The 144,179-nt window shown below is 47.1% G+C and overlaps 3 protein-coding genes across 5 annotated transcripts; 2 read left to right on the forward strand and 1 right to left on the reverse strand.

Annotated features, from left to right (window-relative positions):
* Positions 1-509: 509 nt before the first annotated feature.
* LOC144104602 (atlastin-1-like) lies at positions 510-71,047 on the reverse strand. Of its 3 annotated transcripts, none has more exons than XM_077637705.1 (10): positions 70,807-71,047; positions 8,651-8,979; positions 8,384-8,596; positions 8,094-8,312; positions 7,060-7,224; positions 6,950-7,006; positions 6,823-6,894; positions 6,630-6,764; positions 4,930-5,355; positions 510-2,208 (listed from the first exon to the last, which is right to left on the reverse strand). In XM_077637705.1, exons 1-10 carry the CDS (start codon positions 71,036-71,038, stop codon positions 2,185-2,187), a joined length of 1,872 nt encoding a protein of 623 aa, XP_077493831.1. In that variant the 5' UTR covers positions 71,039-71,047; the 3' UTR covers positions 510-2,184. The 3 variants fall into 3 exon arrangements, with proteins under 3 accessions (XP_077493831.1, XP_077493832.1, XP_077493834.1); XM_077637706.1 differs by lacking the exon at positions 70,807-71,047 and adding an exon at positions 13,074-13,260 and having other exon boundaries at positions 8,651-8,954; XM_077637708.1 differs by lacking the exon at positions 70,807-71,047 and adding an exon at positions 13,074-13,206.
* LOC144105127 (uncharacterized) lies at positions 24,331-33,800 on the forward strand. The gene is made up of 5 exons (XM_077638303.1): positions 24,331-24,598; positions 25,909-26,743; positions 28,381-28,648; positions 31,130-31,378; positions 33,190-33,800. Exons 1-5 carry the CDS (start codon positions 24,348-24,350, stop codon positions 33,720-33,722), a joined length of 2,136 nt encoding a protein of 711 aa, XP_077494429.1. The 5' UTR covers positions 24,331-24,347; the 3' UTR covers positions 33,723-33,800.
* On the forward strand, positions 43,443-54,195 carry LOC144105129 (uncharacterized). The gene is made up of 4 exons (XM_077638304.1): positions 43,443-43,559; positions 48,655-48,806; positions 51,931-51,998; positions 54,065-54,195. Exons 1-4 carry the CDS (start codon positions 43,443-43,445, stop codon positions 54,193-54,195), a joined length of 468 nt encoding a protein of 155 aa, XP_077494430.1.
* Positions 71,048-144,179: the final 73,132 nt, after the last annotated feature.

The following is a 144,179-nucleotide window of genomic DNA, read 5'->3' on the forward strand; positions in this document are numbered from 1 at the left end:
TACGGCACATTTCTCTTTTTTTGTCTTTCACTCCCTCCTTTATCCCTTCCCTTACGCCGCGGTTCAGGTGTCCAACGATAAATGAGACAGATACTGCGCCATTTCCTTTCCTCAAAGACCAATTATTATTACTTATATACACCCTCCGAGAGACGGCGCCTTATCTGGTCCGCTGAGGCCTGTCTGGCGCAAAGACTACGGGCCCCAAGATGCACAAGTGCGGGACTGGTGTTTGAATCTGGGAGCGACCTAGAACCGAACTGCTAGTCGCAACTTGCGTCAGGCAAAGGTAAAGAGTCGAACTGTAAACCATCAAATACGTGTGTGGGAGTCGGTCGCCCTTGCGAGTCGGGGTCCTTTTCGCTGGCAGGTTCGCGCCCCGAGGTGCCCAAGACATACTTACCGGTCTAATGCGCATGTTCTCCACACGTAATGTAATTAAGTGGTGCTTGTATCCCTGCCAGCAGTTACGATAAACGAATGAACGACAAGAACAATTATGACCGTTCCTCAGATTTTTAATTTGAGCACTAGATTGTTCCACGGCAGATTGAAGTGTGCTGCAACTATGTTTGGGACGAGTGCACATTTGTTAGGATAGAAGTATACTTATGGACGAATCAATTTCACATTTACAAAAGCACATTTTAATACAATGCCAACATGAAAGCGCGATTCCCCGAATCACGATTACGCTTGCAGCTTGAAGTGTGATGCAGGTATAGTTACGGGGACTGCCCATTTGTTAGAAATGCAGTATACTATGGACGAATCAATTTCAGATTTACGAAAGTACTTTTCTCACACTCGATTTCCCCTGTATAGTGTTTTTTTTCAGACCTTGCCAATTGACAACGAGTTCATCCGTGCAGCCCCATCGTCATAGCCATCCCAAATCCGTCTACCCCCTGCGCGCTCATACTGCAACATTTGAAAAATAATTTATAATGGCGTTAGTTCTTACTACTCGCATTCGAACGTTTGTTGTCCATCCGAGATTTCAAGATGGCGGCCGGTCACATGACCAAACCACTGCAGCATAGTCAAGCATCACTCAAAAACTGAGCCGGCTTGACCTCGTCGAGTATTGCTTGCTAGTTAGGAAGCGAAGGAGCCCCCTAAATGCCCGGGGCGCTTCAAAAGCCTCCTACTATGCATTTAATATAAAGACATTTCCAGCTTGCTGGGGAACAAATTTTGAAAATTGTAAGACACTCTTAAGAAAATATTGAAGTTAATGGTTCATTATTCTGATGTGTAGCAAAATCTTTCTTTTAATGTGTTCCTATCGATCGCATTAAGCAGTTAAGACTGCAATAGAATAAAAGTTAGCTAGCGCCCTCTCTTGTTAGTTAAGTTAACCAGGGAGAATCACGTGACGCGCCCCGCATCGAGGCGAAGCTGTTGTTTAGGGCGCAACGCGGGAAAGCAAAAAAAAAGGGGGGGGGGGGTGACGGAGGGGCAGTCCCCACATCCCCCTCAACCTTAACTAGATCCTCGCGCCTGAAAGTACATGCTATGGAGGAGTCTCCTGGTCTTCATGTCCTTGAGGCAGGTCTTGCAGCGGAGGTCACGCCGACTTCTCGCGGTGTTCCGAAGGCGGCGTGAAGGTTTCTGCTGGGACGACTCGCATGGCCCGCGGACTACCGTGTCCGCAGGCCCGTGAAGAGAAGGCCAGTTGAAAACTGCAGGCCAGGATTCTGCAGTAGTCGCCAGGGCAGCAGCAGCCGGAGGTGACTGCTGACTGGTCTCGCCACAGCTGCCCCGGATGGATGCGGCGAAGAGGACACAGGCCGCTCCGTCGAAGCAGGTGGCACCGAGACGATGTGCACCGGACAGCAAGCCTGGGTGGCTTCACCGAATCTGCAAAACTGCCGAAACGCTCTCGGCGTGCTTTCAACGTAGGTCACGGGAGGGAAAACTGCGTGCGCAATGGCCTCATGGCACAATGCTTAACTCGCTATAGTGGGATACAACTTAAAAAAAAAAAAATCAGCCGTTGTTAAAACTGGCTTACGATCAGCGGCGTATTGTGTTACTCCGCTATCCAGTCACAAAAGTAAACGAAATAAGCTGTTTAATGATTGACTTTATTAAACAAGCCAGATATCAAAATTCCAGAGCTTACAACAGAGACCTAGTGAGCCACGCATGCCGGATGGCCAGGGACAGTGGTGCCTTGGACTAGGGGCGCCAACCACGCACAGCCTGCAAGACATCGGCAATCGTCGGGCAAGCAGCAAGACTCCTTTATTAGAGCAAAAAAGTTTATTCACTCACTCTCGTGATTAGCTTCTTGTTTAGGCGACGAGAGAAGTTCTGACAACTACTTTTTTGCCTGCGAGGAATTCTGTGCGCCGGTCCTAAATATGGGCGGAGCTTCACTGCAGACTTAAGCTGTATCTGACTTTAGCAAAACGTGTCAGGCGGCTGTGCAGACGCAAAGTTCGAGTGAACAAAACCATTTGAGTTGAACGAGACTGCTCTGTTCGTGCGAGGTTAAAAAAATTGGCGGTGGTTTAGCTCTGGTTAAACATGGAATGACGCGATAGCTACAGCTGCCCGAGTGGGACTTGGTCACGTGACCAGCCACGACGCCGCGCCGCCGACAGGTGCTCCGCACCACGTGACAGCGTGGCGGTGCAGCCACAGGGTGGCGCGCCGCCACTCTGAAGGCTCGAAATGCTACCATATTGTAACTATCACTACAAAAAAAAAATCAAGTGGGCAGCAAAGTGCGCCCCTCCCAACGCCACGGTCCTGTGGTCGTCTCTCTTCTGACGTGGTGAAAGCAGCTTCGAAAAGCCTTAGTCCTGTATACCACTCCGACAACGACCGTGAACAAAACTAACACCCGAAACGGGTTACGTGCGCGCAGCCGCGAGGTGACATCAGCTCTGCGGGGTGGTCCTACTCCGCTCACTGCACGAAGCAGCTTCTGAGCGGTCGGCGCCCACCGTATCGGACGGTGCCGAGCTGCAATACGAACGAGCTTGTAGCGGCACCCGTGGCTCCAAACCACCCGGCTCCCGGAGCCGCGACTTGGACCACCCACGTGACTACCGTACTCACTCGCTTCCGGCTCGGCAACTCCGCGGGCGCTAGGCCTCGCGCCCCCTCGATGTGGACCAAGTGGTTCTCGGGCTCAAGAAACTCCCGAGAAAACTTGACGAAAAACATGCTGAGCATGTCTAAAAGTTCAAACATGCTGCAGCGCAGCACACCTCGCACTCAAGAAAGCATGCCGCAGGTCCTAGCGATCAAAGGGTCGATAGAGTCGCTCGCGAGTACACTAACCGAGCACTCTTGAACGAAGACCCGGAGGACTTCTTGAGGGTAATCCCGACGTACTCCGACATTCTAAATTATTACAGAGCGACGAGACTAAAGTATCCTCCTCCTCACAACAAATTAAATCAACAAGAAGCAGTTTACTGGAGGAAGCGGAAAACCGGAACCTTCCCCAATTTACACATTCTTAGCAAAATGTTCCCGAACCAATACAGTTACATCTGCCCATGGTGCGGTGCAACACCCACCCTATACCATGTTACTTGGGCATGTGACAGAAATAAAGCATTCCATGGCTCAGAAAATCCGAGTGCGGAGCAGTGGGACAGTGTGCTCTCCAGCGGCAGCCCAATCCTCCAAAGAGAATTGGTCATCCATGCCCAGCGAGCGGCTAAACTCAGCGGTGCCCTGGAATAGGGGCGCCGACCTCAGCAAGACGGAGGGAGACATCTGCTGGAAGATGAAGACCTCTGACCGAAAGACCTTGTTAGAGCAATAAAGTGTATCCTATCGTATCCTATCCTATCCTAGCGATCAAAATTCACACTAGGCCTGGCACTTAGCAATTCCGGGCAAAGATCGTTCTTTGAACCGAACAAGCAATCATCCAATGTTCCAAGAGCAGGTCTCACATTGGGCGCCAGATGTGGGGGTTTTAATTGGGAAGATAAATACGTTCTCTCCGCTTGTGTTGGTAGTAATGAAGTTATTTGTGCCTGTTGGATGAAAAGTCGCTGGTTATGCCAGCAGCAAGGTATTTGTATGCAGAAACTTGCTCCAGTTTATAGTCTTTAGTAAAGCAGTTAGAACGATCTGAAGTATTACAAAGGCGCAACAGTGGCATATTTTTGCATTTATTAGTATTTAGAGTAAGGTATTCGTTTATACTAGTTGGTAATCCATGCTTAACACAAAGCGTGCCGCACACACAGACGAATGAAGGCGATAGATACGCACCAGTTACAAACACCGTTGAGGCCAGATTTAAGGAGACGGCAACAGCTTTGGCAATCGATACAGAGCCCATGAATCAGGCAATAATATAATTGGGGAGGTGGTATTATTAGGAATGTCAGTAATATCAGAAACAAGAAAGGGCCTAAAGAGAACCTTGGGGTGCGCCGGATGCTTTGCTTCGAGCATGTGATCTATAATCATCATCGATGAAGAACTGAAAGCGATTGTTTAGGTACCATTCGAATGACTTTAGATGTTAGAATTTATATTTAAAATGCTGAATGTGAGGCGCAGCAGCTATAGAAAACCTCGTACAAGGCCCTGGCGGATTCATGAAGACACCGGCTGTGTAAGGCTTAGGCAATGCTGTGAGTGAGAACGTAGACGCGGACAAAGGAACTACCTATTACACAGATTCCTAACACTTCCAGCAGTGCGCCAATCGTGAAATAAATGTGCCTGAATAAAGTTCCATCTTTGACAAAGCAACAAATTCTGCTCAGTCTAGACACATCGACGGCTCCAGACATTCGTTGTACATTTATTTTCCAAATAATATACCATCCAAAAAACTATTTTGGCATCAACTCTTCTTGCATATATCCTAAATAGTACCTACCACGAGCGCTACAGGTAAAGGCAAATCACTTGGGAAAACTATCAGGAAGATTTTTTTGTTACCTGAGTCATGAAGTCTTTTCTTATTGTCCCCGCAACAGATTCGACGAACTTTGTGGCAACCACGGCAACAGGGGTCAGTGGGTTCAACCATGCATACCATGGGATCGCTGAGTCCTGTGCGGATTTCTCTTTCAGCTCCTGCTTCAGTATCTCGATTTCCTTTCGGTTTTTTAGTTCCGCTTCCATTCTTTGCTGCTCCTCCTTTTCTCTTTCTATCTTCCTCTGCTCCTCTCTTTGCCTTTCGGCTTCCCTCTCCCTCTCTCGTTGTCTCCCTCTTTCCTTCTCAATCTCTCTCTCAATTTTTCTTCGTTCCTCCCTTTGCCTCTCCTCTTCTCTTTCCCTCTCTCTCTGCTCCTCCAGTTCTTTCTCCCTTTGAATCAAGAGCTCCTCTTCCTTGTAGAGGCGACCGAAGTGCACTTTAAGTTCCTGCAAGAGAAATAAAAGGCTTAGTTGCTTCTGCGTTCCCCACCCCGGATGACCAGCACAGGCTGGTAGGCAGGTTTCTCCGTAACGAAATTTTCTGATTGATCAATTGGGCACCGCTGAATTATGGATCCCCTGATTGGCCGAATGGAATATGACGTCATCAGTGTCATGTGACCCCAGATGACCCAATCAGAGTATACATTCAAATTAGCAGGTCTATATGATTGGTTGAGAAAGGTCACATGACCTTGAGAAGTCATCACAACGTGGATACCATGACACGTGTCAACCTGCCTGCCTGTCAGCTGCCTGTCCCCGCGGCAATGAAATTAATTTTAAAAAATTCAGTGCAGTTGCCCTCTGCTCACCGTGTCGCTGCAGGCATGACCCGTACGGGAGCACGGGGAGGGCATTATGTGTCTCACAAGCCCCGCCGCTGGCTCTGTTTTCAACAGCCACTTGCCGCGGCAATGGCGCAGATCTTAACCACTTCACTACTTCGCCAGTAGTGGTATGAGGACTCCCCGCGATGGATGAATGCAACTGAGAGGTCGTGACGTTATCAGCCCGGCGTGACCACCACTGGGCCAGTTATAGTGCACAGCCAAATTTAATAAGTCAGAACACACCCAAACTGTGGAAGGCGGCTCATCTCAACACATTAATAAATGAAAGGTGAAAGGTACTCGAACATGCTACAAAATGATGACTCATGCATGCATGCATTATAGTTTTCTGATAAAAGTTTTTCCTACTCCTCGTCCTCATGCATGCCATATAAGGTTTAGGAAAACCGGCGATAAAAATGGGCTTGTTGGTCACCTTGGTTATACAGAGGGAACCACAGTAGCGGCAGGTTTTAAAAATAAGAGCCTTAAGAGCAACGAAGACGACACCAACGGGAAGGACACTAGCCCTAGCGCTAGCAACGCTGTATGCTCAAAGAAAAGCATCTAGTTTCTATAACTGATAATCGTGTATTCTGTATCAATAAAGGAGGCCGTAGATTGAATTCGAATGTCTTGGTTCTTGTTTGCATTTCTACTTGTTACGAGCTCAGCACGACGCGAGGTGTACTGAAAGCACCGTGACGCATGGAGTCGATTTCGTGTGTTCCAGCGAGGTTATGACAGCTTATCGCCAAAACAACTTCCACATTTTGCCGGTGAAATTTCCACTGTTTCCCGAATTTTTAAAAAGTTTTTATTTTTGGTACCGTCTGCTTGCAGCAGCCATATTCTCGACCAGGCTACAGGAATTGCAGGACAGCTTGCCTTTTCCATGGCCTCCAGGTAGCGCTGCGAAACTTCTTCCTCGCCTACTTTGGGAGTTTCTCTGAACAGCTCCCTTGCTTCTGCCAAGAGTGTGATATGGGTCTTCAGCAGCTCCTCTAGTTTCCCACGAGGCCTCTGTGAAGAGCGAAAAGTGTTCGTAGCTGGACCAGTTTCGCATCTTCTTACCACTCACGCTCTCCAAGCCTTCCATGTACAATCGGGTCGCCTTTTCTTTGGCAGCAACATTGCTTGCTTCCGCTGTCGCCTGGAAAAGCGAGATGTGCTTGCCAACCTTATTAAAGATAAATCCTGGTGCTCACCTGCAGCACTGATTTCGGCTCTGGCAAGTGTCCTCCTTGAAACGTTTTCACGTAGACCTGCAAATGAGGAATAGATGCGACGCGCGTGCAGCAGTTTAAAACCGGCTTACCCTGAAGTAGTTCATGAGCTCCTGGCAAGTCATCTTATTGCCATTGATCTTCTTGACAACAAGGTTTTCAGGAGCCAACAGCCAAGGTACCAACTCCTTAAGCTTCTCCTTGAACTCCATATCCATATCTTCCAGACGACCATCGAATGTATGGTCTCTCTCCACCTATGCAGCAAAGGATGCGATTTAGCTTTGCCATTGTCTAAATCGTAATAAGTACTAAAAAGACACAGGAAGCAAAATTGCGTCGAGCTGTTTATGTAGAAACTGATAACCTATGAAATAAAGAGTTTCATTACGATACTGTTCATCTGTGCATGCTAATGAGCTATCTACGTCTGTGGGAGAAAATGAGATGAGACGTGCAAGAAATTCTTTATCAGGCCCACAAATATAGGCGCAAATGCTAGCGGTTGAAGCATTTCTCAAGCATTTCTTGCGTGGTAAATTTCTTTTTAATTGATTGATAGAATGATATAGCTGCCCAAATTCGGCTATCTATTAGCCTATTTACACAGGTTATGCGTGTTCATTTAGTTTATACACGTTGTTAAAAACTGAAGACGTTTCTAAGTACACTGATGGCGTTTTTAAGCACACTGATAACAGCACAAAATATGGCCCTGTTTAGTACCAGCGTCCAAAAGCGACTAAGGTTATGAGGGATGATGTAGTGGAGGAAAATTTCCGCTTCGTGGGGTTCTTTAACGTGCAATGACATCGCACAGCACACGGATCTCTAGCTTTTTGCCTCCATCGAAATGCGACCGCCACGGCCTGAATCGAACCCGCATATTTCGGGTCAGCAGCCGATCACCATAACCACTGAGCCACCGCGGGGGCTACAGCACAAAAGAGGTCTTAAGTTTTCTTATGCATAAACCTACAGCAAATTTCACTGTAATAAACCTCCACTATGTAATCAACAGATGCGTTAACGTGGCATGCAGAAAAAACTAGCGGGACTGGATTGTTGAAGAAGGTCATGGGACATATCACGGAATGAAATTCTGGTTTTTGTGCATCAACCGCACCTTGTCTCCCGGACGTGGCATGAGAAATCCTTCAATCTTCGAAAAAGATGACCAGATCTGCCGTCGCAGCAACTGCAAGTCTTTGGGCTGCTTGTCTGTAACTGCCAGAAGCTCTTGCAGGATGGTACTGCCACCCTCTGCCCCGTAGTCAGTGTCGTACGAAAAGGCCCAGTCCCGCACCAGGAACACAAGCCTCTGGAACGGTTGATTTCTTGCTCCCTGGGAATAGAAAAATGCGATAGATGAATAAAACAAAAATCTTGCTGCTTCTATGTGGTGTCTGTGAATACCTTTTGAGCCAGCTTTCCATATTCGGCGAAGAACTGCAGGTGCTGAAGCTGGTCCTCCTGGATGTTGCGCCAGACGTTGTAAACCTGCACCGAGCTCGTCATGATGCTTAAAGCGAAGATGGTCGTGCACTCCTTGACCGTGGATTTGCAGTCGAACGACCCTTGGGTGTCCATCAAGAGCACTGCTACCTCCTCTCCTTGCGGTGTGGTTACCTGCGATTGTACTAGTCAGGTTTCATCTCATAGTGAAAAATAAATCAAGCTCACCAGAAAAGCTTCATTCCACACGAGAATTCCAGTTGTGTGGGGTTTTCTTCCTGGGCTCCATTCGAAGCCGTCAAGTTTGATGCTCGGGTCGTCCAGCCAGTCACTGCGGCAGTTGTTTCGTAAGTACCTCAGTAAGAAGCTGAGCAGGAAAGACTTTCCCTGGCGGTAAGCCCCGGCCACCGAGACAACCACGACTGGCTTGTCCTTCACTCTGTCATCCAGCAAAATAGCTTCCAGCTGGCTTTCGTTGAGGTCGAAGCTGTGGTCTTCATTGATGTGAAGGATCTGGACCGCCATTCCACTGCTATAAAAAAAACAGCTTGGTGCCCCTGATGAAAGGGAGAAAAAAATGGCAGTGGCTTAACTTGGCTAACCCTGGAATTCAGGGAAACGCTACTCCACACATAGTTCCCCATGACGTGGTTTCACATCACCCCATCGGATGTTCTTAAAATGAAAGTGCAATAAATTAATTGAGGTTACGCAAATCAGACGAGATATAGGCATTCCATGACTAGTCGCTCCAGGGCAAGAATTTTGGAGCTAGCATCAATAACAACGAAGATATAGAGGATTAAAAATTACGCTCCCCTACCTCAACTCGTACACGCGGGGCACCAGAAAAAATAGAGAACAGGTCTGGGACTGGGCCTCGCCTATGAACAAGTCATCCGCTGACGTTCGGTTTGCGACTTCCGGTTGTCGCACCAAGCGCCTCAGCAGCAGCGTCGGCAGCGCATCTCCGGTCACTCTCGCCTTCCTGGATTGTGGCGCGCGTCGGTTTTCTTTGCTTGCCGTTTGTTGTAGTAGGGTATTTCTAGGGACCCTAGTTGTAGTTTTAAGGGCCTGTGCAGCACCGGTCGCCGCTTGCGAACTGCAGCCCCGCTGCCAGGAGGGACACCCGGAGCGCCAAGCATCGATACGCCGCTTGGCCCAAGCCACGGAGCAAGGCTATATAGGAGGTGAAACTCCCGACAGCGCGAGCGAGCGCCGGCGACCAGATAAAGTCACAACTTAATGCGCCGACGGGGCCATAGAGTTTCTTACTATTAACTAAGGAGAAAGCTGGCGGCACTGCACCTGTACGTCCATGGGCGCGCAAAGCATCATGGGGCGATGAGATGCTTTGTGCAGGACAGCAGGTTTTTTTTCAGGAACACAGAGTGGTGGTACAGAGATGTCCCATTCCGTATCCACGGCGCGCTCTGCGCGCAGGCGGCTTCGGCGTAAAAGTAGTGCGCAAAAGCCATAACAGCGGGAACGCAACAGCACACGACGCCAATAAAAGGTTTTGAAGCGAAAAGCTTCACTAGGCTCGTCAACACCGGGCTTCGCGTGAGCCACACTACAGATTTGCCACAGCTGCGCATGCGCGAAACCGAGTGACGTCACGCGGAGCGTAGGTGGCCGCTGCTGCCGCAGACGTCGTCGTCTGACCTTTCGCCATGGAAGGAGGAGAAGACGACCCAGAAGTGGTAGCGTGGGAGTTGGCTCAAAAGCAGCGAAGATAGGAAAATTCCAAGCTGACAAGCGGGTGAAACGCCAGAATCATGATAGGCACGCCTTGCTAAACAGCGGCAAAAGGATCAAAAACCAAACAATTTAAGTGAGCCGAAGGCGTTCATTGAGTTCATTGGCGTTGACAACTTTGCAAACTCCGTTCATTCTCACGAAATGAAAGGCGCAAAACCGGCTCCGTGGGTCAGTGGAGACCTCAATCTCGCTTTTCGCTTTGTATATCCTGGATTAGCTGGGCTAATCCATGTTAATTTTTTGTTTTCCGAAATGCTGTGGAAAAACCTTTATGTTGAAGCGACAACTTCTTTTCAAAAACATATATTTTTAAAAGTGCGCCTGTTAAGCACGAAATATTGCCTCTTGCAGTCTGCAATGCTTTACCAATAGGAGAGCAAGCCATCGCTTATTTTGAACAAACTTTGCATTTACATGCTTTTCTGCTCGTTTGTTGCAATTTATAGACAGGATATTGATTGTTAGGACATTCTTGATTATCGAACAACGTTTCTTTTTTCGTTATTTTTTTGGCCAAAACTTGTAGTTCTGCAGTCGGTAGCTCTCCGCCCCATGCTGGTACAAGTGGTCTCGAGGAAGCTCCATGCAGTCTCCAATAGGCGGGGGGCCAGCTTTCCCTCTAGTTAATAGAGAGTTTTAGTTTCACGTACGTAGAGGCTTCACGTACATAGAGCTCTTACAGGTGACCAGTGCGCATGCGCAGAACGCAAAGGGTATGCGCGAGTCTCACGTACGTACGCGAGATTCGGATTTTTACATTGCGGTCTTTGCGTTGCTTGCGTATACGTAGCGTTGACAAACATGGCGGCGCCCTGCACGCCCGCCGCTTCACAGCGATAACAGCTTCGTCGCTAATCCCTCGACGCGATATCTTGTTCTAAACTGTTCTATTCGCCTTCTATTTGCCCATTCTTACCCTCGAATAGGGTTCAAGCGACAAATAGCTTTTGTTTTTCAGACAGAAGGGCGATTTTTCAGCTGTTAAGCCTGACGAAGTAGCGTTGGTCGTCGTCATAGCAACGACCTCGCGAGATCTCGAACTAAGAGAGCCCTAAACCAGCCAAACATCCAAACTGCCAAACACGAGGACAGACCGAATGGCTTGGCTTAAAGACTTGTTTTGATTTAGGCTACAACCAGTGTCTGTGTTTCTTAGTAGATGGCGCTAGGAATAACGCGCGGCGTGCGTCGCGTACGTGTAACTATAAGGGTTTCAAACGACCTGCGTGCAGGCTACGACTTCTCCCGTTTGCGTGCGTGAGCACTCTACGTACGTGAAACTAAAACTCTCTAATAATAAGAAACTCTGTGGACGGGGCCGTATGCGGTGGCGGCGCCATGCGGCGCCTCGTAGAAGCCGCAGCGAAAAAAAAATGCAGCGCCCGTCAGGCGGTTCCGGTGCGTTCACCGGTGGCGCGCACTCAAAGCGGACGACAAGCGGACGACACTGGTCTTTGCTTCAACGGGCACACCGTGACGTTGTATTTCTGCGCCCTTAAGTCAAACAGCAACAGTTCTTGTCGGTGTCTTTTGGAGGGCCGCAATACTAGCAGCGCTGCTACGTGCAGTGCGGTCTCCTTCGGAATTTGCTAGAATAAGATGGGACGCAGGTGTTTTGTTCGAAATTGCAAAAGCGGTTACAAGTGTTGCAGGGAGAAGATGAGCAAGGTGAGAAGTTGTGGCCGCCTGTTGCCTTCTCGGCGGACGTGTAGTCATAAACGCTGCGCCGTACGATGCCCGCGTTCTCCTTCAGCAGATGAAACTTAGCGTGGTCACATACTCGACGAACGTGACGGCACGTTTGCTTTCGACGAATGCCAGCGGCACTTATCCCCATCCAATCAAAGTCATCGCGCGGGTGTCAAGCAATAGCCCTGCGTACAACCAGAAGCTACAGGGCATCTTATAGTGCGCATGGAAAAGAACGCTTTTTATTATTCTATGAACCTTCTATGAACAAACCAATTTTATTTTTTACTGTGCTCAAATGGTTGAAGCGTAGCACCAGTTGCTCTTCGGGCTACCAGCGGTAAAGCAGCGCGCGAGAGTGCCCTCAATAGAAGTCAGAGGCGCGCGGCCGAACGCGAGCAACACGATCGACCGGTTGCCCTTGCCAAGACCTACGGAACTAGAGACCTGCACACTTGGCACTGCTCCAGCGCGCACCTTCTAGTTCATGTCTTTTGCCGCTAGGGAAGGGCAGGTGCGGGCGGCGTGGCGCTACAATTAACCTGTTGAGCAAGATGGTGTCGGTTATTTTAATTCAAGGATGTAATAGTTTTGTCATTTGTCTACGTTGCGAGTATTCATCATTCATCCATTGCCTAGCAAAGATGCCAGAAAGTCTCACGCCTGGCATGCGCGCAAACAAAATATTCACCGCTAGGATTTGAAGAAATGTCATATTTGCATTGTTCATTTTAGGTTTCAAAATAACAAGAGGGGACAAATACAGAACTGTCTGCATGGATCCCCCATTTATATACTAGAGTGTGCCTCCCAAAACTTTGATATTTGGAAAGCTGGGATGTGCGGGGGCATGGTGAGTTCGTATTACGCATCCTGGTATTTTTTGTATGAGCATATTCAGATTTTTGTTTACGACATTTGTTCCATGCAATAATAATAAAAAAAAGATTATGGCATAGCATGTGCGCTCGTGCTGTTGGCAGCGAAGACCGAGAGGCGGAGCAGTCGCTGCCGTATACATTTTAAATCTTCCGGTCTTGATTGCTTTAGCCAAACAGATAGCGAGGTTTTTTTCGAGATTGGAAGCCTAAGTGCTAGCGCATTAAAAGACAACTACTACCTAAAAGCGACCGACGGTGCTGCAGAAAGGATATCAGCCAGGCCAACGACAACGGTGCAGAATACTGCAATGCAGGCTTACCTATACGACGAAGAAACGACGTCTGTGAAATGCAAGCATATGTCCCCAAATGTGGTTGAACAGCTCATGGGAGTTCATTTTATAGTGCGCACGGCGGCAGACAGCTCACCGGAGGGCGAGCGCACGTGACGTCTGACTGGGTGCATTGGATCGACAGCATCGTCTCTCCTTCCTCTCTTCCCGCGGCGCCGTGTGAACGCCGTATTTTTTTTTTGTGATGTTCTCAACGTGAGTGCAGGTCGCATGGACCCAGCAGCGACGAGGGGCGGGAGCCGCACTGGCAGTGAGGGGTGCGCGAGCGCGGATGTGTGCGGGACTGTGCGAACCTTTGACAATTGAAATGCGCGGATAAGAATTGAGTTGCACACGTAATATAGCCCCTGCTTATTTTCACTACATTGTGTACGCGCCGAGCGTTGATACAAGCTGGCCCCGTCCCGCCCTTTATCACCTCTAACAATAGGCAGTACCTTTATCACCTCTAAAAATAGGCCCTGGCAGGAAAAAGGCAGTATTGCTCCTGTATTGAGGACACACTTGCAATCGTCTCGCAATGCGCCTCTGCTTCCCTTTTCTTTCTTTCCTGCTGCCATCAGCTTCTCCCTTTCTTCCTTCTTTCCTGCTGCCGTCAGCTTCTCCCTCTCTTCTCTCTTTCCTTCCAGCTGCCTCTGCTTCTCCCTCTCCACATCAATCTCTTTCCAGCTGCCTCTGCCTTGCAATCGTCTTGAAATGCGTAGTTAGCCGCAAACAACACATGCCTTTTCTTGAAGAAATAAACAACGTCTTTGAAATACAAGCCTACAAACACATCTTACCATCGCGGAGTAGTGTTGACGTCTAGGTTGTTTTGGTACGTAGGGATGAAGAAAGGCGTTCGCTGGTGAACGATGGATTACTTTTCATTGTTATGAGCTGAAAATGATATTCAGGTGTTTTGAGTGACCTTTTCCGTCTGGTATGCGCGGAGTGACGACATCAGTGTCGCAGTTGTTTCCGCCGGAGGTAGCAAACTGTTTTCAAACGCGACGTGGGGGATCCTTTTCAACGTGTCGTGTGTCAAATAGACGCGGCGAGAGCTTTGCCGATATTTTTTGTACCGAAAGTTTTGACGTCAGTGCCGGAACCCCTGATTATTTTCACTTAACTGACCGTTTAAGTCGTTTATGTGCCTGGTTGTGATTAGAATACTTAACCGGTGCGACCAGAAAAAAGTATTTATATAGAAATCTCATAGTGGCAGAGTGGTTCCTTTCTTTGTATCGGTCATTTACTCTTTGGTATGCCGGCAAAATGTATTCCGACATCACCTTGTGTAAACTGTTCATGGCGGTCGTGCACGTAAAAACAAAGCCAACAGGAATCAGAGAGTCTCGTATCGTGAGATGTCAGTTGTTTTCTGTACCGAAAGCTGCTGAAAACGTATACGTGTTTTCATGCGGGGCGTTTAACAGGATGTCCTAGAATGGCCCAAAGGAAACTAGTAACAACAGCGTTTTGAACTGGGCTCGTTGAGTATGTGCATGGTAATGCATCTAAGCAATAGCTCCACATACTTCAGCGCTTGGCAATGAAGTCAAAATTAATTCCTGAGAACTTTATTATGTAGCGATTCAATTGTGAGGACACAATAATTACACCCAATTTAGCTTACTTAGCCAGATGTGAAGTGTGTGGGGTGGCACGTCTCGTTTCACTTCGCTTTCGTTTCAAGGCTAAAGCTTGAAGATAAGGCTTCAGGCAACGATCATTGAAGTGGGTGATAGGGGACACTAGTGGTAGCGCACTATAAAATTTTGGCACTGCTGAACGCACATTAAGAGGGCACTGCGGTAGTGGCTTGTTCTAGACCCAATACGCATGGGTGCAAGTTCATTAAGACGACTACATGCAGTGCACATCACGAGAGAGGGGCATTTAAACACTATGGGTGATCGGTAGCAGCGATAGCATAATAATTGTATAATATACATTATATTATATTTTATTATTACAATATTATATTGCATACTATATTAATTTCAAAAAGCACACGTAATATTTGGTTGAAAATAGTTCAAGGATATCATCGCATTTCCTTCTGCAATGTAGGTCAAACTTTTTCTTAGGTCATTCGTCGTTTTGTGAAGCTAGCTGTCACCGACTTTATAATCTCCCAGCAGGTCTACGGTAGCAGAGGTCACAGTATCTAAACTCATATGCATATTGCCCGTTCTGTATTGGAAGCAGTAGCAGATGATTGGTTGCGTTTCATTTATGAGGGTTTAACGTCCCAAAGCGACTCAGGCTATGAGGGACGCCGTAGTGAAGGGCTCCGGAAATTTCGACCACCTGGGGGTCGTTAGCGTGCACTGACATCGAACAGTACACGGACCTCTAGCATTTCGCCTCCATCGAGATTCGACAGCCGCGTCTGGGATAGAATCCGCGTCTTTCGGTTTATTGGGGGACGTACTCCAAAGGGCTGTTAAGAAGGACTTTCCGCTTGATCCCGAGGGCACTAGGTGACTCCAGATTGAAAACGAGGATGGTGTTCTTTACGATCTTGGCATGGCTTCGGGTCGGCATAGTATACGGAACCGGATGGCGGCGCGTCATGCAGATCTTGACGCAGGGGCAGTTTTAGAGAGTATGTTAAAGAAGCAGTCACAAGATATATTGCAGTAATTAACTTAAGGATCCGGCACTTGACCGGCTCCTGTAAATTGAAGCCATGAAGAGAATTAGAGAATATTAGCCCCTCTACACAAGTCACAGATTGGTTGGCGGTTTTTTGTATGAACATAATGCATGGTTCAGACAAAACTGACTCCAACCAATATTTTTATCTTTACCCAATGTGTCGGGACCAACTCGGTCCCTTCATCAGGGGTGACTAAAGTGTTTGCCAGCAGCGGGTTGCTGCCTTCTCTGTCCCATTGTTAGCACGTGGCTCAGTCCACTAACGTACGCGGAGGGGAGCGTTCCTGGAGTCCTATTCATCGCTAGCCACCTTTGTGAGCCGGATGTGCCATGACTCCACATGTCTCTTGAACAGGTTTGGCTCCATGGCCAAGACGATCACCTCCTCGAAGGGTATTCGGTGGTCAGCGAGGGGGTTCGATTCTGAAATAATTAGCCAGATGTCATTTTTGTGTTGCCTTATTCGTTGGTGGGGGTTTCTGTTTCGCCGATGTATGAAGCCGGGCCCTTGGAGCACGGGATTTTGTAAACGACACCGGGTTTTTTTTTCTCTGGGGACGCGGTCTTTCGGTCAGAGTAAGCAGCGGCTTATTGTCGAAACAGGTTTCTGAACTCCTTGGCCATAGCCAAACCTGTTCAAGAGGCGACGTGTGGAGTCATGGCACATCCAGCTCACAAAAAAGCGATGAATAGGACTCCAGGAACGCTCCCCTCCGCGTACGTTAGTGGACTGCGCCACGTGCTAACAAAGGGGGAGAGAAGGCAGCAACCCGGTGCTGCTGCTGGCACACTTTAGTCACCCCTGAAGAAGGGACCGAGTTGGTCCCGAAACGTTGGATAAAGATAAAAATACTGGTTGGCGCCAGTTTCATCTCAACTATCTCAAGAACCCAACAAGACGGACTTCCGTCGAAGATATTTTCGTTCAAACATATTGCATGATTTTGTTGGCAATAAATATAAAAAAAGCATGGAAAGTATAGTGCTCTCATGCAGTGGCCAGCGAATCTGATCTGTTTGCGCCGCCGCGGGTTCGAAACCAAAGCGTGGAGCTGTCGGTTACATATCTGGTTTATTTCTGCAGGTCTAGTTGGCTTCAGACAAACAGAGAACGGGTCTTCGAGATTGAAAGCGTCAATGATAGGCTACTAAAACAAAACATCTACCAAAACGTGAGCGACGGTACTGCAAAGTCTGGTAAGTGAAGCAGGCTTAAGCTGTGTGTAGAGAGAGAGAGAGAGCAAACTTTACGAGCTCTAAAAAGTCTTGCAGAGTTCCCATGGTTGGGTCATCATTCCAGAACTACCGCGGCCTTCGCTGCCCGGCTTGCCCATTCGACAAACCACAGCTGGTCTTCAGATTCCCAGCTGGACAGCGCAGCCCCTCATTGCTCCATCGTGGCGTTGTGGATTATGGGTACAGCATCTATTTTCTCACAGGCTCATGTGGTGGGGTGTGTGTCAGTAGAAAAACAGCCTATGAGAACACAGTACGTCTCAGATAAGTGCCCATTTTCAATCACGGTGTGAGCTAAGGCAACGGTAACGATAAGTAAAATATTGTAATGCAGGCTGCACTACACTGAAGGAACGATGTCGGTGAAATTCAATCGTAGTATGGCCCAAAACTTGGGTAACAACTCATGGCAGTACTTAATTGTAAGCAGTGGATGGATCGGACATCGGAAAGGACCGGCGATGAGAACAACAATGAAGGAACGAGGTAGTGTTGCACCTCTATTATGAACACACTTGCAATCAATCATCTTGCAATGCACAGTTAGCCGCAAACGACCCATGCCGTTTCTAGAAGGAAGAAACAATGTCTTCAACATACAATTGTTCGAGCACAGCTTCCCATTGTGCAGCAAAGGCATGGCTTGGTTTGTTTTTGTACGTAAAGCCAAAGGAATGCGTTCGCTGCTAAACAATGGATTACTTATCATTGTTATGTGCTGAAAATGATATTCAGGCGCTCTCAGGGACATTTTCCGCCTGGTGTGCACGGAGCGACGGTTTCATTGTCGCATTTTTTGCTCCCGGAGGTTGCAAACTGTTTTCTGACGCGACACGGGGATCCTTTTCAACGTGTCGTTTGTTGAATAGGCGCGGCGAGAGGTTCGGCGATATTTTTTGTATCTAAAGTTTTTGATATCCGTGCTGGAACTCCTGCTTACTTTCACTGAACTGGTCGTTTAGCAAAACCAGTTGTTGGGCGAGTTGGTGCTGACGATGATCCATAACAGCGCGACAGACGGGACAAAGAAGAGGAGACACAACACACAGCGCTGACTCAAAACAGTTGTGAGTCAGCGCTGTGTGTTGTGTCTCCTCTTCTTTGTCCCGTCTGTCGCGCTCTTATGGATCATGGTCGTTTAGGTCGTTTGTGTGCCTGGTTCTGATTAGAATACTTAACCGGTGTGGCCAGCAAAAAGCTTTACAGAGATCTCACAGTCGTAGCGTCGCCCCTTCCATTCTACCGGTCAGTTACTCTCTGTTATGCCGCAAAATGTATTAAAACATTACGTTGTGTAAACTGTTTGCGGGGGTCCTGCGCGTAATAGCAAGGGAAATGGAAGCAGAGAGTCTCGTACCGTGAGGTGTCAGTTGTTTTCTGCATGAAAAGCTGAAAACTGCTCAATATGTATGCGTGTTTTTATTCGGAACGCTTAACAGCGTATCCCGACAGAACACGAAATAAAGCAATAACAGCGCTTCGAATTGGGCTACTTAGTTACGTGCATACTCTTTCATCTTAGTGCATTTCGTGAAGTTTCAAAGGCAGTAAGGATCAAACACTGCTGAACACTGCTGCGCTGACAGTTAAGTGAAAGTTCATTCCTGGGAACAAGATTATGTATCTATTTCACGGTAAGAACAAAGAAAAATTGGCGGTGGTTTAGCTTTGGTTAAACTTGGAGTGACGCGATAGCTACAGCTGGCCGAGTGGAACTTGGTCACGTGACCAAACACGTGACGAACCACGTGATCAGCCACGACGCCGCGCCGCCGCAGCTGCTCCGCACCACGTGACCAACCACGTGACAGCGTGGCGGCGCCGCCACAGGGTGGCGGCGCCGCCACGCTGAAGGCTCGAAATACTACCGTAATGCAGCTATGCCTACAAAAATTACAGCCTACTGAGCTTACTTAGACTAATTTGAAGTGTGCGCGCTAGCATGTCGGGTTTCAGATCGCTTTCGCTTCGAGGCTATAGGGTAGAGATGCAGACTGACATAGTGCGCATGCACTGGAGTGTTTACTGAGCACCAGCTTGTTCGCTGAAAAACAGGTAATGAGACGTTCAAAGGTGAAGTAAAGAGTTTGTCATTTAAGTCATCGAGACCGTTTTAGGTTTCCCAATTTTAAATACTTTTATATAGCATTAGGATTGTAGTGGTGTAACGTCACCTTGGCTTGGTGCCTGGGGCTGAGTGTGGGATTTCTCACGCTCCAAAGCACGTTAACACTTACAAGGCCATGGTGACCCGAAGTGGAGTCACCAAGTTTAGGGGCCACCAGTCTTGAATTGAGCGAGACAGTAGTACTGTTTCTGCAGTAGTTCCGACATCAGCGATTCATCAACCCATGTTAGCGGTCTTTAACCTGACTGACGTATGCTACACTCTAAACAGAAAGGTTTGGTTTGGTTTAAGGGGGTTTAACTTCCCAAAGCGACTCAGGCTATGAGAGACGCCATAGTGAAGGGCTCCTTAAATTTCGACCACCTGGGGTTCTGACATCGCACAGTACACGGGCCTCTAGAATTTCGCCTCCATCGAAATTCGACCGCCGCGGCCGGGATCGAACCCGCGTCTTTCGGGTCAGCAGCCGAGCGCCATAACCACTCAGTCACCGCGGCGGCTAAACAGAAAGGAATAAAAAGGAAGTAAACTCTCCTCTGGAGCACACCCTTTTATGAATGGGTGTGCGCTAACAACTTACTCTCTTTTTACTTCCATATAGGTGTATTGGTGTTCAGAGTGTAGCAGGTAAGAGAAGAATATAGAAGCTGCGTATTGTAGAATACCCTATTGTAGAATAAGTAACGCGATCGTATTCAAGATACTTGTGACTGCTTCTGCCGTGTAAATATTGTCTATTTCGCAGTCTTTATGTAACAATGAAGGCTTTTTCTTCCGATGAAGATGCATGAATTCTGCGCAAGCGGTTTCTCTACAAAAAGGTTTCGATAGCGGCCCACCGCACCGGCCGAGTTGTCGATTAGCAATCATCGCACGTAGGTCAACAACAGAAACAACCCAAAGGCAAAGCATAGCACAAAAGAATTGAACCTCTATGAAATATCGCCTATGGCAGCAAATTGAAAATTGCAGCCCGATGCTGAACAGGATGGTAGCTCAACAGCTTTCAACCTCCGAAAAGCCGACCAATTAACTCGCTCAACAGTTCGTGCTGTGCGACAAAAACGTCATCACAGAGAAATTCAAATTTTGAATGCAGCATGATGCTGCTCAGCAAGGCCGAAATCATGAATACGAACACCCGTGCCAGGTGCACCTTCACCGTAAGAATAATTGCAATGCTTTTGCATCGACTCAGATTTTTGCACTACAAATTTTGAGTTAATGCAGTAGATAGATGTTTTCTGCCCGAATCTAACAATCTGGATAGTGGCGGCGTGATCGTCCTGCCTCTTACACGCGATGTTTCAAAAGAACCAGTGCTTCTCTACAGTCAACTCAACAATTCCGCGTACGTGAGACTGCACACTGGCCCGCACACAATGAAAAAATAACAACAGATGTACAGGCTATGTGTCACGTCATTCTCGCGTACTCTTGGTAACAGCTGCGGCATCATGGAAGAGTCCAGCGTAGTTTCCAAGCAGTTGGCGTTCAATTAAATTTCCATGGAAATCGCAACTAGGCATTTCACACCCCATAACTCCCAATCATTCTATTTCAAATTGTGGAAAAAAAAGTTATAAGGAACTGATGGAACTGATTTTCTGATATTTTAGAATTATCCTTCTCCTACACGTGCTAGTGTCTGGATATAAATTTTTTTTCTGTTTTGATTTGGGTCGGAAAGGGTTAACTATGGTACTTGGAGCTCGAAGCGCTTAGACGCGACTACCGAGGCAGCATCGCGCATGCTCGCGTGGTGGGTGTGCACTCTATCTCCCCTCTTTTCCCCCCTTCACTTGCGAGACGGAGAACGGTCCCACAGCAGAAACGTCTCGTCTCGGACTGCTTGTCTCGAATGCGCCCTGCATCATATTGCGACATGGTGATGATGTTCAACTTGTGTGCCATACCGTGGCAAAGGAGTGTATTCATGACTTCTACGACTGAACTGATTTGTTTGGATATACAGGCTCCCTCTTATTGCCGCACGTTATGGGCTGCTTGGTGGGGATCACTGTCTGCTTGGTACATTGGAGAGTTTTCAAGTGTGCGAGCAGAAACGGGACAAATGTCGATAAGAGCGCCGCACATTATGTAATGTTATTTAGGACCACATGTTGTGTATCCTTTTTTTCTTTTTTTGGAGAGGAGGGGGAAGGAGAGTGTGCCTTCTCCCAATGGCTGCATCGTTTACTGGTGTCTCTGGTTCTCGTCGCCCGTGCGCTTTTGTGTGTGCGTGTTTCCTACGCATGTGTGCGGGGCGGGGTCTAAAGGGGGTCCAGGACAGTGCAAGGAGACATGGATTTGAACGCTGGTGGCTAATAATAATAATAATAATAATTGGTTTTTGGGGAAAGGAAATGGCGCAGTATCTGTCTCATAATCGTTGGACACCTGGATCGCGCCGTAAGGGAAGGGCAAAGGAGGGAGTGAAAGAAAAAAGGAAGAAAGAGGTGCCGTAGTGGAGGGCTCCGGAATAATTTCCTCACCTGGGGATCTTTAACTGATCGCTTAGGCGGCTGCGATTTTATGGAGTAAAAAACGCTAAGGAGCCCGTGTGCTGTGCGATGTCAGTGCACGTTAAAGATCCCCAGGTGGTCGAAATTATTCCGGAGCCCTCCACTACGGCACCTATTCTTCCTTTCTTCTTTCACTCCCTCCTTTATCCATTCCCTTACGGCGCGGTTCAGGTGTCCAAAGATATATGAGACAGATACTGCGCCATTTCCTTTCCCCAAAAAACCAATTATTATTATTATTATTATTATTAGTATTATCTTTAACGTGCACTGACATCGCACAGCACACGGGCGCCTTAGCGTTTTTCCTCCATAAAAACGCAGCCGCCGCGGTCGGGTTCGAATCCGGGGACTCCGGATCAGTAGCCGAGCCCCCTAAGCGCTGAGCCACCGCGGTGGTTCTGGTGGCTAATCCGGGATCGGGTTTTGTCGGCAGCGCCCGCGAAGAGAGTTTGGCATCAAAACAGCATGGTTCAGGAAAGACTGCCGAACCTCCAGGGCACATCGACAGTGGGCTCTTAAACAACAAGGAAGAAAGAAGGTTGGGCCGTGAGCTCTCATGCTCTTTGTACATTTGTACGAAAAAGTTTATTACAGTTCATGTTTGTTAAAGAACAAGTCTCCGCCTCTTCACTATTTCTGTATCTTCTACGGCGCATAATTCCAATAACACATCTTACAACAGCACGTGACATCCGCCACCTTCTCTCCAGAGCAGTTGTATTTGAAAGACATCTACTGCATTCTCCTTGTGTACGTGCCTCTGAACTTTAATCTACAACTTCTTCTTTCCTTACCTCCACGTTTGGCTCTGTGAAGCTGTAAACTTACAATTTTCTCCCCTTGCATTCCCAAGCGGGATTAGCAAAAATGTAATAATTTTTAGCACTCAATTAAGCCTCCTTTGCTCCCATTCGAAGATATGCAGTTTAAAGTGATATATACTGTGGTATTGATCGCATTTAACTGAGCTCGTTATCAGCATCATTGCTTGGTCGCCATTGTGACAAGAGTCTGACCAGCACCCGAACGCCGTGCATCATCTGCGATGATGTCGGGCTCGGTTGAAAGAGGTTCACCGCCTATCAGTTCTTCCAGCTCTGACAGCTCGACCACCGTGAGTGGAGTAGATGTCGCGGGTGGCAGCCTGAGGGACGCCGAGATCATGGCCGCCGCGAGCCAGGAACTTCCGCAGGATGCGGCCTGCGCTACGCCGTCACGTAAGCGTACACAACTACTTAGAACTGGCAAAGTTTAATTTCAGCCCAGCTTCATCGCGTTTTCAAACTGTCATCAGAATTGCGGTGCTACTTGTGCCTTTAACGCTGCAGTAACTAGCTGCCAGAATGTTGGTTGATAGTGTGTCTTACCGGTACTCACCTATGGGGCGGAAACGCGGAGGCTAAAGAAAAGGTTCTAAGTTAAGGATAACGCGGCGAGCTATGGAAAGGAAAAATGATAGGTGTAGCGTTAAGCGACCGGAAGCGGGCAGAGTGGGTGAGGGAACAAACTCGAGGTAATGACATCATAGTTGAAATGAGGAGAAAGAAATGGGCTTGGGTAGGGCATGTAATGCCAAGGCTAGGTAACCGCTGGTCCTTTAGGGTAACGGAGTGGATTCCAAGAGAAGGCAAGCGTAGCAGAGGGTGGCAGAAAGTTAGGTGGGCGGATGAGATTAAGAAGTTGGCAGGCATAGGGTGGGGGCAACTGGCACAGGACAGGGTTAATTGGAGATACATAGGAGAGGCCTTTCCCCTGCAGTGGGCGCAGTCAGGCTGATGATGATGATGACCATTACCAGGCTGTCAGCATGGCCGTGAAGTTTAGCCCGTAAGGTATATGGAGATAACAAGCGCATGTTGATTCTCATTCAAATGTAAAACGGGCAATTCGAGAAGAGAGAGTACGATCGGAGCGTTGGTGTGCCGCCGTTTGAGCGCTGGTTTTATCGAATGAGCACAAGCATTCTTACGTCGCCCGGACCGCGGTGGTCATTGAGGGAAAACTAAGCACAGCTCCAACCAAGTATTTTCAAAAATTATATAAAGCGCACTTAGGACAACAGACAAGGGAGACCAAACAACACAAGCGCTTACTCGCAACTGCGCGTTTATTCGAGAAACACACAAAAGGAAGAACAATCACAAACAAAACAAAAGCCATCGCGCAGGCGTGACAGGAAAAGTGCTCAAACAGGTGCGTCAAGATAACAAAACTCTCATGCAAAACCACCATAGGGTCGGCAACACACGTGTGCTGATTCTTACGGATGTGATAGGCCTCTGAAATCTTTCCGTAAGAATCAGCACACGTGTGTTGCCGACCCTATGGTGGTTTTGCATGAAAGAGAGTTTTGTTATCTTGACGCACCTGTATGGGCACTTTTCCTGTCACGCCTGCGCGATGGCTTTTGTTTTGTTTGTGATTGTTCTTCCTTTTGTGTGTTTCTCGAATAAACGCGCAGTTGCGAGTAAGCGCTTGTGTTGTTTGGTCTCCCTTGTCTGTTGTCCTAAGTGCGCTTTATATAATTTTTGAAAATGAAAAACCAACTAGCTCAGATGTCAATTCTGCTTCAACCAAGTACTTTCCTCGCTGAGTATTTTTCGCACTCTATCCAAATATTTTCCTCCCCACTAAATAAACACGAGGCACGCAGTGGCAAATGGTCAAACTAAAAGCGCCTATACAGCTTTTCTGAGCTGGGGCATGCTAGTAATGTTCAACGTCACTTCATCTGTTTCCACAGCCCGCAAATCACCAGGCTCCTGCGGTATGCCGACAGACGCGCTCTGCTGCTTCGTCCTGGTGATTGTGGGACCGATCGTGATTGTCGAGTTGATCGCCATTGTAGTACGAGGCGACCCGAAGCACAATGCCGCTGCTCTCGCAGATACGTTTGATCTCTTGGACTCCTGCCCTGACGCCACCGCTCCTGGAGGATGTCAGAACGCAACTCTGTAAGCGACTTATAGCTATTATATAGGCTGCTTTAGTCCATTGCTCTTCATATCAAATGTAAGCATCTCACTCCTTCCGTAGAAGTCGCGTAGGACACAGTATTTTACGTGAAGGTACTAATTATGCAGTCGCACACAACTGAAGAAAACCCCGCGAATGGACTTCAGAGGGTGTCCCCCAACAAAAGGCGTCAGTCTATGCTCATTACGTCCGGTCGATCGCATTGCATCTGCAAAGCACCTGCGATTATGCGTTCCCACCGTGGCAGGTGCAAGGCGTTTGATGTGAAATCGGGGCAATAGGTCAACGCCATTGTTTGGAAGACCTTCTTTGAGGGACATTTGCCGCTGCGTTCCAAAGAGGACAATGAAGAAAAAAGGCTTCAGCCGTGCGCGACTGAATTTATGGCACCATTATTCGCCTACCATTTTCTTAGTTTATATGGTTTCTGAGGTCACTTTCGATCTTGGCGGTGCCGCAATGGCACGGTATTGTTTTTAGTCCCTACATTTAGTAGCTTTATTTTCGCTGTTCAATCTGTTATACAGATGCCAGATTAAAAAAAAATCCAAAGTGTGCGGCGCGGCACTCAAGTGGGAAAAGAAACATATTGAGGTTAATCACGTAATGCCCCCTTCTCTACGATGTACGTGAACTGGCGTTCACATGTTACTGATTTTTTCATGTTATTGATTTTTTCGAAAACTCTTGACATAGTTTCATGCAACGATCGCAAAACATTTCGCGCGAAACTCACCAGTCATTTTCAGAACACGTGTACCTGTAGTTGCCCTGTACTTTTTCCTGTATTTTTTCCCTGTATTTTTGTGATTTTTTTGCTTACCCTTTTTGTAACCGCTTGATCCTCCTTATTTTATCCTTTTTTTAGTGTTTACAGTTCCAGTGTTAAGTTCATTGTGCCAATGTTTTCATCATGAGTGCATATACACAAAACCATTTGTAAGCCCCTCCTTATGTAATACCTTCGGGCCTTTAAGGATGAACTAAATGAAATGAAATGAAACGAAAACCATGAAAAAACTGCAAAATCCACTCCATCTGTGCAGAGTTTTGTTCAAGTATATTTCACCAGCTGTTTGACGGCGTTCTTAGCTAAAGAAATTTGATGCGACGGCGCTGGAGCCAGGCCATCAGCGAGAGGGCTTTAAGTCCGCCCAGAAAAAAATACCGCAGTCGCTTACCTTCTTGAAACAACCTACCAGATCAACTCCTAAATGAGCTGTTTTGCTCAAATGCAAGAAAGTGTCATTTTCTAGTTCTCGACGTGTCTTACTTTCTTGACATGCAGATACCTGCTGGACGCAATGAACCCTAGCGTAAACCCCTGCGTCGACTTCCACGAGCACGTGTGCGGCTGGTGGCGAGCCAGTGACCCTGACCGAGGGACGTATCTCGAGGAACACATGCGAGTATTCAATACCCGTGTGGCACGCGAGCTAGTGCGTAGGGCGGCAAATTACTTCTCTGACTCTGGCGGGACCCCTACAAGCCTCGAAGGCCAGATGGCGCTGTTTTACACCAGTTGCTCCGTAACGGCCGCTGGCTACGCTAAAGAAGGCAGCGTCACTGCAGTGCTCCGCACGTTGGACATCGACATCCATGAATGGGTCGGCGTTCAAGACTTCAGTGTGTTTCTAGAGCTTGCAGTCGCCACTACTATGAAGAGCGGGTTGTCCTCGTTCATACGGATCCAGTTCATCACAGGCCATGACCTCCGCATTGATGTGGGCGAGACATTGGAGTCGACCTTCTCTGCAGACTTCCGGAGAGCAAGAGAGATTGTCGTAGATATGATCGACGACATCGGCCCAGCACTGTCTTCGGTCCAGGTCAACCTTTCGACAATATTCGCCATCGACGCTACGGTCGAAAGCTTGAGAGTTGGACTCAGTGAGCGGACATGGATGGAAGTCAGAGATCCGGATGGATTGAAGGAAATTGCCTCCGACGTAAATTGGCCGAATGCACTGGAACGAGGTCTGCCAGCGAGGCTCAAGAGTGCGGAGAAGTGGAGAGTTCTGAAAATTAGGGGCGCAGCTGTGATCCGCAACATCATCGAAGATTTGAGGCGGCAACCACTGCAATGGGTCAGCGTCTACACTCTTTTCGTCCTGCTTTCACAGGTAAACGACTAAATCGGATGAAAGTGTATGGTCTTAAAATTTAGCGATGTATGATTGCGATTATGCAAACCTGATGACTATTCTGCGAATGACATTTTTTCGCGAATAGAACGGTGCGTAGTGCATTTTAGAACCATGGGGTAAAAAAAGTTGAATTTTTGTTATTAGTTTTTACTATGTAGCCGTGCAAGTTCGAGCAACTGGTGCTTTTTTTTTCGCCACTAGACTGTTCTATTCTACCTGCCAAAGACTTCGCTATCGAGAACCTACATATAGTAGCGTAGAAACGAACTGTCCTTACTTGCGGGGACGTTGTTTGAGGCACAGTCCCTTCAACATCATTCCTTACATGATATGTTCTTGCTTGCAAGCTCTTGGCAACTCTGGAGAGTAGTGACAGAAAGTAGTTACAAGCGTTTAAATGAGTAAGAAAAAGGGGCTTGGTCCTACCACTAATGCATCGCGGGGAAGACTACAGACAATTTTCTTGACTTCTGAGTAAAATTTTCACTCGCATTCTAATAAAATTAATCCTGAAATGGTCACGTTTCAACCGACGACACCGCTTTCACCTGTTGATGACTGGGGGATGCTTTTGGGAATTAAGAAAACTTATTTTTTTTCTCGGCTTATGTAGCTGTCTTAAAAGGAATGTGTGACTAGGTGCTGTCAGCGGCTAAGACAGTGGGAAGGATGCGCAGTACCACTGTCATTTTTAGGTTTTAATCTCAGAAAAGGGCAGAAAGGGTGAGAGCTGCTGCTTGCATCGGTTTGCTCAATTTTTTACCGGGCCACATGATCGCCATGTAGACAGCTTTGGACTTTCATGCATGCGTGGTTCGGTTCCTTCCGGACTGCACGCTGTCGACACCATGTGGCAGACAGACGGCTGTATTACGTAGGTTTTGGACTAAGCTTCCTCCTTCAGGGATGAGGACAACAAAGGTTAATGACAAAGTTCTCCAAAGACCTGGTTATTTTCATTCTGATCAAGATATACGAAGCGTTCACGTTTCTATCTGTTGGCCAAAAGGAATATGCCACCGGCGGTCATATTCAGCTTTGTGGCTTGTACCCTGGCGGTACAGCTACTTAAGTCACAACTGCGCTACTCAGACCTACAAAGTTATTTAACGCGGTAGCCTTGAAGGCTTCGTTGTCCAGAAAATCCGGTGTCGGCATGGTCGGCGTTGTGAGTGAAGGAACACGAGCATGACACTGGCAGCTGGTGCTCATAGAAGCAACCTAGGAGGCAGGTGGGCCACCTAGGTCACGGGACCTTGCGGCATCATCGCAGCCTGCCCACCGTATAATGAGCAAACTGCCAACCGTGACAGGTGGCAGATAGTAATTGGTTGCTCGGGAAGCTCAACCTTGGCAGCACAAGGCCCACTGCTGGGAGCACCTGCCATTGCATGGAAGTGGTGCATAGTTTAATCCCTGCACCACTGCTCCAGTAGGGGTATGAGCACTGCCAGGGATCTATGAATGTGAAGTAAAGAGTGGTACTCTGCATATATAAGAATATGAGAATTAACTCACTAGGCTATAGTGTCATACCCTTAATGCGAAGCTTGCGCCCCCCCCCCCTCCCCAACTTTTTGTTTCCGTCGCTTTGTCTCCCTGCTCTATCTTAGGTGCTGAAGCATGCCCCAACTTTGGGTCGGGTGGCGGAGGACACATACATGGCGTCGACGCTGCCTCGGTGTCTGCAGCTGACGGCGGCGCATTTTGACCGACTGTACCCACTCTGGGTGGCACGGACTATGCAACGTCGCGGACAGGTGACCCAAGCGAGGGTACTGTTCCAGGACATAGCCTCCACACTCAGGAAGGACGCCAGGGTCAACGGAGGCCTCCTTATAGACACGCGCCGACTACGCGGGGTGCGGCTCGTCATGTATGGTGCGTACAATCCAGATTTTCTTTTTAAAGCTGTTAGAATGAAAGTTTGCAGAAGTGAGCTGATGGCCAAACTTGAACCCGATGACGGAAACAAAGCAAGAAGTATAGAGGGCACTTAGGACTATTTAGCTGCTGTGAATGCGAACGCATTGTTGGGGATTGCGCTTCTGCCTCACCGCTGCCTCCAGTGTTCGGGATTGCGCTTCTATCCTACCGCTTCCTTCAGTGTTGGGGATTGCGCTTCCATCCCACCGCTGCCTCCTGTGTTGAGGATTGCGCTTCTGTCCCTCCGCCTCCAACACTGGTGGCAGCGGTGGGATGGAAGCGCAATCCCCAACACAGGAGGCAGCGGTGGGATAGAAGCGCAATCCCCAACACAGGAGGCAGCGGTGGGATAGAAGCGCAATCCCCAACACAGGAGGCAGCGGTGGGATAGAAGCGCAATCCCCAACACAGGGGGCAGCGGTGGGATAGAAGCGCAATCCCCAACACAGGAGGCAGCGGTGGGATAGAAGCGCAATCCCCAACACAGGGGGCAGCGGTGGGATAGAAGCGCAATCCCCAACACAGGAGGCAGCGGTGGGATAGAAGCGCAATCCCAAACACAGGAGGCAGCGGTGGGATAGAAGCGCAATCCCCAACACAGGAGGCAGCGGTGGGATAGAAGCGCAATCCCCAACACAGGAGGCAGCGGTGGGATAGAAGCGCAATCCCCAACACAGGGGGCAGCGGTGGGATAGAAGCGCAATACCCAACAGCATGCAAGCGGGGTGTTCGGATGCGACGATGGAGTACTAGTATAATGCAGTGCTCAGGGAAGCTGATCTGTTTGTGCCACCCGAATGGAAGTTGATGAAGACGACGATACCCAAGCCCAGCGCGAGAGACTCGACAGTTTATCGCGTGGAGTTTTGTGCTGCGGTGATGACGCAGTGCTCTAAAGGAGTGGCCAGCGAAACTGATCTGTTCGCGCCGGCCTGTGCTCGAAACACTGTTCGGAAGAAATTTTGTTCTTTCTTTCCTGGTGATGTAGGCACTGCCGAAGACGTCATGAGGTCACATGGGTTTGTGGTTCGTTTCTCGTGGACGGAACGGCGGTTTTTCTGACTGATGAGCCATACAATGCTTTCGCATAAAACCGACAACGCATGTACCGGGTGTCTTTCTTGGCTAAGTACTAGTATTTGGCTTTTTGATTAGACTATCCAATGCATTAACTTGCATTGTACTACTGATAGCCACTCGTTGCCCAGATTAGGTGCCAATTTCTGCTGACTGCCTATCGTGGGTTAAAAAGCACTGCGACAACGTTTGACATTTCTTTAACAAAAATCACCTAATGAAACATCTGCATTGCAAAGTTAACGGCATACAGAACCTTGTCCAGGCTTCGGTGGAGTCGTAAGAGTCGCTACCGCCAATGTTTGTCGCCACCACAAATTCTGGAGTCCAACGGTTTGTCGAAGAGAGCTCACTCGAACTGCTTATTACAGGAATGATTCGAGCTTCCATTCAGACATCACGGCAGCACTATCCAACTGTGCCTGAGAGAATACAAGAGCGCATTTCAATTGCCCCTCACATGTTACGAGACAGTAATCGCACCGTGGTCGCCACATTTAAAGGCTGAAATACAACTGCTGCCTTAGAGACTACTAGCAGTCACTATTTCGCGAGCTGGAGCGAAACATTGAGCTAGCTCGTGCTTTAGTCACAATTTTAAGATGGTCCGCAAATAGCCTTTCTGACCTGTCATTCTCAACGTGCACCAGGACATGCTATATTGCCGGCTCCTGTGTGAATGCGCCTGCGCAAGCCCAAGTCTCTTACTTTTAACCGTCATCGGGGCCTCTAGCTAGGAACACAGATAATCCAGTGACCGCTTTCGCTAGTTGCTTCCCAGATATGTGTCAAATCTCTCCATACGTGTTCGTATTTGTTCTGGTCACAGTAATTATGATACTAGGCCTTCTCTCATTTTCCAACACCTTGCGAGGTAACTTCGTTGGCCTCAACTGGACGCATCAAACAAGCGGCGTAACTTTGGTGGACGGGGAGGAGGACTTGACACGCGCCTCGAAAGTGTATCAGGGAGTAAATTGGCGAGAAAAATATGTGCTGTAAGTGATGTTAATCTCTTGTTAGGGAGAAAGGTGGCGTCAGACCCCTTAATGAATTATGGATAGGCGGTTTCGCATTAGAGTTCACATTTGACAACCAAAACTCCTGCCTTGGCATGTCAGTCTTGAGAGAAGTTTATGTGCGGAAACCGCAATTCGGACTATTGTAAAAATTATTGCGTCTATTGCGCTGCGATACTGGTGCAGGGCAAATGGTGGCACTGGTGGTGCAGGTAGTCTCCACGCTGTCTGTGTGCTTAGTCATAAGCGATTACGTTATCACTGTTGCTCACAAATGAAATAATTCATGGTTGCCTGCTAATCCCCGGGCAAATGGAACCTCGGCCATACACTGATGCAGACGAGTCAGGGAACGACAGCCTACCCACAGAATCACTCCCTGCGAAGATGGGGCAATACTTCCTGCCGAACCTAGCTGCAGTTGTCGCCGCTAGGGTGGGCGAGCGTCCAGCGCCATCGGAGTTGTGGCAAGACCAGCTGAGAGGATACCTGGGCTATCGCGACAGCGGAAGCTTTCTCATCAGCTCGGCCTACGTGTCCGGTACCGGTGCCTTCGTGGACCTATACGCAGACAAGGAACAGGAGATAAGTGAGTTCCTCTTATGCCGAAGGCTGCAGCTAGTCTGATGAGACGAGCACACGTTGCCACGAAGCAGGCGGTCGTTATGAATTATAGCTCCCATTGGGAGTGGTTATACCAGGCCTATTGCTACGCATCCGTAATGAATACCCTAGCTATAAAAATCCTTTGTGATTGAAAAGTGAGACGGACCCTATCGGATTCATGATGATAATCCTACATACGCCAACACAAAAAAGTGAACAAGGGTCTAGCGGGGAGCCTCAGCATGCTTACGTTATCTTTGACGGCTTATCTTGTGCGCATACTGGGTTACAGGCAACATAACTACCCCTGAAACTAGAAGATTGGACAGCTGCAGCCGTTGGTGGCTCAGCTGGTAGAGATCTGAACGCGAGATTCGGAGGTCATGGGTTCGGATCCCACCGGCGGCATGTTGCGTTTTCTTCTGACTTCTAATCAATTAACTATAGACTAATTTCAGTATATTTCACTATATATTCGGTGCCGGCATGTGATTCGATTCATGCTTGGACAGCGTACGGGTCATGAGATACGAAGCTTGACGGGAACAAGAATTATCACAAATCTGATGATTGTAGTATTTTCGACATGACATTTGCGATTTCCTGGTTTTATAGTACAGCGCGTGAATGACATTCATCTCTTGTACAAGACGAAGTCACATGTGTTGCCTGCCTACACTCCGTGTTCCACTAAGCGGGGAACCTTGAAGAGCTTACGCAAAAAGGTGCTCCAATAAAAGCCTATTACTCCACCGCGTACCACAAGTGCTTCCCGAAACCTCGGTGACGGTCTTGCCGAAACAATAGAACCTCATAAAACGGCATCCTAGACGTTGCAGTTCATGGACAAGGCTCTCAGATGTCCCATTTTTTAACCTTCTTATTGACGTTTTCACTGCCGGTGAACTGCTTTTTCTGCTTGGATGGAATTAGCACTCAAGAGGTGATAGGCGTGGCAGCTCTGCATCTCTCCGGCGCATGCGAATTTTACTTCATGAGGTCTTGGCGGCGGGAAGGGCGTAAACGTAGTAAGAGGCGAAACGAGGCGCATAACTTATCGAGTCCCGGCATTTGATCTTTGGGGGTAGACCCACAAAGCATGCCTACGCACATATTTAAGCGTTTACGAGGCTTAGCGTCCCAGAGCGATACGGGCTATGAGGGACGCCGTAGTGAACGGCTGTGAAATTTCGACCACCTAAGGTTGTTTATGTAACGTGCACTGACAGTGCACAGCCCTCTAGCACTTCGCCTCCATCGAAATGCAACCGCAGCGGCCGGGATCGAACCCGCGCGTTCGGGCTAAGCAGCCGAGCGTCATAACCACGGAGCCACCGCGGCGGCTATTTGAGCTTTGTCGCAACGCGGGATGCCTGTATGTACTTTGGGAATATGACAAAATTTTCTCCGGGTGCGGAGAAAATTTTGTCACGAATGCGTGGGCAAGCTTTGGCAGCGTTGCACGGTATACATGACACAGAGACCTCAGTCGCAACAAACATAATTTGAGCACATCTGCGCAGAATAAACACTCTGGGTTTCCATGCCGTCACGTGTCACTGGTGGTTTATACCATTCGAATAATTTGTTAAATTCGAATTTTCTAATTTTAATCAACAATATAGAAAACGAGAGGTCAAAAAATCAAAGAAGGTAAATACCATATCTGAAGATTCTTGAATGAAAATAAATCCATTGTAGGCTTTAGCTGCGTCATGGCCTATGATTTTAGTGCCTTTGCCGCAGACACCGAACCTATCCCTGCACTAAATAACCAGTATTCTCATGGCACAGCCTCCTCTTACGCGACCTTGGGCGCCGTGATCCTGCGGTCCATCCTGGACTCCGACGCCACATACTTCCCGTCTTGGGCGCGAGGCCACATAGACCGATGCTTCGCCCAATCCGCGTCCTCCGTTCTGGGACGACCCGTGGCCGCAGCTATCGCCAGAGACATCATGCGATTCCGCTGGTCCGCGCAGCTGGCCTGGTTCCTCAAGTCCAGACAGTCAACCAGGTACTCCACCTCGGAACTTGAGAACAGCACCTCAATGAGGTTCCAGGGGTATAGAAAGACCACTGTGAAGACCGGGGCCAAGGGCGTGCGTCATGAACAACTCTTCTTTCGACTGCTTTGCTTCGCCCAATGCGGAGAGCCCTATGCCACCGAGACCTGCAACGACCTGACCGGCTTCGACCGCCGTTTCGCCGACGTGTTCGGGTGTTCACCGAGGTCTTATGAGCGTTCGGGAACTTGTGACTGCTACGGGGTAAACAATTGCGAGACGCATTTGCCAGCATCGCCCGAGCCCGCGCAGTATCTTTGACTCTATGGCAAGGATGTTAACTTGAACGCCCGTCTAGTTTTCTCGTGTTCACCCAGTAGAATCGTGGACGAAACGGACTATTCTGTAGTTTGACTTTACATTTACGAACCGATTCTCAACTATCCTTATTGTGCGTGTAACTATCATAGGCAACGTAACGATCGATGTAATGAATGAATAAGAGCTCTATCAAACTGACACGTCGCGCTGTGTTAATTAAGAAGGTACATTTAGCAGTAACTGCCCTTTCCTATTCTGGAACTGTCCAGTACAAAAATCTCTTCCTGAAGTACGTGCCCTCGCACTCAATCTGAGTGGTGATGTTTTCTCTACAAATAAAGAACCCATTTCAGGAAAGAATGAACCTTATTTCCTTCATTACTTTGCCTTCCCCCGTAAAGTCTGTGTCAGGGCCTGGAAAAAGGTATCTCTTCTCAAGGTTTCAGATATTTTTTTCTCGAAGAGAAACTCATGTTGACTTCTCAACAAGCTCGGAGACGAGAAGCCATTGCGTGGAACTTGCGTGTGAAACAACAGCCGCACGTCGGTGTGGAATTTATTGCTCAACAAACATTGACAAGAGGTATGCATTTTCCACCCGCATTTTTTTAGGCATTTGAAAAAGCATGTTTCGACAGCAGCGCCATTCTTAAGGCACCTGAAGGATGACACACAAAGCAGAATTCAATGAGAAAATAGGTTTTTCTGGGAAGTTCACACATCGTTGGATGTCCTTTAAGACACCTTATTAGCCGATAGCAACATTCTGAAAGGCAATTAACGGATAAATAGGCTCGCTGAATTAGAACAAAAGGTTAAGTGTGAACACAAGTAGGACCACGTCTTCGTCTGAGGCCTCTTGTATGCTTGCTTCACCCATGCATTTCACATCGACTTGTTACTCACAAACGCGTCCAACAAGTATCTGCAGAAAGCATATCATCGAAGAGTTTACATTTCAAATTGATACTGAGCGCATTTGTGTGCGTGAACTCATCTACTGGATCAGGTTCAGTCTGTGCGTTTCGATGCTGGCAAGCAAATATACTATGACAGCTTGACAGTGTTCCAATAAGAGATAAATGTACACAGTCAACTCCAGACTCCTCCTTGCAGAAGTCTACCAGGGATTGGCGAAACTTCGTATAATACAACCCATACACTCGCGCAACACTGAAGGTCCAGTGTTATCTGCACTCACGCAACGCAGCCATTCAAATCTAGGGGAAATCTAGGGGGTTCAGACAAATCTCGCAGGACCGTTGCCACTGTGTAACACGAGATCAAGCGACAGCTTTTGAGGTATTTATTTCACGGTATATTGAAGTGAAGAATATGAGAGCGACCTGCAGATAGATGTGTGTACATACATAGTTATAGAACACTCTTAAAGGGGCTGTGAAGGAGGCTTTAATAAAGTTGCGCCATGCATGGGATATTGAAGCATGCCGGTTCACGATAGTGTCCAGCAAGGATTTTTTAAATGCGCTTTGTAGAAGCTGAGTTATCTGTAGTTAAAATTTGATGATCAGCGTCTTCGCGCCTTTCCCTCTCCTCTCGTCGCTTTTTGCACGCTGGAAAGTAGGCGCTCCTTCGCCGACCCCCCTCTGGGAGCGGAGCTTCCCGACCCGCCGGAGCTAAGCGGCTTATTGGCCGCGGCCACGGTAGCTGCCTGACGTCTGAAAGAATCTAACCAATGGCCACCTCTCACCTTGTCTACGCAGATGCGGGGGACGGAGGAGGGCGCGAGCATGAAAAAGTCGCCGGGAAGGGCTCGCCAACTTTGACGCGTGATTGTGGGTCGTCTGCTGCGTGTAGAAGAGTATTATTTGGCTCCGGTTTTCATGGCAACACAGTGCAGTGATTAAGTGAGTTAATGTGCTCTCCTCGGAAGGCGTTTCCGAGCCCCTTTAAGTTTTCCACACGCATGTTATTCGACTAGTGTTCCGCTCCAATCCACTGTTCCTGGCGCGCAGCGCCACCGCCGCGGAACACTCCATCGGGCAACGGGTTTCGCAGCAGCCTTCGCGTACGTACTGTGCTACATGGCTGCGCTCGCACCATACTCTCCTCACTTCAACGGTAACCACCGTAAGGAAGGTTCAAGTGGCCGCCACCTATCGGTAGCGGATTCGTCCGCGCTCGCCATACTCCTCTCCCCTCACGGAAGCTATCATCCAGCGACGCACCACCACTACCACGCGAAACACAGGGAATATGTTTGGTTTATGGGGGGTTGAACGTCCCAAAGTGACTCGGGCTGCGAGAGACGCCGTAGTGAAGGGCTCCGGGTAATTTCGACCACCTGGAATTCTTTGACGTGCACTGACATCGCACAGTACGCGGTCCTCTAGCATTTCGCCTCCACCGAAATGCAACCACTGCGCCCGGGGTCGAGCCCGAGTCTTTCGGGCCAGCAGCTGAGTGCCATAACCACTGAACCACCGATGCGGCGCGATACACTGGGAATAAGCCTCCAACAGCTTTCGCTGGAAATTGAACGTGGCGATGGAGGGAGGAAATTACATGGCAAGATATAGAACAATTATCGGGTGCTGCAACGAGTGCCGCATCATTGGCTGAAAGCAGGCATATTATTAGGTGCATGAGATTCACGGTACTTGCGTCTTCGGGGGTGGACTGGTCTCCGAGCTTAGAGGTGAGCTTCTGAAAATTGATCTTGCGTGCTTTCGAATTTCTTCTCATGTGCTCGTTTCAGTTCCTTTCGAAGGTGGAGTGTTTAGTTTCGAGCGCCGCAGTCCTCAAACTAAGAAGAATAGCCATTCAGGACAATTTCATCAGCGAGAGCACAGAGCATTCGCCTGAACTTTGGTTCTCTTTGCTCGTCACTTATAACTCTCACAGCTGTGCATATCATAGTAGCACTAGAGAACATACTATAATCAGAATCAGCTACCTAAGCCCGCCCTTGGTCAAGTTATTACAACCTTCTAGGTGTCTGGACTGCCGAATTTTACATCTTGAATATCTCACGACAGTCGATCCCGTTCGTGCTGTGGCCACGATCCAACAGGCCTATATGAGGGGTGATTAAGAGAAAGCCCCGAACTTTTACAGTGCATCAAAGTGTCTCGCCGCGTGAATGCGGAACTGTCCTGAACGTTACAAGATACGCGCTTGCCGATTAAAGGCTTCGCGCGACCGTCTCTTGATGGGTGAGCGCACGAAGAGCTCTGCCGCCAATGCGACCCCAGACACTGCGCAGCCAGTTAGATACACTGTGAAATACAAATAAAATTCCTCCGTCGCTGTGGCGTCTGGTTCATTGTCAAGAACCAGCGGCTTGCGGTGAGGCGCAGCCAGTCCGTGCTCAGCGATGGCCAGCAGTACACGGCGGTGTTGATACCTGCGAATATGGTTACGTGCTTGTTTTCAGGTAACGATTTTGCTACGACTGTCACAGCGGTCTACTATTGGTGTCTGAATCTTGTCATTCCTGGGTCATAGCAAGCCAAGCATGACTGCCTCCGGCTCTAGCTTCGTGACGGAGCTTATGGACGCGAATGAGGTGGAAAAATGGATACATAAAAAGATGGTTGCAAAATGTATCGCGGTTTCCGAGAAATAAGGCCACATGTTAAAAAAAGCGCTGACAACGCTGTTCTAACCACTTAACACTCAAGACATGCCTTCGTTTTACTTTTCTTTGCTGTTGCTGAATGGCTTTGAAAAGGTATGTACACCCTTCATTTACTAGACCGGATTCATTCTCTGTGACTTCAGGCCAGAGTATCGACTTTCAACCGCAGTCGTTTGCGGCTTATGACACTCATAAAACCTGCAACACACACGCGAGAATGTTTCATCTACATGCAAATAAAAGTGAGTTACGAACTGAAAAGCAGAGATAGTATCGGTTTACGGGGTTTTTAACATCCCAAAGCGACTCAGGCTATGCGGCACGCCGTAGTGGAGGGCTCCGGATAATTTCGACCAGCTGGAGTATTTTAACGTGCACTGACATCGCACAGCACACGGGCCTCTAGAATTTCTCTTCCATCTTCCATCGAAATTAGACCACCGCAGCTGGAAACGAACCCGCGTCTTTCGGGTCGGCAGCCGAGCGCCGTAACCACAGAGCCACCGCGGCGGCGACGCGGATAGTGTCATCTGTGCACAGTGCACTCACTTATCGAAAGTTCATCCTGCTGGCCACGGAACATAGCCATGTTGAGCCCGAACTAATTATGGCCGGACACCTTAACCACATTATCCTTTTCCCGTCGTCATCATCATCATCATCATCTTCGTCATCCCCATTTTGGCCCTCTTTTTTGTTCCTCTTCCCCTTTCCCAGTGCAGAGTAGCAGGCCAGATATTTGTTTTTCTGGCCAACCTCTCTGCCTTTCCCATCAATAAACCCTCTCCCTATCAAGTTATACAGCTAGGAACGCTGTCGTGAATTACTGTTGGACAGCAAGCACAGAAAATGAAAAGAGCTGTTTTAAGCAAAGAGCGTGACCTGCGCCGCATGGCGACAAATAGCGCGGAGGGGCGAAACCATACGCGTAGGACAACGTAGACAAGCTCTTGTCTGTGTTGTTCTGTCCGCATTTTGTCATCCCTTCGCGCTGTTTTTCATCGTGAACTTGAACAAATTGTCCCTACTTTCGGAATTGCTCTCGACAGTAGAGAGACTTATATATCATTCAGGAATCTTAAGGGACCAGGCGGCGCCGGAAATCTGCATTTAATCTGGATGGGCGTTTAACTTAAGCGTGTTTCCACGCATAGCGGAAACGTTATCAATCGTATGGTTAGTAACCTAACGCAGAAACATCACGTGAGTAAAACAAATTAGGAGGCCACAGGTATACAAAGATGAAGCTTAGGTAAAAATAAAAATCAGGCGCAGTGCCTTCGGCCTAAGCAGCTTTCTCTTCTTAAGTACATACAGGTTACACAACCTCCAGTACGAAATCTCATGGCAGTTATCCACATCCAAGGTGGACATATTTGGATATATGATCATACAGCAAGGTGATTGGATCATGACCTGTCGGGATCACTAACGACCCATGATCCCGTCACTATCCTCTCGTGTCATCATTTGGTCTCATTAGTAACGTGGAAATTCGGGCTTGTTGGTTCATATTTCGTGGCAATAGCGCAAACAGGACAATTAAGGGACCAAGACGAATAGACACACACAGCGCTGTGTGTGTCTATTCGTCTTGGTCCCTTGTACTGTTTGCGCTATTGCCACGAAATCTCATTAGTTCTTCACGCGAACTATCTCTATACGTGCTACAGATGTACCTACCTCATCATCGTCATCAGCCTGACTATACCCACTGCAGGGCAAAGGCCTCTCCCATGTCTCAACAATTAACCCTGTCGTTCGCCAGCCGCATCCGCCCTATGCCTGCAAACTTCTTGATCTCATCCGCTCACCTAACCTTCTGCCGCCCCTTCCTACGCTTACTTTCTCTTGAAATGCACCTACCTCAGCGGGTGGTAGATGTGCATGGCCGATATCTGGAGTACGTTGGAGAGACTGTCGCCAGGAGTAAGGCCCCACAGCGTAGCTTCCGCCTCCTCATCTTCCGTGCAAGTAGAGAAGGCGATATGTGTACCTCGTCGCGTTTTGTTGAGACAGTCTGACCGAAACTCTGATTTCAGGCATGCTCTTAATTTGTGACGTAACATCGTTTTGTAAAATGCGAGCAAAGACAAATCGTTTCTGCTTTCTGCCATGAAGAGGAGATGTGCCCAGTCATCGTTGAGGCATGGGCACAGGTCGCCTCTTTCGAAGCAAGACAGCAACTCCGCGAGGGACTTGACTCCACTAGTGGGGCTCGTGGCACTGCGGATCGCCGTGACGCTTGACTGAACGTAAATGCCAAGCGCGAGCATGCAAAGGGCCCAGAACTCCGTGGCAAGATTTCGGCACGCCACAGCACCACCTTCTGGAATCGGAGGATTTCTTCCCAGGAGCGTGCCGACAAGAAAGAGGACTAAAGTGGCCAAGTAAGAGTGCTGACCTCGGTTAAACCGCAAGCGGAAATTCAACACCGAAAACGCCACTACAAGAGATGCTGTGGACGTCACAAGCGTCACAAACAGCAGAAGCGAAGTCCAGGAGTCGATAAACACAAATTCGATCGAGCGCTTGATAGGGACTAAGATGCACAACGAAGCCGGTGAGTACTGGGCGTGAAGAAAGACCACCTCTGGCCACCTAAAGCCGTTAGCTACCGGATCAAGAACTATATCCACGCGTTTCTCCATGAAGGCGCCGATACCTCCACCTTTAGTGACGGTGATGGTATTGTTTAGGGCTATGTACGCGTCTACCATAGCGAAAACAACTGGCCTCGACATCACGTCTTCTATGGGACGGTCTGCAAATGACGGCATGACACTATAATGCCCATCCCTAGGAAACAGCGCTCCTGACCTTTTTTCCACTGCAAACAGCTGCGAAGGAGGCACCAATTGCCTGGTGGCGCACCTCCGAAAGTGGTCCTTGGGTGCGCTGATGTCCGTCTCAGAAACGCTAACCACTTGGCAAAGCACTTCTCTAAACCTTCGGAGGTTTTCTTCGTGGGACTGTGCGAACACGACCAGCTTTGCTCTTTCAAGTATCGCAGCGAGTGATCGCAGTAAGTAACGTTTATCCCATGCCGATGTTTCAAGGTGCGGAACAAAAATCAACCTCCGTTGGTTGTGAAAGATGCGGTCGTCTGCTGATACGCTGCAGTGTTTGGAAGAGGTCTTGAACCAACTATCTTGGAACTCGCAAGCCATGCGATGTTGCGACAAACTAACAAATTTGAGAGCTATAGGCAGCTCTTGAATGCTGGCGTGGAGAATATCGATGTTCGATTCAGTGTAAACAAGCACCGGCCTATCAGGGGATAACGTAGACGCATTCATAACCTGCAGGAATAAAGGTTGGAGGTAGCAGAACGATGAAGCCCAGGAAAAATTTGGGAGGGCCGCTGCGACTACTACGAAATAGTATCTGAACTCGCTGGCACAAGCCATTGCTCTGGCTACCCCTCCGGTGTCTTTGACACTCCTGTCGTAAATTATATTTTACGAAATTGGAATCATATACTCCTCTCACGGAATAGCCGGCGTTCATGGAATAGGGCACGACTCTCCTGGTTCCGTAGCTGATACAGTCTCCTGTATTCAGGAAACATCCTGGTATTATAGCGCACGCTCAGAACTGTAGGAAGCCATGCAATTTCGCCTTTCGCAATTTCGCCTGCGACGTCGCGAGAGAATCGAGACTGCGGGGGGCATGAAAAGTCGCAGGCTGTGAAGTGTTCAGTGCGCAGAGGTGCGCGTGATAAAGGCAGAAACAACAACAACAAAAAAGCGCTCCCTTGTTTACTTCGAAGATATGACCTGGATACTTTTCTTGGAAGCGGCTGTGCATGAAGATTGGAGCGTTCATTTCGGCATGCAAAGTGTGGAGGAAAATCAATAGGGAAAAACAATCATGCTTCTAGAGCCTTATTATGGGGCAAAACAGAAAAAAAATTTGAAAGCTGCGGCCAGTATGAAGTAAATACCATTAAAGGAGGAAGTAATGGAAAGTCAGTTGTCGGCACAGAAAACAATATATGGAGGGAAAAAAATTGAGAGCGAATTTTGTGCATACCGTGATCGACTATCAGCGCCATAAAACTTGACTACTGGAAGTCCGCACGCAAAGGAAATCAATTATGCGAGCAAGGGTATATGTGACGACGAAGCATTCGGGCCATAAATAAAGATTTCGCGTGATATTCTGCATAAATACAAAAAAAGAAAGAGACGCGACAAAGATAGGTAATTACACCGGACGCCTCGTGGGACATCCTGGCGTGTGTTTTCAATACAGTGCAGCCTCAGTTTCATGGTACGCCTTATAACAAAGTAATGGATACACCGAAAGAGTGGCTGCCCCCTTTACAAGCTCCCTTATAGAGGCCCATGTATTTGATATCTCGTTTATATAAAATAAACATTTCTAACAAACGGATGTAACGAACTTACGGCTAACCGCAATGTCCATTTTGCGTTCAGATTATCCATTTGTAACGGCGCTACGCCTTTTCGTACTCTGTCGGCGCAGTAAGCACCGCGCCAAAATACATGTGCTTTCGAGAAGTTTGCAGGCAAAGCAACCTTTCCAGTGGGCGCAACTCGTCGAAATAGCCAAACTTAGTTGGGCCACAGCGCCTACGGTAACCGCGTTTTAGAAATTCTAAAAATATATATGGACATTACTTACGGAAGCCTGAACGCCTCACTAATTAAGGAGCCGGACGGTAATAGTTGAAAAGTTAACAGCTCAATTAGTTCATCAACCTGCTCTTAGCACGTCTTAGCTTTACCGTGCTATACCGTGCTTTTACCGTGCCATACATTTTGAGGCATTTGTCCCACATGGCCTGTCAATACTCGGCTAGGCTACCGCCTGTAACATGTTTCAAGCTCTTAATCGGACGCCAAGGAACTTAGGGGGTACAAACGTCGACCCTAGCGCACAGGCCATCGGTCCAATATTGGAACTATGTTGGCAAAGGCTGGTTCTTTGTAGACCCGGTCTTTGCCTACACATCTTCAATATTGTGCCGATGCTCTGTGCTGCTTGGTATGCCAAGCCAGCATACATATTCAGCACATTCATGCACTTTCATAGTTCTTAGTTAAAGCGGTGCTTTATATTCAGGGTGTGTCACCTAAGACTTTACCGAATTTTTAAAATTGGGCTTTTTGAGTTAGGAGAGCGTTTTCTGCGGCATAGCATTGTCAGCGGTGTTAATACATCAGAATACAGCTAGGGCGTGCTAACAAGCAGGCCGATTAACTAATATTGAATAGTTAACTTTTTAACTATTGCTCTTAGGCTTCTTAATTATCGAGAGGCGCGTAATCCACCGTAAGTAATACCCATATCAGTTTTTAGAAATTGAAGAACGCAGTTACCCTCGATACTGTGGCCCAACAAATTTGGCTATTTCGACTAGTTACGTGCACTAGGCTTCTTTGCCTGGAAGTTTCTTGAAAGCGCCTGTATTCTGGCGCGATATGGCCGCAATTTGTTTGGCCACAGCGCCGACGGTAACCGCGTTTTCGAAATTCTGAAAACTGATATGCATATCACTTACGGTGGCCTACACGTGTGTCAGTAATTAAGGAACTTAAGAGTAATAGTTAAAAAGTTAACTATTCAATATTACTTAAACATCCTGCTAGATAGTACGTCTTAGCTGTTTTATGGTGTACCACACCGTTGACAATGATATGCCTCAAAAAGCGCTAGCTCTTCCAACTCAAAAAGCGTATTTTTAAACATTGTGTAAAGTCTTAATTAGGTGAAACACCCTGTATATGTCGTGTGGCCTTTCACATAATGATCGCTATTGTGACAGAGGAAGCAATGTCCTCTTTCGCGTGGCCAAGAGTAGCCCCTAAATGGACCCATTTATGCAGTTGCGTCATACACTTGATTGCGAAGCTTCAGCGTCCCCGAAATATTTTTTTTGAGCTGCTTGCATTTATGTGGGGATGTAATTACAGTTGAGTATGGATAAATCGGAGATACTAAGCAGCAGAATGATTGAGCGTAAAAAGAATAAGGCCATTCATTCCACGTGCCTTCATGTTATGTAGGCTCGACTGACACGCGTCAATTCTTGCGTTATAATAAGGCCGCACGCTGCCAGACTTGCAGTACGTTGCTCATCCGGCGGTACGATGGTACGCTTTCTCTCATCTACGTTGGTCGGCATCTGTGCTTTGCTGCTAGTTTTCCAGCTTACTCTCTGCAAAGCAAAGAACCAGGTGGAACACGAGACCGTGGATGCTTTCAAGGTAAGTTCAGTGAATATCAATTTTTGGCCACCTCGGTTTGGACTAGAACATATCTCGAGCGCTGAATTGGAAATCACCAGGGTTTTAAATCGTGCGTGGATTTATCGAAGCAACGATCGCTAGGTATTATGGTTCGAAGTTGGACAAAATGAACCTATAAGCAAAAGTTCTACACGAACTCACGTCCGCTGTCTACTACTATGCATACTATTTGTTGTACTTTAATAGGTTATTTTGGCTGTTTAGGATTGGGCGTCTAAATGATGCGTGGTCTCTTATGTGTTCTCCAGCGATGCAAGTGAGGCCTATGTGATATAGGTGACCGCGAAGCTTGCAATGTTTCCCTTACGCTAGAAGGAAAGGGAGAAGCTATTGAATGAAATACAGCGCGTTTAGCCAGCTTTTAAGCAGCGCTGACATTATGCTCTGCGTTGGGTAGGAGTCTAGATAGGAGGGGGGGGGGGGAAGAGAAAGCCATGGAAACAGAAAAAAATACAAACTGATCTGGGTTGCAAGTTCACGAAAGAATGCGAATGCGTTAATGCAACTCCGCACCTATCACTCGTTCATTGTGTGCACAGAACAGCATTTATACGGTGGCTGGGAATCCCGTGAATAAAGCAATGAAGAGCTAATAGTAAGAGGCAATCGTGATAAAAATCACCCTGTCAAAAAGTAATCCTTCTAATAGACCTAAAACACGTTCATCTACGAGCTTACGAAGATATTGAAACGCAATTCAGTCAACAGAGCCTATAGTCAGCGACCAGATAACAATAAACAAAAAAAAACATTGACGAATGAGCAACGATATAAACAGCAGCAAAATCAGCCAGAAGTACTGAACCGAAATCGGAGACAAAAGTAAAAGTTAACGTAATAAACTGCAAAGAAAGATAAAATCGCTTTTGGTAAAGGATAACGGTTCGAAGCGAAAGCACAGTCAAGACAACAGCGGCTTGAACAATCAACACACTTTTGTTTGGACCAAAACTAACAAGCAAATTAACGCAAAAGCGGTATAGCTACATGAAAAAAAAAATCAGAGTGAAAAGTTTGACGTTGTGAAAAACCGAATTTCTTGCCAGTCACTAAGATTGTTGTTCCCGAGCAAATACCCCAGCATCCAGATTCGGCTCTGAGTGGTGCCTCAATGACTGCTGTTTCCACTTTTGTGCCAGCACATGCTTTAATATTAGTCCTTGCATAGCATTGCTCAAGGTCCTTGCATGTACACTTCCCAGTGGTCTGAAAGACGGCCGAAAGCATTGATACGTAGGCTGGTGGTGCTCAGTTAGTCTTTCATTGAGGCTACAGACGGCTTGGACGATCTGCATGCGCGTACACTTCCAAGGAATTCCAAGGAAAACGCAGGTAGCGCAGCACATGCGATTATAAATGCGTTTATTTAAGCACTGCTCTTTTTTTGCTTTGCCAGTAATGTACAAACGTTAGGCAGCCTGCAGGAGGCCTAAAATACAACATTCACCTTGACGCTGACATTATTTAGGGTCTGGGAGACCTGATAATGGCACATGACCATAGCCAGATACTGTCTTGTGCTTTATTGTGTAAGTACTACTAGTGCCACATTACGAAAATGGCAGCGTCTGTGTCTGTAGCCTCCGAAAGTTACGCCTCCACGCTTAGAAGCAGTGCTTTCTAGTACCTCCCCATTTCCACCATACAACCATAGCAATGGGGCTCCATATTCACCCAGTGCCTCCCGTAATCTTCGTCCCAACCTCCCCCCCCCCCCCCCCTCGCCCATCTTATCCCTCCAAAGCCGCCATCCACCACGCACCCACCGAACTCCACCCTCCAGAAAGACCACCTACCTCCAAGCCACCTAGCTGTCTCAACCCTCCGTGTGACCTCTACCTTCCAGAAACCGACACAGGAGCGGAAATAATAAAAGATTGCCAACTCCTGACCAACCATTCGGAAGTCGAAGGCAACAACATTGGAAGTCGCCTAGCCCTTATTCGCAATCAAAAAAGCACCATTACGGCACGCACGCGTGCGTCTCGGAGCATCTTTTTTTATTTTTTTAGCAGCGCTCCATAACCGCAGCTCTATCGCCTCAGCTACGTCATGCACAGTGTCAATGACACGACGCGCCAAACTCAGAGCACTGGAAACTTTCCATATGCTTTGACTGCTGCGCAGCTGGCACTCCGCCAACCCGTCAGTTCTTCGTGTCTGACGCCATACTTCGCTCTGATCGGTTGACTGTGGCGTAATGTCACGACCTCGACCGTTTACCGATGTTCAGATGCTGAGACAACACGCATGGCTTTTCCTCCTAACGACAGCTACAGCGTTTCTCATTAAAACTGGCATATGCTCGGATGATATGATGCCGCGAACTGCCTAAGCAGAATAAGCCTGACTACGCCCGCTGCAGGGCAAAGGCCTCTCCCATGTCTTTCCAATTAACCCTGTCCTTCGCCAGCTGCGGCTATCGTGTTCCCGCTGACTTATTAATCTCATCCGCCCACCTAACTTTCTACCGCCCCCTGCTGTACGCTTGCCATCCCTTGGAATCCACTCCGTTACCCTCAAGGACCAGCGGTTATCTTTCCTTCCCATTACATGCCCTGCCCAAGCCCATTTCTTCCTCCTGACTTCGACTAAGATGTCCTGGACCCGTTTATTACATTTTGTTTTGATGATGCCTTTCCATTCGACGTTTCTCTCTTTGGTGCTCATTTGCCGCATCTATTTGCCTGAATGTTGCACCGAACACTTAAGCTTTTCTTTGACTTTTTTTTGTAGCGAGAGCTACACTGGGCTGCCAGTCGCGCATTTCGCGGTACATTGGAGAGACTAGTTGTGCGGATGCGCCGTTACCATGGAAACCGAAGGGGAACAAAGTGCGGCGTGCGCTTCGCCGTCGCCGCGGCCGCGCACCCACTCCATCGTCAAACCCGAGCGTGACGTCACGCGGATGAGTAGTTGTGCGCATGCGCCGATACCATGGTAACCAGAGAGCTCATAGCTGCGCCGCGTTCTTCGTCGCCGCCTCGCCGCACGCCGCTCTATCACCCGAACCGCGCTTCGCATGCGCAGGATTGCTTATAAACGGCAATGTAGTGGGCGTCTGTATCACGTTTGACATGCACGCAGAGAAGAAGAGTCCAGCCGCTGCTGAACGGCGGTATATATAGACAAAAAAAGATTAACTCCTCCGATCTTGAGGTAGTCGCCTGGCAGTTGGCTTGAACCAAATAAGAACGCTACAGTCTGTGTGTACGTTAAACAAGGTATCACCGCTTTCAGACATCTCCGTTCGATCTCGGAGAATAATAATGAAGCCTGCTGTGTTCGTCTTCTGGAAAGCGGCATTATCATGCAAGGAGTCTACGAGGCACAGGGAACATTCTGTCAAGCTGACGATTGGTGCGGTTGCCACGTGTACACCAGCCTACGGCACAGTTTCACAGTTGTGTGTGACTTTTGGCGATTTCAACAGGAAATAGGACTCTCTTAGTCAGTGTATGAAAAAAAGTGACTAATTTAGCTTCGGACCCTCCCGTCCAGATTACACAACGGGGAACTACTATACAGCTTGTATACTAAAGAGGCTCTACCAAATCGAAATACTGTATCGACAAAATTGAGACCGCTGCATGCTACTTCACAGATCATCGGACAGTCTTCGTCTCTGTCAAGCAAAATGAATAAAAGATGTGTATGCCCAATGTCTCTCATTGTTAAGCATACAGTGACCACAACAAGCTCAGCCAGGGAAACGTACCTCTCGCTACGTATATATGCTGGCATAGCCGAGCTAAGCCACTGGCAATTTTTCGCTCGGTAATAATTTTGTGCGCTATATTTTCCGCATTTTGACTTCGCTTTACATTGGTACAGTTTTTGTATTACTTGACGCAGCGCGTAGGATCAGATGCTGACGTCCGCATCCTTCCAGCGCCGCTTGTTCTTTCTCTTCTACTCTCCTCCCCTCTTTTTTTGGGGTGGCCGCTGCTCCCGCTTCGCCGCCCCCCGCCGACGCAGTTTTTCTTTATCGCCAATCGTCAGAGACGCCACTGAGACACACGCAGGCATTTTCGCCAAATGACACTCACGCATACTGCTTACACAGTAAATTCGGCAGCGAAATGGAATTCAGACACAGTGGGAAATTGAACTCGCCAAGAGCACTAACCACCCACTATCAAACCTCACCTCTCCAGGTACGGGGCCTCCCTCTTGCATTCCACCTCCATCGACTCAGCTCTATAATCCATTTGTCTAATACGTGAAGTGCAGTGCAAAGCGCGAGACGAAGTTACAAAGAGAAAGGAGAATTAGTGGATGGTGATGAAGTTTTTACGGCGCAAGGGCATCTGTGGCCAAAGAGCGCCATGGCACAGGGTTTTTTTCTTCTACTCAAGTTTTTCTTCTACTCACACTTACGAAGCCGAGCCCTAGGCTAGGGGAAGCCTGTACCCATTATATGATTGGTCGGTACCTGGCGGAGCTGGGGGCCGAACGCCGCAACTCCCGCATGCGAGGCGGATGCACAGTCACTAGGCCACGGCTGCGATAAGCAGCCTTCATCAAGCGATAATTCAAATTCAGCAGGTGCACTTTTTATTGCTAGAGTGTTAGGAGCGCCATGAAAGCGAAAGCTGCGCGGCGTCTGCGTCAAGTCTCCCCCTGACAGTCGTGGAAGTTGGCAGTTAATAATAATAATAATTGGTTTTTGGGGAAAAGAAATGGCGCAGTATCTGTCTCATATATAGTTGGACACCTGAACCGCGCCGTAAGAGAAGGGATAAAGGAGGGAGTGAACGAATAGAGGAAGAAAGAAGTGCCGTAGGGGAGTTGCTGTTCACGTGATGAAAACGATAAGGAATGACTCAGCAAAAATAGCAAAAATGAGTCAGCTGAGCTGTATGTGAATAGAAATGAAAGAGTAATAGAATCAGAATTGGTATAGAATAAGAACGTCACTGGAATAAGACTTGGAATAGAATCGGAATTGGAATATAATCACAATTGTAGTAGATTGATGAGTGAAAGAAAAATGCTGTCGCATTTCCTTGGAGTCAAGCGTATTGATTCCCTGTAAAATTTTTGTTTTCAGGCGTTTGAGAACTTTCCATATGCCATTGCTTTGTACGATATCGACAAGGATGGAGACCTCGACTGCCTCACTGCGATACGGACGGAATTCAACAAGGACCCCCTGAGCGCAACTTATGTTCTCTTTCTCAAGGGCCTCAATGGGCACAATGCGTATGTTTCAACTTGAGCATTTAACACATCTTCCCACTACGTGAATAAGCTTGCCTGATCAATTCTTTTTACGCAATCTAGATGGATCTGATGAAACAAATTCTCGTTAAAAACTCTGTCGGCAAATGAAACTGATTTGTACCATGAAGGTGGCGAAACCAGAGCACCTTGGAAGTCTTCTCTTTTTGTCTATCTTCGTTGATGCCATAAAACTCTTTACACAGGATGTTTCAGGAAAGACTTATTTTCAAAAACAGGCTTTTTAAGAAAAAATGCGGCTTTTGCGGCATAGTATTACCAGTGCTGGCAGTCACCGGAAAGCCGGTGAATTGTTTTTAGTAAGGGTATTACCTAATATCTGATAATTAACTTTTAAATTATCACAGCTAGGCAACTGACTGCAATTAGAGGTTTGTAGCCGGTCGTTAGTAATAGCCTTATAGTTTTTACTATTTGGAAAACGCAATTATCCTCGGTGCTATGGCTCGACAAAATTTGGCTGCATCGTGCCAAACTACATGCGCTTTCGAAAAGCATGCAGCAAAGCAACCGCTTCAGTGCACGTAACTAGTCAATAAAGGTTAATTTTTCGAGTCACATCGCCATGGGTAATCGAGTTTTCTAAATTCTAAAAACTGATATAGCTATTGCTGACGACCGGCTACAAATCTCTAATTGCAACTAGGCGCCTAATTGAATAGTTAAAAAGTAATTATTACTACTTATTACTTCATTACTACCCCCTTACTACTTAAAACGATTCACCGGTTTTCTGTTGTACGCCAACACTGGTAATACTGCGCTTAAAACGCCATTTATTTACCTCAAAAACCAATTTTTGAGAATTACTTAGTCTTCACTGAAAAACCCTGTATAGGGAATGGAGTTTCCTTGTTACTTCAGGTTAGTAGAGGCGTAAATATGAGCGTTAACCGATCGTTGCAAATTCGAATATTTTGCCTCACTTTCACAGCCGGTATAGAAATATGCCATATGAGGTTTTCAAACAGTTTAATAGTTTTTGCAACAAAGTTGCCACCCGTGGCAGTTTTTTTTCACTGAAAATCGAACAAAAATCAGCTGTATGGTTATTTGCTCAGTCGGTACAGTGGAATTACTGAATTATCATGATAGACTTCAAGAAACGCGAACGAAAGATTCAAATAGGTTTCTTTACCTGCAAGAAAAGCCAGAAAAATAATTCTTTCCAGGAAGACGTTTCCCCATTAGCTCGCGACGTTCAGGCCCCTGTTAATCCCACATGGGCTAGTAGGTCTCGTGCAACCCCTCTAATACCTACGTTACCCTCCTGTGAGAAAAAAGGGGGCAAGCCCAAACTTTTCTTGGGCCTACTGATACTACATGAGTACAACATCAGCATAGGTAGGACTACACCAACCCCAAGTCGGTCTCTTGTTGAGCATAGGGCAGATGCAACTCCAGCGTGCGCCCTGTACAGGAAAAACCTCAACCAGCCCAGTTGGGCTGCACGCATGAATAATCGTAGGTGTTCGCATAGGCTGTGGTAGGGCTGCCCAAGGAACACAGGTAACTGGCCCAACATTGGGAAAAGATGGCTCCACAGTGGCCCAATGTAGGACCAGTATTTACCAGTGAATTCCCAATATCGGGCTGACTACTTCAGCTGCTTGGGTCGAAACCGGGCGGGGTCCGCATGCTGCCCAGATCAGTCCCTTGTACGATACTTAAGGACAAGTGCAACATAAATATTGGTTCTACGTCGGGAAAACTCGGTAAAACCAAACTAGAGCAGCCCACACAAACCCGTCCTGGGCCCTACATCGGCCTTGGCGGGGCTAGAAAACGGGCGTACCGTCATGCTGCCAATATCAATCACTTATAGGGTACCAGAGTGCAAGTGCAACATATCTGTGAGATAAGTGGGAAAAACCTCCGCAAGCCCAATTGGGGTGGCCCACATAAAACAGCTGTGGGCGCCACATCGGCCTTGGTGGGGCTGAACAAAGGGAGTACCCGCATGCTGCTAACATCAGTCCCTTGTAGGTTGTCTATGGGCAGACGCAGCGTAATAGGGGGCTCTATGAGGAAATAGCCTATTCAAGCCAAATTGCACCTGAGCACGTCACGGTGCTAGATGTACATAAGTTGACACGACGCCGCACCTCCGCCGTGCATTTGCCGAGAACTTTTCAACGAAGTTTGCAGCATGTTGAGTAAACAGGCGGTGGGTCCCATATCGACGGTGGCGATTATGGAAAATAAGCGTGCTCACATGCTTCCCCTTATCGGTTCGTTTCGGTTACTTTGAGAGAAATGCAGCATAATGTGGGGCTCTATGATGAAAAAATGATCGGAGAAACTGAGTTACTGATTAGTTAAAAGATTTGGCGAGAGTCATCGTTGCTCGCAAATTTGACGCGGAGGTGACTGCTGCTTAACGCTGACGCTTACTACAGGCTCACTGCTGCACGGCCTTCGAGCACGATACGAGATGGCGGTTAAAGGTCAACTCCATTCAGCGAAGGAGCCAAGGTTGGTGTGTGCGTGTTCTTGGCACCGATCCAAGAGGCCTTGCTGGGGAGGGGGGAGTTAGTAGGGGTGAGCCAAGGTTGGTGTGTGCGTTCTTGGCACCGATCCAAGAGGCCTTGCTGGGGAGGGAGGAGTTAGTAGGGGTGGTTAGTGCGCTGTTAAGTGGCGGTTGGTGGGCGGTGGGAAGCATACCAAGCGCTTCAAAGACATCGCGACGGTTCGCCTCACCCCATATAGTGCCAAGAAGCCTGCCAGGTTTTACGTCACCATTATATTAGGTACAAACATGTAAACGAGTATTTTTGCATGGATCAGCGTTTCCGCTATTCGATGCCGAATGCCGTGCGGATGGAAATGTAGAAGGTGCTTGCCGCCCACTACTGAAGCTCACTAAATGACACTGCACTCAATGCGACTTCTTACCCATCCCTGCGCGCGAGGGTCCACCGTGTAAATACCGCTTTCAGTATGGTATGGCCGTCCTAGGTCGCGATATTCCGAAAGGATGTCCACTCTTGACGAAAGTGTTATGCTTGTCCTCAGCGATCGGGTTTGGGAAACCATATTCATGTGGCAGTTTCTCCTAACTGAGTGCTTTTGGGTCTCGTTGCAGGCGAAACTATACTTACTTCCTACGACCGGGACCGACGCCTGACAGGAATGTCGTCGTCATTGACAATGGTAAACAGGAAGGCCCTGCAGCTACAAGCAGTGCAGACAGCCTTTTTATTAGCGGACAGAAAGAGCTAAAATTCCGAGAGAAGCAACTGCATCGCAGAAGAGATACACTACTAGGAACTGATAACCGCTTATACTACTAAGAACTGATAACGGCATGTTATTACAGAATAACTAATAATATTTGCAACATCACAGAGGAACGATGCCTATGATGCCACATGTCGAATTCGATATCACTGATGACAGGTGGCTGTGCTCGTGTTTCGCTTATTTTTTTTTTTCATTTTCAAGGCTGAAAAACTCTTTCCTTACGAAGTCGCTGTTTTTCGTGAACTAGCAGTGATAACGAGAATGGCGTCCAATAACTTGATTTCATATTTACACTCCTGCCACATAGGTAATAAGACAGTGCTAAAAAAGCACCATTCTTTATTACCCAAGACATTTAGAGGAATGTTTACGGAAAATTGTTCAATAGAAATAATTAAAATAGAAAGGTGAACTACGCTTCTCTGAAAGAGATCAACATTTTATTACGTTATCAGCAGGAAAGCAAACATAGTTTTGTACCATTTTATAGTTTATATATTTTATAGTGAAATGTGCAAAAACAGACCAAAGTAAAAGATATGAAAGTGCGAAGGATATAAAATTACTCCTCGAAATCAATTCGATGTCACACTAAAATTTTAGCACTGCCACCGCAGTGAACCTAACCAGATCGGATCGAGGTATAATTTCACGTACATAAAAGCCATATTTGCGTATGTCTTGAGCCGATTAGCAGGCCGTAAAGACTTTTATCGAGGTCTTTGGCCTTTTCAGAACATGAAAATAAAGCATTGGACAATCTTAATTTTGCTTGGGAAATGCTTTGGAAATGGGTCTTTGACCCCACATTGAGCAAACGAAAAATACCTTGTGCCATGGCGCTCTTTGGCCACAGATGCCTTGCGCCATAAAAATTCACTATCATCATCAATCTTTATTTTAAGTATTGAGTACATATATTACATAAAAATAGGAATTCGAGTGCGTGAGTCTATTTATTGACCGAATGACGGGAATGCGGCGTTTCATTATAAAGAAATGTGCGATGTTACGTTTTCTTTGGTTACAAAGTGAAAATATCTAAAGGGCTGAACATTCGCTATGTTGAAAAAAATTCTTTCTACGTCACCCACTTAGGGATAAAAATTAAAGCCTAGGAAGACAACATGGGGCATAGCTTTTGCACATTTCTTGTTTTCCATTTAATTTCACTGAAATTCAACATAAACGAAACCACTGCCAAACTCCACAAGCTGTCGTAATTTGGAGCCTTCTACAACCCAAGCAGAACAGGTAATTGGCAAAGACCGTATTGGCAAAGACCGGCCCTTCAAAGGACCAGGATGGGACCATCCTGTTGCTATATTGGGCCGATGACCTGTGCTGCTTGGGAATGCCGTTATTAGTTTAACACACTGAAATTTTGGCACGTTCAGGCCAAAAATCGCAAATTACATCCCTGTTAAATTTTTTTACAGATTTTGACCACCCCGTCACAGATCATTACATATACTCAGACTACGAGAAATGCGCTGTCTTGGAGTTTATTCTGAATAACCATCAAGGTGAGCCATATTCCAAGACCCTGCGTGGAAGATACTGAATGAGACCTTTCGCATTCCGAGAAAAGAGGACGGTCGGCTGTGGGGAGAGAAACCACTAAGACTAGCTCTCACGTGCTCTCCGCCCGATAGAAGCACTTTGGCAGAAAACGGCATGACAACATTTCTACTCGTGACCTTCCAGCTTTACTCTAAATCACCTAGAAGAAGTACTCAGCAAAAAAGTAATTTGGAAGGCATGAGCAGAAAAAATACGGAGTCTCCTAATTATCACTGCGATCACAGTGCGTTAGTGCTATGTCCTTTGCTTGGTTTTTATTACTTCTCTTTTACTGACTTTCATCTATTCGTATTCTCTTAGATGCCTTGCCACGTGTTTCTTTGCTCAATAAAACTTCTTTCCTTAACTTTTCCGATCAAAATGCTGAGGTTTTTTTTTTTTTGCATCCGCAGATTGCGCGTTGTGGGTGTCAAATGAAGTCAGAGACAGTCCCCCTCAAACCTGCATCGACCAGTTCCAAGACAACTGCGATGATGGAGCACTCGTCTACGACAAGCAGTCCTGCGGAGAGCTTTTCCAATAAAAGCCTGGCCGAAGCGGCGGCGTTCCGATCGTACACCTACCAAAAATTCCTTTTATTTTTCTTTCCTTTCCTTTCTTTTCTTTTTTTTTTCTTTGTTTGCGTAGTCTGTTTCTTAACTAACGGTGTTCGCAAACGCCCATCCTCGAGATGTGGCAAAATATTCCGAAACAGCGACGAGATGTTTATGTGCAGGTATACCAACAAAACACAGAACGTTTTCAAAACGTCATGAAACAGCTACAACCGTATACAGGCGTCTTAAGTTAGACCGAATTGCCTCAATGACGAGCGAATCAAGAAGTGTACTCAGAAACGTCTCAGCGACTTACGCATCTAGAAGTTCACTCAGAACCGCTTCTGAAACATCCCACTGAAAATTCCAAGATAACACGCTCAGGTCAAGGTAGTTGTATGAACACGATGATATAATGCGATTTGTCACTTGTGCAGAAGCACATGTTTTATAGTTAAAAAAGTGTACCGCAGTGAACACGAATCAAAGAATCACCTCACCGGTTTCTGGCCTTGACACCTTTATTAAAACCATTTATTTCAGGGCCACTAGCTTTACTTCAATGCTACCATTCTGGCAGCAGTGTCGTGTCAAAAAAATTGTCACCCTTTAGCGCTAACTCCTTTGATACGGATTTGTTTTTAACAACTTGAAATTACAAACTACCGGCGAGCAACGACTCGGACACAAATATTTCAAACCCTGCTCCGACGAAACTGTGAATAGTGCGGCGATGTTGATGCTCTTGAGGAAATAGCAAGACAATGTAGACGCTTTAAGGATAAAACAAATCTGGAATACACCTTCAATATACACATGAAAAGACAACTGGGCGAAAGAACAAGCGCTGTCCTGCTTCCATCCGTGTTTTCTTGCCGTGTACACGTGTGTGGAATGTACAAACATAACCGTAAAGATGAAGACACAACGTGAAGAGAAAGACAGGCGTAAAGATATGAATCCGTCCGAAGTGGACGTCCTCTCGCGAAAACGGAAATTTTATGCGATAAAGGGCATAATGCGACGTGAATGCGACAGCCTGAGTTTTTCGGCCCCTTTAGGCCTTTAAATATGTACAGTCCTGAACAAAAGTCTTTTTTTTAATTAATTGGTTTTTTGGGGAAAGGAAATGGCGCAGTATCTGTCTCATATATCGTTGGACACCTGAACCGCGCCGTTAGGGAAGGGATAAAGAAGGGAGTGAAAGAAGAAAGGAAGAAGGAGTGGTGCCGTAGTGGAGGGCTCCGGAATAATTTCGACCACCTGGGGATCTTTAACGTGCACTGACATCGCACAGCACACGGGCGCCTTAGCGTTTTGCCTCCATAAAAACGCAGCCGCCGCGGTCGGGTTCGGAACCGGGAACTCCGGACAAAAGTCTTCAGGCGAAAATCTTTTTGTCTCAGCCGCATAACAGAGCCATTGCGGCACCAATAAAGACCAAATGACCTTGAAATGCTAGCACAAGGTTTCTTCTTGCGGTAGAAAACCTTCCTGTTTGACTTGTGTTTTGAATGATCCGCTACGCGGAGCATTCTAGGAACAGTCATTTCTCTGCAGCTGAACGCTGGGGCCTTGAGACTCTTGACTAAGAACGTACGTTTTTTTACTCAGTCCGTTATTACTCAGTAATAATGCTAACGACCTCCACAGCGCCATAGTGGTTTCTCTCTATCAATACGCCGATGATACGCTGATTTTAACTTCTGCTAATAATTTCTATGACGTGATCTCTTCCTCACAGTCTGCTGCCACAAAGGATATGGACTAGTTTTGAATTAACTTAATTATCATAAATCTAAGACAAGAAATCTGCTTCCATAATCCGTTGAAGCATGTCAGCCTAGGCTAACCTCTCGTTTTCATTGGTCACATTGCACATCTCTCGTAAGCCTGTACAGTACTCATCTGTAGTAAAGTGCCTCGGCTTGTATCTTGAGAGCGGCCTTTCTTGTAACAGCTACCTTGCTTACGTTTGTAAAAAACTTCGCGCCGTATCGTGTCTATTCTACAATGTAAGATATTAAATGTCCTCAATTGTAAGGAAAATGATTACTGAAGCCTAAGGCTACAGTATCCTGCAGTATAGAGATAATTGTTATCGTGCACTATGCCATTCGCTTGCACAAACAGAATAAACGATATATTGCACTCAACCTTTAAAAAAACGTATCTTATGATTTAAACATGAATGCTGAAGCACAGCGTTTGAGAATACTTTCTAAGCCGAATTTCAACAATCTCTGGAGGAAGACTGTTGTTGTTTAAAACATTTCTGGTTCATGAAATTTCTCGCTCCGTACTATTCCTCCATTGGTTAAGGCCTAAATACAGTTTTTGCAAGCCACGATGACCTCCAAGGTATGGTACTAGAATGCGCACTCATTACGTTCCAACCTACTTCAATTTTCACTTTTTCAATTTTCACATTTTCAGGACTGGTGCCGTGAACCAGCTCTCAATCGAATACAGCTACTAAGCGGGCAGGAAAAGCGAACGTTAAAACAATGATCGCTTTCATTACACCTGCCTTCATATTATAAACGCTTGGCTGACGTACGTCAAGTCGGGCGTAGTAAATAGGAGGCACGGTGCGAAATCGCAGTCCATTGCTTGCCCGGCGCCATGATTGTACGCTTTGTGACATCTACGTTGGTCGCCGCCTGCACTTTACTGCTAGTTTTTCCGCTTGCTTCCTGCAAAGCAAAGCACCAGCTGGAACACGAGACCGTGAATGCTTTCAAGGTAAGTTCATTAAAGCCAGCTTTTTGGCTAGCTCGCAACGGACTAGAACAGAATTAGGTTGCTGAAACAGAAGTCATTAGCTTTCTGAGCTAATCCCTTACAAAAATTGTCTATGGACCGTCTATAGACTTATAGACTATTTCCTTATATATATTTGCTTTTGTCTATTCATAGTCTATAGACTATCTATAGACAAAAGTCTACTAAAAGTCTATGGCCATAAATCTATAGATTGTCTATAGACTGTGTATAGGACTTGTATTGCCTATAGACTGCTGTCTAGGGCTCATCTATAGAGAGTCTACAGACTTTATTGACAGAAGTTTATGGGCAGTCTACAGACTATCTAAAGAAGTTTGTGTATTGGCTGTGGGCTCATCAAAGAAATAACTGGTAGATATTATGGTCCGAAGTTGGACAAATGGAAAAATGAACCTATCAGCAAAAGTTTCATAGGAACTCACGTACGCTGTCTACTGCTGTACATGCTATCTGTTCTACTTGAATACTTTATCGCGGCTGCTTCGGATCACGCGTCTATATGATGCGTTGTATTTTGGGTGTTCTCCAGCAGTGAAAACAAATTCTAGGCGAATAGATTCACCACGAAGCTTGCTGCGTTTCCATTATGTGAGAGGGAGAGAGAGAAGCTATTTAAAGAAATGTAGAGAATTGCGCCAGTTTTTGCAAAGCGCGACATTTTACTCTTTTAAGGAGAGGTTTTTGAAAGAAAGAACGCAGGCAAAAGAAGACGATAGAAGAAGGCGCCGACCAAAAGAAAAGATGGGATGACGTTTCGGCTCCCCCACGGGAGCCTTGCTCACAATCTGGGGGAGCCGAAACGTCTTCCCATCTTTTCTTTTGGTCGGCGCCTTCTTTCGTCATGTACCATCCCGGCCAGACGGGTTTCCGTCAGACTCTAGATTTCAGGCAAAAGAAGAGTACAGAAAAAAGAAAACTAGGAAAAATAGAGACATGTGAAAATACGCGGTGACTGAATTGGGGTGACCGCCGCGGTGGCTCATTGGTTACGTTTCTCGTTTACCGCTTCAAAAATTTGGTCATATGCCCAAACTGCATAGACATCCAGCATTGCGACAAAGCTCAAATAGCCGCCGCAGTGGCTCGGTGGTTATGGTGCTCGGCTGCTTACCCGCAAAAAGCAGGTTCGATCCCGGCCGCAACGGTCGCATTTCGATGGAGGCGGAATTCTAGAGGCCCGTGCGCTGTGCGATGTCAGTGCACGTTAAAGAACCCCAGGTGGTCGAAATTTCCTTAGCCCTTCACTACGGCGGCCTTCATAGCCTGAGTCGCTTTGGGACGTTAAACCCTCATAAACATGAATTGGAGTGGAAGAGCAGGATATTGATGAAATTACTTTGTTGGGAACTAGAATTGTTGGTTTAGTTGGACGTTCTTGCGGGCTAGTTAGTTCATTTTCAGGGAAGGTCAGAAACTACGCGAACGAACGAAGACAGGAGGCAAGAAAATGAATACGACATCACGGGCGCGGACTGCCAGTTGTTTATTCAAGGAAGAGAAAGCGCAGGGCATTTAAGGTGGGAACCCATGCACGTGACTAGTTTTTTCACTGGCACATGTAGAGATAAACACAAAGGAGAGAAATATACGATATAGGTTTCGGTAGTTTGGTAAGTTCAAGAAAGAAGAACGTGGGTGCGGGTTTGTTAACCAGCAAGTAACGCCCGGGAATCAATAAAAAGCGCGCTTTGTCACTTCTACAGTGACAGCTGCTAAGCGCCCGTTCCTGGGTTTCGTGTCGTAGTAGTATTAGTATTAGTATTAATAGTATTAGTATCCCAGGTGGTCGAAATTTCCGAAACCCTTCACTGCGGCGTGCCTGATAGCCTGAGTCGCTTTGGGATGTTAAACCCTCATTAAAAATAGTATTAGTAGTAGTAGTTTAGTAGTAGTAGTAGTAGTAGTAGTAGTAGTAGTAGTAGTAGTAGTAGTAGTAGTAGTAGCAGTAGTAGTAGTAGTAGTAGTAGTCGGAGTAACCGGTTACTGCGTTGCCGTGGGAACCATTCGGAGGATGGTATGACGCGAGCGGAGGGATACGTAAGCAGTGGGTGGTCACTCCGGGTGGCTACTCAGGAAGGAGAAGGGTAGGGCGGGTGGGGCGGGTGGGTGGTCGCCATGGGAGTCACCCGGTGGGTAGTTACCCTGGACGAAGGGTTACCTTGGAAGGAAGAGGGCATGTCGAGATCGTAGGAAGGCTTAACTGGAAGCTGGTTACCACGGAAATAGTCCGGAAGTTTGTGACCGTGCAAGAAGGAGGGAGTTAACGCGAGAGCGAAGGAGTCCTCAACCAGAGGATGGTTACCGTGGTGACTATGGCGAGTGCGTAAGAAGTAGCGATCGGTGCGTGGTTGCCACGGGAACCACCCGGAGGGTGTTCACCTTGGAAGCAGGAGGAGGCCATGGCGACAGCGGAGGATTCGCCAACCGGAGGACGGTCACCGTGGAAAGAGGAAAGCAAGGCGAGGGCACAGAAAAACCTAACCGGAGACTCGTTACCTTGGAAGTAGGAATAGACCAAATTCCTTGACGGTCAGTAAAATTGAAGGTCTCAAAAGAACATACAGTCCTCCAGCTATGACCAACAATAGTGCCTTAATGATTATCGTTTCCATTTCAGCGCGAGCCCGTGCTTTATAATCCGTCCTATAGTATACAACGGCTCACGCCCCTTGCACCATTCACACTGTTCCCCAAATTGAACGGCCGCATTGTTACTCACAGGCCAGCGCTGATGAAGTAATCTTTCCCTGACACACCTTCCGGTTCAGCCGGCGTACACGAGTCCAAACTTCCAAAGTAATATCATAGATAACTCAAGTAGCACAACCCGTGAAAGGATTAACGTGTTCCTTCGAAAATTGCTCTTTGTTTTGCCAGCAATGTACAGACCTTACGTAGTCTACAAGAGGTCCCAAAAAAAAAAAACATTCGTGCGCAGGAATGCGTTCGCAGTGACTAACTCTTACATCGCACGCACTTACGGGACATTCTTTACTTCATACGTAATTTCGGAAAATTAAATGAATCTGGAGTCTCAGAGGCACTTGTAGAGGTTATGTACACGAGCCTGTGGCACAGATAAGAGGAATTTTATCTATGGTTTAAGGCAGGGAGTATACATTTTTGCTTTCCTACCCTTAGAAAAGACCACGGCAGAGAGCGGCAGTTTCAAGCACGGCCTGTATTGCGCAGTAGGGCTCTGTTCTCGACGCGTGCGCAGTTAATGAATACTCATTACTTCATGTGGAATGTCGGAAAATAATTGACCCTGAAGTGCCAGAGACACTTGCCGAGGAATTAACAAGTTAATGCTATACAGAAAAGAGAGATACCAGCTGTAGTTGAATTAAATGCTCTAGCTAATTAGTTTTTTTTCCTTAGATAATAACGAGGTAAGCAGCCATAGTGTCAATCATTGCAAATATTTCGCAGCAGGGTGTGTGTAGAGACACGCGACAGGAAGTTAATGGATATCCATTACTTCACATGACATGCCAGAAAATGAATGACCCTGGAATGGCAGACTGTTAAGGATGAATGTATACGTGCTTACGTGCTTGCAGAACAAATGACGTGGCATACCAGCTACGGTTGAATTAAAGAATATAGTTTTTGTTTGCCGTTCGGTCGTTACGAAGTTACCAGGCATAGGGTGCCTATAAACTCTTTAATGCATTATGCCGAACCCAACCCTTTACCGTTTAAACACCGCACTATCTGGCGATGTTTGAAAGACAAAAATTCCTATGGAAAGCTCACATAACGTTCCTGAAGTAGGCGTGAAAAAAAAAATGTAACCACTTTTACAATCAATTGCCAAGTGTTTTTGAATGTTACAATTTTGGAATGTTGGCGTTTTTCGTATGAAGAATGTTAATGTCGTTTGAAGCTGCTTTTTGGGTCTTAGCAGAGCGAGTTTCTTCTTCCTTTCTGAGGACAATCTCATAGCTACCTGCAACATCTTCGAAAACTATATTCAACCAGACATGAGGACAGCCACTATGCTTCAGTAATCTTTCCACCACCGTGGGACCTCTATCGCACCCAGCGCTCCAGAAACCGCGCTAAGCAGGAAAGTCAAAAGAGCTACTACTGGGGATAGTTGGAAATACTTCGTCTTGTGTGTTCGTCCCTTTCCGTATTTGATAGCGCTCACCAATACCTTCAATGAAGCAGGAAAGCTTTTCTTGAGCAATGCCCTTTGCAGCATAGTTATACGCATCTCTCAAGACGACCGACAAGTGGCTATGTTTTGTTGTCACGGGGCACCCCTCTGCACGTGGCTCGAGCTGCCTTCGTCGTCTTCGGGTGGCGTTCGTGCGAAGGCAGTGGGGGAATGGGAGGTGGGCAGGGTGAGGTGAGGGGAACGTGGCCACACCCACCATGCGCTAATAATAATAATAATAATAATAATAATAATAATAATAATAATAATAATAATAATAATAATAATAATAATAATAATAATAATAATAATAATAATAATAATAATAATAATAATAATAATAATAATAATAATCATAATAGCGCCTGTCGCTGGTTACAATTTCAAGTAGGCAACATCCAAACACGATAGTTAAGCGATAGTTTTACAATTTAGTACTGAGAACCGTCCGTCCGTCCGTCCGTCCATCCGTCCATCCGTCCATCCATCCATCCATCCATCCGTCCGTCCGTCCGTCCGTCCGTCCGTCCGTCCGTCCGTCCGTCCGTCCGTCCATCCATCCATCCATCCATCAATGTAATATTTACATCATAGAGATGCAACGAGGGCAACTACTCTTTTCTCAAGGTTTTTAGGATATGGGTGTCAGTGTGAGTTGTTTTTCTATTCTTCTGGGCGCCGTTTTCAGGCTTCAAATAAGAACGCCGACGATGAAGTAGAGACTACTATCAATTATGCGCCATTTGTTGTTTGGGTTATCATTATCATCCGTCAGTAGCATGTATATTGGACAAGAACAAGACATTTGCGTCTGCGTATGTCAAGTGAATTTACCAGATTGTTCCACCCTTTTACCGGAAGGCCAACACCTTCTCATCCTTTAAAAAGAAAAAAAAGAAGAAAATTAAGGCATTATCTTCTCGTACCGAGGTTTTCCAGCTTTCATTCTTTCCATGTACAGTCAATGAATGGAACAAACTTCCAGACGAGATTGTACAATATTAATCTGCGACATTATTCTTATGTTAACTTAAATCCCATCTATTGTCATGACGATAATTGATGCTGTTGAGTCACCCACCTACTGCACTGACAAGGCTGGTTCGCACTGGGTAGCCAGCGCGTTTTGTTATCCTTCGTTTTTTGCAATGTTCAAACTGGGTCGTGTCTTGCTATTTGAAAGTGTTTGAAAATTTATGTAGAATAATTGTGGACTCCTCGCTTGGTTTAATTGTTTTCTGTTCTCGTAAAATGGTTGCCAGTATTGTCTTCGAATTGTGAGACCGTGTATTTTTGATGCATTTATTCTGTATTTCGAATGTACTATTTTGTGATTATTTAGTATGTCTCTCTTGTTTACGGCCTGTTCCAAGGCTACGAGTACTGTGTAAATTAATAAATTAATAGGTGGCATGAATAGCGCTTGCGGAAGTTACAATCAGAAAGGGGCCTTAGTCACGCAGATATACTAAGCAGGCGCACATTTTTGGTTCCAGGCGCTTGGGGTTTCTCCATACGGCGTTGCTCTCTACGACATCGACAAGGATGGAGATCTCGACTGCCTGGTCGTGACACGGACGGAATTCAGCATGAACCCCCCGAGAGCAACTTGTATTCTCTCTCTCAAGGGCGCGAATGGCCACATTACGTACGTTTCAAGTGGGCCGTTAGGACATATTTGTACTAAGCGAGCTAGTCTGACTCACTTTTTCGATGACTTTAATGCAGTTATGTAATCAAGACGCTTCAGGTGAAGAAATCTCTTGTTAAGAAAGGATGTCGTCCTTATGGAAATGCTCTATAGGCTGTCTATAGACTTTTTATAGACTCTATAGCTATCCTATAGACAATTTTGTGTATAGACAGTCTATAGACTATCTATAGACTTGAATCTATAACGTTATCAATTTCATTTTGCCCATAGACAATCTATAGAATATTTATAGATTAAAGTCGATAACAGCCAAATTTACTTTTGTCTATAGAGAGTCTATAGATGATCTATAGAGTAATGTCTATAACAGTCTTAATTTTCGGTACACGATCGGTACACGGTACACGGTACTGCGATCGGTACACGAAAGTCAGTCCCTGGCACCGAATCCAGCGACCCCAACATTGAAGTGCTGGAGACTGCGCGAGCGTACTACGTGTCGTGCCTGAAGGCCTTCCAAGGCCCGGTAGACATCAAAAAGGCAGTGCGAGAAGTGGTGGCTGTGAGTACATGCTGCATGACAATCAATGATACGCGTATGAAACTGGCGTAAGATTTTTTGGAAAGGAAAATGATAGGTGTAACGTTAAGAGACCGGAAGCGGGCAGAGTGGGTGAGGGAACAAACACGGGTTAATGACATCCTAGTCGTAATCAAGAGGAAGGAATGGGCTTGGGCAGGACATGCAATGCGAAGGCAAGATAACGCTGGTCCTTAAGGGTAACGGAGAGGATCCCAAGAGAAGACAACTATATGGCAGGTTCTTTCAGATCATAAATGGCAGTTTACCAGTATCCCTCAAGGAAAAAGTGTACAACAGCTGTATCTTAGCGGTACTCACCTATGGGTCAGAAACGTGGAGGCTAATTAAAAGGGTTCAGCTTAAGTTAAGGACAACGCGACGAGCTATGGAAAGAAAAATAATAGGTGTAACGTTAAGAGACCCGTAGCGGGCAGAGTGTGTAAGGGAGCAAACGCAGGTTAATGACATCCTAGTCGAAATCAAGAGGTAGAAATGGGCTTGGGCATGGCATGTAATGCTAAGGCAAGATGACCGCTGGTCCTTAAGGGTAACGGAGTGGATTCCACGAGAAGGCAAGCGTAGCAGGGGGCGGCAGAAGGCTAGGTGGGCGGATGAGATTAAGAAGTTTGCAGGCATAGGGTGGCCGTAGCTGGCAAAGGACAGGGTCAATTGGAGAGACATGGGAGACGCCTTTGCCCTGTAGTGTGCGTAGTCAGGCTGATGATGATCATACGGCGGGGCACCGAAACGTCGGGGGCCGGACTAGGAAGCACGCTGTCATGGAAGGAGTAAATGAAGGACGGCACTCTAATGTCATTGCATTTTATCAAAAGGATCGCTAAAGTGCCCTCATAATTGTTAATGGAGTATTCGCACGGAGGGTGAATCGCTCCCTAAGTGAAGGCGACCGCAGGCACATCGCACTTTTGAGTGGCGACGCTGTGACGTAACTTCCGCTCGTTATCCGGCGGTAGAAACGGAGACTTGCTGCTCGTCCAGCACAGACTATCCCCTCTCTCTGCGCATTTTAAGGCGAAAGCCTTTAATGTCTCATACTCACGGCCACGAGTCTGTCCGTCCGATGTCACACTCTTCAGCAACTCGATAAGAAAAAAAAATCTGTGCACGATGGGATTCGAACCACCACCCTTCCGTTCCGCAGCCGAGCGTGCAAACGGCTACGGGACTTCCTGCCAACGCATACGTAGTTCTTGTCTAGGACGCTGGAGAGTGTTTGTGGAAAGGCGTCGAATCAGACGGATGCCTCCCAAACGCCCTCCAGTGTCTCCAGCATTTAAGATCACAAACAATTGTGCCCTTAATCAACATCTTAACCACACATCTGTGACAAAAGCAGCAACACTGCGCTAAAGGCTTTCGCCTCACCGCACTATAGGTCAACCAAGTTCCCCCCTGAATTTTCTTTCTTCTTGCCGGTGGGGCCTGAATGACAGCTCCCCCTGACTAACCGCTTTTTGTTCTTGTTGCAGGAATTTCACTTACCACTTACTACCAGGACCAGCGCCTGACAGAAATGTGGTCGTCATTAACAACGGTAAACAGGAACATGCTGCAGCTATAGACAGTACACATAATCTGATTATTAGTGAATAGAAACACCAGAAATTACATGAGAAGTAAGAGCTCTGTGAAAGAGTTATCCTGCAGACAACCTGTAAGCGCATATCAATCATGTCTTGCAAGAGACTTCAGAAATAGGAGAGACTAGAAGGATAAAAACATCGCTGATAATACTATCGACATACAAAGGAAAGAGGCCTATGATGTAACCTGTTCAATGTGATAACGCTGGTGTGAGATGCAGCGCGCTTATATTCTTCATCTTCTGCTCGAAAATCACTGGATCTACCATGTTACTGGTTTTTCGTAAACTAGCATTGGCAGCTAGAAAGATGTCGGGTGCCTTGAGTTCATATTTGTACGCTTGCGTCATCGTTATGAAGACAAAGCTGAAAAATGTCAGCAATGGCGCTGTTAACAAAGTCATTTGAACCTTTGCTGGAAGGTGTTTGGATGAAGCTTTCCTTTAGAGGAAACTTTCCTTCAAACACCTTCCAGTAAACTTTCGAATAAACTGACTTTGGTAATAGCGTAGCTGTCCGTCCCGTTTACTGAGCCCTGCATGTGCCACATTCCAGGAAGTAGTTAACATTAGCTCTTTCACATGAGAAAGTACCCCTTATATGAAAAGGATAGCGCCGTACTCTCAGCACTGGTAGTTGTTGCCATCACCGGACCAATGATGACAACGCTTTGTATGGTCAGCCGTTGAGGAAATCTAAAAGACCGAACAATCTACACTCTAATAAAAAAAAAATCCCTTTTTGTGGGCCACATATTGAGCGCTGAAATTTATAGCGATGAGCCGCCATAATGCATCCAAACCAACATGAGTGCTGGTTTCGCACGTTATTTTTTTTTAAACCCGTTAAAATAAACAAGAAAACGACGCATCTGCCCAACTACATTATTTGTGGTAACTTGGAGCCTTTAAAAAGCTTTTAACATTTTAAAAATACGCCATTTGGGCACATGTTCAAGCCGAACAATACAATTTACGGCTTTGTTGAATTGTTTTACATATTACGACCACCAACTAACATATCATTTCTTATTTACAATATTTACAGGCTATGACCACCCACTAATCAACCATTACTTATACTCAGACTACAAAAACTGTATTGTGCTGGAGTTTCCGATGATGAATCATCAAGGTAAGCTATAATGGGAGAGATTGTGTAGAAGAGATAGAGTCTGCCTAATAATAATAATAATAATAATAATAATAATAATAATAATAATAATAATAATAATAATAATAATAATAATAATAATAATAATTGGGTTTTGGGGAAAGGAAATGGCGCAGTATCTGTCTCATATATCGTTGGACACATGAACCGCGCCGTAAGAGAAGGGATAAAGGAGGGAGTGAAAGAACAAAGGAAGAAAGAGGTCCCGTAGTGGAGGGCTCCGGAATAATTTCGACCACCTGGGGAGTCTGTTACGTAATCCTAAACTAGAGGACAAATGGCTGTGGGGACAGAAGACTCTCGGACAAGCTGCCACGAGCTTTGTGCCAGATACATAATTTGTTTGAAAGCGGCAGGGGAAAGTTTCTACTCAGAATCTTTCCGCTCAAGATCACCTCGATAAAATGGTTTACAGTTATCAGGCTGCGGACCATATGATTCATCTGCATTAGTCTGGTAAGAAAAAATAACGTGGAATGTAAGAGATAAAAAACCATCTATTTGTTAGAAGCACTCATTTTTTCTGGCCAGTATGTTCTCTACACAAATTAAAGGTACAATGTTGTGTTAACTTCCCCAAGGAACTTTTTCTTTCTGATCTCACTTATTTCATACCGAAACCTGCCTGTGGGAGGCTGTGCGGGAAATACACTGACCACGTCCCAACCGCAGACCCTGCACTCAACACAAATACACCTATATGGGAGTAAAAAGAGGGTAAACTGTCCTCTAACGAACAACCTTTTATAACAGGGTGTGCGCTAGAGGACACTTTTACTCCCTTTTTACTCCTTTTGTTTAGAGTGTCGTGAACATGCCGCCCTTTGGAGGTTCTGAGCGCAGTAGCTGTTAACGGCCGGAAGCGGTGCACACTAGAGCTGTGTGTACCAAGCTTTCGCCGACAGGTGATTTACTCAGCGACCGTTTAAAAATTGCGCAATGTTTTCATACCATTATTAACTATATCTTCTTACTACATTCGCAGAGTGCGCCCTGTGGGTGACAGGTGCAGCAACAGAAAACACCCCTCAAATTTGCATCGACCAGTTCCAAGACAACTGCGATGATGGAACGCTGGCCTATGACAAGGATACCTGCGCAGACATGGTTCCATAAAAGCGTGGTCAGAGCTGTAATGTTTCTATAAAATAAACATGACGCAGTAGCAAAGAGATACAAAAACTTAGATACAAAAACTTTTTACATTCATTCGGTGAGATTTACAAATTTATCTCTTATGTTATCTTCTTTTTAAACAACATTGGCAGTCGCTCATGTCCTAGACGTTGCAAACAATCCAAAACACAGAAGGAACGCCTATGTACTCAGTATTGGGGCCACTAGCAAATTATGTAGCTAGTAAGTGTGCTAATCATATATTCATGAGCGCTGCTTTTGCGTGTTATTTTCTTTTAGATCCATAAAAATAGAACGTGAAAAAAAAAACACCTGCCCAGCTACATGAGTTGTCGTAACTTGGAGCCTTTACAAAGCCGTTCACATTTTTAATGAATAAATGTGTTACTGTTCTGTGGTATGCCACGTGATCGGCTGTGGATGTTGAAAAATCGCTTTGCTGCATTCTCTTGTGTGTGCTGCCGTCTATGAACTGTTGCGTTGGTGACTGTATTCATTTTACTTGCTTCTGAACCAGTACATTGGTATTGCGTTGTTCGGCGCTCTAAGTGTGAATTCAGCCCTCCCTCAGAGACAGGATAAAGAAAAACGCTAATGGTTCGCAAACTTATTACTCAATATATATTCAGTCCAAGTTCAATATACGGTACAAGCACCATGTTTTTGCGTTCGACATTCTCCAGAATAAATTCTTTCTGAGCCAAAACTGCCAGCTGTGTCGACTTATTCTTTAGAAACCCATGTTGGGCTCAACATCTAAGGCTATGACGGTCAGTAAATGAGGATAGGCGCTCCTGAATTATCTTCTCCAGGCCTTTGGAAAAAATTGGTAAAACAAATACAGGACGATAATTTGACATACCGTTCCTATCACGTTTCTTTGATATAACTGTTGACTTTGCTGTTTGCATGGCACGCGGGAAAATTCCAGTCAAGAAGCACATATTGACAATGTGGGTAAGGCAAGGAACTATTATATTTATTACATAATTTATAGGCTCTATGTGAATGCCGTCGGCATCAGTTGCTTTGCCGTTATTAATCGCCAAAAATGCAGTTACAAATTTACTTTCCGAGACTCGTTCTAATCATATTGTTTGTTCATTTGGGTCATTCAGAAGAGTTAAATCAGGGGTGTGTTCGCTAACGTTGCCAAATGAGAAAAAAAACCTATCAAAGGCGTTGGCTAGTTCAGCACCTTGTAACTATTCCATCTTTTGTTATTTTACTTAGTGTATCTGTTGCAGTTATAGTTGCAACGTTAAGTGCTTTCCGAAAATTTCCTGCGCTCACTCCTGTCGAGTTAAATAGCTAGGTTAACAAAATAATGTCCTTTATCAGCACGAAGGTGTTTCAGAAAAAAATTTCTGTATGTCTTGAATGCTTTAAGGGCTTCCGGGGATTAAGTACGTGTGAATGTTCTATATAATTGATCTCGTTTCTGCATAAGGTGCAGCAATTCTTTAGTTATCCAGGGTTTGCGACCTTTTTTACATGTTGTATACTTCTTCACGGCGAAACATGCAAAATATATTGCAGGAAATTTGCGCAAGAATGCGAGATATGCTAGATTCGCGTCACTTGCCGCGAACACATCGTTCCAGCTGACTATGGTTAGCTGGCCTCTAAATGTACAGAGCGTTGCAGGATTAACAATTCGGTAAGAGACAGCGAAACGTGGTCGCTCTGCTATATTACAGGGCTGATTTACTGCCATAACTATCGGCAAGTGGTCGCTGACACTATGAATTAAAGTGCAAGCTCTAAAGGGGGATGCATCAAAGCTTGTTAGAACAGGTCTAAAAGTGTCGTTCATTGCTTTATGATTTATGAGGGTTTAATTAATGTCCCAAAGCGACTGAGGCTATACGAGGGACGCCGTAGTGAAGGTCTCCGGAAATTTCGACCACCTGGTGTTCTTTAACGTGCACTGACATCGCACAGTACACGGGACTCTAGAATTTCGCCTCCATCGAAATTCGACCACCATTGCCGGGCTCGAAACCGCGCCTTTCTGGCCAGCAGTCGAGTGCAATAACCACTGAGCCACCGCGGCGGCTGTGTCGTTTATTGTGTAGCGATTGGTGTTGCTGTTATAATAATTTGGAAGGAATAGGTGTTTAAGATTGATTCGAGTTCTAATTTTACATTGCTATCAACGCGCAAATTTATGTTCAGGTCAACACCATAAATGAATTGATATTTTCTAGCACTAAAAAATTCTAAAAATGAATCAAGAAAAGAAAAGAAAACAATTGGGCGTTGGTAGAAGAAGGACGGTAGCCTACAAAGAATACTGTTGTACCGCATCTAATCACAAGGGTTTCATAAAAGGGGGTAACACCGAAAAATTCAGACAGTAGTTCAGAATCCACTAAATTCGAGACTAACATTGCTACATCGCCACCCCTTTTGTCACTAGGGTTCATGTAATGCGACAAGTGTGTCCAGCGTACACACATCGTCTTCCGAGGCTCACCAAGTTTCGGAAAACATGATATCAAAGCAAACTTGCGCTTCAGTAAAGAGATAATCGAGTTCATTTCGCTTATTCCGGGTCTAAGGTTACAGAATGCAATTCAGGCATCGCCGACCACCAGCATTAAGAATGTTGTTAAGAAATGAGAAATTTCTTTGAGAAGTAACAGAAGAAAGCATTTGAGATGACAGGGCACCGAAAAAAACGGAAGGAACGCCAGGTCAAAGTGTATCACAGTCTGTCAAGGTCTGCGGCACAGCGAATGGCGCTATCATCTTCCTTTTTCCTGATAAGTATCTCGTCACTGCAATGACACGAGAACTTATAATCATGGCTTTTTGACCAATCCTTTGCGCGGCGCAGCAGGTCTCTGTTCTGGTGAGTCATGTTCTCGGTGATCGAAACATTCGATGAACAATTCCGAAGTTCTTTACGCGCTTCTAGCCTAAGTCACGACATTGACTGCTGAGCAAATCGGAGAATGATTCCAGGCGTTTTGCTTTCCTTCGAAAAAAGTGTGAACAGCGCCAATATCATTATTTGTCAGCTCTGGCAGGTGGATGGTCTAACGAAGTTTTCGTTTTCTGTTACTGGGTTGCCATGAACTTCCAGATAAAGTTTCCTGCTACGCTAATCAAGGAAATTTACAGTTGATTTCACTTGTTCAATGTCATCTGCAGTACAGCTAGCCTCAAGCTTGGTTACACGCTTGTCCCAGTTGCTAATATCCTTCTCCTGTTGAGCCTGTCGGTTCAGAATCTCATCACACTTTGCTGATATCTGCTCAATTGAGGCCTTAATCTCTCCAACCTGAACAGGCAGGTCAACCAGGGCATTAATCCTTTTAGTTATGTCTGCCAAACAGACAGCAATATCAGCTTCTGCGGGCGCTCTATCAACTTTGACCTTTGATGGACGACAGGCCGTGCACCATCATGTGCGGCGGCCGCTATCGCTTTTGGCTTTAAACGTCGTTTCTATCCAGCCTGGACAGCTAAAAGCATGAGAACACTCACATTCGCAGAACGTCGGGAAGCGTCCGTCGTCAGGTAGGAGCTCACTGCAGGCTTGGCACGTGACAGCCATGGTCCAGGGGAGAAGTTTGAACACACGTCTAGAGACCGATCGTAGCAGCTCACACAAAGGCAAAAGCACGCAGCACGGCAGCAAAGCGCACAATATGGGGGCAACGGCGGTTGCAAAAATACCGCTGACAAACTGAAGTGAGTTCACCGAGCGTCCTTCCATCGTCGCCACTGCCGCCCGAGTGGCTAATTTTGCCGCTGCCGCCAGGAGCGCAACCACAGTTTCGCGAAGCCCATGACGTCAAGCATGATTCCTGATTTTTAATAACATAGCGTGAGCGTCTACCAAACTGCTGATCAGCGCCTTATAACGGCGATAAGCGTGCAACGCGGCGAGAGTTCGCGCATGCGCACGAAGAGAGAGCGTCGTCTGCTACGCTGTTCCTATCACGAGGACATGCGCCCTGACACTATCTGTTCGCAAAAAAGCCGGCGTTCAGCAGAGCACATGTGCATGACTAAGACGTGACGCTGCGACGTTTGAAAGCTGCGATGCTTTTTTTTTATACCGTCTAAGCACTGAAATACTTATTATAGAGCTGGTTGGTGCCGCTTCCTTCCAGGCAACGGATTCCACGTGCTGCTGAATTTCCTTCCTTTTATTTATTCTTATCTTTACTCTGCTTCGCCAACGCGGCCTCCCGTAATAGGATAAAAAACAGTGAAAGAACGTCTCAGTGTCACATCTTAGTCATGCACATGTGCTCTACTGCCCGCCGTTTATGTTTTTTTTTTTGCGAACGGATATTGTGGCAAAGCTTGTGTCCGCGCGATCGGAACAGCGTAGCAGACGACGCTCTTCCTTCGCTCATTTCAAGCCAGGTCTGCAGGACAAAAAAAGATTGGCCTTGGCGTTGACGGGCTGAAGGAAACAACAGCAGAGCCAATGAAAGCAGCAGGCACAGAAAGAGTAGCACAGCTCGCCCAGAGACCAGAAACCAACCTGGATAGCCGGGAAGAAAAAAAATAGATAAGGGGAGCGTCCTTTAATCGCCGCCACTGCCGCCCGTGTTACGACACAATTCGCTGGAACTTAAGGGTATAAGCGGAGTCAAAGCATGGTAAGAGCTTGTGAAAGATCGAAATACACGTGACTCAGGAAACATCTGCATTATCACACTTCTGAAGCTCACTTATATTTATAGATCTTCCGGATAGAATTGTTAAAGGGCATCAAGGCTTAATTTGCAAACTGCACCAGCTAAGCCTGGATCACTAAATTCTGACCTGGCTCATGGTTTTCCTTACTAAGCGATTACAAATCGTTTCAGTTGATAACGTAACCTTGATGCCAACCATAGTTGACTCAGACATAAACCTTGGCTCCTCTTCTGTTTTTATTTTACATTAAGGACATTCTTTATAGCTTAGAGGGGTTTAACGTCCCAAAGCGACTCAGGCTTTGAGGGACGCCGTAGTGAAGGTCTCAGCATAACTTCGACCACCTGGGGTTGTTTGACGTGCACTGACATCGCACAGTACTCGGACCTTTAGAATTTCGCCTCCATCGAAATGCAGTCGCCGCGGCCGGGATCGAACCCGCGTATTTCGGGTCAGCAGCCGAGCGCCATAAACACTGAGCCACCGAGGCGGCTGTCATTACGGACACTCCTTATTGCGTGTCAACTTACATTCGCTTCTCAGATGATGGCTGTGCATTTTCTACCGAAATAATGTACTGTGACGATATAACCACGCAACAGCCTGTCAATAACGCTGTTTCAGAAGGGTGCGATTCTTGGTTAGTTAAACTGAACGTTAACTCGTGCCCGTACTAAGAACTCCAGCATCACACCGGAGTGCCGAATCGCGGGTGAGCTTACCTCGAAACACTTTGCAGTTGTGCACGCGTATAGTCGGCGCGGACAATGCGGCTGGTGCGCCAGATGGTGACTGCGACCGCAGCTCCGGCAACAGCGAGCCCGGCCGTAACGGCCGGCAACACCTTTCGCCGATTGCGCCTGCCTGTGGATCCGACTGCGGTTTCGTTGGACATCGTGTACACGTGAACACAATCCACATACTGTAGTTTCGCGCGTATTACCCGCCTAATGACTAATAAAACGGGTCGGAAAATGAGGTGCCAGTTTGCGTGTGGCCTTCACGGAGAAGGCCAGGTTCATGGCAATCCACACTATCCGTTGTGGTCGACGGGCTGGAGTTATCTACGCGAGCACTTAGTCGCACTGTCCGCTTTCTCTCGGTTGACCTTCGTAACGAAGTTTTATAGTTAGGGGAAAAAAATTACGAAGTATTTCTATTCTCAACACCGTCACAACACATTTTTTTTTTTATGGAGGCTTCACTTCACCCGTTCGTAGTCCCTTGGCGCGGACGGCTCGTAGCTCTGAGCACTTATTTTTATTCCTGGGAATGCAAAGCTACTCCATGGCCATTTTGTCGTATTCGTCGCTGGTGTAACGAAGGTTGCAGAACTGGGCTTCGTGTCACACAGCCGCGCAATGACTCGCTTCAAATGACCGCAGCCGGCCGCCTGTTTCAGCAAAGGGTTATGACGTCACTCTTCGCCCCGTGTTTGATGATGCGGCTTCGATCTCGCTCATAAACTGATGATGATGATGATGATGATGATGGGTTTTTGTGGCGCAAGGCCATCTGTGGCCAATGAACGTCATGGCACAAGGTGTTTTTTACTACTCAAGGTGGGGGTCAAAGGCCCATTTCCCAAGCATTTCATCCTAAATAAGCCGAGCACCAGACCAGGGGAAAGCTTGTACCCATAGTATCACCGGTGGGTACCCGGCGGCACTGGGGATCGAACCCCGCATCTCCCGCATGCGAGGCGGATGATCAAGCCACTAGGCCACCACTGCGGGGCCAAGTGCTCATAAATTGTAAAAAGTAAAAAAAAAAACACCCGCTGACAAAACGCAGCGAGACGGCTATATATTGCCATAACCGAATACAGAGCTAGAGTTCCTTCTCATCGGTTCATTCAATTTATCAAAATTTTCTTTATTATCCCTTTAACCGAGTGTCATAAAGTGGTGGTGGTGATGAGGGGGGGGGGGGGGGGGTAGTGCGCAGATACTTTCGCTCATGGTTGGTGGGGCTTCTTTGCGTTCATCCTAAGTCAGTGACTGCAAATATCGACACACAAACCGGATATATCCTTCTCAGAAAATAGCATGCTAATGAAGCAACTTCCGGATCCAAGCAGGACGATCAGCAATATAAAACAAAGGTCTTCTTACTTGGAGAAAGACCTTTTTGTGGTGAATCCAGTGACTCTGGAGACGCTGCGTGCTTTGGCGTTCGTGGTGGCAACACTGGGACGGGCGCGCTTCTTGGCACTGCAAGAATGAACCAAAATGACAAAAAAAATGGTTTTTGGGGAAAGGAAATGGCGCAGTATCTGACTCATATATCGGCGGACACCTGAATAGCGGCGTAAGGGAAGGGATAAAGGAGGGACTGAGAGGAGAAAGGAAGAAAGAAGTGCCGTAGTGGAGGGCTCCGGTAATTCCGACCACCCGTGGTTACCTAGCGTGCACTGACATTGGACAGTACACGCGCCTCTAGCATTTCTGCACCATCGAAATCCGACCTCCGCGGCCGGGATCGAAACCACGCCTTTAGGTTATGCAGCCGAGCACCATGACCACTGAGCCACCGCGGCGACGCAAGTTTGTGCTGGCGTTGATGGATAATATTCGCCCACTTGGTTTTACGGTAGACCCGGTGCCAAATGCGCAGCTAATGCAGTGACCAGAGTTGACCTGAAGGAGTTCTGGCCCCTTTTTGTTTGCGCTATATTGCTAACACAACACCCGGACGTCCACCTTTTACCCATTTTACCGCAGACATGCCCGATAAAGCGCACTAATAAATCACAGGGCACTTACGGAACATACACCCTGTCCGAGCTGAAGTCTTGACAACCACCGCCCGTCATGCCGGTTCCTTGATATAATCAAAGTCAGACATGAGGTCTACAAATTCACATTAGGCTTGATTGTTGAAGATAGGTTCGCTCTAGTAACTGCAATTGAATTGGAACATTTTAAATAAAACTTCCACTGACATGAAAGCGTATTCTATTTTAAAATGGAAAAAAAAAGTAAGCGGAAGAGCTACCAACTGACAGACAGCAAACAAGGGAACAGGCATAATGTATAAACTGCAGATTAAATTGAACGAAATGCAGTCATAGCAAGCATATTGACCAGCTTGTGCCATTAATAACAGTACTATCTGCGCCGCCGGGCCACAGGCTTTATCCTCTCGGTAAGAGATGGCTGAACGATTGGTGTGTTAAGTTCAATTAATTATTATTAAAAACATTGCTTGTCCGCCTTGTGCGCTGTGCCGACAAGCCAACGCATGTCCTCTAGCCCAAACCACGCGACTGTTCGGAATATATTTCGGACAGTATCATCAATTCCACTGCCCTACTGAGATATACCGCCTAGTTGCTAAACATAAGCTCGATAACAGTATCGTGCCTGTGAAAAATAATATATTTCGTGTGCTTACCATCGGTATGCTGGCTTGCTTGTCCGTAACTGGGTCCATGGCGACTTTCAATGGCTTTTCCTTTGTCTTCAAGCTCTACAGCGTGAGTGTGCGAAGAGTGAGAACAGAGACCTACATACTTTCTAGGACACGCAAAGTTTGCAAAGCCTGCAATTGAAGTCCCGCGTTCGAGTCCAGGCCGATGTAACTCTTCGACTGATAACATTTTGAGAACTCGAAGCCACTTCCGAAGGTTCCTGTTAGATAACGTCAGGCAAGATTTTATGGCGCACACGCTTGTTTCCGCACTAACCTATCTACAGGTTAAAGTTCGCTTTCGATTGTTCCCTTGTTTTAACGTTTTAAAAGGAAGGATCTCTTAGAAACACATGAGATTTTAACAGTTCAACTTCTATACTTAATAAAGTGGCGTACTTAAACGTGGGGTGGTGGATGATGGCCATAGCCCCATATGCAATATAAAACCCAACACAAGACATCTGTGCAATTCGCATTTGCGAATTAAGCTTATGGGCTCAGTTGTCGGCGACCGCTAAGAAACTGACCAAGTCATTTATCTGGCGTGTGTCTTAGCGGAAGGTGCCAATGCATCAGGATACGGACAAGCCTCCATTGACCACTGAACTTTGTAACGTTTAATCTAAGCACCTTATCTAGCTAGGTTAGAATGATTGTGAAGATGTTGGAGCTATCAGGAAATAAATGGCATACAATATGGCTTAGAGATCATAGGAGGACTGTCCAGGCAAATACAGAGTTAGAGGGCGGGGCCGTAGTTTGTTGTCGGGCCTCATAAGACGCTGACAACTATAGGGCAGGATTTTTTTTATAAAAAAAAAGTATAGCTTCAATATTCAATAAACTATCAGCCTGTACTATAAGCTAAGCAGACGTCGTATTCAAAGTTTAAAAAGTTTATTCGTTGCTCGCTAGAGAAGCGTGCAGCGGAGAGCTCCCCGGCTCATGCGGGAGAGAGATGCTTTCGTGACATGTGCGCCTCAAAATGACGTGTGCTGCTAAGTGTAGGTGCGGGCACTCTGCGTACTGCCGCGCTTGTAGTTAGACGCCCCGGGAGAACCAGTATTCTTCCCAGCAAAGCGTCGAGCATAATCGTGCGTTGGCAATCGTAAAGCCTAGTATAGCTTTTTCTGATGGCAAGTTAAGAAGGTCTAGTATTTACAAACAGGTGCCCAACTTTATTAAATAATTTGTATTAAAATTTAGTTAGCCAGCTTTCTAGTTAACACTATTCGCTGTTTTCTGACGTCGACAGCTGGTATTACTGTCCCGCAAGAGCCATCGTTAAACCCCGAAAAACACATTTTTAAATATTACTGGTGGGCTACAATGAAACTAGCCATATAGTATCGGAACAATACGCTATCAGCCTCAGCGCCGACATGATCGCAGTTAGTTTTGCTTGCTCGAAGTGCGTGCGATATATTTCCTTTACGTGGATTCGATGTACGCAACTAAGGCGGTCAGACACAAATTCTACCAATAGAATATAAGCGACTCAAAGAGTAGAGCCTGCCAGTACCCCTCTCCACTTTCCCTACAAGGATTGCATAGAAATCTGCATTTGTGTGGCAGCGTGAGGCTTGAGCCTTTAGCATGAGACTTTACGTTCCTTTAGGAATTGCGAAAGCTTTAAATAGCCGCCCCTGGCGCAAAAATGGGAAAGTGAAAACACTATGTGTGTGTTTGACCCGCCGCGGTGGCTCAGTGGTTAGGGCGCTCGACTACTGATCCGGAGTTCCCGGGTTCGAACCCGACCGCGGCGGCTACGTTTTTATGGAGGAAAAACGCTATGGCGCGCCCGTGTGCTGTGCGATGTCAGTGCACGTTAAAGATCCCCAGGTGGTCGAAATTATTCCGGAGCCCTCCACTACGGCACCTCTCTCTTCCTTTCTTCTTTCACTCCCTCCTTTACCCTTCCCTTACGGCGCGGTTCAGGTGTCCAACGATATATGAGACAGATACTGGGCCATTTCCTTTCCCCCAAAACCAATTATTTGAAAACACTGTGCAAACTGAGAGTACCAGGACGACACGCCGATTAGTAAAACCACTGTAAAGACAGCGCTGACGCTCTTACTATCGGGCCTGGCTTGTCTCTTCTTTCTGGGACTCGCCGACCTCTTCTCACGGCCAGCAAGACTTACGGATGACGTGTGAGGCGAGGAAGGGTTCATGATGACGTGACGAAGTGGCCTGAAGGCAAGCGAAGCCTTCTTCTTATTCATCTGTAAGGGTACGAGGAACACTTCCGTTGTTGGTTGTTGTTGGCGCCACAAAAGCGATGGCGCATACCCACGGTGGGGGATGGCCCAGGGTTTGGTGCAGATACAAACAAGAGAGAACTCGTCCAGGTTTATTTCAAGTGGCTCATAAATATAAATAGAGGAACCTGTGACAAAAAAATCACGAATTTTGAGAGATCTTGAGGAAATCGGAATGAAAATCGAGGAGCAAAAGCGGTGATGGTTGAATGCCTAAGTCTTAAAGCAATAATCAGAAATAAAATAATTTTGAGAGAAAAGTAAAGACAACGAGAAGTTAACACAAAAATCTCCCGGTCTCGATGATATACCTGTGGAGAAGCCTACACACCTGCCTAATGGCATGCCCTTTGACGGTTGCACCGAAGGAGAGGAGGACGGGAAGAGTAAACGGCAGCCCTAATTGAGCGAGAGGAATTTGCAAAACTTAATTCTCTGCCGTGCAAACCGCCAGCAGAAGAGGATGAAATTATGATTGGTGATGCATGTTGCTAGTGATGCTAGTGCCTGTGACTGCGTCGATGACGAAGACACATCTATATATAGTGACGTGGTAGCACACTAAGCTTTGAAGACGGAAAGTGGAATACTGAACCAGAGTCCTCATCTTATTATTGTAGAAACAGCTTATAGAGACAAAGCAAACCCAAAAAGGGAGAACCAATCAACCTCCGAGACAGTTAAGAATATGGAACGAGATGCTGATGCAGAAAAGGAACAGGAAAACAGACACATGGTGGGCCGGAATACTGGCCGAGAGTAGAGTCATTCGAAAAATGTTTCAGTAACCCTAGCCGAAAGTCACTTGGCGACGCAGATATAAGGACCAGAATCCTTTGCTATAAATGACAAAGTTGTCTGCTATAATTAGGGGTTGGATGTTTCGGTTTAAACAAAACAGGAAAAATGGCGCGCAAAATTCACTTTTCGGCCTTGGATTTGGACCCGCCGCGGTGGCTCAGTGGTTAGAGCGCTCGGCTGCTGATACGGAGTTCCCGGGTTCGAACCCGTCCACGGCGGCTGCGTTTTTATGGAGGAAAAACGCTAAGGCGCCCGTGTACTGTGCGATGTCAGTGCACGTTAAAGACCCCCAGGTGGTCTAAATTATTCCGGAGCACTCCACTACGGCACTCCTTTCTTCTTTCACTCCCTCCTTTATCCCTTCCCTTACGGCGCAATTCAGGTGTCCAACGATACATGAGACAGATACTGCGCCATTTCCTTTCCCTCAAAGCCAATTATTATTATTATTATTATTATTATTATTATTATTATTATTATTATTATTATTATTATTATTATTATTATTATTATTATTATTATTATTATTATTGGATTTGGAATGGTAAAAGTCAGTATTCTTGGCATACAAGGTTAAACTAGCTGGTTATTGAGCATGCGTTAGCTAGACTGAGTCTGTTTAGTAGGGCAAAGTGTCTGTACCAGCGAAGTGACACCCAAAGACGATCCGATGCCACTGAAGGGAGCCACTTAAGCTATCGCGTCATGCCCTTCAGGTGGAGCTTAAGCGGTCGCCAAGTTTTTTGGCTGCCCAGCATGGTCAAGCAAGAAAGCAGCAGCAAAAGCAGCAGCTTAAGGAGACACTGTTAAGAAATATAAGTTGGTCAGTATCGACTGGATATTACGATGCAGTCGCAAAGAGATAGGCACAAATGAAAAAGACGTTTGTATAAGATAGAAAAGACCAAAAAACGAATGCAGGTGTCAACACTACCCGCTAAATTCGCATGTAAAATGCATACGCCAACACCGATTTTCGGGCGCACATCCAAGAGGCTACGCTATACAGCTATTTACTTCAAAGCGGTGGTTACCCGTACTTTTCTGTAAGGGTGGCACAGTGTCAGTCAGCTGAAATAATTTTATCGGTGTGGAAAATTTAATTTTCTCACTGGTAAATGGGTGTTTTCCTGGCGAATAAACGGAAACACAACGAGAGAACCTTATCCGGAGCCTGGAACGCTATTTTTTTTCCGGTGATGAAGCTTAAGTTTGGAAAGAAGAAGTTGGTGAGAGGGGGTGGGGTGAGGGGGAAATTGTACCAGATGGCACGTCGAGTGACCCGATGACGTCATAACTACCTCTGCTAACCAGCGAATTTTATGACCGATCACAAAGCTGCGTTTTTTCCGTGATGAGGAATCTAATTCCATCGCTTCAGTAGAGCATGACAATATTTTATGCTCGTGCCCCTTTGCATAAAAGTTCTCCTCCCCGTAAAATAAACTGTCTTCCGCCTCTCGTCACGTTCCTTTGCACGTATCATCTCTTCCTGTCGGCGGCGGCGGTCCCCGAACTTATTTTTGCGTAGAGTGAACTAAAAGATATCTTCTAGTTCAACTCTAGTTTTGCGTGTTAGATTATTGCAGCGAGTGTTCACATTACGGCACCTTCGCCATACAGTGGACAACGTGGTAAAAGTGATGCAAGTGGAGCGCCTATTTCTGCCAGGGGGAGTTCTTTGCTTAGGTGTCCGCGGGGCAACTTCTGCACAAACCGAATATGTGTCACCATTACCATTATTGGTTGAGTACCGGACAACTCCTGCGCCCACCTCTTATATCATGAAAATGACACGAAGGCAGCCGTAGGCCACTGTGGCCTTTTGGGACAAAGACGGCATATGTGGATGGATGCTAAGAGCTGCTCCCTCCAAACCTGATGACAGCTGGCACCATGCTCAATTTTGTATTCATTCTTTTAACAGCGCACCTGTTTAGCGCCCTTTGTTAGGTTGAGCCACCACCCTTCTTTGCTTCGCTACAGCGTGGCCATCGCCAATATCGAAGACGACGAAGTTGTTAGCGCACTCCACACATAAGCTGGGACTTAGTCATTGTTGTTGTAGTATGAGGATAACAACAACGACTAAGGTATTCCTTCGTTTGATTGCACCTCCTCTGGAGTTTGTGCAGGGCAGATATTATTTTTCGATGACAGGTCTTTTGATCTACAAAACGAGCAGTTCCAAAAACAAACGGCCATAACTGCATAAGCACGTTGGTTCAAATATCAAGTGGCCATGCCAGGTAAACTGTAGAAACCCAACTGGCGCTTAAATTTCTTAGCCTGTGGTGCATATACAGCGCACAGATATATGGGACTTTCCAAGGAATAACAAAAATATTCGCCGATGACCGGCTGGCTAAGGATGCTAATTTAAGTGGAAGTTTTTTTTTTCTTTTTACTCTGAAATGAGTGCGACAATTGTTTTACAGCGTGCTTGTGCATCATGAAAAGCTGCGACATGCTGTGTGTAGTCAAGTTTACCGCTTAGAAGCGTATGCGCTTCAAACTCTTTTATTGCGATAAAATAACGAGACAATGCGTCTCGTGTCACCCAAGTGAAATAAAAATTAATGCTTGCCGCGAGATAAAACCTCTTAATGATGGTCGCGATAATTACAAAATTAGAAAAGGCCTTCGTATGGCGCTTCACTCTTTGTTGATATAATGAATCAGTGTGCATAAAGACGAAGCTACATGAACCTTGAACATACCGGTGGTAATGTCCGCTTTGTTGTCAACACTTAACTTGATTTAAGTGTTTTCTTGTACAAAATATTGCCAGCTCCTAAGCCTGTTTTCAGCAGCTGTTCAACGACAACGCTGCGCACAAAGCAGGGGTTTGTTAACAGCAGAGTGCACTTGACAAAAACCTTTAAAGTTTTATAAATCTGCAAAACATTCTTATGAGATGCCCACAACTCTCAGGAGGTGCCCACACGCGGCAAGCTAAGCCGAACACAAGCTACCAAGTCACTACAGGGGGACGGTAGTTTGGTGCCCAGCTTTCGCCGGTTGCGAGCCAGAGAATGAGTCGGGTTAAAGGTTCATAAACGACAACAAGCTTTATAGAGGACAGAAACGATGTAGAGGTTTTGTATATCACTAGTTTTGAACACATGCACAGTGTTCTCCAAAACAATTCAATGCAGACAAAGTACTACCTAACAGAGGATATATTACTGGAGAGATATTAAAAAACTAGGGCTCTAATAAACGAGGCAGGCCAACCAAAATGACAGATTGTTGACCGGGACCTGCGACAGTCCGACAACTAGAGAGTAACGATGAGATCGTCCACGAGACTGTTGAGTGCTTCCCCGCAGGTCCGTGGCTCGCCAGTCAGCAGTCTTCCCCGGGAGTCGTCCAGGGGCACTTCTTTCGAAGTCGACAACGGAATGGGGTGAGAGACGGTGTTAAACGTCTTTCATTTATGGGGCACCTTCCACACCTGTTAGCTCGGGTCAAGACAGGGGTGCACACACTGTAGCGTCGACACTACAAACGTACTTCCACTACCCCGCCGAGGCGCGTGTCGCCATTGTTCAGGCGAAGAGACAGATTGAAAAGGTTAGAGTCGCTTCTTTGTAACCAGCCGCCGCCTCTTCCTAGTTAACCAGAGAGGCATGATCATCATCATCATCAGCCTGACTACATGCACTGGAAGGCAAAGGCCTCTCCCGTGTCCCTCCAATTAATCCTGCCATTTGACAGCTATGCCCATCCTATGCCTGCAAACTTCTTTATCTCATCCGCTCACCTAACTTTCTGCCGCCCCCTGGTACGCTTGCCTTCTATTGGGGTTGTGTTGTGTTGTGTCGGGTTTAATGGTGCATAAGCAGCAAATGCTATCACGCCTTTTCTTGAAATCCCTCCGTTACCCTTAAGGACCAGCGGCTATCTTGCCTTCGCAGTACATGCCCTGCCCAAGTCCATTTCTTCATCTTGATTACGACTAGGATGTCATAACCCTCGATCGTTCTCGATTCTTATACAGAGTACGCAAACGTGTTCCTTTTCGCGCCGCATGGGCTTCCTAAATGTGAGCTGAATTTTGTGACAGACTGTAAGTAAGAAACCTGGAGATTGTATTGTTCCGGTTATTCACAAGACATTTAGTAACACAGCAGTTTACATTAGACATACCAACTGAAAGCCGTTTACCAGCGTTTGTCTCTACAGCCAAAAAGAATCTGGGAAAATCAGCAGTTATCGTCGATGTAGTTGAATCGGGAACTGTGATGCTCCCCTAAGCTACTCCGAACGGCACTGCCTAAGCGGCAGCTTGTCAGCTTTCCTGAACTGCGACTTCACCAGCGGACGCTCCATTAGGAATGTTGGGTTGATCTGTGCCAGTTCACAGGGATTCTGTTCCGAGCAATTCTGTAGCAGTGGGATAAGTGTTGGTGCCTTATGAAGGGTCTGCAGTGCAACTCTATCCAGGGGTATTCTTTCTCACGAGGAAACTATAGAAGCGCAACTATGTCCTCATCGAAGTGTTCAGCGACAACATACGCTGGCACTTTTTTTCTTTTGTTATCACTCTTGAAGCGCTCTCCTGCTAATTCCTCATACCTACAACCTTGATGCCTGTGTTCCCAGCTTCTAGTAAAACATGAAGTTTCAACTCATTACTTCTAGACGTTCTTTGCGAACAAAGCTTGCTTCGTCTTAACTGCGCTGGTGGGCAATGAGAGCATAAAGGTGTGGTTGCCACTGTGTGCGATCCTTAACTGGGCTGGGCCTGCATTGGAGCGTTGTGTGGTTCTTGTTGGAGAGTTACATAAGTGGAATGATGCTGCGGCACTGCATGTGGATTGGCCGGAAGACTGTGGAACGGTACATCGTCTGGGTAGCCATACCGGCCTTCCCTATCAACTAACCTGTTGCTTGTCTATGATCTCTGACATCTGATGAGCTCTGGACAGTGAAAACACTCCAGAAGTTAATGATCCCATCAGGTTTCAGCAATGATTGTCTTCTGACAGATTCTCCAAGAAATATCTTGAATTGAACTCGAAATAGTAAGAAGATATGGCTGCGAGGATCGCTTCAAGGTCTACTGGTCCTCTGTCCTTTTGTGGGACTCCCTGTGGCCCACGGAGCATGGAGCCAGGACAAGAGAAATCATGACTCAGTACAATGTCGATTTCGATCTCCTGGGGGTGCAGAGCCTAACCACAGAGCGCGATGTGTCACAATAATTTGGGCTCGGTTAAGCTTTCTCAATTGCCAGTTGTGTTCGGGGCGTGGCATCGCATTGCAATTTTCAAGATCATCTTGATATCCGACAATATCTGCAGTCCCAAAGAATATTACAGGACTCGACTCGTGTTTGGGTTTCATACGTCGAGTGAAAGGGCCAGTGTGCGAGGTAGAGAGGGCTGCAGTGTTGAAGCTGAAGTTAAAGATGGGATTGCGCTCGTAGCACATCCGATATGAGATCCAGTGTCAGTGGTGGTGTGGATACCACAGAGAGCTTTGTGAGCAGACCAATATGAGATTCGGTTTGAAAGTTAGGACAGGAGCAAGCGATTAAAGCGTGCGTGCAAATGGGGGCTGCAGTGTCAAAGCTTGAGGAAAAGCCAGCAGGAGAGCTCCAGTTAGGTCCATCGTGAGATCCAGTGAATGATGCCCTGTGAAAACCTGTGAGAATGCTTCTGCACACGCCATTATGGAATCTAGTTTGGAAACCAGAGTAGACACATGTGAAGGACACGTGCTAGCCAAAAGGGCGGCAGTGTCGAAGCTTGAATGCGGAACACGAAGAGAACTCTTATGAAATGCAGTGTGATATTCAGTGCTAGAGATAGTATGAGAACTTGTAAGCTTGCGAGCAAGCCAGTGTGGGACTCAGTAGCAGACCCAGTGTGAGAACCAGTAGCAGAAAGTGGGTAGGAGCTGGCAGGGGCCATGACGTCAAAATGCAGCTTCATATGGATCATGACTTATAGAGTGAGGGTCTATACAGAAGCCAAGGTACAGGCCACTATGGCACCCTATATAAAATGCAGTCTGTCTCGAAGAGCTCATGAGATTCCTTCCAGGGGTCAGTGTGGCCCTCGGTGTGAAATGATGCGGCAGAAGCCGTTAATGGAGAAGACACGTAATCTGTGACCGTGAAATAATGCACATGATGACTATATAGGAAGATGCGGGTATATGTTCGCTATCAATGCTTCCCAGACCTTGGATTTCTCCGACTGCCCCTATGAAGGCGTGGCGTTTTGGGTAACTTTATAGAGACGACGCTTTTCAAGAGAGGCGCTAGTTTGTTGAATACGGGTAGTAGTGGCAGCCAAGCTTTCAGTCGGCTCAGCTTGTTTCATAGGAGCGTATTCGGGAGTAGCCAGCGCAAAGGAGCGTTTCTCAATCTCGAAGCCTTCAGTTGAAGCTCCATGACGTGTTTCTTACGTGGTAGTGGTATCTTCAAAGCTGTCGGAAGGAGATGAGCTGAAAAGCTTTCTACGACTACGTTTAAGGTCACTATGATGGTCTCCGGAGAGGGTAGTGACTCTTTTTGAAGGGTTTCTTGGTTCTTGAGGGCGATTTATCGTGCTTTGGCTATGAAAGCGCGGCTTTCGCAGGCGCCATTTATGTGGACCCGTACTGACTCTTCCACGGATTTTTGCGAAACTCCTGGAAGCTTCACCTGAAGCTGGCTGGCACACGTCGTCAACGCCGACTGGTCGTTTGTACTGCGCAGTGAGTGGCTCTGGCAATGAACGTGTAAAAGACTCCTCTTTGTAAGGGCTGGTCGTACTTCCCTGTTGCTGAGCACATGATTGGAATACCGCGCCAGGGTATGACCCGTCATTAGGGTGAGCCATGCTTGTGTTCTCCGGAGTACGCGGTTCACGAGCTGAGTGAAGGCAAGGCGCCTTTTGGTCAAGACGAGTCGCGCTTTTCTGTTTCGCAGTAGTCGGCAGAGGTTCGGTCCTGGTGGTCATCGAACGTTCAAAGTGGCGCGATAGCGCGTCAATGTTCAGTCGCTCCTCGGAATTTCTCGCATCGGATGAAAAGTGAAAGCGTTTACTGCTGGATCGTGGCCCTTCTGCCCTCAGCCATCGTTTTTTTGGTGGCAGCTTGGCTTGTGCGGCAATAGTAGCTGCAGAAAGAAGTTTAAATTCTGGAGGACTGGATTCTGAAGCGCTGGATTCTGGAGGACTGGGATCTGTAGGACTGGATACTGTAGGGCTGGATTCTGTACGACTGGATTCTGTAGGACTGGATTCTGTAGGACTGGATTCTGTAGGACTGGATTCGGTAGGACTGGATTCGGTAGGACTGGATTCGGTAGGACTGGATTTGGTAGGACTGGATTCGGTAGGACTGGATTCGGTAGGACTGGATTCGGTAGGACTGGATTCTAGACGACTGAATTCTGCCTGTTCCACCCCAACCAGTACTTTCTTTGGAAGCATGTCCCTGTCCACAGGAAATCAGCCTTCTTTAAGGATGCTTCACTTGATGGTTGAAAAGGAAAAACTTGTAGTGGTCGCCTCAACTCCCGACGTCTGCGCACGGAAAGAAAAGTTCCGAATAAGCTCCAGAGTGCGTTATGTCGTATATCTGCAGTCAAAGGTACTATGGTCGTAAGGACGAAATACTGTACATAAAAACTGAACGCAGATACGATGTTTAAATTTTATGACCTTTGAAGCCGCTGGACAAGGATATGTTGAGGGTATCATTGTATCAGGCAGTCTGTAAGTAGGAAGCATCGTAAAGTAGACAGCTACCATGAGCTGTAGAAACTGATCTTATTGGTTGCAGTAAGAATTAATCTATACCTGGAATGCCTCGTAAGCCATTGCCCCAGTGAATCATACCATTTTACATCAGGACCTTTCCATCGCGTTGGCGCTTATTCGTATAGTAGCGTCATGAACCGCGTAGACGTATAATCTGCTTGCCCTTTTAGCTGCTGAAGTAACGCCGGACGTAATAGCCGTGCACAGGCTAGGCCAGCACCTAGTTAATGATTCACGCTGCTATGAAGGGAGTGCAATTAATTTTGAATGACTGCTGTTTCTTAACACGCACGGAAATCTGAATACGACCCTCTTTACTGAATTTGCATCTACAAAAATATGGAGGCAATGGTTTGGTTCCAAGAGCCATTCGTGCTCGGTAACGGGAGTTATAGCCACTGAGACACTGTGGCGGTTACAGCAAGCATCAATCATCATCATCGTCATCATCATAAGTCTAACAATGACCACTGGGGGACCATGACGTGGCCGGCAGAGCTCCTCAAAATAAATCGGCCCTTTGACAGCTGCGGCTACCTTAGCACCTCAGACTTCCTAAACTCATCCGGCCCCCTGACTTCCCGCCGCCTCCTGGTATGCTTCCTTCTTGCAGAATCTACCCCGTGAACCAAGAAACCAACGCGTGTCTTTCCTTCAAGTTAAATGTTCCGTCTTAATTTTAGATATACGAAATGAATTACTCGCGTTTATTCCCTGGGCCACTCTGTTCTCTTCCGCTCTCTTAACTTTACACTTATGATCCGTTCCGTTGAGCGCTCACAACAGAAATGAACGAAAGCCGAATTCTCTCCACCGTTCATGTAAGCGCGAAATTTGTATTTTTTATTATCCTCATTCGATTGTACGCCGCTTAGTGGAATTTCATTCAAATTACACTCTGCATCTTCAACTGTCAGTATTGTAGAAAATGCACAGATACTACCCAAATAAAGGAACTCTTTCGGTCGTACCGATGTTCTAAAAAGCAACAACCGTAAAACTTCGCAAAAAACTCCACCGCTGCGCAGTTGGGAGGGAGTGAAGTTATTCGAAGCATGAAAATATTACAACAGTGATGGCGGCACTACACAATTCGTCATTTGTGGAGAGGGTCCTTACGTCACCTCTAACAAAGGTATTTTTTTTATTTTCACACTGCAACGTCATGTGCGAATACCACTGAACAGGAAGCTAAAGTGCATTAGGCGGATGACAACCACAATGATGGTCTGGCGCATGTTTTTTCGCTCAAACGACTTTAGGTGTGCCAAGATATCATAGCTGCCTACACATAGTGTCTATAAAGAGCCTAACTTGCTGTCGCCGGTAGAGGCGAGTGCGAAAAGTCTTGGCCTCGCACCGAGAAAACAGATTTGGACGCTTGCGTTTCATTGGTGCACTTATTTTCTGCAAAATTTTCCCTCTTCGCATCTAAACGAGAATTTTTTTTCTATATGCGTACGTGGCGTGTGCGGAGTACAGAATCGGCGACGAAAGGCAATCTTTGTGCGTAAGGAGCAAATACTATTTCTATAGGGAAATTCGTAATACACCCTTCAAATCTCAACTACCGTGCGTCCCCTTGCGATGGCAGGGCTAATCGATATCCTTTCATTTCCTCTTTATTGATGAAAAACTCAAGAAAAAATTGCGAATTTCTCAGCTGCTCATCTCTGAGAGAAGAGGGTTGCAATCTAGAAAGAAAGAGCGAGCATAAGTATGACGCTCCCGTAAAACATGTGCTTACGGAGTTCCAACAAAGCTTGTTCCTCTTCTGAGCAGTCCTTTTAGTGCATGTAGTGAGGTTGTTAACGCGATAGCGTTAGAGCGCACCTTTGCCGAAAGCCTCGGCGGAGTCCAAAAGAAATTCTCGTTGGTCGACGACGATGTGACGTCATAACCACACGACCAAGCGCGGATCATTAAAACATGGAATCGACTGAACAGCGTTAAAAGACAGGACGGAGGAGAACACAAACACCCCGTAACGATAAAAAAATTACAACAGTGATGACGTAACTATACATATCCTCATTGGCGTACAGGGTCGTTACGTCATTCCATCACCACTACATAGCACCTCTGAAGAAAAGAAATTGCGCTGAAAAAAAAAAATGGCCCAGGCGGAACTCGAACCGCTGTTCCTTGGGCTGTGAGCTGGGTGCGCTACTCGTCGACTACAAAGGACTTTTCTTGTTTGTTATTGAATGGAAACACATCGACACTGACAAGCTTCTAGCCTTACTTGACCAAACCGCATCTCGCGAATTTGTCGTGAATAGTCACACCAGCGACCTGCTATCAGTTTGTCCGCACATGAAAATTCTGGGTGACGCACGCATGCATGCATGCATGTATGTATCGAGTAAAGACGGCCAGATAGGAGGTCGACCATGCTCAGCTTACACCGCCCCTCGTACCAAACCACCATGCTCTGTTAACAGGGCCTCGTTCCTTGCGATATTTTACGGGCTTTATGCGACCGCCCCACACCGCACAGTTAGTCTGAAGACTAGTTCAGCGTCCCGAAAATTTTTCACTGTGCACTGACGCAACAGAATCCATGTGGTTCTCATGCACTTTCCCTTCGAGTGCACACCGTAAAGTAGCAGTAAAGTAGTAGTTTGGGTCATCTGATGCGACATTTCTTCTAGCATGGCGCACTACTAAGGCGGAAGCGCTCAGGAAGGCCGACGGACACAAAGGGTGTTGCACTGAAAAATATGTTTATATCATCCTTCTTGCTCCTGTAACGCTACTGGCAAGCGTATGCCAGTCTGACATAGCCCCTGCGTCTGTAGCGTCTGTCCGGGTCTCCAGGTGTGGTGGGGTGAACCACATTTATTGGAGTCCCGGTAGCCGCGGCTGGTGAGCCGGCGGAGCGGGCTGCTGACGTTGCTGGCCAGGCCGGTTGCCGAAAGCGTTCTAGACTGCGCGAAGCAGATCGCGCCAACTTCAACTTCATCAGCTCCGCTGGCGATGCCAGCGCCGCTACACGCCTTTATTTCTCAGTCTGCATTTTCAGCAAAGCGTCGCACCCGCTGAATACTGCCGCGACATATACAGAGATCCTGACTGTTTGCCTTACTGTGTATTTTTTGTTATAGCTATGGGATACGGTTCCGACAACAGCAAGCACACGTGTAAGCAAAAGTGACGAGATCACTTGAGCAGTGGCAGAACTTGTCAAATGTCTCACGGACCGCACCGGTTTTCGAGACATGCGCATTACGCTCTCCTTATTATGCTGGTCTGGTCGCACACAAATTTCCGTCAGACAAGGTTTTATCGACAGAAAAGCCGCCTGGGACCGTTCTTGGCTTCCTCAGTTGAACGCTGTCTGGACGAGCGAGATAGCCGTTTAATCAGTCAGTCACTGTCGCAAGTGGTTATCACAGCACCATTTTGCGCTTAGGTTCTGCATGCTGTCAAACAAACGCACGGCTTCCGCACGGCTGCGATAATTACCCTGAGACCATGCTACTGAGTGAAAGCTACATTAGCTAGTTTAGAGTGCCAAACTTTGTCACCTGCAAAACTAGCCATCGGTGCCGTTCTTCGAAAGATGGCGGATCGTAGGGCACAGCTTCCAAACGCTACAAAGCACGACAATTTTCTGAATGCTGGCAGTTCTTTGATATTCGCGCAAAGCCGCATGCAGTACCTACGCTCAAACATTTTACAGATGATGGTTAGTCTTCATGGCGCAAGGGCATCTGGAGCCAAAGAGCGCCATGGCACAGGGTACTTTTCGACTACTCAGGGTGGGACCATTAAGACCCATTTCCCAAGCATTTCACTCTAAAGAAGCCGAGCACCAGACCAGGGGAAAGCTTGTACCCATTGTATCACCGGTGGGTACCCGGCGGCACTGGGCATCGAACCTTGCACCTCCAGCATGCGAGGCGGATGCTCAAACATTTTACAGTGGAGGCGACCTGATATACAGATGAATGATACAAACCCCTCGCACACATTAAGCCGCTATAGCCCGGATTACCTGTGACCACAAAATAGAAAGGGTGTCTTTTCGAGCTCTTCTGTCACAGTGTGCGAACAGGCCAGCATATTAGGGAGGACGCCCTGCATATGTCTCGACAAGAGGTACACGCCGTCAAATAGCACTGACAAGAAGTTCTGGTGCCGTCATCGTGGCCTCATCATTCGTGCTCACGCCTGTAGTACATCGTTCTCTTTTTTACGCATACCGGAAATACAGCCAAGAACGCCGCTTAATAGCACTAGTGGGTACCTTTTCAGCACCTTTAAGGTTCGCTAGACAATTTAGTGCGTCCGATCGCTATTCCGCATGCCTTAGTCGAGTGACGCAGCCATTTCTGAGGCCATTTTTTCAGCGGAATGGAGAAGACTTCATTAGAAAACTACACCTGCTTCAGCTCAGGCAGCTAAAGCCTGTCTCAGCTAGAGCGATTAACTTTGCGTGGGCGCTCCGCAGGCACGAGCACTCTAATATGTTACCCGATGGAAAAGCTACTTCACAAAGGGGTAACTTTAAATACTTAGGTGAACCACGCCGCGCCCTGCTGCCAACCGCCCCCCCCCCCCCCCCCCTCCTTCCCTAACTATTAGTGCGCGCGCTCCCAGGCTAGTGTGAACCCCACTGTCGCAGAGGGGATGTCCCCAAGACGTCACATGCATGCCTCATACGCTGTATTTTTCTTGCAGCGAAGTGCCAATAGAAATGTTATCTTTGTAATGAGAAACCGCTGTTTTTTGCTTAGGTCGTACGATACTAAGGACGACAGCCTTTGCTTGGAAGAAAAGCTCTCAAACTAGGGCCGGTTTAGAAGATGTAGGTTATTCAATCGAAGCGAGTTCAATGATCGGGATTAATTTAGCTCCAGCCGCTGCGGTGGCTAAGCGGGTATGGCGCCCGTTTACTGACCCGAAAGACGCGGTTTCTATACCGGCAGTGGCGGTCGCATTTCGATGGAGGTAAAATTCTGCAGGCCCGTGTACTGTGTGATGTCAGTGCACGTTAAAGAACGCCAGGTGGTCGAAATTTCCGGAGCCCTTCAAAACGGCGTCCCTTCTGGGTTGAGTCGCTTTAGGACTTTAAGCTACTACAAATGATAAATCATAACTTAGCTCCCCTGAAAGCCGTGAAAAGTCAGCTGCGACTACGTGTTGAAATTCAATTATGCGAACGCCGTCAAGAATGAAGAAGGACTGCATTCAGCTTGAGCTGACATTTTCCGCGCTTCCATAACAAAAAGTCATTTACCTGATAACTGTGGTAATTAATCCCGCTGGCCCCGATGTCTTCTTCTGTGCGTCTGGAAACCAGTTCTTCTCGGACGGCGATGTGACCGTTGGCACTAAGCTGCTTTCCTCACAACCTGATACTAAAACGCACGTGACGTGTTCTCGTGACGTAGTCCATTTCTGTCACGTGTTCTTTAAGGAGTAATAAAACGAGAATAATATGGTTGAACTTCAAGGCGTCCATGCTTCTATCGGAAAAGTGATATTGGATTCTGTGATTGTTGTCGGCAGCGGTATCTGGGATAACAGCCGCCAGTACGCTGAAGCTATAGACACAGAGCGCAGGTAAAGCGCGCGCATGCGTCGTGAGCCCGGATAGCGTATTCCGCACTGCAACGAACGCGGAAAAGTGGGCGTTTTCTAGAATACGTGAATAATACAATTGTGGTCTTTCATGCAGAATTTCGCCGGATGAAAATACGTACCTGAGAAATTCTGGACAAAAGCTTTTTTGAGCTGCAAACCATTTATGAACGCATTTTTTTTTCATATAATGTAAGACTTCACTATCAGAATCAATATATCGGCAGATCACCCGACGGCAGCTTTTTAAATTTTTTATTAATGTATTTGCTAGCTAGATTTTATGGCAGTTTTAACTGTTCGATGCGAACGATAGAAACGCTTTAATAGAAAGATTTTGCAACATGTAAGAAGAACGGACCATTACCTTCAATATTTCTATAACTGTCTTAAAATTTTCCAATGTTCAAAACTTTTAGCCGAGAATGTTGGACATGTTACGAGTTGAGTGCTACACAGTCCTATTGCCATTAGATGCGAGCTGCTTTGCATGGGGAGGTTGAGAAACCATGATCTCGCGAAGTCCTCTAGAAAGAAGCAGATTTGACCGCCTCCTTTGCCATACACAGTCGGACCTGGCACTGCGCCACGAATTTTGAAAGTATTGCGATCACTACAGAAACCAAGGCGCGTGTCACGCGTAAAGTTCTGGAATCATAAAGAATCGCTAGGTTTAAGCGGTATTGCTGGGGCTCGGATTCCATAGACCAGAATCATGAGCCATTTTCCGACGCGGCCATTGGATGGATAGATGGATGGATAAGGCTGAACCCTTTTAATCGAGCGGTGGTTCAAGCCACCTAGCCATGACTTGTGAAATTTTACTCTTGTCTTGATTTTAGCCGCCATTTTCCGCCGACTGACGCGCCGCGGTGCGGGCGTTTCTTTGAGTTCTGCAGGGGTGCGGCAGCTCGGCTACCACGCCTGCATATAGCCGCGATCTACGGCCCTTCGGGTGCCACAAAAATCATTGCTGAGCATACTTCCACAGCGCAGTTGTGTTGCAAGAAGTCTTTGCGTTACCAAACGGATAAAATTAATGCGTTAATCATGACATTTAATTTGAAATTCACGTTAATTGTGCCGGCGCTTAGCACGCGCTCGTGATTATATCGCTGCCGTCTTGGTGCTGCATTGCAGAGAACACTTTTTTGGCCAGTATCAAGTGTTAGGTGTCTGGCAAGCATGCACTTCCACTTTCAATGCGCTCTAAATCGTTCCTGCTGGCTATAAAAGCGTCACCCACAAACAGGGCTTTGTTGTCGCCTGCGTGGTGGTGCGCCAGTTACATCAACAGATGATCGTTGTGAGCTCAACTGGGTCCCAAGGCTAACAGAAAACAAATTTTCTCATGGTTTATGCTATTTGGCGCATAAAAATCTTATTTTCCCCTAACTCATCAAAGCTTTAAGACTTATTACGAGAGAAGCCAGCCTTCACGAATTTTGTGGCCCGAAGTCGGGTTTAATTTATTCGGAAGCTCTCGGCGCGTGTGACAGCGTCACGTACCCGTTTGGCGAAGTGTCAAATAATGCAAAATGTCTTCTATATTTTTGTGTGATTCCGGCAGATACCAACAGCTGAAGGATACTACACTCAGCCCTTTACCCCGCCGATCCCTTGACATAAGTTCGAAAATAGCAACTTAATCTGGTAGCGGTCATGCTTACATTCCCGTACAGTAAATTTACTTAATTGGAACAATAACAGCTGAGCTCACGGATGCTGAAGACGTACTGATGATTTAAAACACGCGCTCCGCCCGGACAACCTGCAATCTGCAGCTGGCCGATCAGGTTATCGCTTGCACATCACTGCACTATCGAATCAAATCAAGAAATCTACATTCAGATGCATAAAATTCTCTTTTATTGTAGCGCACGTAAAAGACGGCATGAAACGACGCGCCAACGCAGAAGTCTACTTACAAGTACCGGTTTACAGTCCGCACCCTACCAGGTCGACTACCCTCGGATGTCACATTAACGCGCGACAAGTGTGTCAGATAACCGTAGAATGGTCTGGTAGCGGGAAAATGTGAATGGGGAACCTGCGCTGCCAAGGTGGCACTGCAACTGTTGCATTCGGTGACTCAAAACTGCTTTTATCAGCCGCTTGGGCCGCTGCAAACGCGAGAACACATTCTGCGCGATTAGATACCCGCGTTTGGCTGACAGCATTCACTGCCTAGCTTCTCTCGGCGTAGCCCAGATAGCTGACGCATAGCACGTGCGCCTTCGACAGGGCGCGGAGGCTCACGCCAATAAGCACCTGAAGATGGCGCGGAAAAGTACTACCCAAAACTGCTTGCTCTTCTCGCTAGGCAGTGTGTTATGGCGCTGCAATCGGCACCGCAAACATCAGTGCAAGTTCCCCATAGTGATGCACGGCACACACCCACGTGCGTTAGGTGCGGAGCGCATTAACGACGGAAGCGAAGATGGTGTAAACACCAAGGAGGTTATAATAAATCTTCTGGAGTGGAGGGGCGCTCGAAAAGTGAAGCCGACGATTAAGATTTAATGTAAGGTTACGTCAAGTTTTAATGTAACCTCCTTGGTAAACACCCATTCTACGCGCGGCGCCAGCGCAACCCGCAGTCCACCGCGCCGCGCGCGCAGATGGCGACTGGTGTCGAGAGTAGGAGCGCGCCCGCAGCCTGCGTGCGAGGGTAAAACAATGTGGTCTCTAGCAATGTCTGGTAAAGAAGTCATGCCTTCGTCGACGATTTCTTCGCTGCGAATAACATGTATATGCCTTCTGAACCATCAAAATAAAGTACCATTCTGTTTTCTATGCTCGTGCTTTTGTAGTCAATTCGACCTCTGACACCGGATACGAACTCTCTAAGAGATTTTTGTAGCGATAGCTACAATACGCTTACTTTCTTTCTAAAGTAAGCGTAGCAGGGGGCGGCAGAAGGTTAGATGGGCGGATGAGATTAAGAAGTTTGCAGGCAAAGGGTGGATGCAGCTGGCAAAGGATAGGGTTAATTGGAGAGACATGGGAGAGGCCTTTGCCCTGCAGTGGGTGTAGTAAGGCTGATGATGATGATGATGAGCTACAATACGGTATAATTTAGAGCCTTCAGCGTGGCGGTGCAGCCACGGGCGCCACGCTGTCACGTGGTTCGTCACGTGGTGCGGAGCAGCTGCCGTCTGCGCGGCGCCGTGGCTGATCACGTGGTTCGTCACCTGGTTGGTCACGTGACCAGCCGCGTGGTGCGGAGCAGCTGCTGCTGCTGGCGGCGCAGCGCACCGGCGAAGCCGAGCTGCCACAGCTGTGCGCATGCGCCGTGTCAAGTGGGACGAAGATGAAGAAGGAACGCCCAGAGAAACGGAGCGTCGAAAGGCTGACTTTGCAATTCAACTGAGCAAGTTCTACTCGGCCAGCTGTAGCCATCGCGTCCCTCCAGGTTTAACCAGAGCTAAACCGCCACCAATTTTTAGTCCTGTCCGGAGCAACAATGACCGTTAGTCCCCCGAAAGCAAGCTTGGACAGTGAAAAGACTAACCGCGGGACGAGGCAATCCAGCGCAGATTCTAAGGACCAGAATGTAAGCCTCTGGGAGCAAGGAGGCAGTCCTCGCTGCTATTACCTGCTCAGCTGTAAGTCGCCAACGCTCATATTTGCTGCACATTAAATTGTTACCTTTCGCAATCGAATTGTGCAAGAGAACGCAACAAATAAAAGAAAATGGAGGATGCTTCCAGAGTGGAACGCGACAGCGTGTTGCAGCGCTGCCAGGGTATTATGTACGCATCAATACACAAACACACTTCACTGATTCATTACTTTGTGTACTGGTTTAAAGAATCAGTACGCAAGTATACTACTCAGAAGGCATCACAGGGAAGCAGAATTGATCGTGCCCTTAAAGGAATCTTAGTTTAAATCAGCGTTTGGCAATTCATGTCACAATATTTTATTGATCTTCGCTCACAGGTTGAAAACCATCGCGGTGCTTGTTTTAGGTTGGTACGTTTTATGAAAGACTGGTAACGTTGTTAGAGTTATCTTGAAAAAAAAAATTCGGGCCACAGCAAATACCGAGTAGGCCACTTTGTGCCGCATCAGATGTTTTGTCAAATAGGAAGGCGAGCTAGCTTCTGTTCATTTATTTTGTTACTGAAAAGCGCTAAGTAGTTAGAAGGTTTGGTTTATGGTTTATTGGGGTTTAACGTCCCAAAGCGACTCAGGCTATGAGAGACGCTGTAGTGAAGGGCTCCGGAAATTTCGACAACCTGGGGTTATTTAACGTGCACTGACATCGCACAGTACACGGGCCTCTAGAATTTCGCCTCCATCGAAATTCGACCGCCGCGGCCGGGATCGAACCCGCGTCTTTCGAGCCAGTAGCCGAGCGCCATAACCACTCAGCCACCGCGGCGGCTGTAGTTAGAAGGGCTGAGAGGAGACTTTATTACAAGAAATTTATGCTTTCGAGGGTTAGACGCATATTTCACATGCCCAGTGCTGGCTGTGAGCTCTCTTGTCAGGAGGACGAGAAATATCTGGTGGCAGGACAAATGGAAGGTCAGCCAGTCTTCCCAAGAGGCTCTTGTGCAGCCGGGGATCGGTGGTTGGAGCGGAGGATAGTACCATGCAGGCGATGGTCAGTGGGTCTGCGTAAAAGCTACAACTTCGAGGTGTCGATGGAGAGGCTAGCATGCCGATGTCCGGGGGAGGGGAAGGTGTCTGCTTGCAGCTGCCTATAGTGAAAAGCTTCCTCAAGAGTGTTCAGTGAGGAAGTGGGGCTGTGGTGGAGGTATCCATTTATATATTTATTCAATACCGCCAGCCGCCTTTTGGAGGCCAATGTAATGGAAGGACAACCAGTCTATCGCAGTGGTCGTAACTGTACCCGCGTAAAGAACTCGCGTAGGATCAATGAACACTAATTACCTGCCTCGCATTCCGACCGTACCATAGGCAACCTAGGCACGTTGATCGCTAGCCAGCTGGTGACAGCAGAGTGCCTTGGCACACAGACAAGGTGCTTCCAGCCGGTGGAAGCGGGAATTCCGCGAATCGCGCATTTCTTTGGACTCTGTGAGGTTGCTTACATGTTGATTAGTAATAATAGTGTGAAAGCACTCATGCGTACGCTCACCAACACCGACCAAGAATCCTGTCACCGTACGTAATGTTCGAAATAACGGTTCTTTCGGTCTTGTGCCGTCGCCTAGCAACCTGAGTTACTGCTCGAGCTTACCCGAGTTACTATAGGGTAGGTTCGGAGGAGTGTCGCGCCAGCTGCGCTGCAGGTTGCTCGGGCAGAGCAACCTGGGTTGCACAATCCCTACGGGTGGCTGTGATAGAAACAGCCGCCTGCCTGTGCAATGGCACATCTCTTAACGTCATTCTCATCGCGGGATTCTCTTAAGGCGGAGCTGAAGTTTTTCCTTCAATTCTTTTGCTTTCAAGTTCGCGTCTGCTTCGTGGTCTATTAAACGCAGCTATATTCACCCCGCACAGACTCCTATCTTTGAGCTCAAGTCACACGTTTCTTCCTGCCAGACAAATGGAGCTTTCGATGATTTTGTAACAGCCTCGTCTGAGGGCTTCAAACCCTTAGGCAGCGCAGTGTTTGAATCTTTTCAGGCCTCATAGGGTGCAGTGCACGTGATTGACGCGAGGACTAGTTCAACTTTGCCGAAGTTTCCACAGAAGGCTACTAATATAACCAGTTTACCGTAAAGGCGACTGCGTTTTGAACAGTATTTCGCTCTTCCATCAGAAAAAGCAAAGTCCTTATTGTAGCCTTCACAACACGCGCAATACACCTGACACTCGATAGCAAAGTACGGAAGAGGCCGATATGTTACCGGAAATGCGCAGTCTGATCATCCCCTCTGCATATTGTGCGCGACAAAAACTCGCACAATCGCGATTGTGCTTCATTCGGCGATGAAATACGTTGTGAATACTGCATTGAGAATTGCTATGTGGTACACATTGACAGAAGACCTCACAGCGCCCATTTCTGCCGCGGACGAGACCCCAATGCTTTTCGCTTGCTCAGCGAATAAAAAGAAAACAAAACGATGTGTGATTATTTCTTTATTGCGACGATGACATTTAGATGCTGTTGGCTGGAAATATGTAATAAAAGGCCGCGTTTCAATGCTTGGGAAACCGTTATGCAGAGGTTACTGCTGGCTGCAAGTGTATGGTGACTTGTTAGAATGCACGGGGAATTCAGAGCAGCATACATAAGTGCTAGATGTACCTAATATGGATATGCTTTGTGTTTTATGTGCTTCACGCTCCAGCATCTAATGCAGGAGTGCCGAATAAACTTTTTCGTGTCGCATTGTTACACCATTACCACACGCTAAGCAGTATGCTGCGAACGACGCACAAAATGAACTGTGATGAACAATGTGATCCCTGTGGAAGCGTCGTCATCACGGAGGGCATGTTGCAGACCTTGTCGCTTGGTTCCGAGGGTGGTGCGGTGTCCGACGGTGCCAACACGCGCCGCGGTCGTTCCAAGAAGGCCTTAAACCACCGCACTATGGTTCATCGTCGATTTCGGACAAATCGGGATAATACGAGCAATACCTGTCAAGATCCTTTTGCAGGCCGCTCCAGCTGTCTACGTCCCATGCAACCGAGCTTCGAGTGTCGTTCAGATAACTCCGTTGTTCCATCTTCCATGCGTCCGGAGTACAGTACACTTCATAATTCCAGCGGTCTCCCACTTGGGCTGCCTCCGTGTCATCAATTCCACTCCATCTTCCGAGCTCGAATGTGGCTGAGGTCAAGCACCCTGTATCCTTCCAACTTTTGTTCCCTTTTCCTGTATCTGTGAGAGGACGGATGTTCATGTGACTCCAATATCTCATTTTCCATTCATCTTTACTAACATTCGGTTCATCCGCTGGGTGTGGATGTGGTCTTCCAGAGGATTTAGCGCTTATTTCAGTGGGCCTTAGCATGTTCGGAAATTCGGATTGCGCTGTCTCTTTCCCAATATTTCCAACCGGATGTACACTTTTTGGTGCCTGCTTGGGTGTTTGAGCCTGTTTTTCATTTCTTCCGATTATTGGCACTTGCCCGTTTTGCGTAGGTATACTACACATCCCGTCGGCACCAGATGGCTCCCGCAGTGACGATGCAGGTGTTAGTAAAAAGGCCGCTGGCGCTTTGCTGTCGAACTTATGCGCGATAGCGCCATTGTTTTCATAAGTCGCTGAGCGTGGCTTATCTTTTGTCCTGTTAAACACCAGACTTGCTGGTTCATCCGCAGCTGAAGTCTCGTTTTCGGGGTCCGTATCGTCCACTGAGAGAACCGCGAATGCATTCGATGCTCCGTCCTCCGACGTTCCCTCCGGCGACTGCTCTCTGGCCCTGACCGCCGAAGTAGGCCTTACGGACTTCAGTTTCGTGTTCTTCAGTTTGGTCCGCGATTGCTTTGACATTTCTTCCGACTGTTGCAATGTGGGCCAGTTGTCAAAGGACATTTCTTTCTTTGCGTGACGTGGTGCGAGGGCTGCTTTGCGTCCTTCCAAGTAGGCAACACGACGTGAACGTCTTTCATTTCCAGCTAGGGCCTTTGTTTCCGGGCGTGACTCTCGCTCTTTCAGTGGGAACTTTCGTTTCCTCTCGGGCTCAGTTTTTTCGCACACAGGTAGGGAAGGCTCCTTTTTGTCACGCGTTCCTGCCTTTTGTGTTTTCCTGCCTTGTGCGTTTTGAAGCTGCTCCTTTAGCGCACATGTTTGTTCAGTTCCGTGATCCGCCTTTTCAGGATCCGGTCGAGAATACGTCATTTCAGGGCGCGTCTGTTCCGTTTGTGCCATGCTTTGAACTTCCAGTTTGAGTGCACGTCTTCGTTCAGTTACCCACTTCTCTTTTTCGCGACAGAGTCCTACGGCGTGCATCAGCTTTTCCTTTGATTGCTCCGAAGTAATCTGCAGATCAATCGTTTGTTGTTTGTCTATTGCCGGGGCGATGTTTTCCTTGAGTGATTCGATGTCAGCGGCAGGTGCGTACACAGGAGGCGTAGGCTTCTCCATCTCAGATTTCTCAGATTGGTTTGATTCAAACACTGGAGAGGATATCTCTATATGTACCCTCTGCGATACTTCTGGCTGAGGCACGGGAAAGAGCCTTTCCATGTCTGAATTTTCCGACAGATCTCCTTCAAGCACAGGACAAGATTTTTCAGTCCTTTCCGCTTGCCACGGGTCTCGCTCAAGCTCTGGTCGAGATTTTTTAAAATCTGACTGCGACGCTTTTGCAGCAAGCACTAGACAAGCGCTCTCAATCTCTGACTTCGACATTTCCGACTCAGCCGCAGGACAAGGTACCTCCACGTGTGGTTTCTCCGATAGCTCTGCCTTAGCAAGTGGAAAAAATCGCCCCCTCTCTGGGTTTTCCGATACTTCCGGCGCAACCACTGCACAAGATCCGCTACTTTTTGGCTTCTCCGATAGTTCTGTCCCAGTCACTGGACAATATTGCACCCCCTCTGGGTCCTCTGATACTTCCGGCTCAGCCACTGGGCAAGATCCGTCCATGTTTGGCTCAGCCAATAGTTCTGCCTCTACCACTAGACACAATATCTCCATTTCTGGGTTCTCCGGTACTCCCAACTCATCTACCGAACAACACTGCTCCTGAGTTCTGTTCGATACTTCTGCCAAGACCGGAAGCCTCTCGAGCAACTTGTTTAAAGACAACTGCGATTCCTTCACATTTTCCATCAATTCGTCAAACGTGGATTGACCTGATACCTCTGTGCCATCTGATGCAACTGATTCACCGTCGACTCCGATGGTTTCCTCGACAAAGTTCAAGCTGTCACGTTCGCTCAAGTGCCATAGCTGTGACCTTAGGAGGCTCGGATGTTGTCTGGTGACGTTCGAGAGCGAGAATGGGTGCTCTGGATCTGTCTGTCTTCCTCTGCTAGGCTCAGAGTGTATAACACAAGGTGCCAAGAAAGTCTGCGGGGGTTCTTTGGTTAACACCTCGTGTTCCATCAGAGCTCCCTCCTGTGTACTGAGTTCGTCTTGCAGTCTGTGGAAACTTTGCTGCAATTGGGGCCATGCTTGTTGAACCAATGACAAAGCTACCTGCAGTTCAGTCCACGTTCCTTCAATCTTCCTCCAAAATCCTTCAAATGATGATAGCGCATTTTGAAGTGCGCGAAATGCGTCGACAAGCCCCGGTGGCAAAGGACGCAGCAGACGCTCTCCTGTTAAGTCGCCCTTGCAAGCGGCTTCTCCTTTCAGATGGCGTTCGGGGTGCGTCACTGCTTGGTGCACATTATCCTTCAGCGGAGGCGTCATTCTAAAAAGCTCGTTCTCAGCGCTTCCACTTCTCATTGTGTACCGATTTTCTGGAGTAAGGATCAGCTCTAGAGGACTCATGACTTCGTTCGCAAGATGCCAGGGGAGTGCGGGATGTGAATCAGCGCCCCATTTGAGTTCCGGCGGAACTTCTCGCGAGGTAACCGGTTGGAAGTGAGTGGGTGGCGCATAATGATCGCTATGGAAAGGTTGGCCGTCCGCTTGATCCGAAGGAGCGTGTCTCAAGAAGCGAGAAGATTCTCGGTTGAAAGAGTGCTCCGATACAAGTCTGCGCAACTCTACTTCGAGAGACTCATCAATCCTGCCACTTTGAAGGCGCCGAGATAGATGGGAATAGCGACCAGGAGTCAGTCGGCTAGGCGGCGTTTGCTCGGCGTTCGGCCATAGAGGAAATGCCGTTGTAGTTGCATATGCTCCCGCGGGAGACTCTGGGGTACGCGTGTATGAGCAACGCCCGGACTGCGCAGCAAACTCTTTTTCAACGCTTCTTCTGGCAAGCCCTAGAGGCGGTGTCGACTGTCTTGTCCTACCATATAGAGGCGGTGGCAGTGCTAGTAGCAACGGCTCGGTATTCCAAGAAGGTGGAGAGCATCTGTAGGTAAACCAATTAGTATGGGGCGCTGCTTCTAGATAGCCCAGGTCTTCCAGCCACGTACTTGGAGGAGGAGAAGGAAGCATTGGTCTGGGCGTGTGCCGAGATCCCATTGCCCTCTTTCCGCCGTTGTCGAAGAGTGGAGTCTTGGCCGCTGTTCTGGCACCGAAGTGGTGCCCAGTAGAATGCAGAAACTCTTCCTATCAGCGATGGCAGGCAGGCATTGCAGGCTCTTGGCAAGGAGTTTGGAACCTGCGGTTGATAGAAGATAAAGAAGCTGGGTTTTGTCGCCATGCAGTCAACTAAGCTTCCGCGAGCCATGACCGTTTGGTGAAGTGTGATATGGCCTGGTTTTACATGTTTTGGTTTGTAGAGTTTAACGTCCGAAAGTGACGCATTAAGCTATGAGAGAGAGCGCTGATTAACACTGTCATACTCTTTATGCTGTTCCCTATTAATAACTACTTGATACTTTGATAGTTTGATAGCGCTGTGTCGTCCGTTTCTTTCTCGGCTCTCTTCTTTGGCTTTCGGCCTTGCGCTGCTTCAAATCAAACTATGAATAACCAACTCGCCATCAGCTTTTGCTAGCATGATACTTGACACTGTTATCACTAAGGCCGTTGGATTGTGGTATGGAAAATCGTATCACGAACACACTTCAATAAGCGTTGAAAGACATGCATAAGCAATGACCAAACCTAGAATAAGGAAATAAATCTTGAGCTAAAGACGGCATAGTATTGCCTGTTGTGGAAATACAGCCATCATGCGTTAATAGAATGTCGACATTAGTCACAGCAACGAGGTTAACAGTGTTTTCAAAATTTTAAAAAACTGAAATAGATATCACTTACAGTGGGCTACATGCTTCTAAATAATTAATGTGCCCAACAGTAATAATTAATTTAACTATTGAGTAAGAGTTAACCAGCCTGCTAGTTATCACGTCTTAGCTGTATTTCGATGTACTAAACCACTGACAAGGCTGTGCCGAGAAAACCGCTCTTCGAACTCAAAAAGACTACTTTTAAAAATTGTGGAAAATCGTAGGTGAAACACCCTGTAAATGGGAAACGATGCTGAGTAAGAACTGAACGGCAGCGGCTCGGTCGTGGCTGGAGGCGTCTCACGGCATTCTATTGTTATTTTATTTTGCATTGTAGTTGGCGCAGTTTTATGTACTTGTACTGACTCTTACTGGTTGACATTTCGTATTCTCACGCTTTGACGTCACATGTTTCGAACAATCGCGAAATCTGCAACGCCACTTTTAGGGCAGCGCCGGGCTTTTGTGTCGACGAGCCATCTAATGCTTTCGCTTTCAATCTGCCTGAGAAGGTAGTCAGTAAGGGCTGATAGCAATTTTGTAACTTCCCTAAACGAGTCATCGCTGAAATGACGCGCTACTATGGCAGAGAAGCAATCTAGGCTGTGTTTTTATTTTAGTGCGGAAGTACTCAGACGCTCAACAACAACGACCAAGAATTAATTTTTGCAAAATCAAGCATTTGTATTGTCCGTCCTAGTTGATTTAATACATTTGTCATACAGATGTCGTACAATATCATACAAACTGTATGACATTTGTATTACGAAGCCTGTAGCGGGGTTGATGCATCATGCAACTTTTTCCAGCCGGGTAGCAACAGCGACGATATGTTACGTTAAAGAAAAAGCCAAACCCCCATTGGACCATGCCTAACACGGTGGTGGCCTCCATGTTGGCCCTGGCCATTTCCAGAATGTATCCCAGGCCACCCCTAAAATTTGATCGTGACTGATTTGCACCAAACTCGATCTCCAATCATGATCACCCATGCCCAACACGATGGTGACCTCCAATATTAACCCTTGTCAATTCCAAATTTTGTCCCGGGCCGCCCTCACAATTTGACCCTGGTCTATTTGAACCAAAATCGAAATCCGACCGTAATTTACCGTGCCTAGAACAACGATAACCTCAAATTTTGCCCGGATCATTTTCGAGAATTAGTCCCGGCTACCCCCGAAATTTGACACTGACAGAATTGCACCAAAAACCTGCAGTTTCGCACTATAATCGGTTTACCCTATAGTTAAAACCCTGACAATATTTTCGGCCGCCCTTGTCTGTAGCGTTGCTTTACCCTTGCTGCTTTATTGGAAGTGTCTTACTATTTTTGAGTGCCATGGCTTTTGCCAGCGATCATGCACTTAAACAGTTCATGTACTCCGCTGTTGGAGTGGCTTCGACAGCAATGATTAAAATATAAGCCTTCAGAACCCTCGACAAGGACAGTTACCAACGCGTTCAGAAGGAAACAGTCACGATTGCGTATATGTATTCAAGTATGGTTCCTATGAGCGCTTCTTAACAGAAGATTCTAGCTTCAAGCCTGGTCGATAAGTGAAGCGAAGCAGATATAGCACTGTTAGCTATCTCAGTTATAAGGACGCAAACAAATACACATGAAAGATAAAACATTCTACATGCCAAACTACCGTGAGAGACACACTGAAAAATAAAATATTCTACATGCCAAACTGTTGAGCAGCACGGATGATTAACAATGGCCGAGAAAAAGCGCAGCAATGATCTTGAGCGCGCTCTGGGGACGTGGCGCGCGCTAATTAAGGGTGTTCCGTCGTTACGCATGACCGCAGCAGTGAACCCTGGGCGCCGTTAGACCGCTGCAACACTATCAAGAGACACGCTCTCGTGTTCACAGAAACTGTGATCAAAACTTTAAGTTTATTTCCCGCAAATTCCTTTTGTGAAATTTTATTAGCGTCAAGCAACAGATCTATGCGAGCGCACAAAATGGTGTTCCAGCTTAAAACTCTGAGCTTATACGAGGTGTTTTTTTTTTCTTAGCGCCTGGGTCACGCTTAACAAGAATCCTTTGGAGGCGTCATGCGTTTAGAAAAACTTTTCTGATCGACATTTAATAGGGACCAATAAACTTCGAATAATTTGAGGCGTGAAACGGAACTTCGAATGAACAGCTAGGGAGATGAACCCCAGAAGAACGACTAGAAGAAAAACAAAATAGAGGAACTAATGGTGCCTTTGAGATTTCTACTTTTTTGCCATTAGATTAACTCCCAGTGGTGGCAACGCTAAAGCCGTGAAAATGTGCAAGAGAGCAGCAAGGTAAGAAATGGTCTGCTTTTCATGAATCAGGTTTGAGAAAGATTGCCACGATGATATTGAGAGGTTTAACGTCCCAAAGCTACTCAGGCTATGAGGGACGCCGTAGTGAAGGGCTCCGGAAAATTCTACCACCTGGAGTTCTTTAACGTGCACTGACATCGCACAGCACACGGGCCTCGAGTTTCGCCTCCATCGAAATTCGACCACCGCGGCCGGGATCGAACCCGCGTCTTTCGGGTCAGCAGCAGAGCGCCATAACCACTGAGCCACCGCGGCCTCACAGGATGATATTGAAAACAGCATCGTCTACACGGCGCATATTTTTTTGCGGACCTTACTGATTGCGGTTAACGGGCAAAGATACGCCATGCTTTGAAAGTCGGGCCTCGGTCCGGTCTACCACTACCCAGCATTTGGTTATAGGTCCTATTAGCCTAAGATTAATCAGTCCCAAACTTCCTTTGCCTTCTCAAAAAGGGCAATTTAGTGTTGCTAAAAATATTACCACTAGCATTCGTAATCTTTCTTTTTTGACGGCTGATGGGGAAAGGCAAGTTCCACAACTTTCAACTGCCGTCCCTTGGGCATGCCGGAGAGAAAATAACATTTTCCAGAAAAAACATGCAAGAAATAACAGCGCAGCAAAGCCCGCCAGGCATACGCCGAAACTTTTGAGCAGGACGAAGGCCAGCGATACGCGAGGACGTAACTACAGATAAGCAGCCGCGTTATCGGCAGGACGGGTACATGGGATGCAGTCGTTCTACTTATGGAAACTGAACGTCAAACGCTAAATTTCGTTCTCGTGATCTTCGAAAAGGTTCCGCTGAATTACTGTTCGATAAAGTCCTTCAGTATGCAAGCCAGGGCAAAAACCTGAGCACGCCATAGCGACATACACAAGCGAAGCATTCAAGTAGGAATCATTGGAGATGAACACGGACAGAATGCGTGTGTACTTTAAGACAATTTTTTTAGTGTCAATAAAGAACCTAGCATTAATAAAGGCCAGAAGGCAACGCAAGAATCAGTCGCGCATTGGATAACGAACACAAGATCACTGTCACTTCTGCTTAGTAGTTGAATTGTGATAACAGCGAGAACCAATTTCCAGGAGGCTGCATAGAACTTATTGGGCGATTTTTCACTCCTGAAAGCAAAGAAAATTACGCAATTCTATTGCAAAGCTGACGCTGCTACCCATCGATGCATCAATACGCCGTTGCATTAGGCTATAACTGAAACCCACAGAACCCCACTGTATTATTACAAACGTCTTCGTTCTTGGAATGCTTAAGCCTAGAGGTTTCAAGTTTGAAGTTTATTCATTGCTCTGTTAGACAGGTCGCAAACGCGCAATAAAGAAGGAGCTAAAGGCGTAGCCTGACCGGGGCTTTTGCCCTATCGAGCATTAACGGCAGACAAGGTGTAATTTCAAACAAAACTTGCAAGCACATACCATACATCTTGTACAGACAGCAAACGTTGAAAATGAACAGAAAATGAAATTAAAAACACTAACAAGGATATAAAATACATCAAATATACGTAGCACACGCTTAAACAGAAAGTTAAATGATTGTATTTTAACAAAGCAACAGAACGAGAAATTATAAAGTTAAGCATTTATTATTTCACTGTCCAGCAGGAACAATCTTAGCGACTTCTTTGAAATACGTGCCCTGAAATCAATCCTGTTTCCTAGGTTATTTAAAAATGGGGGGTAAACTTGGTAGTTCAAGTGTTGCGTGCCATAGTTTGTACGTATGCGTAGTGTTCTAAGCGTTTCTTTTGATAAGCAGTATCGACTTGGTGTCTTAGGCCCGACGTTATCATATAGCTTATTTTTTTTTTGATGAATTGTCTTACGCGTGCTAGGTAGATTTAGCGCCTCGAAAACAACAAATTGTCTTTGAACCAGTTGCAGAAAGATCGTTGAAACGTACAGCCTTTGCAAAAAAGCAAATGCTAACAAACATTGTTTCTATGCAGCGCTCCCTTGCAACACTGTCGGAAGTCGTCAGTTCTAGAGACGTAAAACGTGTTTCGAAGATTCTTCTCGTATAGGAAAACACGAGCCACATTTTGGGGCCTAAAAGCAAACGAGCTACGCTGTATAATTTTCACAAACGCCCTGCTTCAGCATTTGCGTTAAGCCTCCTAGCAACGGAAAGAAGAACCATGACCGACGCTGCCAACGTTTCGACGTAATTCGCCGAAAGGGTTCGCTTCAATTTGAGAAAAAAAGCACAGCTAAGCTATTAAAATCTAATAGCATCGACTTACCAAACTCTTCCGTGGAAGAAACAGGGAGCCCGACCGCACGAACCAGATGTGCCACCTTGATCAGCGCTGCACTGACCGCAAGCACTAGTCGAACATAAAACACTGCGATGCACTACACCCCCACAGCGCTAAGACTTGTCTGCTGCTGACGGCGCCGGACGGAGACGCGTGAACTGATGGCAGTGGTGATAAAGGTGTATCGGAATGCCCTTGGAAGCAGGCGTGGGGAGTGCTGCCATCTATTTGAAATCGCTATCTGATCATGCCTTCGATGTATGGCGGGGGCTGATAGCGCTATCAGCGCTGTCAGAGCTGTGTTGTGCCAGTTTCTTGTCTTCCTTCAGCTCTCTTCTTAGGCCGTGTGCCATTGTGCGGCTTCACGTCCATCATGCAAAAACCAACTCGCCCAATAGTTCGTGCTCTCAAGCGTGTAAAGAGGGGTTGGCTGAAGTATTTGAAACGACAAAATGATATGCGTACCTAGACTACAGCGGCTTGCGAAGACTGCCCAGCATATCGGTTAGGAAAAACTTGTAACGCGACAGCGTTGAGAGCCCGTGTCGCCGGGAGTTGGCCGGGAGCGAAAAATCTCCAGAGAAGTAACCTATAGGTGGCCGTTGGGATACCTAGGTCACGTGACCTTCTGACGTCATCACAACTTGCCCACACTGGCAGGTGGCCGTTCAATTAGTGATTGCTCGCCAGAGGTTGCTCGGGAAAAGAAGCCTGGGTCTCATAGGCCGCACTCATGGCAGCAGCTGCCATTGCAGGGCAATGGAGCATCGTCGAACCGCGGCGCCAGGAGTGGTATGAGGTCGCCCAGGGATCTATGAATCTAAAGCAGATAATGACCAATTCCGTGAATATGGGCATTAACGCATTAAACGGACCCTGAAGTGATTTCGATGGGCATATTCTAGTGAACCGATCTATAGAGGTGGTATTTGAGTCAAATTTGAAAGCTCTGCGTGAATCCTATAATATGGATTTAATTTTTAAAAATCGCTGCTCTCAGTAGCTCGCAACTGATCAGGGCGACACACCTTACCGCGCGTCCCTTTCCCCGATGACGTCAGTGGGCAGCCGGGGCGAGCTTGAATGCTGGCGCTTCTCATGATTACACGCAGAGCTTTCAAATTTGACTCGAATACCTACAAAGACCACCTCTACAGATTTGTTGCGCTAGAGTATGTCCATCGAAATTATTTCAGTGTACTCCTAACACTATCGCGTTATGCCCTTCAAGCGCAGCTGAAGTGTCCGCTCCAGTTTTTATACATTTAAATATCAGCGCTCTTGCTGAAATGATGCTTTGATACTTTCGTTAGCAGACGAAATTTCTTATGCTGCTGACATCATTGCCATGGAAAGTTATATATAATTATAATTGGTTTTTTGGGGAAAGGAAATGGCGCAGTTTCTGTCTCATATATCGTTGGACACCTGAACCGCGCCGTAAGGGAAGGGATAAAGGAGAGAGTGAAAGAATAAAGCTTCGCATATGCTTTTTTTTTTTCGGAATCGAAATCCGTATTTTTCGGCAGGCAAAGCGATATCAGAAGATATCAGTCATATTTTATTATTCCATGTCTGCAACAAATGTGAAGCATATAATGGGTTGTACTTCGGTCGAATATATGAAGTATCAGGGAGGCTATGTTTCTAGAATTTTTCTTACATGCGCATATTGTGTTTCGACGTTCGATCACGCAGTCTCAAAATGAGCTCAATCGAAAACGAAACCATATAGAAAATCTTGTTTTCGAGCTGATGGCCGTGCTTCAAAAAACAGCCTTGAGAGCGAGACTTCGCATCTCGTCGAGCACAATTCTCTGTTAACCTAGCCTTATAGCACCGCTCATGGCTTAATTCTTCCTGGGTAAGAAGTTTCCCTACGTTCCTAGCTAAACGGTGGCGGCGCTAGGCTCTGAGGAAAAAGAATTCATGACTGATCGACTAACACACTAGCTGCAAAGACTAAAAATTCTGCAAAGGCACAATGAACCCAATCACACGTCTTATCAAAGTTGCAACATGCATCCAGGGGCTTCCCGCCCTCACCACGACCACACCGATTGCGGATTCACGTCACTCCGTAATACTCTTGACAACTTGTGCTGTTACTCTTTAAACTAAGGAAACAACGTTATCAACTATTTCCTGTTACGTTGAGGCATTTGTTTTATATTACATCTTAAGGACAGGCATCTCGGATTTTTCTTCCATGAGCGGAAATCCTTCAGAAAATAGGGGTGGCTGACGTAAGCTCTGCGTAGTCTCGTATTATGCCTGAAATTCCTCTAGTCCACAGTTCGAATTAAAGCCAGTCACGAAGACAACACCCCAACCTCCCAACGGCCCCTCTACTCCGCAAGTGCAACAAACAGTACTGACCGGAAAGCATGCAACTAAATATGGAAGAGTTACGATGCCGGTAAACTTCCTGTTTGAGCTCATGACGAAACAGGAGTCAATGAGATGAATATTTATTGCTTCATTGAGAATAAAAACTTATGTACATCGATGAACAAGTTGGTGAGGTACAAAGACGAAGTGAGTTCTCATTACATGAATACGGCAGAGCACATGTTTTTAGTCTTTGACGATGATCCAGTGACATTTGAGTTTTCAGCTGCGGACGCCAACTTCCCTAAAGCATTCCTTTTCACAAAGCTTTAGCTCTTTACAGAACATTGATTTGGTTCAAACCTACTAGTAGATTTTCGTCTGGATCTTCAGCACACGTGACATTTAGAAAGTCAACTAGCATGGCTATAAGAGTCTGGCAGCATTACAGAGCAGTTGAGATATACAAAAACCAATGGGTAATAACCGCAGCCTCTTCGTTTTGTACGTAGTCTCCCACCGTTCGCTGAAAATAGCAACGCTCTACCTGCGTGTACATATACATGTAGGGGCGAAGCACGTGAGAAGATGCTCCTGTTGGTTGTGAGGGAACGAAACCACGGGACTCCACAGGTGTTTCGGACGGTCTGTGCAGGTGCTCCCCAGAGATATCTTGCGGTGGAGGTACTGGTGCTACTACTGTATCATTACTCCGGGGTTCAGCCTCGTGCACGTGCGTGTTCGGACAAGACAGTGGTTGTGTCGTCTCTGCTGGTAATATGTCGGTGCTGCTGCAAGGCATTTCCACGTTGCCCTCACCGTGCTCTTCAGAGGACGGTTGGGTGTTTTGCTGTGGGGACATACCTGCGTCAGTGCAAGCTTCTACCGGGGACCAGTACGGGTGCAGCTCAGTTGGTGGTTGCATGGGTTGTGCCAATAATATGACGGCGCTGTTCCAAGGTGCTGCAGCGACCATGCCCAGGTACTGCTCGTATTGTATTGGCTGGGCCAGCAGTACGCAGGTGCTTCCACAGGTGTCTGGTCTTTCACCGCACTGGTACTGATCAGAGGATGGTTGAGTGTTTCGTGCCTCTAATACGTCGGCGCTGTCCGTAGGCCCCGCATTATGAACGAAGTGGTGCTGTTCACTGGGTTCATCTGGTTCTTCACGGATGCTGTCAAGAACACATGCTCCGTTCGTCTCTCGCCGCTGCTGAGAAAGTGGTCGCGTGGATTGCTCCGTAAATAAACAAGCACCGTTCCACGGTCCGTCACACGGCACGTACTCGTGCTGCGTATTGTGCTGTAGACTTGCCTCGAACGGTAGTACGCAGGTTCGGCCACAAGATTCTGTTTCCTGCCTGTTTTTGTCCTGTTCACAAGATGTTTGCATGACCTGCGCAGGCAACATGTCGACGCTGGTTGCAGGCACTACGTCATGCCAGCACTGGCACAGCTTACTGAAATGTGCTCCTTCTGCCGGTGGGATACGGGCAGTTCCACATTTTTTCGACTCATACCCGCTGTGGTACTGCTCACATGCTCGCGCGGCTTGTGGCACAGGGCATCCAGTGATCTCAGCACGCGCCTGAGTACAGTTTTGTTGATGTCTGGCTTCCTGGTATTCACAAGCACGAGCATGATCGTCACGTCGTTTGAAGTGTTTCTTTTTCTTTATTGGTTTTGTTCTAGAAGATTCCTCAGCAGTACTGGCTACAAGAGTCTTTGAGCAGATATCTAACGTGTTCGCTTCATTCTTCGGCTGCTTTTGGCTAGCAGTGCCACGACCATCACGTCGTCTAGATGGTTGCGTATTTTGTTTCTGTTTTGCTCCAGAATACCAGCCAGCTCTACAGGGCTCGAGACTGTTTGAGTAGTATCGTAAATTTTTCGCTTCATTCATAGTTTTCCTGGAAGCGATCACACCTTCGCATGACTTCGTGGATTGCTGGAGGTTCTCTCCCGACGTGAGACCTGGTTTCTTCTTGGTCTGAATCGTTTCAAGTTTGGCACCCTGCCCATTACAATGTTTTGTAGAAGGTTCTAGGGGAGCTCCCATTTTCTCTTGTTGAGGTATTCGGATTTGACCGGCCGGAAATGATGCAGCCGAAGCCGAAGTAGATACCATGTCTCTGCTACTGTCAGGAAAATTTTTCATCTCTTCCTTTGGATTCTTCGCTGAGGCCTCCACTTCTTTCACACATGGGGTCACGTGTTGCGAGTGTTTTAGATCAGCAGACGAATCTGGCTTCTTTGCTTCCTTTCGCATCGAACCACTTAGCATACAGCCTGGCTTTTCTTTACACAAAGTCGGCTCTGCATCGGCAACTGAAGGCGACTTGATAGAGCCTGGCACATCCCCTACTTCGGGTACATTTGGTAAGGGCGCCGTATTTTCAGCTGACGAGAGAGAAGACACTCCAACACTGCACTGCAACGCTGCTTTGCTCGGTGAAATATTTCTTTGCAGCTTTTCTTTCGCTTCAGATGTATGGTTCGTACACGAGCCGTGAATTTGTTTCTTTCTAAGAGGATTCTCTTCCATTCTCGCAGTTCCCTTGCTTTTGGAGGCCTCTAGGCCCAGCTTGGATTGGATGGGTTCAGATTCTCTGTTTTCGCAACTGAGCCGAGGCTCAACATGCCCATCGTCGGTGCAACAGTTTCTGTCGCCCTGGGTTTTGTTTTCTTTGGCGGCAGGTACTTTGATCGGCTGCTGGTTTCCCGTTCGCGCAATTGCTGTCAAGGTACGACGGGAATGTACATCCCCTGCGCAACGACTTGAGCCCCTTGTTTTGCATTCATGTTCCATACCCGGTACAACCTGGTGCTTTCTCGCGTGGTTTGGTTCTTTCGAGTAATATGGGGTCATATTCAGGGACTCTGAACAAATGGTTGGTCTGGTGTCCTTAATACTCGCCACTTGCTCATTTTCGTTGCTTTGTGGCTTTGAGCCAGCATGCTTTTGCGCGTCGTCGGTAGGTTCGGAGCTATTGCTTGCTGAACCGCCTTCTGTAGCAAGGGCAGGCTGGATAGGTACGTGTTCCGCTTGGTTTGTAGGAAGTTCCGGATCTGTCGATGTTGATTCTGACTTCACTTCTGCGGCTACTGTTCCTTCTTTTCGTAGCAACTGCTTTTTCCCAGCAGTTTGTGATCGTTTTGGGCGACGCCATTGTTTCTTTGGTTTAATCGTTTGGCTATTCAACGCCGAATTTTCGGTCTGCAGGGTTGTTGCCCCTGAGGTCTTCTCTTCATTCATAGATGTCGTTTCGTTGGTTGGCTGTCCTTGATTTGGGGATTTCTTGTCTGGCCGTTCAGAAAAAAGTGCGAGTCCCGGTGTGCATAAGAGGTTTCCCTTCTTGGACATTGTCGAGGTTGATTCTACGGACTCCGCCCAAGACCTCGTGTTCACATTTTCATTATTTTCTTTCGTTTCTAATTCACCAATCCGCATCTTGGGCTGTGAGTGTGGCTGCGAAACGCAGTGTGGTTCTTCTGTGCTCGCTTTACTCTTGCAACCCGAAGGCTTCACGTTCACCACTGCTGCGTGTTGAGTGTTCACAGCTAACGATGAATGTTCTTTGCCATGCCCTTTCGTATCCGTCCCTTTACTGGGCAATTCGGTGCTTGGCGTTGGCCGCGAGAATTGTGTTAATAAATTTATCCGTGCTTTTTTTGCTTCTTCGGCCATAAAATACTTTTCACGCCCGATACTCAAGCCTGCACGCGAATCACATTTTTGCTCCCCATAATGAACATTTTGCCCCGCTTTAGGAGATTTCTGCTCGGATGACCTCTCCACGTAAGGTCTTGTTTGTTCTTTGCTCACACGGCTCGCTTCTGCCCCTAGAGACGCAGGCCTAGGAATCGCAGCGTCAACGTTGTCCGTGAGTACGGTCGAATTCATGTCAGTCGTTAACCGAAGGCTCTCAAATTCACTTTGGACGCGTTCGTCCGAAGCCCCCGCTTGAGACAACGAACTGTCTCGACTTTGCACCGAGGACACGTCCTGTACCTGTCGGACAGAGCCCGTGTTATGCACAGGTGTACGCGCACGCTCAAGCTGCTCAGGTAAGTCACGCGGCATTTCGTTGTCTGTGTTCTTGCCCTCCCGGCATTGAAAGTTGTTTTCGGCCCCTTTCTGCGGTTGGGGGCAGTCTTGCGGCAGTGACAATGCCTTCCTTAATCCAATACATGCTTCTGAGAGGGCTTGCCACTTCTCATAAATCACTTCGGGTAGTTGGGGCAAGACTTCCAGCAGAATGGGCACCGTCTGAGGCCCCTCTGGCTTTAAACCATGCATAGTTTCCGGTGCAAGTGGGCAGATTGGCTGAAACGTCGGCCAGACTTCCTCCAAAAGCAGACGCGCCCTAAGGAGAGCAGCTGGAAGTAGTGCGTGAGAAGGCAGTGACTCCAAGGAATTTGACTGCATCGGTGAATTGCTGTTGCTATTGCTGCCGTTGCATGGCTCTTCTTTTGGTTCGACTGATTCGTTTTGAGTCTGCTGTGACTCTTCGGATGACGGTACCGACGTTGCCACATTGTTTTGTGAAAGAAGCACGGCTTGAAGAGGTGAAAGCGGATTTAAGGACTGCACCTGCTGGTCCCGGCCGACCATTTTACTCGGAATGGAAGGCAATGCAGGCGGATTCGCTTGTTGTGCTGCCTGGTAGTGTTTGGGCTCTGAGATGATCTCACGGCCTGCAGCCTCCGTTTCTGTCGAAACAGGCTGCAGACACCTCGGTGCTTCGTCATCGCAGGAAGACATTTCCTCGGACTTCCGCGTTCACAGAGCCTACAGAAAGCGATGCTTAAGTTGTTCACTCGTTCTTGCTCGTCAATGGCAACGTCGAAAGTTTCCTCGAAGGCCAATCCCACAGTGAAGGTGAAATGAGAGGAGATCTGCGAGAAAAAAAAATGTAGATAAAAATTATTTCGTCACACTTTAATTCGGCAGCACGAGTTCAGCTTTGTCTAGAGAAGGTCAAGGCGAAGGGCTTATCACTTCTCGTGAGAAAATAAGGCATGGAAATTGTCTGGACAGACATTTTGTTGGCGTCATTGCAAGAGATGCCTAATTCCTGGTCAACTAGTGTTTGAATATCTGCCAGATGGGCAGATAGCACAAACAAAACTGGATGAGTGAAAGAAAGTGACTGGTGTTATTTCCGACCTGGTTTGTTCAACGAAATATAGCTTGGACGTGTTGATATTGTATTCTGGCCTCTTCGGTCAATCAGAATATTGGTGCTACCCTAGCGTGCAACCCTGACCTATCCTAATATATCTAGCGTGCTGAATTCACATTACGTACCTCATATTTAAGAAGACGCTTAAAGAAAGAAGCAGCCGCATCTGTTTACATCACCCTTGACGAATGTTAGGGTAAATGAGGATGGAGGCAGACGGACGCTCGGACAAGCCGGCCAAGTAATTATATTGTTCAACACAGTCACTTGAGAGTTGTCTAAACAAGGCAGTCTAAATGCCTGCGAAGTTAAGTCAACTGAAGTATCGACTAAGTGGAGCACCGCTCCGTCTTTCCGATCGTTGTCCTCGTCTTTTGCCGTATGCCATGTGAACTAATATCCTAGCTTCATTCACGTGGATCACCAAACCAAAGCTCTACATCTGGGGACCAATATAAGCAACCGTATATCGCATAGCCATTTGTTTTCCTTTTCGACTGGGACTTCAAAACCGCAGGTGGCGCTTTCCTGGCAGCCTGTGGTCGCCTGCTGTTCACCGAGCGCTGCGAAGCACTTTACAATTGGTTGCATATTGAATCCAGTTTCAGCCAATTGCAAGGTCTGGTCGCCAACCACCGAATGGCCCGATCGCTTGCCACAGAGACTTGAAAGTCGCGGGAACATTTCAGTTACCTCTGACAGAAGACCGTATATGTACGGGAAATAGACAACTCAAAATGGACCGCTTTTAGAATACGGCCCCTGCTTGACATTAAATTTAGTTTCAGCCAGTATCTCATTGCTAAGTCATGTCGGTGAGGTCTGCTGCCCCCTATTAGGTCCCACGTGTAGTAGCGTTATCTACAAGATGCGTTTACTTGTGGCCCTTATTAAATTGTAAAAACTGGCGCATGCGTCAAGGACCGTTTAAGAGAGCATGTGCAAACTTTGTTGAGGCTGACAACGGGACGCAGCTACCAGCACTCTTCCTCTCCACAGCAGCTGGCATGTGCTGCGTACGTGACTAGAAACACGTTTAGAGGTCAAATTGCGGAGCCAGAGGTCATACGCTGGAATTCGTCGGAGGGGGCTCATAATACGAGTAGAACTATCGCTCTAAAAGAAAACTGGTAAGCTTTCTTTCGACACTGTGGCACTACGATAGTAGAGTTGTGTTTGCTGCACGTTATGTGTTATACTGCATGTAGGCCTCAAAATTCATTTTTGTTTGATTATTGATGCTACTATGCAGCATTTGTAAGAGACAACTTGCGGCGGAATTGAGGTGCCTGGAGTTCAGATTACGAGAGCAGGTTAGTAGTGGAAACGTGGCTTCCATATGCGTTTTAAAGAAATCGAAGTGCGACCACTGGCTTTCTATACAAAGCCAGTAGTCGAAACGGCTTGAAAGTGGTGTTGTTTCCTATCGTCAGTCTGAACGTAATTTTACTGTGTGTATGCGTGTGAGGAATTGCGCACTATAAAGGGTAAACGAAGAGCTGCAGTTCCTTTCTACATATTAGATACACCTTCGGTCAAAGTTGGCTCCTGTTACTTGGTCACACGCGCCTCGGTTTTAGTATCATTTGTTTCAAACTTTTTTTCTTCACTGTACACTTTCAACGCGACAACGTTAAGGCTCCCGTTCAACCCAGCGGTGCCGGCGGCGTGCGAGGAAATGCGGATTGGTCGAAAAGAAGTGACATCACACGCTCCATGAAGCCGACGGGATTTCAGATTAAGTGATTAGAATATCACAAATTGTGAATATATGTTAAAACAGTGCAAATTATGAATATAATGTGGCAACACAATTTAAAGGTCGTTATGACATGCAAGAATGAAAAGTAAATTAATTGCACTGAAAAAAAAAAACTATGGTGGGGTGGGAATCGAGCTGTACACCTCCAAGTTAGACACGCTACCCCTTAGGACACCGAAACGTGTTCGCTCGACTTTGTTGAACGGAGGCCTTGGGTGTCTTGTCCGACAGTGCCCGCCTCTGCGAAGTGATATGCAAAGAGGACTACAGGCCGCTGAAGGGGGCCATTAACGATTCCATGTCGCACCCTTAAGGAAAAACGCGCATTATTTCTAATGCGCATGCTAAAGCATACATGTGCCGATTCGGCCCTTAAAAAAAAGTGTCTATAGACAGTCTAAAGAGTTCTTATGGACTATTGCGTTCCTATAGATATTTGTTTTTGTCTATTCATAGTGTATAGACTGTCTATAGGCAAAAGTGAACTGAAAGTTTATGGCCATAAATCTATAGATTGTCTGTAGACTGTCTACAGGATTTGTATTGCCTATAGACTGTTCTCTAGGGTTTGTCGATAGAGAGTCAATAGGCTTTATAGACAGAAGTCAATGGACAGTAGAAGAACTGTAGGTTGGGCTAGTTGGTGTTGATGCATAGCGGTGGCTCAACAGCGCAAACGCACATACAGACCAAGTAAGAGATGAGACACAAACCAGTGCTGAATTATGGAATCTATGACAGTCTGTAGACTGTCTAAAGAAATCTTTGTAAGGGGGGTATTCTTTTGTATAGTCATGGCTTGCGGTGCCGAAGCACCTTTCCAATATGGTTCCTCTTTCGGTACTAACTTGGCATTTACCGATTATCTTCTTCTCGGGGTTATAAAACATGTGCTTCGCGGATCCAGATTTGAAAACTACGAGAGCATCATTCGCGCGGTGAAAACGTTACTGCGGCAGAAGGGAAAATATTGTTGCAAAGAAGATATGCATACCCTTCATCTGCGTTGGCGCAGAGCCGTATACAACTAGACGGGAGATTACACAGAAAGTAATGTAGTACTGGCAGATATGTCACTTCATTCAATGTGACTGATAAGCAATGTGCGACGGGAAGAAAGGAGGGGCATTGCTTTTTGTACACCCCTCATGGTAGTAACTACGAAACTGATATTTCCAATCATTCGATAACTTCGTTACATCGGCGCCAACCTGAAATGTTCTGGCAACACCAACTGACTGACGAAAGCTGCGGGATATATTAAGACATGACTGAAAAAAAACCCAGCTTGTTCAGAAAATTTTACAGCCATTCGCCATCAGCGACAGCCACCTGTGCGACGAGATATGACGAGACCAAGGGCAAGAAACAAAATCGCTAATCATTTATCGTGAGCATCCGGGCTGTGGCCAGAGCGTGGTAGGAGTGACGCTGCTATTAACGCCATGTTCGGTTTCCCGAGCCGAACTCAATTGCAGGCAGGGTGAGCGGACAAGTTGCACTGTGCGGCGTGTGCTGTCTGCGAAGCCTTATTTGTTGCATCACATTTCCGTCGGTTTCGTCATGTTTTTGGCCATGATTTATTCTGCAGATCACCTCCACCGACCGATAATAAAAAAAGTTTCGGTAACTGCAAAGAAGTCAGCCCCATTATTTTTAATCTTCCCGTCGCTATGGTAAACTGTTTAATGATTTAAAAGTTCGAGTGGTCCACTAAAGTTTGTCTGGCCAGGCGTGATTGAACAAGTTGAAGGCCACTGACCATGTCGAAAACAAAAACAAACACGAGACGTTTCAGAATTCTGCAGGTTCTTTTTTCACTGAACTGGGCAAGGTTCTTTCCATATAAATATGGTCTGTCGATCTGAATTCGTGTTAACAGGGTCCGTGAGCTCTCAATTAGAGGGCGTCCCTAAGGTAGATAAGTTCTTGCAGTCCTTTTTCAGTTTTAGCTTCATTTTTGGTTTGGTTTATGGGGGTTTAACGTCCCAAAGCGACTCAGACTACGAGAGAAGCCGTAGTGAAGGGCTCCGGAAATTTCGACCACCTGGGGTTCTTTAACGTGCACTGACATCGCACAGTACACGGGCCTCTAGAATTTCGCCTCCATCGAAATTCGACCGCCACAGCCGGGATCGAACCCGCGTCTTTCGGGCTAGCAGCCGAGCGCCATAGCCACTCGGCCACCGCGACGGCTAGCTTCATTTTTATCGATTAACCCGCGTTCTTATAAAGTGGGTACATCATAGGAACTGAGCTGCATGAGAAAAAAAGCACATTATGATAAGAACCGCGTATGTGGCTTTCATTGATTGCAAAAGTAGAATAATGGTATCGTTGACTACCTCACGCTTAAGGAAGATATTGCTGTCGCAGTTCACCCGCGCATATTTTAGGCACGCGAGGTAGCCCACTAATTTCCAACCGGAATTTTATGGACGCTTGTCTCTTGTTTTTACAAAAGGGTGAAAATTTGTCCCAGTTGGTAAGTTTACATTGCGTGGGAACGCCAGAACGAAGCACTCAGTACGGACCGTACGAATTGCAGTCATTTCTATTTCAGGCAGCACTTCGGAAAAAGACAATAAAGAGCACATCACCCTGTCCTTTTTTTTCCTTTGTATTTCGTCCTTGTGGTGCTCGAACATAAAGGAATGCTTATTATTGCTGCAATCTCCTTTTGTCACTCACATGAGTCTACGCCATGCCGCGAAATATCAGAATGAAAGAATTCAGAACAATTCACAAGCCGCAGACAACAAACGTCAACAAAATATCAGAGTAATCTTAAAATTATAAACGTCCATATTCACCTTTTAAAATTTCTACAGGCTTACTCTATTCTTCAATAACTATTCTGACTACTAAATTCGACTTGAATGCGTATTAACTCAAGAACATGACCGTATTGAACTGACAGTGCTCCTAGCTTCTTGGTGCCAGGTGTTTACGGCATAACAGTAGCAAGCATTTATCGGACACTTATGAATGTACGGTTCGGGAGCGTATGGCTCACGCAAGTGCAACGAATCTTCGACATGTGCGCCCGTCAGCAAAAAATAAAAACAATCTTTAAGAACACAAGCGGCGTGCAGGGCCTCGCTTTGTGAACCCTGTTTAACGACGCCTTTAAACCAAGGAACGTAGTTTGCAGATAACCCTTTAGAAGTAATCGTGTGTTAGTTAGCTGCACACGACTAACAAAGACCCTGTATAGGAACCCATGATAGATAGAGGGCAGGTAGGCGGTTCTTCGATGCACACAAAGCGAACAAGGGAGGGGACAGCATCATGGGGCTTGCCAATGTTTCGACAAGAGCGCTTGTCTTTGGACAAAGCGTTTAGCATCGCGGCCAGTGATGAAAGCTTCGTCCAGACGGAGACAAGCCCTTTTGTCGAAAAGATGGCAAGCCCCATGAGAATTTTCCTTCACTCGTGCACTTTGTTTGCCTAGGAACCTTTTTTAAAACGCCTCTCCTTAGGAGCGTCATCGTTCCTCGGCTTATTACTGTCCAAATTGCTAGTGAAGTGCGCTGTACTCACCCGGAAACGTTGCTAGGTGCAAATGAGCTTCGCGTAGCATAAAATCCCAATGACCGCCTTCTGAGGGTGGGGCGGAGTTCCACGAAGAACACACGTCGAAACGCGAGGCTTGGGCACTGAAATGAAATCGAAGACCCTGCAGTCACTGACACTCTTTGGGAGCGCGGGCAAACATCGTTCAGCACATCGTTCTGCGGAAGACGCGCACGTTCTTGCTCATATCAGACACAGCATACAACAGTACCACGCGCTGAACACTGAAAGAAACACGGGCTCTTGTTCACGGTACGGTAGCTCCACTCGTCGCCACACAGCGGTGACAACCGAAGATTCGACCTATTTGCGGGTTCATGATTATTTGTGTCGATAAGCTTTGAAGGCCATTTCAATGCAGCACATACTCGCGTTTTTCTTCAGGAGAGTTTTGGCTGCGTCTGACTTGCATAAGATACGAGATAAGATCGCCGCTCCAGGCGTTTGTTTCTTAAGGCAGTCACGGCGATCATTGCTTGCAGAGGCTAGACCAATGCGAATATTGACTCATTGAAGGTAGTGCAAGGATTCCAGCCCTCGCGCTTAATACCGATGATTATTTGCAGTCTTTGAAGAAATTAATCGCACGGCATGGTTCGTTCCTTGCCCCACTGAGCTTTAAATTTGTGTAATGCAATGGGAACCCTTCTGGTCCCGTTTCAAGATGTTTTGGCCATCAGGGATGCTTAAGGTCTTTTCTACACGACAAAGAGGCAAACCCCGCTGCCTGGTCACTTTGGATGACGATAATGAAGCTAAATATTTTTTTATACGTCTTTATTTCTGCATAAAATAGGCCTAGCCTTGCGGCAGAAATGAGGGGCTTCATGGGGGTGGAGGTGGGGGAGGGGGAGGAGGGCCGGTCTCCCACTTCTTCTCCGAAGTGGGGTGGTCCTGTGGTCGGCTCTGCGAAGAAACGGCCAGGCCTCTCTTCTTCCTTGAAGTATAGGAGAAAAGGGAAGCTTTGGCTAGTAGAGCGTCATCAATCAAAGCATTTTCGTCTACTCAAGGCGTGGTCGAAAAGTGATTTTCCAAGCATTCCACCTCTAATAAGCCAACCGCAAGGCCAGGAGAAAGATTGTACCCATTCAAACGATTAGGCCACAGCTACCGCTGCGGTCACCTGGTTACTTTTGACGAAGTGGGTACATACATAGGCGTAAATTAGAATGCATCAATCTCTGTACGTAAGTTTAGAATGGAATTAGTCGCGGTGGCATAGTTGCTAAGAGTTCTCTGTTGCCCAGAGTCCGGTGCCGAGGGAACCCGCTTGTCCGCCGCTGTAGCTAAGCAACCAAGGTGTGTGGCCGGTGCTAAGTGTATATAAGCTCGAAAATGCTGTGAAGTTTCGCGCTTACCATATTGTGACAGCATCCACCGGGCTTACTTCTAGTCCTTGAACTTTGTTTATCGATGGTGAAATTAAGTGTTGTCCTTACCCTTCCAACACTACACACAGCTTAGAAGGCCACACTTTTTGGGTTTGTATTTTTGACAGAAGCTGTAAATACACACTGCTGTGCCGTGATCTTGAAAAACACTACCTGGTCGAGTGGGCGCTGTGGTGGATGAGTGGTTATGGCGTTCGGCTGCCGAGCCGGAAGACGCGGGTTCGATCCTGACCGCGACGGTCGAATTTAGATGGAGGTGAAATGCCAGAGGTCCTTCTACTGTGCGATGTCAATGCCGGTTAAAGAACCCCCGGTGGTCGAAATTTTCGGAGCCCTGAACTACGGCGTCTCTCATAGCCTGAGTTTCTTTGGGACGTTAAACCTCCATAAACCAAACCAATCCAACTGGTCGAAATCCATCCACAGCCAAACGTCAGCTTTAACCTCAATCTTTATGACAAGAGAGCGAAGACTACGGTTTGTTTGAGCGGAATACATTATAATACGTACATTCGGCGATGGTTAGGTGACACCTCTTATTAATGTGAAGAGCCCCGAGAATATACCCTTCGTTCGTCGCTAAACGAGCTCCGACCTTCCAAAATTGTTTCCCTATATTCACCACTATGTTCGTTCTGCGAATAAAAATTATGTGCGGCGTTAATTATTTTCCGTTTCGGCGGATTCACTCACTCTGCGCACCGATGATTTATTGTTCACTTGCCAATTTGAAGAGCACTCTTTGCGGGCCTACCATCTTTTGGTGACAGATTTCGCAGTACGTCACTATGTTACTGGAAAACCACGTCGGCTTCACAGGATACGTTGCTTCCTTTGCGTACGCTTGCTTCTTATCACACTGCAGCCAGGCTTTAAGAAAACTGTGATTCCAGATGAAAGGCATGAAAGATCAAACGAGGCAAAACTTCGAGTGTGAAAAAGTGAATAACATATGGAGGGACTCGCGCGAGAGGGACTGCTGGCATGTGCACAGGTTGGTCGATGTTTGTGCATGGACTCTCACCACCGAAAAAAGCACACACTGAAAAATAAAAGTCAAAAGTGCTAAATAAGATATATTTTGATAGCAAACAGTCCCAAAATGACAAGGGCGTTGCTCTGTTTCTTGGAGCTGGCCGTTCGTTGGAGGTGGCTCTGTAACGAGCTTGTTTCGAGTCCACCACTGAGCAATGTCGCATCGAACTAGTGTGGGCTATGGACATACGCAACCCTGCGGCCATTATACAGGCCACGATCCACTGCGTTAGCCGGGACTCGTCACTATTTAAATTTACCCCTGTACCACCTTTTACCTCGAGGAGCTCGCCTCACACGTCACACGTGAAGCTGCTGAATGAAAAGTGATGAAAACATTAAATAACTGGTGATTAGAAGGACGCAGCTTGACTAAAAAGTCCTGTGTACTCGTACCTCAAGCAAACCAATTGCGCTGAAAAGAGAGGGACTAATTATAGTCTGGATCGGGTCCCTGGCCTTTATTGCATGGAATTAAAACACTGACAGGCTTATAGCATTAATTAACAAGGCCTCATCACGCGAACCCGTCATACATAGTCAGACCAGCTATCTGCTATCTCTACCTGCACATCGAAATTCCGGGAGACACACACACGCATTGAATAAAGGCACCCAGACAAGAAGTAGGTCTCGCACAGCATATACCTGCGCGCTAAAGCACTGTGCTCTCTGAACAGAGACTTCGATGAACGAGGCGGCTCTGTGTGGCAATCTATCATGCGGCTCTTCAACAGGTTAAGCAGTCCCATAAGCACGAAAGTGTCACATGGAACATGTATTGCTTTCCTTTGTAGCCATATGACAGCGCTTGGGTGGATGTCAATGCTTAATTACCGCAATATCACATGGAACCTTAGACCATTACACTGTGGGAAAAAATCCTGTGCGCTCAACGTCCTTTCTGAAAGTTGTTTGAAAAATGTCTCAGAAAAAAAAATACTGCATCCTGACAAAACACAAAGCAGTGATGATTAATCTCTGGCTGCTGACACATAGGCGGCAGTTCATTGACAATGGCGCAAACATCTTAGCACGATGCCATGTTTTGACAGGTAAAGTCGACGTGTCTAAAAAACAAATTTACGGCCGACTGAACACATACGTTGCACCGAAGGCCCAGAGACACGTTCGTTAGACTGTTATATGAAGCCTTTGTGCCTGTTGTCCGAGAGAGCAAGGAAAGATGACCCCAGATGCTGAAGAGAGCCATTAACGCTATTGCGTCATACCCTAAAGGCGGAACTTAAGTCTCTCGGATTTTTTTTCTCTCCCTAGCACCTACCACTTCGATCACTTTTCACATTATGATGAGGGAAAGTGCAATGGGAGTCTAGAAGAAGCAGGAGAGATACAAATTCATTTTTTCCTGATGGTTTATGGTGTTTGTAGGTTAGGTATCAAGACAAGCGTAGTACAGTGGAGCTAAGAGTCGTGTTTAGGGAAGTCGGTAAGGCGCAGTTCTTCACACTCACCTTTGCTGAGGCTACTCACTGCACTCATTCTGTTAGTCCGCAATTATCCAAATTCCTCACCAACAGGACAGAGCAGTCAACCAGTACATTGCAGTTAACAGTTGACACTATAAAGTTGGAATCAGAGTTTCATAGTGAGGACTAATCACACTTAGCCAAGCTCTTGGTGAAACCAATTTTATTATGCAGATGAATGGGATAAAAACTACCGCTTTTCATGAGGAAACGTGGTTTGACGAGGTAATGATGAGAAGTTGCCTTGTGATAAAGATGCGATACTTCCAGGTTGCATTTGCTGTGTCTTACCGTGGCCTCTCCCAGGGAAGTGCTGCTTTTGACATTTTATTCTTTGGACCTGGTGGCCGCATGTGGCTCGTAACATCCAGTGCGCGTGAGCACTTTGATGCTAGATATTGACCTCCATTCACCTTAGATACATTGTTCGCTCCTGATCTGAAGCCATAGTATCTAATCACTCCAAACATTCTTTTTTTTTTGCGAAATTGGCTATTGTATGCGTGCTGGGTTTCCCAGTTTGGCAGCAACCAGGGTTCTGAAGTCGAGGCTTTCATGGGCACTGACGGATCGCAAACAGCTCCATTGCTGGGTGTCCTCTATTAATCTAGAGCTGTGCCGCCGGCCGCAGCTTCTATTGCCGGGAGGCTTTTCTTAGCCACGCATTATTCTTCGCTAGCCCACGGGCTAGAAACTCCTGGATTTCGGACTCGAGAGCCTTCTCCCTTTCTCTTATATGTGGCAGTTCCTCAGTAGCTAGCTTGCTTTTCTTTCCTGTTAGCGTTGGTTCTATCTCTCCATTTAGATTTTCATTACAAAGAGCTGTCTCTAGTGACCCTGCGCCTTGCCCGCTTTGGGTAGTCTTGTGTTGATGACGGCATCCAACCTGTTACACTTGGCTTTGGTTCTTCGCTTGTTCAAGCTTGCCTTGAGCACGTGGCTTGCCGCCAGCTCCTGTGGGCCGCCGCGCAGTCTCGTTTAGAAGCACAGTGGTCTGCAATTGTCGCTTATATTTCTGTCTCGTTGGTTGCAACGACTGTGCGTTCAGTGCCAAGGCGTTCAACTTATATTTTGCCGTTACTGCATCCACCGTCACAGAGTCTATGCCATTTTTTTCGTACGCTTGCCCATTCGAACTCAGATTTGAGGCTTCGTGTCTCGTGATTTCTTTTTGTGTATCGCCTTCCATATCGTGAGACCTATCCATTTCGTTTGATTCCGGCCCTAAGTCGATGACCAATTCACCTTCGTCCGAAGATTCAAAACTCATTGTAGGTGATGGCTCTTTGCCGACAAGTACAGTTTTCTTCGGCATGAGCCGACGTAATTTTCTTCGCGGCCCGTTGTATCCTTTCTGTTTCGGGCCTGCATTCCTTGCTTTTAAAGGGTTTACCTCGCTTACCTGCACTGATTTGTTCTCTTGAGTCATTGGACCTTTGCAGCTAGGAAAATCGTGCAGCGTCGCAGATCCACTGACGGCGACTAAATCTTTTTTCACCAGTTCCGGTGGCCTGACCTTTAAGCTTCCTGGCGCCTCGTTTTTCCACGTCCGAACATTCAAAGCTGCTGCTACATTTTGAGAGCATGCAGCGGTGGCCGCGGTAACCTGTGCAACTCCTTCTACAACTTTAGGTGTCTCGTCATTTAGTCCCGGCTCCTTTGGCTGAGGAGTATATGTTTGCACTGGTTCCTTTTTCACAAAGCATGCCTCGCTTCCAACGGCAGAAAGTGAATTAGAATCGCTGGATTTGTGGAGTTTAGAACTGGGTGAGCTCCACCTCGCGGCTGCCTTCTGCGGCGTAGTACTACGGCACTCCTGGTTTTCCAAGGCCGTCGCTGGAAAAGATGAACCGCTACGTCCCAGCGGTGAGGTGCTAAGTCCTGGTGTTGACGTCGCATTTAACTTATCCGGCGGGATGCAATCATGTTTACGCTGCGCAGGCTCTTCTATGCCGGGATCAGGATCCGGAGTTTCCTCTGGTGGGCATTCACGCAGAGCGCTTTCTAGAGGTAACCCTATTTTCTGCAGAGACAAAACTCTTTCAATTAACGGTGAAGCTTCTTGCAGTCGTTTCCAGGCCTGCTGAAGCGTTAAGAGAACTTCCAGCATTTCTGGCGAGGCTTGGGTTTGAGAAGATTGGAACTCCCGGAGCACGTTTAGAGAGTGTCTCGTGAAAGGTTGTGCTTGACGATGCAAATGGCTTGATGTTTTCTGAAAATCTGGTGTGACAGTCACGGGACTCAATCCATCTTGTTTCTCAACAGAGTCTACACGTGTGGAGCGCATCGGAATGGGCTGTACCAAGCGTTGAAAAGGCATCGGTGTCGCGCTATGACAAGCGCTTTCTGGAAAAGAAGAAACACTCCCTCCAGTGGAGTACGGTTCTTCATGGCAAGGCGATGGTTGGACCAAATTCCTTGCTGGGTGGCTGCTAGCAACGTCTATATTTCTTTCCAGAGAAATTGCATTTCTAGCAGCAAGATCACCATTCCAGATGGGCTGCTGCGCCTCTTCACCCGATGCGATATAGAGTAGTGGAGGAGGCAGATATTTAAGCGAATTCAGAAGGATCTGTTCGGAGAGAACTTGACTGGAATCATTCAAGTGGCCTGGCCACACGGAGGCCATCTGTGAACTGGCAGAGCATGATTGCCCGGTTAAATGCGTATTTTGAGCTGATGCTTTCAAAGATGCTCCAATTGGAACTCCTATCTGCGGGTTCGTCGTGGGGTCTACATGGATCGCAGCCTGCAAAGGAAGTGCTGAAGATAGATCAATGTGGTCCCCAGATTTCGCAAGTGGATTCGCGATTGATCTTGCTGGTGGTAATGGGCCTAATAAATGTATTGGTGGGGGCAATACGTGAAACACTGGAAAGGGCGTCGTAGGTTGTGGCGTTGGCGGCCTTATCGAAGGTAGATGAGGAGGCTGCATACGGAACGCGCTAAGGAGAGGGTACGCAGGCGGCTGGGGAACTGTCCAGGGACCATTAGGCCATGGTAAAGGACCCTGTCCTGAAAAGGGAACCTGCTTGAAAGTAGACTGCTGCCTTTCGGATGGTGCAGCTAACGAGATATCATTTGCTCCGTGATTATGGTGGCGCGCTGTGCCCTGGTGCTCGTAGAGATAGGTTAACACCCCGTGCGAAAGTGCTGACAAATTAGGTGAAACATCCAGGTTTTTTTGCTCTACAGGAGACGAGAAGCGCGGTTGGAATGAAGCGGACGGATGTTCGGTGAAGGGGGGCTCGGGCGTTAATTCCTTCTGCTGCTGGTTGTGCAAAAGTAGAGGTATTAGTGTTGACGGTCCACACTGACTCAAAGTTTGCATCTGTTCGGCAGTAGGGGGATGCAATGTATTGGGTGAAGACCGTACTGATGTACAGTTTCCCTGGTTGACGACGCTTGGTTTTTTTCGTTTCTTGGAAGAACGTTGCAATTTCCCTCGTGGCTGGCGCAGTCCGGAAACGGGCATGACATCCTGTCTTACGGGAAGTGCTTCTAGTGATGAAAAGGGGTGCACCAGCAATTGCTGCTCGTTTTGATGAGGCTGGCTCTCAGGCGTAGATTGTGACGTAGATGGCCCTTCGTAAGGTGCTCGAAGGAATGTCTCGGAACCGGAAGGTTCTTCATGGGCTACAAGCCGCTCCGGGAATGAGAGAGAACACAGCGGCGGTGGCTCCTTGTGCGTGCCATGCAAAAAAGATGGCATTCTTCAACTTCTTCTGAAAACGACGATTTCTTAGTATTTTTCTCGAAATGGTGAACTCCAGGAGCGAAGCCCTTTTCCATCCGCCGTAATTGTCAGTGCCGACCTGCAAGGAGATAAAAAAACGGTAAGAAATCAGAATTTATCTTTCCATACTGACGATCGAAGTGCTGTGTTCACGTTGATAACGGGGAGCAAGAATATAATAAAAACAATTGATTTTTGGGCGGGAAAGGAAATGGCGCAGTATCTGTCTCATATATCGTTGGACACCTGAACCGCGCCGTAAGGGAAGGGATAAAGGAGGGAGTGATTTGGTATTTAGGGTGTAATGTTTCAAAACGCCACAGTGTGTGAGAGACGCCGTAGTGGAGGACTCTCAATTTCTACCACCTGGGGTTCTTTAACGTGTATTGATATTACACAGCACACGGGCGCCTTGCGTTTTGCCTCCACTGAAACGCGGCCGCCGATGCCGGGATCTAACCAGCGTCCTCGGGCTCAGATGTCGAGCGCTAAGCCGCCGCGGATGGGCGAACATGTGGGATACGAACAACGTTTTGCCGAGCCAACAGGTGGCGCCACGAGCACACGAGCACTTCAAGTACTCGTGGCACCTTTAACCAAGGCATGGGGGTTTAAGGACAGTGAAGGGAAATTATATTTTAAGCCGGTAGAAGTAACCAAGCGAAGGTTATCTGATTGGTGGCTGAAATCAAGACAAGAATAAAATTTCATGTGCAAGTCATGGCTGGGTGGCTTGAACCACCGCCCGATTTAAAGGGTTCAGCCTTATCCATTGATTCATCCATCGTGGGTTCAAGTTGATGGCATCTCGCGGTAGTATACGTAGCACTGGCGTTCTATACGCTGCAGAAAGTGCCCAGAGCCCGCTTTCGGTCCCGTATTCACTGAAAAACGTCCTTAAACTTAAGCGTCACCACCGCAGAAATAAACACTCAGTGACATCTGACACTTGCACCATGTATCACATGACCCAAGAGGCCTGAAGTGGATGGACCTAAATCAAAGCTTGTCCTCCTATATGTTCTTTCTCCGAGGTTGAAAATCGAAATAAAAAAAAATTGAAAATTAGTTTCGAGGAAAGGAAATGGCGCAGTAATTGTCTCACGTATGTCGGTGAACACCGGAACCGCGCCGTAAGGGAAGAGATAAAGCAGGGAGTGAGAGAAGAAAGAGGTGCCGTAGTGGAGGTCTCCGGAGTTATGTCCACCACCTGGGCATCTGTAACGTGCACTGACTTCCACAGCACACGGACGCCTTTTTGCATTTCGCCTCCATCGAAATGCGGCTGCCGTAGTCGGGATCGAACCCGGGTACCCCGGCTCAAATACAAATACCAACAACCACTTTACGTGACAGTAAAAAGCAACGCCCCCTCCTTTCGGTTGTTCCACAGCTGGAGTAAAGTGGATGTTTCCGTCTTTTACAACTGCAGACAACAAAAAAAATCTAGGACTGGCTAGCGAGAAGTGATGGCGAAAGCCCAATTCATGGCCGAATGCTTAAGGCCACAGTTTTGCTGGTGAAAGCCGGACTATCCCGTTTCTTTGTGTGTTAGTGAAGCCAGATGACCTTTGGCAGTGATAGTACACCCTTTCTCAAAAGTAAAGCGTCCAAGGGGTTTGTTTTGCATCATCCGTAGTAGTGCTAGCTTTTTTTTGTGGGCGGGGGTATGGGAGGAGAGTTACCCTTCCTTTCAACCAATTTGGAACGAAGGCGGTATGTAGCTATCCAAACAGCGTGGCCTAGTAGCAGGCTCCTGGGGCTCTAAGGTTCTGACCAAAGTACCACCTGTGCACTTCGAGCGGTTACGGCGCGTCCCAAAGACTTGTCCCCAATAGCACAACACAATGATACAGGTTGTCGACTTCCGATAAAACTGAATATTTGGCAGTTCACATCTGCTGAAACGGAATAAAGCACACAACCTCCGATTGGCAACTCGTTCGCGACTGCGGCTGCAGGTAGCTGGCGAGTGTGCTAAACAGGGACTCCATTAAATGCGTGAGGCAAAAACCATAGGCTTGAAAAACGCATACGATAAACATGTCTGTTCCAATTTAAATCTTAGATTAACAGGAAACACTGGAGTGCTCTCAACATATACTGCTTAACGCGCTTTTGCAGGAGATCACATCACCTCCAATTTACAAATATGTAGTTCGAGCATTGAGGACTGAAATTCGTGCACTAGAAGCCATGTAAGCCACATGTAAGCCGAAGATATTCTGGCTGCACCAAGACTTTCCCACACCATCTAATATTGGGAAACTTTCCAGGTATAAATGCCACGCACGGTGGCTCACTGCTCATGGCGCTCGGCGACTGGCCCGAATGACGGGGGTTCGATCCCGGCCGCAGGGGTCGAATTTAGATGGAGGAGAAATTCTAGAGGCCCGTGTACTGTGCGATGTCAGTGCACGTTAAAAAACCCTTCACTACGGCGTCCCTCATTGTCTGAGTCGCTTTGAGTCATTAAACTCCATAAACCAAACCAATGCCACGCCTCGAAAGCGCCATATTGCCCTGTTATCTGGCGCTCAAATCTTCAGCTATCACGCGCGATTGTCGATTACTCGTGCGCCAGCGCCTTGTTACGGAACGAATCTGCAAAACACGTCAAGTCTCAGCGGATCTTCACAAATCGCGCAGTTAGCTGTAGTTGATGTCAGGACGGCGCGAAAGTAACAAGGACAAGAGAGGCACAATAGCACAACAGGACAGGCGCCAATTTGCAGCTGAAGTCTATTCGCCCAAACCCTTACATTTTATGAAGCACCCGAGCCGTATCACAGTAGCCCAACACACAAGAATAAGAAATTGCCAACAATAGTCAGAATTTAGGAAGTAGGCGCTACTTATAACAGACTGGAAGATACATTCAGCACTACGCATCTGATAATGGCAAACTTTTTGGACTAAGTGCAAAGATTATCTGAGCGCAATTCATCCTCACGACAAAGACGCACGCTTGGCCAAGGCAAACACGGCGCAATCTCGAAATTCCTGCCTTAACACACCGGGTGGCAATGAATGAATGACCAATAAAAAAAAACTCGGAAAAATTGGTGGACATGAAAACTCAGAACCTTCGAGAAATCGTCTCGGCGTCAAAGCACTAAGAATATTAGTTTGTTCGCAGATCTCTTTTGGCCGATAAAACACACCCAGGAACAGAAACTTCAAAAAATTAAAGCCTAAAGACACCCTTCGAGAAAACACCTCAGCGTCACTGATTGAAATGGACGGTTTGCCTGCTCCTTTCACGCTGTCCTGACATCAACTACAGCTATGAACCAACTATCCCAAACCACAGTACTTATCGCGCAGCTGGACAGATCGTCTTATAGGCAATAGACAGTTTTAGCTGTGCGTACGCAAGAAGTTTGCGGGGACGGTAGTGCGCATGCGCACAACGCAAGCGCAAGCCCTGCGTCTTGCGTGCGTACGCTAGCCAGCGGACTTTGCGTTGCGGCGCTTGCGTGGCTTGCCTACGCTAACTTTGACAAGATGGCGGCGCCCTGGTCGCCCGCTTCGGAATAAATACATGTCGCCGCTGGATTCTCCGACGCAATAGATCGCTCAAATGGTAGTGGTTCACTTTCATTTCGCCTACTCTTGCCTACACGTAGCGGTATAAGCGATAACTAGCCCCTGTTTTTCAGATAATTTGGCGATTTTCAAGCTCCTAGGCCTAACTAAATGCGGTGTTTCTTCCTCGTAGCAACGACACCTGGCGAAGCAGTTGTCTATCTTTTAGTCAGTTCTTACATTTTCTTCGGTTTGCATAGTTTTTCTTTTTGGAACAAAAAAAGGCTCCCAATGCACTCACCCTAGTTATCAGTAATCAGGGATGCAATTTTCTTCAACCGAGCGTTGATGTGCTTTGACATCTTGTCACTAGATGACGCTAATGTTTACGCGTTCGCTTGAGGGACGCTACGGCGCAGCTAGCTAAATCTATACTTCGGAGCGGACAGCGTAACGCACACAGCGCCGTAGCGCTTTGCGTACGCACAGCTAAAACTGTCTAATACCTTAGTGCGGGCGCCGCCCGATGTTTGCGCCCTTCAGAATACCCGGGAGTATGAACACGCGAACAGTATTCTTGGGATCGTATGTGTCTAAAGTTAATATCACAACAGTCATCCAGGAAAAAAAGTTAATGGGCCAAGCACCCACAATTATGAGATAAGCCAAGGCATAGGTCGCTTGTTTCTTAATTAGGTTCCATCACTTTTTAGCCTGTATAAATATCTGTTAAAAACAATCACCGCAACATCGAGATCTAAAATTGCTTTCTACAAGCAATGTCGCCACAATGCTGGGAGGGGCGGACCAAATCTATATTATACTCATTATGCACCTACGTCAAAGTAGCCCCCATATTATGGATGGATGGATAGATGGATACGGCTGAACCCTTTAAGTCGCGCGGTGGCTCAAGCCACCTAGCCATGACTTGAAATTTTACTCTTCCCTTGATTTTAGCCACCAATCATATAACCTTCGCTTGGTTACTTCTACCCGCTTAAAATCTACTTCCCCTTCACTGTCCTTAAACCCAAATGCCTTGGGTAAACCAGCCCCGCTGCTTTCCACTGTAGGGTGAGCCCTTTACAGTAAAGTATCAAGTGTTCAGCCTTAGTATGCTCAGTATGGTGCATGCAATGGCAACGCTGCAGGCGTATTCAGTAGGCTCATTGCCAGCCGGTCTGGTTTGCACTGCGGAAACTGCAAGCTGTACCACAGAATAGCGGCCCTGGACTCACGTCGATAATCTCTACGGCGCTCTCCAGCTCATGCACCAGAATGCTGGAAAAGTGAAAATGCTGCCCCGTATGTCTCGAGAAACAAAATCGAAACAATTGACTTGCTCAGAACTGGATAGTAATAACAGCGCTTTCAAATGAGGAATAAAGCGTTTACACGAGGAAGTAAGAAGTGAACGATCTATCATGAAAAAACCTTGGGAAAAACCTTTGGGAATGAAAAAACCTCGGGAAAGACTGGGGATTTCTAGAGTGTCAACCTTCGGCACAAAAAATAGGGACGAAACCGTCCGCGTGGCCGTGCTTCCATTTAGTCTGAAGTGTATTAATATTAGGCGACGCCCGTAGGAAGAAACAAAAGAGCAGATTACGGGAATAGCCGCGCGCTTTGCGCACATGCGCTTAACCATGGCCTGTTCACAAGCTAATGTTATTATTTATTTTTACTTCGATATACTGTCAACCCCAACCGGGGTTTTTAAAGGGGTGGGCGCACTTCAAAAAATACACAACTTCCAGATAAAACAGATATTGAACAGTAAGCAGTTGTACAATGAAAAGGACGAGTCTAGTTAAAGCAAGACAAGAACAAACAAATTCAAAGTAATCAGTTATACAGTTGCTCTGTCCTAAAGCAATGTTCACAAAAACGTCGTCGCTACCGCGAGATATCTAAAAATATGGGCTCCTTTACGCTCTGATAATGAACAGCCATGCCCAAAACCCGGCCCGAACACCTGCCAGGGTTTCAAGGCGTTTCCGCTGTTCGAAACAAATTAGAATGTCGACGCTTTGCTTTCATTGCCCCATAGGGGCAAAAATAAGGTCACTTGAGAACCGTCATGATATGTCTGGACCATTCCTTCAACAATATGGTTGCGGTTTCTTTGCTCATAGCTCAGTGACAAGCGCCTTGCGCCAAAGAGTCTCAGGAGCAATGCAGCGTCTGTGGCCCTGACACGTTAATCGCGGTGCCAGCGCTAAGCCCCTCTCCTTTTCTGTCGCCTAACGTGTCGCCACGCTTTGAAGATGAAATTTTGCCAGCTCGACAAATTTCTAGATCCTGGGCATAAGTTTCACATCTGTTTGCTACGAGTAAGGAAGCGAGCGGACTTGTCTAAAGCATGAGAACGATTTGCTGCGGGACAAACAAAGCAACAACTTAGCACAATTATGTTCGGGGCCGGGCGCTTGTGCCTTAGCGGGTCTCGTTATTTGTTGCGAAATGACAAACAAAGCAACAACTTAGCACATCTATGTTCGGGGCCGGGCGCTTGTACCTTTTACGAGAAGTTTGCTGTGAAAGTCACTACGTGCTTCAAAAATCCGCTACGGTCTCCCCACAGAGCACCGCGCGAGCATTTTAGACAAGTCTTCTCGCGGCTGTCCTAAGCCTAACTTCCGCAAGACTAGTACACACCATGAGCTCACCTTTACTCTGCTTGAGGGCTCACCAGGTCTCGTGCGGCACGACAGCAGTGGCCTCCTTCAGCGGGGCCTCCGAAGAGCTACTCGCGACGATGAAAAGACAGCGACTGGGTCGTAAAAAATTTTAAAATTTTTTAAAAAGGTGACGAGGGATAGCCACAATTTTTTCAAGTGCCAGAACAACGCCGCTCAACGCGCCTTCCACAGGGACTGGTCTAGCAGGGGTGAACACAGTTCCACGCATGCACTTAAAGCACGTATCTTTCATTCGCTTACGCGAAATTCCTGACGTATCCTTCCGCAGTAAACGTGCCAGCGTGTCTGCTGTAGATAGTACACTGGAGATAATGCTGAACGGTATACGTGTCAGTGTTCATGGCACCTCTCGAGATTAAGATATACGTTTCGGCGTAGTTGATTAAGAAAAAAGAAAGTCGCTGAAAACGGAGCCAGAATGACGTCAGAGACTTCTGACTTCCACTTTGAATTGTCGTTCCCGGTTTATCTGATTCGTGGATTCGCCAATGCCACTTCATTGATTATGCATTCTATAAACGTCTTTCATTTTTACCGCGTCATAAAAGAGCTTTAACGAAGTTTGCACGATTGGATTCGGATCTGAATGCGTCTGCTTGCTCTTTTAATCCAGCTGTAACATTGTTCCAGGTAGTATATTTCCTACGAAACACGGTTTTACGTTCTCAAGCAACCGCACCCCTCCGACCGACTACGTAAGCAGAAACGCTAACGTGGACAATTAGGGCAAACTTTCTGCAAAGGATTCGGTTTTGTTCAAACCTTTATGTCTAGCCTGTTTTCCATGCGGAACCTGTTAATGGAAATTTGCGATGTTTGCGGCTGCTTGAAAACACCTTTCAACTGCTGTAATTTCGGATAGAAATAAAATGTAGTGAAAAAAAAAACTACTTAACAGGCTGAAAACCATTACCTTGAACTTTTCGCGTTAGTGTGGCTAGTCCTCTGTACAGTTACGGTTGGCCTATCAGCTATAGTATTACAACGATAAAAGAGCGGCTCTAATTGGCATTCATCAGAGCGGAGTAACCTTGCATGAGCGCATCACCAAAACCATCTATGTACTTCAAGTTTTTATTAATTTTTTTCATTTGCCGCCGCGGTGGCTCACTACTTATGGCACTCGGCAGCTGACCCGAAAGACGCTGGTTCGATCCCGGCCTCTGCGGTCGAATTTCGATGGAGGTGAAATTGTAGAGGCCCGTGTACTGATGTGAGTGCACTTTAATGAACCCCAGGTGGTCGAAATATTCCGAAGCCTTGATTACGGCGTCTCTCATAGCCTGAGTCGCTTTGGGACGCTAAACCACAATAAACCATAAACCATCATAACTTATAAAAAGGCTTTCACACTGTGTTGTCCTCGCTAGGTACTCAATGAAGCTGTTTCATTCTCATTTCAGCCGCCGAATCGTTTACTTTGCGCAGGCTGCGGGACCAATACGATTTGCAAGCTTTTTTTTCTTTTTTTCTACGCGCTCATGTAGACACGCGTATGCGTGCATGTTGTCAACGTGTAAATCGCTATGCGAGTGCGGGGTCTTCCAAGTTTTCTACGCTGCGGAAAGGCAGATATGCTTTGAGATATGTAAACAAAATACCTGATAAGTGCCTCATGCGTGCACTGTCACCACTGACTTTGTTTATTAAAGGGAAGCGCATGATGTCCTCTGCTGCCTATGTGCCAAAAAAACTATTAACGAGAAAAAAAAAACTCAAAGTGTGGGTCCTGACGCAAACAGTACGCGAGGCTGGATTCCAGCGCCTTTCATTCAGATGCTTGTTCTCTACGGCGAAGCTGTAGTATACAGATGCGACATGCAGCAAAATTGGTATTCGTCAGACCTCAAGTAACTTGCACTTCCACCTTCCCGCCGTGACGACTGACTCGGGTAAAGGGCTAGTTCCGTTTACCGGTGGAGTTTCCGGTCTTTGGAAGATGCGTCTGTGATTGGTTGTAGCGTTTACTCGGAAATGACGTCACATAAACGACGTTGCTACACTAATTTTTTGAGATCGGTGTGAACGTGGAAGTGCTTCGGGATTTTAATTTGATATTTTTTTAATCAACACAGCCATTATTTTGCATAATAAAAAAAACCATCGGTATTGCCCACAGGAATAATCTATCCGTCGTGCTTAGTTTGATATTGCCCTTCAACGTAACCTTAATAGTACGGCTTAGGCATCCTTTAGAAGAAATCGTGCATTCCCCCAGGGAGAGTTGTGTTTATTTCTTCAGTTCTCCTAAATCACTGCTGTGAACAGATTTCCCCGGAGCTGAGGTAAATTCGAATTTTTTTAGACAACCCACCGATGAGAACAGTATGCAAGCAACCGAGGATACAAAACGAAACGAAGTTTTTTTTGTCTTTTTTTTATTACAAGATACTAAAGAGCACTTCTTTCAGTAACAATTGTGTTACCTGTTGCAGAAATAGAAGGCAGCATTTGCGGAGCGAATCGACACTGTCTACCCGTGCATAAATGGGGCCGCACGTTTTTCTTGATAAGCTTCCAAAAGGGTCGCGCTTATTCACTGTAGATGTGTCCAAAAGAAAGGCGCGCAAACGCAAATGCACCGCTGATGTTTTCCGCACGCTGCCAGTCATGTAATCAAAACGGAAAAAAAAGTTCAGTGAATCGCACTCTTGGGAATCACATGTTTGCGGAACTGTTCACTCGATGAGTCGGCAATGAAGGTTGCTGTATGCACTTGACACGTGCTCATTGTCAACATGTTTGCGTCAGTAATCGGAACTTCCACTTTCTTCATTGACGAGAAGTATTTCTGAACCGTCGACTTGTAGTCGGCGTCTCTTGATGAAGCCGCATGCTCCCTTGGCAACAAGTCGTTTTGGTTTTGTCCGGCTGTTGTATCCGTCTGTGGCGCTCACTGGAATAAACGCACCTGTGGAACACGCTGCCGCTTCTCCCTGTGTACGTTTAGTCGAATGAGAGAATATCGCTTCGTCTGGGGGCGTAATCAAGTGGTCAGTCATCACTTGCAGTTCTTCTGGCATGAATAAACGCGATGCTACTACACAAACGTCGCTCGCGATACTACAGGGCTCAGATATCAGGGACAGAGTCGAAAAGTCTCGCAGCGAAAGCTCCAGATTTTCCCGCGGCTCGAACCGAGGCCTTTCAGGAGACGACTCATTGTTCTCTTGTCCTTCACAGGTCGGCGGTTCGCCTTCAGGTGACGGAAGATGACGCTCATGGGACGTGCAATCTTTGTTTGCCGATAGCGTCGCGCTGTTAGCCTTTTTCTTTCGCCGTCTAGCACCACGTCCTCGCTTTGGTCTAGAACCGCGCCATCTACTAGCAGCTGTCGGCGCTTTTTCCTTAGAGTATGTCGGTATCGCGCTGCTTTTTTCATCATTTGATTGGCCGTGGAGCTGCGCAGCACTATTCAGAGTCTGCTTAGATGTTCCCGGTGTTTCTGTTAATATCCCATCAGTGTCTCCAGTCGGGCATGAGGTCTGTGCGGAGGTGCACTGCACCCTGTGAGAATGGTCTATATGCTTCCCGGTAGGATTTCGAGAAGTGGACCTTCCTAACAGAGGGCGATCTCCAGTCGACGGAATTCCAGAATTATTATGGTCTACCTTAAGATCTTCAGAAGTTACTCGCGGCTCCAAGGTGCTTATGGGAAAGTTGACTGCGCTGCCTTCTCTGGGTGGCTTCCCGTACTGAGCTGAAGAGGCCGCATTAAGAGAGACGATCGCCTTAGTACCACCATCGAAAGCTCCAACGTTTCTCGCTACGGCATCAGCATAGCTATGCGCCAGACACGGTGATTGCGTTTGCCTAATAAGTCGTTTTCTCTGTTGAGGTAACAGGTTATGCGGAAGATGCTGCTGTTGTATTGCATGTTCGCTTGCTTTATGCGGTGCTTGTTGCGGTTGCGAGGCATTGTGGTCCCGTGGAAGTGAATGACGACCGCTTTCCGTGCACGACGGCTGTGACTGGAGTGCTAGCGCCGATTGCTGCAATGCATTGCATTCGTGCCCGACGTTGGAGTACGCGCTGGTATACGCAGGCCACACGGGTTGCTGACTCGCTTCTTGCGTCTCCCGTATATTCGCAGGTTGAGACCGTGTCCTTTGTTGTTGACGAGCTCGCTCGTTTTGAGGTCCTGCCTGCTCCTTGAGCACCTGAGGTAATGCAGCCGCGTGACGTCTCTCCTCAGCGAATGCTCGATCGCAGTCAAGCAGCCACTTGAAAACGGCAGCCATGCGGTCTGTTTCGGGAACGGGCCTTGTTTCCAGCATGCCGTAAAGTGGTGTGTGGCTGGCACGCGCCATGTGCCGATTGTTTTGGGGATTTGAAATCGGGCCTTCAGGGCGCGCTATTATCCATGGCCTTGTGAATTGAGGGAGTTCCTTTGCCACCGGTCTCCAGAAAAAGGGTGCTTCCAACGCCGGCAACACCGGCTGCATGAATCGGTCTCGCTGCACTTGCAATGCCTGAGGGTTTACAGCGCTTGGCTTCAACGTGGCCCTAACTGTCGCGTAACTCTGACACACTGGTGCAGCGTAGGGCAGTAAACCAGGGTTCACGTGTGATGCATTGGCTGGGAGTATTGACGGGGCACTGTGCTGCGGCTCCAGAAGCTCAAGTGGCACATTATGAACTTCACCGTAGGGACGGGTCCCGGTAGGAAACCGGGGCGCTTTCGGTGTCCGTGAAGCTAGAGGCACTGACCTCGTAGAAGTACGACGGGGTCTAAAATCACCGGTGGGCGGCAAGCAGTTAGAAGCAATCTTAGGCTGAGGCACCGAGTCGCAAATTAAATGTTGCTGCGTTGCCGCTGCTGGAACCGATGGAAGGTCAGGAGCGATTGGACGGTATGCACTTTGAGACGAGGTATGCTGCGCTGCCGCTGCTGTAACCGATGGAGGGTCAGGAGCCATTGGACGGTATGCACTTTGAGACGAGGTATGCTGCGCTGCCGCTGCTGTAACCGATGGAGGGTAAAGAGCGATTGGACGGTATGCACTTTGAGACGAGGTATGCTGCGCTGCCGCTGCTGTAACCGATGGAGGGTCAGGAGCGATTGGACGGTATGTACTTTGAGACGAGGTATGCTGCGCTGCCGCTGCTGTAACCGATGGAGGGTCAGGAGCGATTGCACGGTACGTACTTTGAGAGGAGGTATGCTGCGTTGCCGCTGCTGTAACCGATGGAGGGTAAGGAGTGATTGGACGGTATGCACTTTGGGACGAGGCATGACCGGATGTGACAGGGCGCGAAGCGTGAGCAATCTGACGGTATCTTTGGTGAGGTGTGATGTGGGTGTTTATGACAGTTTTCGATAAATGTTCAGCAATATCTGATTGTCGCTTTTGATCCATCTGCTGAATCGGTCCTACTAGTAGGGAAGAAACATAGCGGTTTGATTCACTTGCGCTACTTTGTGCTGCAGCTGGTGAATTTGCGCCTCCAGGTTTAACAGCGCTGCAGGTCCTCTGTGAGGTACACGGATGATCAGTGCTTCTAAAACCTGATTTATATTTAACATTATTCAGATCCATGGGGATTTCCACGCCTGAAAAGCATTTTCCTTGGGTATTCGTAAGAAAGGAAGTTCTACACGCCAAGTATTTCTGATCGTCCTCCTCGTTCAGTTCACGGGTACGACTAACTTCTTTTGGTAAAGACAAGTGCTGGGCACTACTGTTCGAATTTTCCTTCTTGGAGTCTTGTCCACAGGCACCGCGGAAACTGTCGCCGGGCTCAAGGCTTACTACTTCTGGGGTAGATACGGGATTCGCTTCAAGGTCGTGTTGAGTTGACGCAGTCAGGGTGACACCACCGACTTGTTCCGCGCGGTCCGTGTCACGATGCGCATCGTTGTCCATGTTTTTCTTCGCGTGAAGTCAATGCTGCACACCGGGATTGCGTTGTAGTGCGCGGACTGCTTCCTGAAAAGGAGTCAGGCAATTATTTTAAAATTGGTGACGTCACGTAAATGAACAGAAATGGTACCTTCTATCTTTAAAAGTACTTGTATAGTCACCAATGCAAAACTGTATCTACAGTTTTGCATCGACACTAGACGGTCGTATGAAAAGGTTCTAGTTGACACGGATGACTCGAGCAGTGATCGCGTTTTGGTCTAGCGGTATGGGACAATGCGTCAGTATGACAAGGTTTGACGCATTAATTCCAGGAGCATTTACATCCTTGTATGTGCGTCTGCACATACATTTCGCATGAAATCTGCTAGATAAAGTGCATATGCTAAACAAGCACCTGTCTCGTGACACCATTTTGGCGTAGAAAATAGTCGCTGAAGGTACAACTACGAAATATATTTACACTTTCTGTCTCCTTACGGGTGTGTCTTTAACAAGTCTGACACGGATTCGCGAGGATGAATATACAAGTACATCAAGATAACCCCATAGACTAGTTTTTCTGCAACAATTCTTTTACATATAAATGACTCATTGACACGTTTCTTTGGATGACTGTATAAAAACTGGCGCGGAGTTTGTTTTGCACTGCATTCTGGGAGTCTTGGAGGAATAACTAACCTTGACACACCTCTCTAGTGAATGTAGGCTCATATGATGGCCCATACCCAGTGATCGATACCGGCAATGACGAGCTGGTAACAAAGAGAGCATAGCCACTACTGCAACGCCAAGACAACTCCAGCACCATCGTATTGCACACACCTGGGTGTCAGCTGCGGCGAATGCTAAAGTCTCGTACCATATGAATGAATTATGGCTCGTTCACACTTGGGCACTCGGCGGCGAGAGAAAGCGAAAAATTCGTTGGAGGTACTTAGATATCTTTTAACTGCGGGACGGCGAAGGCCGTTTGCGACTCATTGCACTGATTTGAATTTGCCGCGCTCGAATTCATTTCATGACAGAGGAGAAGAGCACCTGGGCCGAGCGTGGCGCCACATGACCTAGCTCACGATGAGGTCAGCGAACATAGAATACAGGAGTTCACGCTAGAATTAGTGGATGAGTACAAGTATCTTGGAGTGTGGATAAATAACGGTGCTGAGTATCTGACAGAGCATGAAAAATATGTAATGAATAAAGCTAGTAGAAATGCAGCTTTCATGAAAAATAGGGCACTGTGGAATTACAATAGGTATGAAGTGGTAAGAGGGATCTGGAAAGGGGTGATGGTTTCTAGTCTGACTTTCGGTAATGCGGTCCTGTGCATGAGACCAGATGTTCAAGCAACGTTAGAAATTAAACAACGTGTCGTAGGGAGGCTAGCTTTGGGAGCACATGGCAATACACCAAATCAGGGGGTACAGGGTGATATTGGATGGGCGTCTTTCGAGAGCAGAGAGGCTAGCAGTAAGATAGCACTTGAGGAACGATTGAGAAAAATGGATGAAAATCAGTGGGCTAGGAAAGTTTTCAGATACCTGTATATAAGGAATGTTGATACGAAATGGAGAAAGCGAACTAGAAAATTGACAAGCAAATATCTGGACAGCAGTAGGGGGGCAAATCAGCAATTATCGGTTAAGAAAAAGGTTAAAGAAACAGAGAGAGCGCTGTGGAAAACAGGGATGCTGACGAAATCAGCACTGGGAACATACAGGATTTTTAAGCAGGAAATTGCCAAAGAAAAATTCTATGATAACTGGAGGGGAAGGTCTTGGTTGTTTGAGGCCAGGACTGGAGTTTTGCGTACTAAGACATATAGAGTCAGGTACCACGAGATAGACACTGTGTGCGTTGCGTGCGTAGAGGAGGAGGAAACGGCTGAACACTTGATACTTTTCTGTAAAGGGCTTCACCCTACAGTGGAAAGCAGCGGGGCTGATTTATCCAAGGCATTGGGGTTTAAGGACAGTGGAGGGAAAGTAGATTTTAACGGGTAGAAGTAACCAAGCGAAGGTTATCTGATTGGTGGCTAAAATCAAGAGAAGAGTAAAATTTCATGTCATGGCTAGGTGGCTTGAGCCACCGCCCGATTTAAAGGGTTCAGCCGTATCCATCCATCCATCCATCCATCCATCCATCCATCCATCCATCCATCCATCCATCCATCCATCCATCCATCCATCCATCCATCCATCCATCCATCCATCCATCCATCCATCCATCCATCCATCCATCCATCCATCCATCCATCCATCCATCCATCCATCCATCCATCCATCCATCCATCCATCCATCCATCCATCCATCCATCCATCCATCCATCCATCCATCCATCCATCCATCCATCCATCCATCCATCCATCCATCCATCCATCCATCCATCCATCCATCCATCCATCCATCCATCCATCCATCCATCCATCCATCCATCCATCCATCCATCCATCCATCCATCCATCCATCCATCCATCCATCCATCCATCCATCCATCCATCCATCCATCCATCCATCCATCCATCCATCCATCCATCCATCCATCCATCCATCCATCCATCCATCCATCCATCCATCCATCCATCCATCCATCCATCCATCCATCCATCCATCCATCCATCCATCCATCCATCCATCCATCCATCCATCCATCCATCCATCCATCCATCCATCCATCCATCCATCCATCCATCCATCCATCCATCCATCCATCCATCCATCCACGTGACCCAGGTGGCGATGTAACGGACGGACGGTCACCGCGAGTATGAGCCATTAAAGGCAATCGCCTTAATACGCCGCCCGTGAAATGCGTCCTCGTTCACAACTCCTGGCCACCACGTCGCCGCTTCGACCGCGAGCTCTCGCCTTAAACGTGTTCCTCCGCGCCCTGTCGTCTGAAGGTTATTACGCACGTTCCAGCTGAAAACGACCAACAGATCTTTCTTTGCGTGACGATCACTCACTTCCGCAACAAAAAGGACGGTGCGGGATAGAGCAATCACACGGCCATCTAAGCTTACGCATTCCTAGCATCCTTCTTGAGAAAATAAGCCTCGTTAGACTAGCTTAACCCAGAAGGGATCACCTTCAAATCACATTAGACTGTACACAGACATCTTTAGAATAGAGTACGCTTTCTCACGCTTAATCCGAGCGTTCTGCTGCACGCTACGCCATTTCTCACATTGGCACATCTAGTTGAGCGTATGCTAACCGACGCGCAGCGATAAGCTCAAGCCAGTGGCGCCATCTCATTTTTAGGACCGGAACAATTTTTCTCAACAAACCTATACGCTCTTTTTTTAGCCTATTAGCAGCAGAAATTCCACTCTAAATAAAACAATTCAACTAATTTACCACTTGTACATTTTGTTATAGGCGAGATGAGACGAAGCAAAAGACCGGTGTTCCATTTATGGCCCGTAACTTCCTGAAAAAGGCGGTAACATCGACGGATTCAATCCGAAGCGAGGGAATGGATGGAAGGATAGATGGATACGGCTGAACCCTTTGAATCGGGCGGTGGCTCAAGCCACCTAGCCATGACTTATGAAATTTTGCTCTTCTCTTGATTTTAGCCACCAATCAGATAACTGCTTCGAAGGGCGCCGCCACGGATGTTGCCGCTGGAAGACAACTTCCTCGTCACCGTCCCATTGGCCTATGGGGATCGGCGAAATTTTTCCAGCGGCCGATATCGGTCCCGGGCCGATCGGACTATCCGCTGGGTGTTTGGGCGGAGTCGCTGTAATGGCGGTGTTTTCCGATCGCTCTCGCCGCCGAGTGACCAAGTGTGAATGCGCCACTAAAAGGTTGTTCTGCCACCGGCACGTTTTTCATCCATTCCGGAGGCCGTCTCACGCGATGATTTCGCAGCAGGAAAGTAGCACTAAATCTACGCTTGTTCGCCAAGCCTTTAAGCTCGCATCGTCGACTTTGTCGATGTTGAGAAGTTACAGAACGAATCAAGCATACGGCAAACGTCGTGCAGAGGCGCCGCGAATTACGTCAGGGTATAGATCAAAACCTGCTTAGAAATGTAAAAAAAAAAACTAACTAGGGCGTCTGGCTACGCTTTCAGGTCTACGTTCGCTGATGATGCAAGCAACCTCGCTTCGGGACATATAACAGACTCACCTACACACTGGTGCCTCCCAACACGTTGCGGTCCAGCTTGTGAATTCAGAGTATACAACTTCCTGCCACGGCAGCCTATAGCGAGCTTGCGTCACAGGTCTTGGAACTCGCTTGCCTGGTGCACAAAATGGCGCTCGCGAAGCACGAAGTTTGGCTAGACGTACGATGTATGTTATTCATCTTTGTGACGAGGTGAAAGCAACACCGTACTTAAGAAACAATGCGCCTTAGTTAACATCGCTCAGCTACGCTCTTGCAACACACCCAGTGTGCCCCTACTGT

The sequence above is a fragment of the Amblyomma americanum genome, chromosome 9, assembly GCF_052857255.1.
Source record: "Amblyomma americanum isolate KBUSLIRL-KWMA chromosome 9, ASM5285725v1, whole genome shotgun sequence".
Lineage (NCBI taxonomy): Eukaryota > Metazoa > Arthropoda > Arachnida > Ixodida > Ixodidae > Amblyomma > Amblyomma americanum.

Coding starts and splice junctions, on each gene's coding strand:
- LOC144105129 (XM_077638304.1), top strand. CDS start 43,443: ATGGTACGCTTTCTCTCATCTACGTTGGTCGGCATCTGTGCTTTGCTG. Junction 43,560..48,654: donor AGACCGTGGATGCTTTCAAG/GTAAGTTCAGTG, acceptor TTTTGTTTTCAG/GCGTTTGAGAACTTTCCATA. Junction 48,807..51,930: donor GGCCTCAATGGGCACAATGC/GTATGTTTCAAC, acceptor GTCTCGTTGCAG/GCGAAACTATACTTACTTCC.
- LOC144104602 (XM_077637705.1), bottom strand. CDS start 71,038: ATGGAAGGACGCTCGGTGAACTCACTTCAGTTTGTCAGCGGTATTTTT. Junction 6,895..6,949: donor AGCCGAAATCAGTGCTGCAG/GTGAGCACCAGG, acceptor TCGCTTTTCCAG/GCGACAGCGGAAGCAAGCAA. Junction 2,209..4,929: donor GAAAAGACTTCATGACTCAG/GTAACAAAAAAA, acceptor GATGTCTTGCAG/GCTGTGCGTGGTTGGCGCCC.
- LOC144105127 (XM_077638303.1), top strand. CDS start 24,348: ATGCTAGTAATGTTCAACGTCACTTCATCTGTTTCCACAGCCCGCAAA. Junction 28,649..31,129: donor GGTGCGGCTCGTCATGTATG/GTGCGTACAATC, acceptor ACACTGATGCAG/ACGAGTCAGGGAACGACAGC. Junction 31,379..33,189: donor AGACAAGGAACAGGAGATAA/GTGAGTTCCTCT, acceptor CTCATGGCACAG/CCTCCTCTTACGCGACCTTG.